At 48.4% G+C, this 143033-nt stretch overlaps 3 protein-coding genes across 8 annotated transcripts in view; 1 reads left to right on the top strand and 2 right to left on the bottom strand.

Moving 5' to 3' along the window:
• SLC52A3 (solute carrier family 52 member 3) overlaps positions 1-4346 on the bottom strand; it is a 16271-nt gene extending 11925 nt beyond the window's left edge. The window contains exons 1-2 of one of the 2 annotated variants that reach the window (XM_043883755.1): positions 4328-4346; positions 3711-3799 (exon numbers count right to left, since the gene is read on the bottom strand). The gene's annotated coding sequence lies outside the window, so the exon portion shown is untranslated. Of the gene's footprint in view, positions 1-3710; positions 3800-4231; positions 4254-4327 lie in introns of those variants that run through there. The other variant, XM_043883756.1, reaches the window with a different exon arrangement.
• Positions 4347-21185: 16839 nt separating this feature from the next.
• FAM110A (family with sequence similarity 110 member A) lies at positions 21186-32872 on the top strand. 4 transcript variants are annotated; one of them, XM_043884615.1, is made up of 2 exons: positions 21186-21439; positions 31420-32872. In XM_043884615.1, exon 2 carries the CDS (start codon positions 31457-31459, stop codon positions 32342-32344), a length of 888 nt encoding a protein of 295 aa, XP_043740550.1. In that variant the 5' UTR covers positions 21186-21439; positions 31420-31456; the 3' UTR covers positions 32345-32872. The 4 variants fall into 4 exon arrangements, with proteins under 4 accessions (XP_043740550.1, XP_043740548.1, XP_043740551.1 ...); XM_043884613.1 differs by having other exon boundaries at positions 31361-32872; XM_043884616.1 differs by lacking the exon at positions 21186-21439 and adding an exon at positions 27109-28078.
• A 20477-nt stretch (positions 32873-53349) lies between these two features.
• On the bottom strand, positions 53350-101036 carry ANGPT4 (angiopoietin 4). 2 transcript variants are annotated; one of them, XM_043884238.1, is made up of 10 exons: positions 100154-101035; positions 77420-77575; positions 75768-75889; positions 72848-73080; positions 71110-71160; positions 68720-68835; positions 66659-66760; positions 65016-65182; positions 59584-59714; positions 53350-58633 (listed from the first exon to the last, which is right to left on the bottom strand). In XM_043884238.1, exons 1-10 carry the CDS (start codon positions 100475-100477, stop codon positions 58473-58475), a joined length of 1563 nt encoding a protein of 520 aa, XP_043740173.1. In that variant the 5' UTR covers positions 100478-101035; the 3' UTR covers positions 53350-58472. The 2 variants fall into 2 exon arrangements, with proteins under 2 accessions (XP_043740173.1, XP_043740174.1); XM_043884239.1 differs by lacking the exon at positions 71110-71160 and having other exon boundaries at positions 100154-101036.
• Between the last annotated feature and the right edge of the window lie 41997 nt (positions 101037-143033).

Here is a 143033-nt window from a genome sequence, read left to right as displayed (position 1 = left end):
TGGGAGATGGCGTTGGGGCTAGACGGAGACTAGATCCCTTCTCAGGCATAGAACTGCCATACCAACCCTGTTTTGCCCCCTGCTGGACTATTTTGCTTTTTTTTTTTAAACTTTTATTTTGTATTGGGGTATAGCTGATTAACAATGTTTTGATAGTTTCAGGTCAACAGTGAAGGCATTTGCCCACACTATTTTGCTTGTTTAATGTTGTTGTTGATAAGCTTCTACATTGTTTAAGCCACTCTTATTTTTTATAAATAACAAAACACTGGCTAACTGGGCAGAGATATATGTTCAAGAATGTATACTGATCAGTGATGGTAAGCAAAAACTAATGAATACACTGATCTCATTTACTATTAATGCCCTGACTCAGAAACTCAGGTCCTGCCTCAATTAGGATCTGATCAAAAACCAAAATCAAACGAAATGAGTTGTTGAGACACACCTTAAAGAGATACCAAAAGGCACAGGTGAGGAGTAAATGTAGGGCGAAGGTCTTCCAGAAAAAATGCAGTGAAAGAGAGAGAGACGCGGAGGGAGGGAGCGGTAACTCTCACTATGGAATCTGATGGCAAAAATCAAAAGTGTAAACCGAGACTCAGAGTCATTTTATATTGATAAAGACTGATTCATAATGGAGTCAAAACAGTAGTGAGTATCTGTATTCTGAATCACTTTCTCCAGAAGCCTCAGACATACTAGGGGAGACGGACAGAAGAATAGTAAATGGTGGGGTTTTGACTCACTGTTTCAGGCCTTGAGAGCAGAAGGTATAAAATAAGCAAGGATTTAGAGGAGGCAATAAGTGGTATGCCTATTAAGGAGGAATAAGTAAATAATTAAAGGGAGGAGGGGAATTGGCAGAAGATGGTTACCTTTTATCACCTGAACAGCTATAAAACTATGAGGTCAGCAAGCTGACCAGTTACACATTTACAAATTAGTTTTCCTACATAGAACCAGTAAGAACATAAGATAGGGTAGTCATTTGGGAAAAATAAATAAAGCTGAATCTCTTTCTTATCTCTTACCCAGTCCCCACCCCATCAAAAGAAAACCAATTTCAGCTGGATCAAATGTTTACATATTTTTTAAATTAAAAAAATCATAAAAGTACTCCAAAGAACATATACACAGAAGGAACAGCTTGTGCAAAGGTCCTGGGGGCAGGAATGAGCCTAGGCTAGTGTGGCTGAAACAGTGGGCTTAATGGGGAGCAGAGGGCAGGCCGGGGAGTTAAGGAGCCTGAATTTTATTCATGTGCAGTGGGTCCCATGCACTGAGAGCCCCAATCCCCATGGCCCACAGAGATGAGTTCTCTGGGTCCTGAGGCAGGTACAACTGCAGCTGTATACTTTGAGGGAAGTGATTTGGCTCTGCAAGTCTCTCTTTATTTGGAAACAAGTCACGGTGGTGTTATGGCCCAGCATGGCCCATCTCCTTTAGGGCTCCCCTGCTTATTCCCAGCCAGCCACACTACGTGCCACGTGCTCCTGGAGCCATCAATGGCAGTGGATGGTGGAGGTCCCGGACAGAGGTACCCGCCAGTGCAGAGGCCGGGTGGCTTCAGAGATCTCAGGAGTGGCTCAGAGTGCTGGGGATACTGTTTAAAAGTGCACATCTCTGTTATCTGTTTTACAGTGGCTTTGCAGTTCTTATTCATTCATTTACCCGGTATTCACTGGATACTTGCTATGTGCTGGACACAATCTCTGCTCTCAGGAAAGTGTGGGATGAAACAGTCACTATGCAAAGTAGGAACATTGAGCTAGTCAGCTGGTGATAAGGGCTGTGGAGGGAAGGAGCTGTCAGGGGGAGCAGGCGGTCGGGGAGGGCAGCTGTCAGAGGGAACCTGAAGGAAGCCTGGGACTGAGCCATGTCAGGGGAAAGAGTAGTGGGGGGAGGGGACAGCAAGTGCAAAGGCCCTGGGGTGGGGCCTCACTTGTCCTGTCCCAGCCAGAAGCAGGTCTTGGTGTGGAAAGAACAGCCAGGAGGCTGATGTGGCTATCGCAGCTCCCATGGGGAGGAACTGGCAAGGTCACGGGGAGCCTTGTAGGCAAGAGTTTAGAGATTTTCTCTGAGTCAAAATCTTCCATTGCTGGGCCAGCTCTAATTTCATTTTAAATAGAATCCTGCTGGCTATTGTGAGGAGAGTAAGGAGGAACCAGGGTGGAATCAGGGATGAAACCTGTTAACCCCTTAGAAAGCTGGTGCAGTTATCAAGGGGGAACAGATGAAAATAGTAACAATAGTAACAACTACAACAAAGGCTGCCATTTCTTACTGCTTGTCTCTCCAGGCCCAGAGTTAAATACTTTACACAATTTATTGTCAAATCCTCTCAACAACCCTGGAATAAGTGTGATAATTGTCTCTATTTAATATAATAGATGAGGAAACTGAGGCTCAGAGAGGGAAAGTCATTTGCTGAGGTCACACAGCTGGTCATCTGGAAGCTGAGGTTTGAGCCCAGGTATATCTGTGGACCCAACCCTCTTAAGCAGCCTGAGTGGGGCCCTGGAGGGGAGGGGGTTAGAAAGTGGCTTCAGGGGCCAAGTTGAGCAGGATCACTTTCCACTCACCTCCAGCCTCCCCAAGCACCTGGGCTGGAAAAGGGAGAGAAATGCGATCCAGGCCCTGGAGAACCTGGGAGAGACTCCAAACACATCTGTTTCCCAGGCCCTTCGGCGACTGTGGGAGACCAGAAACCTAAGGCTTTGAATGAGACCCTTGAAATTCTCCTACAGCAGGTGGGCAAACAGGCAGCGAAGCCAGAAGGACAGCCTCAAACAAAGGTATCTCTTTCCTTCAGATTCTTGCATAAAAAACTGTGTCCCGGGCCCAAGGGAGTGAAGTGAAGAGGGGAGAGGGGCCACCCTCAGTGTGTGGGCTGGTCCATCTCCTCCCCCACAGGCAGGAAGGGCCTTGTCCAGCCTTGACCATCAGAGCCCCAGCCTCTAAGCCTGCACTGACCTGCTCTCTGCTTTCTTCTTTATGGCATCACTAGGCATTAGCTCAGGGATGGAAGTTTATCTGTGTCTATCTGTCGAGTGCCGCTTTCTCCCATGCGAGCCTGGCCCTGTCCACTCTCCCAGTGTCCAGATGGCCACCTGGTTTGCAAAAGGCCAGGTCCCCCAACTGAGCCTGCCGCAGCTGTAGGGGTTAAGTCAGCCAGGGCGACTCGGACAGTGCCAGCTGATAGCATGGGCGCTGGCCACACACCGCTCCCAGACAAGGGTCTGAGTCAACATTACCCCAGGTTCCAGACTCCTTACAAGACTAGGGCGGTGAGGATGTGGTCCGGGCAGGAGTGAGATGGTGTTGAGTGAACAGAATACCTCTTCCTAGAGGAAGAGGTGGAGAAAAAAAGACAGAGACTGAGGCACAGAGGGAAAGAAAGAATCAAAAGCTTGAAGCAGAAGCAGGCAGAAAGAAAGACAGAGGCGGGGCAAAAGGAAGGGTTGCAGCAAGCAGGAGGTGGAGGCAGGGGAGAGGCCCGGGTGCGCTGGAGGCCTGGCCTGGGTCAGCCACCGCCCTGGCGCCCCATGTCCACGTGCATCCAGAGGCTTGTCCTCTCCACCAGCTCCCCCGAGCCTCATCCCATCTCAGCGTTCCTGTCTTGCAGACGTGGGGGAACTAGGCCCAGGGAGAAAGCAGTGCTTGCCTGCCGCCCTGTCCACCCCCAGCTCAGCCAGCCTTGTGCTTACCGGCTGTGCGTTGTCAAGCCAGCTGCTCGCGCTCTCTGGGTCTTGGTGTCTCCAAAGGGTCTAAAGATGCCCGGGCTTTTAGGGCTTTGCTTCAAGGAGGAAGCGAGAAGATAATGAGAGCACAGCCAGCCAATGTGGACCATGAGTTCCCTTCCTCCCTCACCCCTCTCCCAAGGCCTGGAAGGGCTTTAGGCCTCCCACGGGGCTGACCTTGGCTGGGTTCCCCTCCCCTCAGTGCCCATCCCAGCCTCCGGCCCCAGTACCAGGCAGGAACAGCTGTCTAGATGTCCCAGTGGCATGGAGATGCAGCCGGGCAGAGGTCTGTAGGGGCCCACTCATTTGGCCTGGGGAGGGGGGGTCTGGAGTCCACCCAGCCGGCTCAGGTTGTCCCAACTCCAACCGGACCAGCTCCAGCAGGGGAGGAGGCCCTTCTTGCCTGCTATCCCTTGGCCTCTGAGCCAGCAGCTGAAGTTAGGGGAAAGGCCGTGGGGCACCCGCTGTCCCCAGACTAGTGCCCCCACCTCGGCGCCCAGTGATCCTTGCCGGTGACTGGCTCCTGGTACTTGCTGCTCTGCCCTTAGCAGACCTGAGCTGCCTGCCCGACTCTGCCAGCTTACCTGCTGGTCCCGTTCTCAGGCGGCTCTGCATGGGAGGGGCCAGAGGCAGCCGGGTTAGTATTAACCTGTCCCCGCCCCAAGGAGGGGGAAGGCGGGGTGGGGGGGGATGGTGGGCGGGACTCACCAAAAGCCTACTGTGTGTCTGGAACCTGCCCAGCAGCCAATTCTGGTGACCCTGATGAGTCAGTTTAACAATAAAAGGCTCACATTAGCCAGTGTTTGAACCCCAGAAGACAAAAGACCTGCTTAGGCATTGGCTCTGGCCCCACCTTAGGGTCAACTGGTGCTGGAGAAGACTCTTGAGAGTCCCTTGGACTGCAAGGAGATCAAACCAGTCAACCCTAAAGGAAATCAACCCTGAACATTCTTTGGAAGGACTGATGCTGAAGCTGAATCTCCAATATTTTGGCCACCCGATGTGAAGAGCCGAATGACTGGAAAAGACCCTGATGCTGGGAAAGATTGAAGCAGGAGGAGAAGGGAGCGACAGAGGATGAGATGGTTGGACAGCATCATCGATTCAATGGACATGAACTTGGGCAAACTCCAGGAGATGGTGAAGGACACGGAAGCCTGGTGTGCTGCTGTCCATGGGGTCGCAAAGAGTCAGACAACGACTGAGCAACAAATCCCCTACAAGCAGGAATAGCACTCCCTGAAGCAGAAATTCTTGGTTGGAATACCAGTGCTTAAGGATGACACCTGGAAAGTGGGGATAATAATAGTGTCCTCCGTCAGGGAACGCTTAATTTTAAGGAATCCTCTGTGTTGTTTTCTGTTTCTCAAGCGCCTTCTTTTCCTTATCAGCTCCTAAAAAACAGGAACGAGCAGAGCTTCAGGCAGTTCTCAGGACTGAAGTCATGAGACGGAACACATACAAGAGTCTGGCTGAGCCGGGATCTGATGCCCACTGGCAAATGCTACTCTGACAAATAGCAGGAGTGGTGTGCTCTGCTTAGTCGCTCAGTTGTGTCCGATTGTTTGCAACCCCATGGACTGTAGCCTGCCAGGCTCCTCTGTCCATGGGGATTCTCCAGGCAAGAATACTGGAGTGGGTGGCCATGCCCTCCTCCAGGGGAATCTTCCCAACCCAGGGATTGAACCCAGGTCTCCCACATTGCAGGCAGATTCTTTTGCCGTCTGACCCACCAGGGAAGCCCAAGAATACTGGAGTGGGTAGTGTATCCCTTCTTCAGGGGATCTTCCCAACCCAGGAATTGAACCGGAGTCTCCTGCATTGCAGGCAGATCCTTTACTAACTGAGCCACCAGGGAAGCCCAGTAATACTTCACATCCAGTTAAATCTTTCAGTAATCCGAGGCAGGTGCTACTTTTATTCCCTATGTTATAGATGGAGAAACTGACGTTCAAAGAGGTTAAGTGACTCACTCAAGGTCAGTAAGTGCAGAGTCAGGATTTGAGCCCAGATGCAAACTGGCCCGGTGAGAAATGGCACCTAGTAACTGCTCACTGCGTGAAGACATCTACAGATAATTCTGGCCTGCTTTCTGCCTTATTCTCTGAGACAGATAATTACTTGATAAGTAATCACTCCCCTAGCAAATGCTTGGGGTGGGAGGTGAGCAGACCCCAGGGGAAGAGACTGGACCCTTCTCTCAGCTGGCAGGGGTTCAGGAAGTATTGAACCCAACTCTGGGTTGCAGAGACACAAGAATTTGGTCCCTGGAGGAGCCTGAAATGCCTGACCTCTTTCCCAATGATGGCCCCTCACGACTCCCTGAAATTCTGTCTTAGGTGTGACTCACACTATCTCACAGGTGCTCTTCATGTAATTTTAATGTTAATTTTGAGATACATCTTTATTATCAACCTTCAAAGACTGCCTTGTAGCTCACCAAATGAGGACCAGGCCTCATGTTTATGTCATTTCTCTGCTGGACTAATAGACCATGAGAACTCTATCACTTGTTCTTTCTTATCTGTAGCCTTTGCTACTTACAACCAGAATTGCCCACCGTTCTCTGAGTGGTCACCGTACCTCTAAAGTCATCAAAATTTCCTTACTGATCCTTCTATCAGAATACCCTTTCTGGGAATTCTCTGGTGATCCAGTAGTTATGACTCTGCGACTTCACTGCTTAGGGCTCCGGTTCAGTCCCTGGTTGGGGAACTGAGGTCCTACAAGTCGGGTAGTGCAGCAAACAACAACAAAACAAAACAACATTCTGTCTCATCTCTTTCAGGCACAATCCTAGCCATATTTCAAAGCCAATCTCAAATACCACCTCCTCCAAAGAAATTTTCTGGACATCTGTGTCTAACATAACCAGTATACATACACTGGGAACTTAAATATTCATTGCATATGTGAATGAATGAACTCCAATCAAAATGTTCTCCCCTTCCTTGTCATCTCCAGATATTTTTATAGCCTTTGTTGTTTAAATAATAGACTTTAATTAAAGTTTTTTTTTTTAGCCATTTTAAGTTTATGGGAAAATATTCTTTACACAATGGAGCACATTATCAACGTCATTCTGAAGCTTGCTTTTTTGGATTAATCTCTCTTAGAGATCTTTCTATAACTCCAGTATTCAGACCTTCATTCACTGGCTTCTTTCATTCAACAAACTTTTTTAAGTGTCAGTTGTATGTTAGGCACTGTCAGAGATGGTTGGGATATAAAATTGAACAAAATAGAAAAAGCCATTGTCCTTGGAGAGCTGGTTTTCCTTCTGATGGAGCAAGATGGACAGTAAGGAATAAAGAAATCATTCAGTATGTTAGAGGATATGTTCTGTAGGAAAAAAAGAGCAGATGAGGGCAAGGTGGAGTGGGAAAGGACCCAGCACAGGGCAGGTTGCAGAGTGCAGGGCGCCTGTAGAGCCACTTCAAGGGAGCCTCAGGCCAGGGAATTGGCAGGACTTAGAGGTGTGCCATCACCCAAAAGCACCGGGATGAATTTAGCTACCCCATTGCTTGTTGCCTATCATTTATCATCAAGAACAGCGCTGCAACAAACACTGTGGCAATCTGTCTTTTTGCGCAGGTGTGAAATATCTGTAGAATCAATCCCTGGCTGCGAACTACAACATACTTGAGAATAATCACCCAGTTGCTCTCCAAGGATGCTATGCCAGGACCGTGAATCCCCCACAAAATGCAGCCCCGGGTGATCTCAAAGAGGTAAACTCTTCTGGCAGGCCAAGAGGTCGCTCACATTCCACCGGGAGAGTTCCCAGAGCAGACTTCGGCTGATTCACGGCGGATCGCCCAGAGTTTCACTCGTAGTTTCTTTCCGGGTGGACGTTGGGTTGATGGGCAAATGGATTAGGGGTTGGAGGCGCCGCTGCCGTTACTCAGAAAAGCCACGAGGGGGCGCAGGAAGCCCCAGACTCCAGAGATGTACCTTGCAAAGGGCATCTTGAGGTTTAGGATCTTCTTATTGAGGTGTGTGTGTGTGTGTGTGTGTGTGTGTGTGTGTGTGTGTGTGTGTGTGTGTGTGTGTGTGTGTGTGTGTGTGTGTGTGTGTGTGTGTGTGTGTGTGTGTGTGTGTGTGTGTGTGTTGTTGGGTGGGGGGGCTTAAATGCCATGGTGAGAAAAAGGTGGGCGATGGGAAGAAGCAGAAAGATCAGAGGAAAAGGAGATGCAGGAGGAGGTTAGGGGAAAAGGCCTTCAAGGGTGTCTCCTGATCAGTTAGGGATTTGTTTGCTCCCAGTTCAGTTGACCAGGTGCAGACCTCATAAAAATGAATGCTATCTCAGAGCCCTGAATTGAACTCAGGAGTGCAGAACAGACTGGAGAAAAAGTCATAGGATAAATATGTACAGTATGATGATTCCGTTTGTGTAATATAGATATACTGTGCTTAGTCGTTCAGTCATGTCTGACTCTTTGTGACCCCATGAACTGTAGCCCACCAGGCTCCTCTGTCCATGGGGATTCTCCAGGCAAGAATACTGGAGTGGGTTGCCATGCCTTCCTCTAGGGGATCTTCCCAACCCAGGGATTGAACCCTGGTCTCCACATTGCAGGCAGATTCCTTACCATCTGAGCCACCAGGGAAGCCTATCCCTTCTCCAGGGGATCTTCCAAGCCCAGGAATTGAACCGGGGTCTCCTGCATTGCAGTCGGATTCTTTACCAGCTGAGCTACTGGGGAAGCCAATATGTATGTATATATATATTCCCCACAAATAAAAGCTACATATTCTTAGGGTTGTGTGTGTGTTTACCACATATACAGCCATAGGAAAAAATCTGGAAAGATAAATTTTAAATTGACAATAGTGAGGACTTCCTCGGTGGTCCAGGGGTTAAGGCTCAACCTTCCAATGCAGGAGGCACAGGTTCAATCCCTGGTAAGTGAGTTTAGGTCCCATATGCCATGGGAGGAGCCAAAAATTCAAAAACATAATAAAATTAAAAAAAATAAGTTGACAATAGGAGTTATCTTTGGGATTGTGTGTATGTGTGTAGAGGGGGTCAAGAAATAGGAAGGGGAATGGGAAATGATCAAAGAGGACTTTCAGAGTTAACGGAAATATTTTACTTTTCTAGGAATCTATAACCCTGTTAGTTGTGTAACCTAAAATTAAAAATTACTTAAGAAAATAATGGAGAAGAAGAAGAAAAAAGAAACATCCAATGCCATCTTAGTGGTGCAGCAATAGAGGTCTTCCACACAGCTCAGGGGAGGTGAGAGCCTCCTCCGCTCTGCTCAGAGCGTCCCCAGGGCTTCCCTTCCTCTCCTTGGCTCTGTCCTGTGTGGGGAGCAATGTCAGTTCAAGGTGGACCGGAAATTAAAGGTGGGGGGAATTGTGGCACCATCTGAGTGGGGTACAGATAGCGGAGCATACCCTCTACTCAAGTGGGAAGAACTGAGCCGGAATGGGAACAATGCAGGAGACTTAAGAGATGCAGATTCAGTCCCTGGAGGAGGGCATGGCACCCCACTCCAGTATTCTTGCCTGGAGAATCCTATGGACAGAGGAGCCTGGTGGGCTACAGTCCATGGGACAAAAAAGACTTTGACATGGCTGAAGTGACATAGCACGCACACACGTGGCCAATGGGTCACTGCAGACTGACGTCTACTGGACACCCTGGTGCAGGATTTCGGGAGTGAAGGGAGGTGGAAATTCCAGCCCAGATGGGATAGAGATTTTCCATCCAGCCAAGTAGGGAAGGTGTGGGCTAATTTGGAATGTATGAAGGCTGAAGCAGCATGATGTCTCCTAAGAATGTAGTAATGCCAAGGACAGACTCCCAGCATCTAGGGAGGCTGTGGGGGAATTTCGTGCAATGCCCACTTGGAAACCAATATGGAGATGAGACCTCAACTGTAGGTGGGCCTCAGCATTTTCATCTGTAAAATGTGTGAAGGGTGGAAATCTGGCCACTCTATACCTTCTACTGTCTCTGTTTTTTTTTTTTTTTCTAGTCAGTGATATTCCAGGGGTCATACTCAATGAAGCGGGTGACAGAGGATGAGATGGTTGGATGGCATCATTGACTCAATGGAGATGAATTTGAACAAACTCTGGGAGATAGTGGAGAGTAGGGAAGCCTGGCGTGCTGCAGTCCATGGGGTCAAGAGTAGAACATGACCAAGTGACTGAATAACAAGGGCAGTTCTTTATGACCCTCAACCTGAAGATTTGCAGTTCCAATCATTAGCCACCAGAGATCGCCTTCTGACAGACTTGGGGAAGAAACAAACCAAAACAAAACCAGCCTGATCTGATGCGGAGCCTGAGACTGGGGGGCTCTCTTTCCTCGCTTTATCTGCTTTTTCACGTGGCTGCTGATTGGGATTAACTCTGCCCCTGCACCAGGGATGCGGCAAGGAACAGAGTCTCTGAAATGAAGCTGCTCTGACTACTGTTTTCTCCCACACCCCACATCCGATCTCTTAGCAGGTCCTGCGGGATACAGAGTCTGGCCACTCTGTACCTTCCACTGCCACCATTCCGTCTGGCCTCCTTTGTGTCCTGCTTGGACTTCTGCAGTCGTCTCTTCCCTGGCCATCCTACTCCACCTGCTTCTGCCCTTCACACCATGACCCAGAGCCCATCCTGCCTCTGCTCAGAACCCTCCCCGCCGGCTCCGGGCCGGTTCCTCCTTGTGGACCTGCCGTGTGCGGTCCTGCCCCGCATCACACGGAGCTTGGCTTCCTCTCTCCCCTCGCTCTGCACTCCAGCCACACTGGCCTCCCTGCGGTCGCTCACACGGCAAACTCTGCCCTAGGGCCTTTGGCCTTGCTGTTCCCTCACCCGGGGCTCTTTCCTTAGGCAACCCCAGGCCCCTTCCTCCCTGTATTCAGGTCTCCGCTCAATCCCAGCCTTCAGAGGTGACCCTTTATGAAAACAGCCTGGTTGCCGTCCCTGTCTCCCTCCACGTGCTGCTCCCGTCTTCCTCACTGCGCCCTCGATGCTGGGTTGCATCCTGTCCTCCTGTGCATCTTGCCTGGCGTCTGACTCCCACCAGCCTCAGCTTGACCAGGGTGGGGACCATGTCTGATTTGTTCCTGGCTGAGGCCCTGGTATCTAGCTTGTGCCTGACACATAGATAAACTCAGGAAATATCTGCTGGCTGTGAAAGAGGAGAACTTGTGGGGGGACAGCTGGGCCCCAGTGGAAGAATGACCTTCGGGTCCCTGTGTGAGTGACAGGTGAAGGGGAGCCTGGCTGCCGCTGCTGGAGGCGGGATCCTCTCCTGTCGGGGGGGCACTGAGCCCTCACCTTCACCCCCTCACACTTCTGGGGGCCTGTCCCTTCCCCCACCCATGACCCTGACTGGCTGGGGGTCAGAGGCCGGCTTCTGATCCTTTCTGTGCCCACAGACCTTCTCTCCACCTCTTGCTCTGCAGGACTGTGTCCTGGGTCCTTTAGGAAGAGCCAGGGTCAGGCTTGGGCCTCAGTTTCCCCATCTGCCTAGTAAGGTAGACAGTGAAAGGAAGGGGCCCAGGCCCAGGTCCCAAGGTGGGGGACGGTCTGGTGTGAAGGCGCTGTGCCCCCATCCCTCCCCCACCCCAGGCACTTGCAGACTGGCTGGGGGCCCCCGGGGACAGTAAAGCTGTTGGCTTCCTGCCTGGCCCCAAACCTGAGAGCAGATGTCCCAGGGAGGGGACAGTCAGTGGAGAGGCCCACGGAGCTGCTCAGAGAACCAGAAGCCAGCTCTGAGGGGAGAATCAGGGGGTCCCGGGGAAGGAGAGCTAAGCTTCCCAGATACAGGGCTGGCTTTCCTCACCCCAGAAGTTCTTCCCGCCTTGTCCCGGCTTCCTTCACTCTCACGGCATGTTCACAGTTTTGGCCACACCCGAGGTCTGCCATGATGATTTTTCTTAATGATTTTTTTTTTTTAAGTCAACCAGATAAGACTGAGTTAGAATAATTTTAGCGGAGAAGGCAATGGCAACCCACTCCAATACTCTTGTCTGGCAAATCCCATATACAGAGGAGCCTGATAGTCCATGGGGTCACAAAGAGTCAGACACGACTGAGCGACTTCACTTTCACTTTTCACTTTCATGCATTGGAGAAAGAAATGGCAACCCTCTCCAGTGTTCTTGCCTGGAGAATCCCAGGGACGGGAGAGCCTGGTGGGTTGCCGTTTATGGGGTCGCACAGAGTCGGACACGACTGAAGCGACTTAGCAGCAGCAGCAGAATAATTTTAGACACACAGAAAAATACAGAACGACATTATGAACTACATACCCAATACCCAGATTTAACACAGGCATTTTCCATATTTGCTTCACCTATTTCTTCCTGAAATATCTTAATGTGAATTGTAGATATCCTCAATTTTTGCCCCCAAAGACTTTAGTTTGCATCTCCAAAAAGTAAGGCCATTTCCAGGATCACTGTTGCACTTCGTAATATTCATAGTTCTCTGATATCTAATAGTTAGTCCACAACTGACTTCCCTGGTTATCCCGAAAACGCGTGTTACAGTTGACCATGGATTTCTTGACACACGAAATGAAAAGCAAGTATCTTCTGTCGTAAATGGAATGTGCCTCCAGAAATGGGGATGATACCTCTGGAAATGGAGCCAGTGTTTCAGGCCGACGCAGTGGCCAGGCTGCACCTGAGGCCCGCTCTCCACTTGTTACACTGGACCTTAGTGGGCATTGGCATTAAGCACAGAGCAGCAGAGAGGACTCACTCACTGATGCAAGGAGACCTGAAAAGGACTCAGAAAGGGAGTCAGCCTTTCCAGGTTGGGATCAGAGTTACTGAATGCGGGACGGGCCTGAGGAGCTCAAGTTGAAAGCTGAAAAGTCCTGCATCAGGCCCTTGGGTGGAGGGTCTTGGGTGTTAAATTTCCACAAAGATTCTGTTTCTGGGGCCACAACCTTCCAGTTTGAGAGGGGCCTTACGCCCCCTCCCTCCCCACCCTCCCACCGCACTCTGGCTTTGCTCTGCCATCTGCGGTTGGGACGCTAAGAGGACAAAAGCCCCTCACTCTCAGAACACTTTTCCCCTGAAAAATCCCATCTGTCAGGCCCTGACCTTCCAGGCTCACAGGCAGCAGGGTGGGGGAGGGGAGAGCCCCCAGCCCCGAGGAGACCAAAGCCCCCTCCCAGCCTCCACCATCTGTCCTGGTCAGCATGGGGGTCCTCGTGCTTCTGCTGCCTGCTCAGTGGGACCCAGGCCAGTCACCTCCCCTTTCTGGGCCTCGGTTTCCCCATGTGTCACATGCAGAGGTGGGATGGGGTGGAGTATCATTTGCCACAGTCAGAAAAATATTGGGGGAAAAAATAATGGACTAGGAACAAAACGATGCTGTTACATTCCAGTCTGCGCTGTCTGCTAAGTCGCTTCAGTCGTGTCCAACTGTTTGCAACCCCAGGGACTGCAGCCCACCAGGCTCCTCTGTCCATGGAGCTCTCCAGGCAAGAATGCTGGAGTGGGTTGCCATGCGCTCCTCCAGGGGATCTTCCCGACCCAGGGGTCGAACCCACGTCTCTCGTATCTCCTGCAGCGGCAGGTGGATCCATATCCACTGTGCCACCAGGGAAGTCCGCATCTAGGACTTCAGACTGAGGAGATTCTAAGGATTTGATGACCTCAGGATTTTTAAATTCTGAGATTTTCAGGTTTAAGACGTGTCCCACCTCCTGAAACCTGAGGATTTGGGAGTGCCGAGCTGATGGGGCTCAGCTGGGGCCAAATCCAGCCTGACCTTAAGGCTTGTCTGTTCCCGCCTCTGCTTCCCTCAGCTGCTGGCCTGTCCCTAACCTCTGAAGACTGTTGGATGCCCTCATTGTTCATGCTGGCACCTGGCACAGCTGACTTCCTGGCTCCAGGGCCCAAGTGCATGTGTTCTTTGCCAAGATTTGTGAAGATCTATCAGGAGCCGCTGTGGTTGTGCTGTATAATCTCTATATATCATCATTAGCACATGCTAAGTCGCCTTGGACTGCAAAGAGATCCAACCAGTCCATCCTACAAGGAGATCAGTCCTGGGTGTTCATTGGAAAGAATGATGTTGAAGCTGAAACTCCAATACTTTGGCCGCCTGATGTGAAGAGCTGACTCATTGGAAAAGACCCTGATGCTGGGAAAGATTGAGGGCAGGAGGAGAAGGGGACGACAGAGGATGAAATGGTTGGATGGCATCATCGACTCGATGGACATGGGTTTGGGTGGACTCCGGGTGTTGGTGATGGACAGGGAGGCCTGGTGTGCTGCGGTTCATGGGGTTGCAAGGAGTTGGACACGACTGAGCTACTGAACTGAACTGAAGTTGCCTCAGTTGTGTCTGACTCTGCGACCCCATGGACTGTAGCCCTCCAGGCTCCTCTGTCCATGGGGATTCTCCAGGCAAGAATACTGGAGTGCATTGTCATGACCTCCTCCAGGGGAATCTTCCCAACCCAGAGATCGAACCTAGGTCTTCCACATTGCAGGCAGATTCTTTACTGTCTGAGCTACCATTAGAATAGCACAGTTTTATTGAGCCCGGCTCTGGCCAGGGTTTTGCTGGCATTATCTTGGGGACTTAGGGTAACACCTTACCATGTAGGTGAAATTATTCTTCTGATTATAGATGAGGAAACTGAAAATTCAGTCTTTAAGGAACTTCCCCAACCCAGGCAGTTGGCTGGTGGTAGAGCTGGATTTGAAACCTTGACTGGTTAATCCCAGAGTTCCCAATCTTGACCTTAAACTGCTACTTTTTAATATTTAAAATCAAAACTCCTCTCTGTGGCCTACAGACTCTCAGCCATTTAATGTCAGTCTCTTCTTCTCCCTCCAGTCCAGCCACTGGCTTTGGGCTCAAATAGAGTCACCTCATTCTTGCCCCAGGACCCACAGGCTGCCTCTTCTCTTCCTTCCTCTAGGTTTCCATGTGACTGCCTCTTTCTTACCCTTCATGTCTCACCTCAGAGGAGAGGGCTCACTGACCATGCTGAATAAAGCAGCCCCCTTTCTTTTCACACCTGCTTTTATACTCTGCTTCATTTTTATTTATACCATTTCTCATTTCTTGGTTCAGTTATTCATTGTCGTGTCTCACCCACTAGAATACAATTTCTTGTGTTTTCATCTCTCTTCCTAGAAACTGGCATGGACCAGGGGCTCAGATAATATTTGTTGAATGTGTGAATACATCTGGAGACAAGACAAAGGGAGGTGAAGGAGGAAGGTCTACTGGTCAGGCTTGTGCCCAAATCCTCTCTCCAAACCGGTAGCTGCCATCTTCTAACAGTCCAGACAGAAAGCTGGGGCCCAGAAAGATGGAGAGGCAGAGGTATGCTCAACCCCAGCTCAGTGATAACAGACCAACCTGGACAGTTCTGTTTCTATACTTGCCAAGTTCTTTCTCAGAAATTATGTCCTGGGAGCTATCATACCTCCATTTTCCTGATAAAAGCCTGCAGCCTGAAAGGTCAGGAGAGTGTCCCGGGGGGAGGGTCACCTTAGTGTCAGAGCAGGGGGTCCTGGGTTTCCTGACTCTGTGCGGGTGTTGGCTTTACTCTCAGCCCTTGCTGGGGTGAGAGGTTGAAAACAAGACTCTGCGCCCGCCCCTCACTCCTGGACACAACAGAAAAGGACCAGAGACCTGGCTGAGCCAGTGGGGTGTGTCTTGGAATATGCCCATCAGAAGCTGAACCTGAGTATTTGGCAGGTGGAACCTGGCCCCTAGAAGCATGGAGGGAGTTTGAGAGGCATGTGCTGAGGGGACTGGAGATGGAGGACAGTTCCTGAGTCTGGGAAGTCTGCTGCTTGGGGAGAAAGTCTGTAATTTAAGAGGGGAACTGGCAGAGGAGGAAAGGCCCCTGGTCATATCCTGGAGACCCACCCTCTGTAGATGGTGTTTTCAATGTTCCTCCAGGCTGCAGGCTGTTTAGGAAGTGTTTTGAGGACACAGGGCTCCAGGGTTGAGAATGCTTGGGCAACAGTGGAGTAAGCAAAGAGAAAGAGGAGTTTCTGTTCCAGGCCTTCTCGGAGCCTTTCTCATAGTTCAGTGCATTGCCAACCTCTAATTGCAGGAAAAGTGGGCAAAGAAGTGTGGACCCTGCTTTCTGGGAGCTCACAGTCGGTGGAGGAGACCCAGACACAGGAACAAATCGAATATCAGGAGGTTGGAGAACTATGAAGAGAAATGTAAATAATGGGGGGGGGGGTTCCCCTGGGAGGATGACATTTGAGCAGAGCCTGGAAGGAAGTGAGGGAGGGGGTGAGGGGGCAGCTGTGTCTCGGGGGAGAGAGGCCCAGGCAGTGGGAACAGCATGTGCAAAGGCCCTGAGGCAGGAAGGGTTCTTAGAGTATTTGAGAAGCAACAGGGGCTGCTGGCTGGAGCAAGGTGGGCTGAGGGGGAAGGTGGTAGGAGATGGGGTTGACAGGGATCAGCCTCCAAAGGCCACCATATTCAGTTTGTTGGGGAGCCCTTGGCCACCATGCATTGTTCTGCGGCCAGGAAATTAGGTTATGTTTTGTTTTGCTTTGCTTTGTTTTTTGGTGGTGGAGGGCATTAATAGCAATGCTATAGTAAATATTCTTGTTGTTAAATGTTTCTGAATCTCTTTAATTATTTGGTTAGAGTCAATTTCTTTTTAGAAACAATATTTAGAAATATTCCTGTTGTTAAATCTTTCTGAATCTCTTTGATTAGAGTCAGTTTCTTTTTAGAAGCAGTTTAGAAGCAGAGTACAGAACTATTGACGCAGCTCAAAATTTTTCAAAATTTTTTGAGAAAAATGACTATGTCGCCCTCCAGAAAGAATATCTCAGCCATCTCAGTTGACCCTCTCAGCCATCATGTTTGGAGGGACATATTTGGGCTGAGTTTTCTGTCACTATCTTATTTTGTTCTCTCATAGAATATCCTTAGAAGTGTTATTTACTTTTTATTAGATAATGCATTTATAAGGTGGGCTTCCCAGGAGGTGTTAGTAGTAAAGAACACACCTGCCAATGCAGGAGATGCGGGTTCTATCCCTGGGTTGGGAAGTTCCCCTGGAGGAGGGCATGCCACCCACTCCAGTATTCTTGCCTGGAGAATTCCATGGACAGAGGAGCCTGGTGACTACAGGCAATAGGGTTGCAAAGAGTCAGACATGACTGAAGTGACTTAGCACGCATGCACATTTATAAGGTTTAAAAAATATTTTCTGAAAAGCTTTTCTCTTTCCTCTGTTCCTCAGTCAGCCCAGTAGCCACCACTGGGACCAGCTTCTGGTGAGTCCTTCCAGAGAAGTTCAGAGGCAAGCAAATGTGTACAGTGAGAACACCCTTTGAATGGAATGAAACAGAATAAAATAAGCCCTAGGGTGCACAGGAGATAGGGAACTGCCATCTGAGGCTGATTTCATCTTGGTTTTGAGCTGAGTAAAGAAAATGCTGCCAAGGTCAGACTACTGGAGGAGGCACAGCCACAGGCCCGGGTACAGGATGAGATGTTATCCCTGTGCACGTGCTGGGTCAAGATAAGGACACAAGGGACACTAGGATCCTCCAGCTCCCTCTGATCTGGGCACACTAAGGACAGCTTGGCCATCTTCTTCTTCTTACAGGTTCTCCTTCCCTACGCCACACAGTGGGGAAGGGGGAGAACTAGGATGCTTTCAATCCCTCTGAACTAGCATCAGATGCTTAACAAATCCTGGAAAATAGAGGTCATCCCCAGTATGCTGTTGACACATGAAGATGCTCAGAGTCCTGGAATCTGACTATGTCCAAATAATCTCTCTTTGTGTGGCCTAACTTGGAATCCCAGGGAAGTTCCTTCTGCCTCTGTTTACCTCACTTTCTTAATCTGGGAATGAGGCTCAGGGCTTTTGTGCTGCTCATTTGAAGCTCCAGGGCATGCAGTCAGAGGCAGCTTTGAAGATCCCAGAGTCAGCAGGGCCTTTATCCAGGCGTCTCAAATATCTCCCAACACGTGATTGAAACTACACATTTCAGAGAAGAATTCCACCACGACACTATTGCTGTCATTCCCATTTTAATGACAGGGAAGGCAAGGTCTGGGAGGCACTCTAGCAACATGTTCCCATGGTCATAAGCTTGTGTAAAAATTTTCCAAAGTGAGGTAATTTAACCTCATTCTGTTAAAACCACCATCTCCTTCTGTTCCAACTTCCCCTTGTGTCAGATGAGGTTGGAGTGAGTGTGAGCATTTTGGGGATCTGGCTAAGAGGACCTTGACATTTAGTTCGGGTTTAGTGGTTTTATTTATGTTGTTTCCAGTCACTTTTGCCAGTACGTGATTTCCAGCTGCTATAGTACAGCAAAGTCTTCCAGGAATACCCCTGCCTGGAACACCGAGGTGACTCACCTGGTACTGTGACATGAAAGTGAAGGGTCAGGGGTCCATAGGCATGGAGGGTCCTACAGTGTGAATGCCATCAGGATGAGGTAGTAGAGGAGAGGTTTGAAATGTGTGTATACACGGAAATGCATACAGAAGCTTGTTTGTGGAAAGTATGGAGATATGTCGAACAGGTAATTCACAAAAAGAATGTTATTTTTCTGAACTTTGTAATCTCTGTAGAAATTGAAATTTGCTATGGCTTCTTTCATCTTTCTAAATAAATCATCTCTGTATTACTTAATTTGTAATTTTGTAGTCCTTTTCTTAAACAACACTCCCTAACACTCCTTAAATTGTTCAAGCCTCGGGAAGTACAAAGTCTGGACCTGCTCCTACTGTTTTCTCTGTGTCTTTCAGGATCAGAGACCCTCCTTGCCTCTCCTCACTGCCACTGTCAAACTGCCGTTATGTGGGAATGTAACAGAATGGTTCGGAGGACTCCTACTGGATCCAGACAAACCTGTTTTCTAATCTATAAAATAGGAATATTAGTAGAATCTCCTCAGACAGTAATGAAGTCAAATGAGAAAATGTGTGTATGTTTGAGCACAATCTAACAGAGAGCACAGTTAGTGCCAGGTCTGTTATTTAGCTGATGCTCACAGACTCCCTGTTTATGATAGTACCTTTTCTGATACGGTTGGTTGGTGCCTATGCCAGAATGTGCAATCATTGGTAGCTATTGGTATACTATTAGTTCTCCTCCCCAGCCTCTCCAAGGTATGTATACAGTCAGTGCCCGATCACTGATAATCCAATCAAAGAATGAAAAACACCATCTGGGATAGAAAGAGGCTGACTCCAAACTGAGCAATGCCCTAGACCCAAACAGTGACTCACCCTCTCATCTGGAAGGGCTGTTAGAGTTAATTTTTCTAATTCTCTTTTTAAAAATGTATCTTTGTTTTCCCCCCTGACTGGTTTAGTTCAGTTCAGTTCAGTTGCTCGGTCGTGTCCGACTCTTTGCGACCCCATGAATCGCAGCACGCCAGACCTCCCTGTCCATCACAAACTCCCGGAGTTTACACAAACTCATGCCCATCGAGTCGGTGATGCCATCCAGCCATCTCATCCTCTGTCATCCCCTTCTCCTCCTGCCCCCAATCCCTCCCAGCATCAGGGTCTTTTCCAATGAGTCAACTCTTCGCATGAAGTGGCCAAAGTATTGGAGTTTCAGCTTCAGCATCAGTCCTTCCAATGAACACCCAGGACTTATCTCCTTCAGGATGGACTGGTTGGATCTCCTTGCAGTCCAAGGGACTCTCAAGAGTCTTCTCCAACACCGCAGTTCAAAAGCATCAATTTTTCAGCGCTCAGCTTTCTTCACAGTCCAACTCTCACATTCATACATGACCACTGGAAAAACCATAGCCTTGACCAGATGGACCTTTGTTGGCAAAGTAATGTCTCTGCTTTTTAATATGCTATCTAGGTTGGTCATAACTTTCCTTCCAAGGAGTAAGTTTAACTATTGGCAATTTGGTAACTTATTTCCAAAGCAGAAATATGTTTCCAAATTTCCAACAGTTAAACCAGTCAAGAGGAGAAAGAAAGAAGAAAGAAGCAGAAAGAAGAAATTAACTTCTGTTATTATAAATGTTTATACATAAATATGTGCATCTAGTCAAGGCTATGGTTTTTCCAGTAGTCATGTGATGTGAAAGTTGGACTATAAAGAAAGATGAGCACAGAAGAATTGATGCTTTTCAACTGTGGTGGTGGTGAAGACTCTTGAGAGTCCCTTGGACTGCAAGGAGATCCAACCAGTCCATCCTAAGGGAAATCAGTCCTGGGTGTTCATTGGAAGGACTGATGCTGAAGCTGAAACTCCAGTACTTTGGACACCTGATGTGAAGAGCTGACTTATTTGAAAAGACCCTGATGTTGGGAAAGATTGAGAGCAGGAGAAGGAGACAACAGAGGATGAGATGGTTGGATGGCATCACCGACTCAATGGACATGGGTTTGGGCGGACTCCAGGAGTTGGTGATGGACAGGGAGGCCTGGCGTGCTGCGGTTCATGGGGTCGCAAAGAGTCAGACATGGCTGAGTGACTGACCTGAAATGAACTGAACTGAAATATGTGCATTGTGCTCAGTGCTGTCTGACTCTTTGCAGTACCATGAACTATAGCCCTCCAGGCTCCTCTGCCCATGGAATTTTCCAGGCAAGAATACTAGAGTATTCTTTCTCCTTCTCCAGGAGATCTTCCTGACCCAGGGATCAAATCTGTGTCTCCTGCATTGGCAGGCAGATTCTTTACCACTAGGGCCACCTGGGAAGTCCAATACATAAATATAGTACATGTGATATTACCATTATGTTTTTAATGCATATTTATGTTGTACATAGTACTTTGAAACATACTTTTGAAAAATTTAATACTTTCTTAGTGCTAAATATATTTAAATCACATCATTTTTAATGACTGTATAATATTCCTCATCAAAAAGTGAGGGTATTTAAAGGTACTTATTAGAGGGTTATGCCATGAGCAGTGATGAGAGTTTTGTCATGCAAAGCTTCTGGTATATATTAAAAAAAACCTCAATAAATTCAGTTCTTCCGCAGGATGGATTTATATAACCAATCTCCTTTCACTGAGCACTTAAGTTATTTTCATTATTTTGCCATGATAAATAACGCAGGGCTATATTAATCTTCGCTCACATCTTTGGTTATATCCTTAGTAAATTCCGGGACTGCGGGGCATGCCCATCTTCACACTAACTTGCTCAGCATTGCGCAGTTAGGGAAACAGAGAAACCGGCTTGCACTGGTTCACATAGCCTGTCAGCTGAAGTCAGGACTAGGAATCAGCTAAGTCCCGGGTGAGCAAGAGAAAGAATTAGCCGCTTAACCTAAAGCGGCTGCCCAAAGAACCCGAGACCACCGGGCAGGTAAGGGGCGAGGAGGGACTACGAAGACCTGGCTCTCCCACGCCGAAGCTAAGCCGTTGCCTGGCAACGCGGGCGGCGCGGAGTTCGAACGGAAGCGAGAAACCAATCAGGATGTCCGGGGCAAACCATTCTGGTGTCGGGGAGGGGGGTGAAGCGACGCGCTCATTTCCCCTTCCTCCTGCTCCCCGGGACTTTCGCTTCCCCTCAGTACCCCCAGACCTTCGCTCTGGCTGGGTCCTTGGGACAGTCAGGTTCCCCGGCTTATCTCGGGTGCGGAGCACAGCTCGGAAGAAGCCTCCGCGGGTCCTCACGTGGGGCTTGGGCCTCCCGAGCTGTGTTGGGTGCGGCCATTCCGCGCCTGACTGGGTCCGAGCTGTCAGCCTCCTCAAGACCCGCACTGGAGGAGCGGGACTCGCCTAGGTGAGGCTCCTTGTGAGGGCACGGGTGGTCCGGGGCGCGAATCCGGGTCTAAGGGGGGCTGTATTCACCCCTGCGGTGTGTGTTCTTTCCGAGTCCTACCTGCGGACAGGTGGTGGTACCCCATTTCACAGATGAGAACGCTGAGGCTCAAAAGACGAAGTCTGGCAGAGAATCTGACTCAGATCTTTCTGCTCCATCTTGCAGTCTCTAGTGTAATAGATCTAGATTTGCCTTGAGAGACCCGGACGGGTAACTGGTGGTCGCTTTCTTAGCCTCTTATCAACAGGAACATGAGAGCCCTGGCTGCATCCCCTCCAGGCTGCCTCTCCCCAGCATCGGCCTGGGGTCTTCTCCTCACCGTCTGTCTTCATTTCTCCAGAAAGCCAGGGGTGGACTTAGGGCTCACCTGAGATCCTTCTGCTTGCAGGGCTCTGAATTATAGAGCTCGCTCTCTCAGAAGATACAGGTGGCTCAGGCAGGCCTGACATTTCTGAGCTAGGTGCCAGGTGGGCAGCTGGAATTGCTGTAGGACTCTTGGGAATCTACTCTGGGCAAAAGGGTAGGCACAGCCCTCAGCCAAAGACACTAGGCACCAGAGACTCTGGAGTTGGTCCTGGGCCTGGGACCCCTCCTGGTAGAGCATCTGACCTACACCAGGCCTTGCCTCCTGGGGAACCCCCTCCCCACCTGCTGGTTGCTATTGGTTTCCTTTTGTAGATGGGCAAATTGAGGTTCTAAGAAGTTAGGCCCCTTTGCCCAAAACCACATGGTCAGACTTGGGAACTCTGGGGCTGGTTCCCAATCTGTCTGGCTTCCGTCTTAGAATCCTAGACACTCAGAATTGTATCATCTGGGAGTCCAGAATCTCTTCAAGGGGAATTATTTATCGTCTATCCTCCAAACCAGTCTCCTGGCTTTAAAGGAAGAGGAGCTTTGGAAATTCAGAAAGAAAACAAGTGTTCATTCTTTCAACAAATATTTACTCACTTCATATGCTCTGCCTTGTCTATTTTGTTTTCCTCAGTAGCATTTACCCCATCCAGTGTCCTATAATTTCACTATTAGTGAGTTTATTATCTTCCCGGACTGGAATGTGATGCAGGGAGGGGCTAGGGTGAGGTAAATGAGGTAATCGCCTCCAGTGTGAAACTGAGGGGTGCCCAAAGCCCTAGGAATCAAAATGACTAACGCTAACATTTACTGATCATTTGTTGTATGTTCTGCTGGTGGGAGATCAACTCCATGGATCACAGTCCCCCATCTCTGTCACAATTACACATGCATCCCCCTGACCTAGCTGTCCCACTTCTGGGCAGAATGATCTAGGTGCTGTGAGGCCACAGTGTGGTTTTTAATAGAGACTAGATACACGCTCAGTGGCCATCGGTAGGGACTGATGGGCTCTTTATGTAGTACAACATATATTATTAAGTTTATTAATAACATTCTAATTAATAACATGCTAATAACACATGTTATTAAGAACAATATATATTATTCAGTGAAAGAGTAAGATGAAAATAATGCACAGAACATGTTGCTATGTATAAAAAAAATAGAATATATGTCCATTATTGCTTGTATGTGCTTGAAATCTCCCTGGAAGGACATACAACTACCTGATCATAATGATTCTTGCAGGGAGGGGAACTGGGTGGCTGGGGATAGGAGTGGAGGGAGGTGTTTTTCTTTTTTTAATTTCCTTTATAGCTTATGAATTTTAAGCCATGCACATGTATCACCTGGTTGAAAAAAAATATATATATATGTATTATAGATTATTTATCTAATCATGAGACCACTGCCCTGTCTATGATCTGTCATTAACTTTCTTGTGACTTTGGGCAAGGTTCTTGACATCTCTGGGCCGAGAAAAGAAGCCATGATGGTGAGCTTCGGCCCAAGCAGAGGGCAGTCCAGGACAGGAAGTGGGCTTGGTTGTGGGTCTGTCCCAACTCCACCTTCCTCCTCCTGTGTGCCAGGCCCTTCCCGAAGGCTTTGTGTGCAGTATCTCTCTTAGTCTCCACTGCAGGTCCCTTTGTCCTCATTTGGCAAGCTCAGGTGCAGACCTGAGGCCCAGAGGACTGAGTTGATGGAGGTGTGAGGTTGGTGGGCCAAAGAGGAGACTGCTGCCTTAGGCAACTGCACCCACACCCTTTCTGCAGCCTGTTTACCTCTCCCTTCCTGAGGTTTGTGCAAGGTTGCCCTGGGCAAGGCTGACTCCAGGCAGGCCAGGGCATGAGCGTCTGGGAAAACTCCAGAAATAGTGTGGGGCCTGGCGTGGGCCTGGAGGATGCCTAGCTGGGTGTCTCTGACCCTGACAGCTGTGCTGAAGTGGAGCTGGGCTGTCCTACTGGCTGGCAGTCTCTGCTGCCTGGAGCCTTCCTGGATCCCTCTGGGGCAGGAGAGGGCCTCTCTGTCTTCACCCAAGTCTGGGCTGGACTTCTGCTAAAGAAAAGGAGAAGCAGGTGGAAGGGAGGGGTGAGGTGGAAGTGCACAATGTCATAAAAATGATAAACATCAGAAACCACACCTCCTGCGCCCTCAGCAAAGAACAGAAATCACTGACACCTCTTGATCCCTTACTGTGTGCTAAGTACTTTACAAGTATGAACTCCTTCAATTCTGTCAGTTCTATGATGTAAGGTAGTTACTGCTGTTATTTCCTCCTTATGAAGGGAAACTGAGCACAAGAGATGTTTAGTAACTTGCACCTAGAGCTGGAATTGGAATCCAAGGAGTCTGGCTTCAGACTCTAAACCTTCTTATTCTTTTTTTTAAAATGTGTGCATTAATAAAATGCAGTTTACCTTTTTAATCATTTTTAAGTATACAGTCTAGTTGCATTACGTTCATTCGCAGTGTTGTGCAACCATTGCTAATGGGAACTCCATACCCAGTGAATAGTAACTCCTCTTTCTCTTCTTTCTCCCGCCCCTGGCGGTCACCGTTCTTCTTTCTGCCTCTATGAATCTGATTACTTGAGGAACCTCATATAAGTGGAATCAGGCAGTATTTGTTCTTTTGTGACTGGCTTATTTCACTTAGCATAATGACTTCAAGATTCATCCATGTTGTAGAGCATGTGTCAGAATTTCCTTCCTTTTTAAGGCTAAATGGCATTCCACTATCTGTGTATACTGTACCCTGCATTTTGAGTATTTGTCAGTGGACACTTGGGTTGTTTGCACCTTTTGGCTATTGCAAATAATGCTGCTATAAACACTGATGTACAAGTGTCTCTTCAAGTCCCTGCCTTTAATTCTTTTGGTCATATACCTGAAGTCGGTTTGCTGGATTCCATAGTAGGTCTATTAAAAATTTTTGCTTAACTGCCATACTCTTTCCATAGTGGCTGTACCATTTTATGTCCCCAACAGTGCACAAGGTTTCTAATTTTGCCTCTCCATCCACATTTATTATTTTCTGTTTTTGTTTGTCTGATAATGGCTATCTTATGGGTGTGGTATGGTATCTCATTCCGGTTTGATTTGCATTTCCCTAATCATAAGTGATGCTGAGCATCTTTTCTTGTGCTTACTGGCCACTTGGGTACTTTCTTTGGAGAAAGAGCTATTCAAGTGACTGCATTCTTAGATTTGTAACCTCTGAGAGAAGTGGTCAACATTCTGTCTGGGCTGATGAAGGCCTCACAGAGGAGCATCTGGGCACTGGAGCATCTGTTTGGTTGAAGAGTTATCACAGCTCACATTTTGGTGGCATTTGTCAAGCACGGGCCTCATGCTGGGAGGGAGGCACTGTTAGGGATCCCGTTTTACAGTTGGGGAAACCAAGGCACAGAGAAGTTAAGTAACTTATCCAAGTTTCATAGCTGATCACTGGTGGAGCTGAGATTTGAACTCACTCAGGCTAGTCCTAGAATCCAGGCTACAGGGGTGGCCAGGGAGAGGGAGTGGGAAAAGGCACTGCCAGCGGTGGACCCGGTGTGTGCAGAGACTTGGATGTGGCATCTTAGGAGGGAAAACAGGATTCAGCTAGAAATGTCTGGAGCCCAGCTTGAGCAGGGGCTCCTGGAGGCTGGAGCAGGAGTGGGACTGGTGGAGGAAGGCCTGGGCAGAGTAGGGGGTTGGGAGGAGGCTTGGTGCTGAGGCTTGGTTTTTCAGGTGACCTGGCCACTTGGTCTGTGTCGTCCCCTTTTGTGCTTTGTCCCTGGAGGATGGAGTTCTTAGCCCATGGGAGAGATAGGAAACAGGTGGTTGTTGATGTTCAGTCACCCAGTCGTGTCTGATTCTTTGTGACCCCATGGACTGCAGCACGCCAGGTCTTGCTGTCCCTCACCATCTCCCAAAGTTTGCCCAAGTTCATGTCCATTGCACTGATGATGCCATCCAGCCATCTCATCCTCGGACACCTTCTTCTTCTGCCTTCTGTCTTTCCCAGCATCAGGGACTTTTCCAGTGAGTTGGCTGTTTGCATCAGATGACCAAAATACTGGAGCTTCAACGTCAGCATCAGTCCTTCCAATGAGTATTCAGGGTTGATTTCCCTTAAGATTGACTGGTTTGATCTCCATGCTGTTCAAGGGACTTTCAGGTGGTAGTGAATATCTAAAACGACAGGGTGCGATGAATGCTTGGAAGGGAACTAACTGGGTAAGAGAGTTGGCAGGAGCCCCAGTGTGGTCAGGGAAACCTCTCTGAGGAAGTGAAAATGGAAGGTTCCAGGCAGAGAAAGGATGGTGCAAAGGCCCTGAGGCAGGAGAAACCTTGGTGTGCTCAGGAACAGCAGGGAGGACTCAGAGGCTGGAGCAGGGAAGGCTGGAGAGGAGGTGGGAGAGGAGGAGGACTGAGAGGAGGGCCAAGTGGAGAGTTTGGAGTTTGTTCTCAGGCGATAGGGAGTCTCAGGGGCTGGGGCTGGGGTGATTTAAGCAGAGCTGTGATGACATCTGATTTCTGCTGGGGAAACATTGCCATTTCTGCCCTCATAGCTGAGGAAACAGGTCCAGAACCATAGCCAAGTTGACTTCTCTCTCTGGGGCCCAGAGGGGGAGGCTAGAGATTCCCTAGGAGTCCCCTGGTGAGTGGCCAAAAACTAGCAGGAGACTGGGGACTGTCTCCTCCACACCCCTGCCCCCCAGACCCAGACCTGGGCTCAGGTTCTGGCTCTGCCATTTATTAGCCATGTGACCTCAGACATGTGGCCTCACTCTCCACGCCTTGGTTTTCTCAACTGTAAAATGGTCATAATAGTAGTACCTACCTTACAGTGTACGTGTGAGGATTAATAAATGAGTTAATACCTAGAAAGAGCTTAGAACAAATGCCAGGTACAAAGAAAGCACTTGGAGAAGTTCTTAGCCTGTTTTATAAAACTTGTCATCATTGCCTTGCTTTTACTACTGCTAGAGCCTAACTGAGCGTGGCTACCTTCCCCACTGTTGCCTTAGTAGAGGGTTAGGCAGGCACCCAGCAGTCTGCTGTGGACAGTGATGGTCTTGTCACTTCCCTTATCCTCCTAAAATCAGGACCCAGGGGCTGGAAGAGGTCTCAGAGCTGATTCACTCCCAGGTGGAAGAGAGTTGTCCCTTGAATCAGTTCCTGTCCCCTTGTGCCCCCCACCCCAATGCTGGTGCAGCCCCCACCAGGCACAGACATGGAACTGGGTCCTCTTTCACTTCCTTGGGGCTCATGTTTGAGGCCAGTGCACACTTCCTTCTTTGGACCTCAGGATCCCAGTGAAGACTGGTGTCTCGAATGTGCCACCTTAAGTGATGTAATAGAGCTTGGTGGCAGAAGAGACAGTCACCTCCCTCCCAGGGGTTCCTTCTGGCAGGGCTACTACTGTCTTCATCTGTAAAATGGGGAATAGCTCCTCCCACTCAGGGTAGTATAGAGATTTAAACAAGGACCGTGTCTGGCAATCTGAAATTCTAGTTATTATTATTGCTATTATTGCTGTCAATTACTAATGTTTACAGCTTGCTCAAAGCTTCAGTAGGCACTCTCAAGCTCTAAGAACTCACACTGACCTGGCCTGGAACCTGGGACTCTCCTTTAGACAGAATGGAAGACCAGAGAGGTTCAGCAACCTACTCAGGGACACACAGCCAGAAAGGGGGGTGGTGTTAATTAAGGTTTGGTCTGAGGAGAAAGAGCCCAAGTTGGACTCTACAGGGTGATTTTGGCAACTGACTCAACCTGTCCCAGCCTCAGTTTTCCATTAGTCAAATGGGGATAATAGTAGAGTTCCCTCCATAGGGATTGTTGGGAAGATTAAAATGGGTTAATTAACACCAGGAAAAGTTAATATATTAACTGGTGGTCGTTGTGGCAGTGACAAGGGGGACTCAGTTTTTCCATCTGCAAGATGGGTGCCCTTGCCCTTCTGGGCCCCACGTGTGGGCCAGGGCAGCTGGGGATGGGCGGGCCCCGCTCGCGGAAGGGCTTCCTGGGGTAGGCAGGGCGCCTGAGACCGGGTCCCGGCGCCGAGTTGGCGGACAGCAAGCCCGGGCTCAGTTCCGGCCCGCTGCCTGGCTTTCCTTCTCCCTTTTCGAGTAACTCCTGGGCCGGCGGGTTCACTTGCTCGGGGCCGGCCGCCGGAAGTTGCGCAAACGTTGTGTTACCTGAGCCCAGGTGGGCCGGGCTGGAGAGCGCAGAGCGCCGGTCAGGACGCAGTCAGGTACGTGCGGGCCGGAGCCTGGGCGCCCGGCCGGGGTCGGAGCTGCCCGGGCACCTCTCCCTCCTCCTCTGGTGGGCGGGGACCGGGCCGAAACTCACCTTCAGGCCTGGACGAGGCTGCAGGGATCGTGCCGTCTGCTCCCTCATTTAAGAACTCGGAGAGGGGCGGCTGGAAGACTAGAGTCACACAGCGTGCCGCCGGGCTCTGGGCCTCCTCCGCCGCTAGGAGTCCCCAAGATTGCCCTCGGCTAGGAAGGGCAAGGGCAGAAGCTAGACCGGGGATCCGGGCTCCCCCACGGACCCCCACCGAGGCCTCCTGAAGCTAATGCCCGGGAAGTTGCTGGGGAGGGAGCGTGGTGAGGCTACGTGCCCGAGGATGCCAAGGAGAAGGGCCTGGGGCCGGCGTATTTGGGGTCGTTTGTGGGTGTTTGAGATCCGTGGGTGGGGCGTTGGGTGATGAGAGGAGGCCTCAGAGAGGGCACGAGCCCCACCTGGGGACCGGGACCCTGGCTTCAACTCGCAGGAGCCGCAGCACTTTGGGCTTCACCCGCCTGTGGAATGAGTCTTGTTCACGGATTAACCTCCTTTGTCCGCGGCTTAGGCTCAGACAGACCCTTCTGGAGAAGGCTTAGAGACCCCTGCGAGAGGAGCGGTCTCAGGAGTTGGGTCCAATTCGTAACAGAAACAAGGAGCTCAGTTCATGCAGTGAACGAAAGTTCTCGACTTGTTTTTTCTCTCTCCATCCTCACGGTGACCTGAAGGATGAGGAAGGTCTATTTTTAACAGCATTTCACGGATAAGGAAACCCCAAGTCTGAAAGAGGTGCAGCTGCTTGCGAAAGGCGCACAGCGGGCGAGTGGGCGAGTTCCGGGCGATCTGGCCAGCGGCCCCATAGCCAAGCTTGGCTCCTAGAATCTGCCCTGGTCCGGCCAGAAGAGCCCCTGGGGCGCCTGGTCCGCTGGAGGCGGTGGAAGCCCGAGCTGGTTGGCGGTGGGGGTCGCAGAACTTATGCCCTAGCCCTGCCCATCTGACCTCCTTCCTCCCTCTGTTTCCCCGATGGTGCCCGGGAGGGAACTCATGCCACCAACGGGTTGGACTGGTTTGGGAGGTGGCGGCCGGGGGGGTGGGGCAGAGCCTACCTACCTTGACAGGGCTTGGCATGGCTACCTTTCTGGTGACCCTTCCCTCCTGAGGTCTCCTTGGGGGTTGGTCCTGAGTGGGGCAGCTTTCTTCTCCCACCTGCTTCATCCCTTCTACCTCTGGAGCAGCTCTGGCTCTGGGCCAACACCCCCCAAGTTTCTGTTGTCAACTTGCCTTGGTTGCAGAAGTCTCAAACTGGGGTGGGAGGGGAGGGGCTCAGATATGTTTGCAGGCATTTTGCTTGCCCTGTCTGTGCAGTTTTTAATATTATTATTATCAAATAGACTAACAATCTAGAGTTTCCATGCACTCTGGTTTCCCAACTTCCTAGACCATTCTATACCTACCATCTTGAACCATATGCTTGCAGTAGGGTGGGTGTGCCCCCTCTCTAGTTTGTTCCTGGTCTCCATACTTATATTTGGCCCTCACAAGTATTTCATCTTAGTAAAAATCCATTGACTGTTGGTTACGTGTAAAGAGTAATATCTTGAAACTGAGATAGGGGAACAAAACAGACCCTCCCTTGCCCTCCCCCCCCAGCTGTTTTAGGGAAATGTGAATAATAATGAGTAAAACTACTCTTTTTTTAGACGAGTGAATTAGGCTTCATATGACTTTGTTTCTTATTTACTGGCTCTGGAACCTAGGTTGGCAACTTCTTTGAGTCTCAGTTTCTCTATCTGTGAAAATGGGATGACAGAGACCTGTATCACAGACTTGTTTTGAGATTACAGGAGAGGATGATGTCAGATGCCTAGAAGACTGATTCCTCTCTCCCCTCCCCAGTCCAGACTCTTCCCTTATGGCATTCTGGATGTCGAGGTGGGGCTGTCCAGTATAGCTTTCTGCTGCAGATGGAAATGTTCCAATCTGTGCTGTCTAGTAGAGTGACCACTGGCCACATATGACTATTGAGCACTTAAAATGTGGCCAATGTGATCAGGAACTGAATTATATTTACTGTAAATTTAAAGTTAAGGCTGAGTAGCCATATGTGGCTAGTGGCTATTGAAATAGATAATACTGGTTTAGATGGCCTGAAGGTCCTCTTGAAGATCATCTTGATGGAGTCCCTTTTCCCCATTTTACACAGGAAAAGGTTCAGGACTTGGTCTATGGGTTTTCTTCCAGCCCATCTCCAGGGGGCTTTGGGGAGTGCTTTGGGACTCTAGCCCTTCTTCTTTGGAAAAAGGGACAGGGGTGGCCTGACGGCCAGGGTACTAGCCCTGATGCTTAGGTGATCATGTGGAGACTTGTGCCTCCAGATGTAGGCCCTCCTGCCTAAGGGTGTCCATACTACTGCTGTTGGCAGATGCAGAGTCGGCTGGATACTCCTGAGCAGGGCTGTGATCTTGGGCATTTCCAGCTTCTCTTGGGGCCGCATAGCTCAAGGCTGATGTTTCCACCTGACAGGCATCCATGGATCACCGTGGGCCTGGCATTGGAATTTCATACTGGAAGCTAATGGGTGTCTGGACTCCACTGGGGCAGGGGTGGGGTAGGGACTTTCTGTGCTCCTCCTCCCACAAGCTCTGCTGCCATGCCTGGGGCCTGGCATGTCCAGGCGGGTGGATGGCACAGGGCAGCTTCCTGCCTAGGTGTGGGGTGGAGGTGGTTCCAGGCTTCCTGTGGGCATTCCAGGTGGGGTGTGGGGTTGGAGCCCTTTCTCTTGGCCACTCAACCCCAAGACCCCTGCGCAGCAGGGGGACAAGGGAGGCAAGGGACAGCCACCAACTTGTTGAATTAGCTTCCTCAAGCTTGCCTGCCTGGGCTTCAGTTTCCCCAAGTGCAAAATGGAGTTGAGAAGAGGATCCACTGAGGTTGAGCTGGCTGATGTCCAGCAGCCAGCCTGGAGCCTACTTTGCTTCCTTTAAAATATGCCATCCCCATCCTTTATGCCCAGGCAGCCCCTGTCTGTCTTCTTCGGTACCTTTTTTCTTTCTGCTTCAGCTGGGCTGGGCCCTGCTCAAAGGAGGGGGAGTGGGTGGGGCCACAGGCCCCGGCCTTCTGCCTGCTGATTGGCTCCCTGTGAATCAGAGGCGTGGCTTTTACCTTTTAATAGGGAAGGCGTCTTCGGTCTCTTGGTCTTTGCTGAGCCTTTGTCTGAGTGGGCTCTGCCGCTTTCTTTCCACCCCTGCAGCCGTTGTGGAGTCCAGCTGCCAGCTTTCTGCTTGGATCTCTGTCTTCTCATTTCTCCAGTCTCCTCAGACAGAAGCCCTTGGGGAATGTAACAGCCATGCCAGTGGACACGCTGACTCCGGGAGCCCGGGACACCCCTGCTCTACCTATCCGCCTACGGACCAAGGTTCCTGGCTACCTGCTACGGCGTCCAGCGGACGGTGGAGCCCGGAAACCTAGTGCTGTCGAACGCCTGGAGGCCGACAAGGCCAAGTACGTCAAGAGCCTACACGTGGCCAACACTCGTCAGGAGCCTGTGCAGCCCCTGCTGTGCAAACAACCCCTCTTCAGCCCGGGAACTCGCCGCACCGTGCTCACACCTAGCCGCCGAGCCCTGCCTGGCCCCGGCCGCCGGCCCCAGTTGGACTTGGACATCCTTAGCAGCCTCATCAACTTGTGTGATAGTCCTGTGTCCCCTGCCGAGGCCAGCCGTACCCCCGGACGGGCTGAGGGGGCCAGGCAGCCTCCCCCGGCCACGCCCCCACGCCCACCACCAAGTATTGCTGCGGTCCGACGAGTGGATGTCCTGCCCCTGCCGGCGTCACCTGTCCAGCCCTGCCCATCGCCAGGCCCTGCCGCCGCCTCTAGCCCAGTCCGGCCCCCAGGTTTGCAACGCTCCAAGTCGGACCTGAGTGAGCGCTTCTCACGGGCAGCAGCTGACCTGGAGCGATTCTTTAACTTCTGTGGCCTGGACCCGGAGGAGGCGCGGGGATTGGGTGTGGCCCACCTAGCACGGGCCAGCTCAGACATCGTGTCGCTGGCGGGGCCCAGTGCTGGGCCAGCCAGCTCCGAGGGGGGCTGCTCCCGCCGCAGCTCTGTGACCATCGAGGAGCGGGCTCGGGAGCGTGTCCCCTATGGCGTGTCAGTGGTAGAGCGCAACGCCCGCGTAATCAAATGGCTGTATGGGTTGCGGCAGGCGCGGGAGACTCCAGCAGCTGAAGGCTAGGTGTCCACTGGAGTCGGGATCTTAGAGAGGCTGTTGGCCTCTTGACCTCTCCTGCGTCCATTCCCTGGCTTGGAGCAGACCCAAGGCTGCTGCCTTGTGTGAACTTGCTGTGGAGGCAAAGGCTCAGAGCACCCATCTGGCAAGGACTGACCTGGAGAGAGTTGGCTCTTGACCTTGGACCACTGCTTGGCCCTCACATGTAGGGTTTTGACATGAATGTCCCCTGCTTGTGGGTTTGGATTTGGGGCACTTAACCCTCCCCACTGAGAGTGGGGGGCCAGGGGATCTCACCAGAACTGTCTACCCAGCAGCTCTGTTTCTTTCTTCCTTCCTTGGCCTCTGTCCTTTACTGACTTCCTCTTCTTTAGCCCGTGGGCCTTGGTTACCTGGGAACTCACTCTGGGGTGGGGCAGGGAAGAGTGGCCTTGGCAGCCTGGGCCTAGGTGGGTGGACTACAGAAGGGACTGGTAGGAGTCTGCACTGCTCTGACTTCCCTCCTTTTAGTTAATAAACACAAATGCTTGGTTTTCAAAGGCTGGGTCATCAGATTCTTCTGTGTTCACAAGGGGAAAGGGTGGGAAGTCTTGGGATGGTGCCTTCAAAAGTCAGTGATTATCCACCCCAGGATCTGGGGGAACATGAGTTCAGTGTCTGGCCTGGCCTGAGACTAGCCTCACAGGGCATCCTCAAGACCCCTCTGGGAGGCTTGCTGATGGGCCTTCTTCATGGAATTTGGGATAGAGGACTGGGAAAAGGACCTGCAGGGAAAGGTTGACAGGTATATGGACCCTCCCCAACCTTAAGTGATGTGCCCTTTCCCATCCCAGCCCAGTTCCCAAGGGGGCAGAAAGCTCAGAGAGGGCAAGCCCTGAACTTGAGGTCACACAGTCCATAGATTGGAAGTGGAATTCTTAGAGGAAGCAGGACTTGAGATGGATAGAAAAAAATGAGTGGCCTTGCCTCTAACTCTGAGTGACCCTGGTCAGGCCAGTCTCCCTCTTTGGGCCTTGGTGGATGAGTTGGCAGCATGGTCTTATTTGGGCTTGGGGAAAGGGAAGGAGGTGGCTGGCACTGGGCTTTGAGATCTCGGCTTCTTCCTGTCTCCCTCCAGGTTAGTTACCTGCTAGGAGAACCCACCCTTGGCTGATGAAGCAACTAGGGCCAGGCACACAAAGGATGAGAACCTGGATGGGCTCTGCATCCCTGCTTTCCCGAGGGAGGGGGGCAGGGCTGGGTGGCGCTTCCTCTCCTGCAGGCTGCCTGGGCTGTAGCACTCAGAAACAGGAAGCTCTGATGGGGGCCCTTGGTGACAGGTTTGATGTAGGTTTTATTTTAAGCATAAAGAGGAGATTTCCGTTGGGCTGTTGACAAACATCCAGCTCAGTCCAGCTGTCTGTCTTACAGTCCACCACCAGTCCCTAGGGGACTTGACTGGGCTTGAGCCATTTGGGGAAATAAGGGGAAATCAGGTTGTAGAAGAGGATGGTGTTCAAATTCGTGAGGATGGAGTTCACCCTTCATGATACAGATCAGGAGGCTGAGGCACAGGCCTGGGATGACCTGCTATAGGCTCCTAGCAGGTTTGGCAATGCAGGACCCGGGCCCCCTTGTCCCCGTGTTAAAGTAGTGATGGGGTTGGGGGATAATCTGTGTCAGCTCTGCAGAGGTGGTGTCTTTTGAGGTGTCAAAACCTTTACCTCAAAGGCAACTCAGCCTGAATTCTGTGCTAATGGTTGTCCCTTGCCGTGAGCTATCAGTTCTCTAGAAACACAAGGAGGGAGCATTGGTTGTGTTTTACATGCAAAGAAATTAAGGTTTGGGTCACAGGACTGCTGGTGATGATCTGGAAGACCCCTTGTTCCTGGAGTCCTGGACTCAGACCATTCATACTAAACCTGTCACTGAATTCTCAAGGTGACTTTTTGAGGGTCACCTGAGAAGATCACCTCTTGTCTTAGAGCAGGGAGGGGTAGTGGCTTATGGGCTGTCACAGAGTGGGTCTGCACTCCAGCCTGGGGGCACACCCTAGCCTCCTAGGCATCCCAGTCACTGGCTCTCTGGCTCCTCGATTCTTCTGACACATGCCTCACCTCTCTTCCCCATCCTGGCAGCCTTTCCTCCTAGTCACTATTGAACACCTACTGGATGTCCAGCAGTTGGCAAGACAGTCATGGGCCCCACCAGGTCTCAGGGCAGGGAAGGAGCCACTAAGCAGAAACTAGTCATATAAGGTGGAACAGATGCATTCAGGGACTTCTCCCCTAAGACCAAAGCTGTTCCTAGGAGCTGCCATGGGGGAAACCGAGAGGGGCATTGGGAGGGTCTGATGCAAGAGAGCAGGGAGGGATTCTTGGAAATGAGGAAGGTGAGCCAGGTTGAGCCTTGACTTCTCTGACAGGGGTTCCCCTTGGCCAGGATTCTGTGGAAGGAGAGGCTAGCGGCTTCTGCCATCCCCTTACCCACAGCCTACCAAGCCTTGGGGATCCACAGAAACAGGCCCTCTATTGTTTCGCCTCCAGTTGGAGTGTGAGGGGCAGTGATTGGCAGCCGCTGTGTTTCAGCCCCTGTGAGGGCCTGCAGCTGCTGCCTTGTCCCCTGGGGCTGCCTGGCCTCCATAGCAGCTTCCCCAGGCCAGACTGGCCCCAGCTGCCTAGCCCCTAATTAGGCAAAGATGAGATTTGCTCCCTGATCTATTTCTCACCCGCTAATTATACACACTTGGGCTTGGGAGACTGGCAACCTGGCTGCTTACTTCTGTCATGAAGGTGTGATGGGCCCTCTGGGAAAGTACCCGTCCCCACCTGCAGGACCTCAGTTTATCTTGACAGAGGAAGGGATATAGTGAGAGGGTATTGTCCCTGCCCTGATGAAATGGTTCTGCCTTTGCTAATGAGTTGCTGAAGGGGTTCAGGGGGAGGAGACCCCCCAATCCTGCCTGACACCTGGTGTCCAGGGGAGTCTGCAGATCCACCCTGGCCCAAGACAGAAGCCCCATCCAGGTTTTTAAAAAATTTAATATTATTTTTCAGATGATACATTTATATATTCCCCCCCAAATTTTATTAAAATGTTCAAACTTAAAAGTTGATAGAATTATTCAGTGAATACATGTATCACCTACTAGATGCATAGTTGTTAATATTTTGCTATATTTGCTCTATCAGACATCTATCCATTCTTCTATCCATCCAGTAAGACAATTGGTTTTTTTTGAAACTTTTCAAAGTAAACTGAAGCGTCAGTACCCTTCTCCTCAAAGACACTTCAACATGTATATCATCAGCTAGAGTTTCATATTAACTATCTGTTTATGGTTAGTTCTTGGGGGTGGGAGGTAAAATTTATATACAGTGAAATGCATAGATCTTAAAAGTACCATTTGCCGAATTTAGACAAGTACATAATGTACCCCAAACCCCAGTCAGAACACAGAGCCATGAACAATTCCCTCACATTCCTTCCCAGTCAGTTCTTGTCCCCACGTCATGGATGTATCTATGTGTCTATATAAATTAAATATTACTGAAAACAACATTCCCTTGCCCTTCCCTTCCCACTCCCAGCCCTGCTCCCCAAAGTAAACACATTCAACTTTTTAAACTATTTCTTCTGACATTTTCCTCCATATTTCTAAGTAGCATTCTTTTCCTGCCATTTTCTTGATTAATTTTAGGCAAATGTTGACTTTTAGGTTTGATGTTCCCAGAGTGTGGCTTCTGCAGCCTGTCTGTGTTTGAATTCTAGCTCTTTCCTTTACTGGTCAGATGACCTGGCAAGTCCTCTTAACTTAGACTTAGCTACCTTAAGACTTAACTACCCTGTGCCTCAGTTTCCTCATTTGTAAAATGAGTAATAAGAATATTGAAGATATTGGGCTATTATGAGGATTCAGCATGTGAAATGCCTAGAATAAGGCACATCACCCAGTAAGTGGTCAAAACTGTTTCTTTTTGTAGTTATTATTATCAAGGAAGACAACTTTTCTCACCCACTTTTCTTTCAAAATCAACATTTATCACAATTTTTCATTAAATGATTAATTAATATTGTTATATTGTGACCGTACAAATATTTCCTTGCCAAGTTGCATATTACAGTTAGATTTCCTTTTTTTGTGAAACTCTGGTCTTCCTGGAGTTATTATCTGCTTTGTTTTCCACTCACTTACTTTCCTCCTTACTCATATTTGATTCTCGGACATCTTCAATTTCCCCATAGTTACACATAGAGGATAATTTCTTGGTTCCAATTTTCTTCCTGAAACCCTTCAAGAGCTTTATAACAATCCTCACACCCCTTTAAAAACAACAATGGAACCAATTTTTTTTAAATGCAATTTTAAGTACAAATACAATTTGTAAGATAAGCACTTGTGAGCATCCACTCTGTCCCTGCTCACGTGGGTCTCTAAGAGGAATAAAAGGCCTCTGCATTTATCCACGGGAACTCCTACAGCATGTCTGCTCACTGCTGCCAGCCTCTGGCTTGTCCTGTGCCCTTGGCTTTATTCATTTACCCATTCAACCAAAGTCTGTTTCTATTCACCTTGGAACTCTACTGGGCAGTGCCAGCAACATAGAGTTTGGGCAGTGTCGACCCATCTGTTCCCAGATTGGCATTTACACTATGCATTACATTACATTGGCAGCCAGGAGATTGTGTGTGGGGTTAGGTGATGGCTCTGTGTGTATGTGTGTGTTTGTGTGTGTGTGTGTGTGTGTGTGTGTGTGTGTGTGAGAGAGAGGGACCTGTAGGGGCATGTGAGTGCTTATGTGGGTGCCAGCAGACTTGCCATGAAAGTTCATCTGTGTGCATTTATATGCATGTACTTGTGTGTATAGACATTGACAGTGTGTGTTCACTAGGTGTATGTATCAGTAAGCCTTTCCTGGGTAACAGGACATCCTAGACCCTAAACAACAAATTATTAGTTCATGATTCTGTGAATTGGAAATCTGGTTTGGCTCAGCTGGGTAGTTCTGATCTTACTTAGGCTCACTCACATACCTGCAGTCAGCTGGGGCTGGGTCGTCTTGGAGGGCCTTGCTCACATATCTGGCAGTTGGCAAGCTGTTTACTAGGGTGCTTCAGTTCACCTCCATGAGGCTAGCGTGGGCTCATTCACATGGTGATCTTAAGGTTTTGTGTTCAGCTCCATTGCACAAGTGTTCTTTAAAGCCTCTTATTGGGTCATGATTACTAATGTTGCATTGACCAAATTGACACAGTCAAGTCAGATTTAAGTGGTAGAGAAATAGACTCCATCTCTTAGTCATATTGCAAAGGGTATGAGTACAGGCATGGAGGAATTTTTGCAGTCAGTTTTCAGTGTATCACAGCCTATGTGTGCTGGATGGGCTTCCTGGTGGCTCAGACAGTAAAGAATCTGCCTGTAATGCAGGAGACCTGGGTTCGATCATTGGGTTGGGAAGACCCCCTGGGGAAGGGAAGGGCAACCCACTCCAGTATTCTTTCCTGGAGAAGTCCATGGACAGAGGAGCCCAGCAGGCTACAGTTCATGGGGTCGCAAAGAGTTGGATATGACTGAGCAACTAACGTACATACACACACGTGTGTGTGTGTGGTAGGTGAAGTATTGGGGGAAATTTCCCAGCTTTGAAATCAGAAAAACTTGGATTTTTTGGTGCTACCACCTGCTGTCTGATCTTAGTCAAGTTGCCTCACCTCTCTGAGCTCTGTAAATTGGATAAAACTGAATGACATGCTATGGTCTTTTTAAGTGCTTGTTCCATTCATGTGTTCATTCATACAATATATATTTATTTGAGTCTACTGCATACCAAGTCCTAGGCACACCCTGGAGAGATTGTAGCAAACAAAATGAACCAAATACCTCCCTTGGGAGACTTAGTCTAGATACTATTTGATCATCTCAGTAATTTTATGATATCTAAGATTAGATCCTAAAGGAAGGAGAGGTTCTTGACCTGACCAAGGAGGTCTGGGAAGCCTGAGATATCTGAGTTAAGATGTGAAAGATAAGTAGAAGTTAACCAGCAGAGGTGGGCCTAGGAGTGGAAAAGGATTCCAGACTGAAGAGCCTGTGCAAACGTCCTGTGGTGGGAGGAGTAGATTTTTGGAACAAAGAGGATTGGTGAGGCTGAACCTGAAACATAAGGGCCTGACTGTGTGAGGCTATCAGAGCCTTTGAACAATGTGAGGGTCTATCTTGCCAGGCATCCTGAAAAAGAAAAACAACAACAACAACAAAAAACACCAAAGGTCTAACAGTATTCTACAAGCCCTCATGACCAGGATCCCTGTTCCTCCTCCTCCTCCCCCTTATCTACTCCGACACAGCCTGTTGCTTCCTTGATATTCCAGAAACACACTAGACACATTTCTACCTCAGGGCCTTTGTACTTGCTATTTCCACTGCCAGTATCTATCCTACCCCAGATAGTCACATGACTCACTCCCTCTCTTCATTCAGGTCTGTGCCCACATGGCACCTTCTCAGAGAGGCCTTCTCTGACCCACCCACTCACTGTCTTCCCTGCTAAACCATCAGCCTCCAATAACCATTAGTTCTCTACCCTGGTTTATTTTTCTTGCTAGAAAAATATTCCTGCCGCCCACCTCCCATCACCACTTAGAGTAAACAAAGGCCACATTTTGTTTCTTGTGTGTGTCTCTCACTAGAATGCAGTTCCATGGGGCAGGGGGGTTTGCTTTGTCTAGGCCCAGTCCGCATCCCCTGGGGAACAGGTGGTATCGCATAACCATTTGTTGGATGAAGGAATGAGTGAAAACGAATGAGTGAATAGCATGCTGGAAAGAACCGACTCCTGAATATTAGGAGGTCTGGCTTTAAGCCCCCAGCTGGGTGAGCTAGACAAACCATTCACCTTTTGGTTCCTGGTTTCCCTAGCTGTGCTGTGAGGTATTTGTGGCCTCTAGGTTGGTTCTGGGTTTGGAAAGGAAGACTCCAGGCTCTGGAGGGTTAGGGCCTGTTGGGGAGGAAGGGAGCTGGGGCCCTCTCGCTGGCTTTTCTGGGGATGAAAATAGCCTAGCCCAGCCCCCAGGGTTGGCCCCCTACCCTCACTGTGGCATTCAGCTGGAGCCAGGGGGCTCTGTCTGGAGCCTGCCAGCCTGGCGTTGGGCTGGAATCAGGCCTCCTGACAGCTGGGTCAGGCAGCCCTGGGAGGTTCTTAAGGGCAAACTGGGCTGGTTGGATGCCCCCCACTTCCCTCCCTACTCCCCTCTCCTTTATGAGTGTCCGTTGGCAAGGTAAATCCCTTAATCCCCTACATGCCTGCAGCCTCTGCAGCTTGCAAACCTCTTCCTTGGTCTGTGTCTAATTTCACTCTGCAGGGTAGCTGCATTACCAGGGGGAACACAAAGCCTCAGAGAGGACAGCTGTCTCATTGGAGCTTACATAGCCAGGACCTAGTGCAGTTACTGGTGAGACACAGGTGTAGCCCAGCCTTGCCTCCTCCCTGAGAAAGGGAGTTCGGCAGGCCCAAAGCGTCTGGGTTCTCATGAAAAATGAGACCTCAAAAATGTTTAGTATGTTATTGTCTTGCTGTTTAAATGTGAGCTTAATGTTGTTGTTGTTGTTTAGTTGCTTAATAGTGTCTGACTCCTTACAACCCCATGGACTGCAGCACCCCAGGCTTCCCTGTCCTTTGCCATCTCCTGGAGTTTGCTCAAATTCATGTCCATTGAGTTGCTGATGGATCCAACTATCTCATCCTTTGCTGTCCCCTTCTCCTCCTGCCTTCAATCCTTCCCAGCATCAGGTTTTCAATGAGTTGCATCAGGTGGGCTTACTGTAAAAATACCTTAAACATAAAAGTATTACTTAAATGTAAAAACACCCCATACAAAAGCTATAGGTATTTATCACGCCATGGTTTGTAATAGCAAACAATTGAAAATGTCCATTAATGAGAAGTGGTTAACTCAGCTCAGTTTAGCCTTGCACCACCAGTACACACAGCACTAGAAAAATGGCCTGCAGACACTGGTGTGGACTGGCAGGGCACCTGGTTCTGTGAGTAGAGCAAGGTGTGAGACCATGCTCCCAAACCCTCTTGTACAGGCCTTCAGTCTCCCTGGAGAGCTCCACAGGGAACCTGACACCCTGGTGGCCTGTGGATACTGGCTGGCTGGAGCCAGCAGTGAGGGGGAAACTCACTTCCTCCTCTTTGTACTGTTTGAATGTTGAATCTTGTGAATGTATTATCTATGCATAAAAAAACAAAAATAAATTTAAAATAAAGTAACACATAGTAGATGGCAAGAAACCTGAAAGAGACAGACAGACAGACATCAGGTTTGCAGGCCCAGTCGGCTCCCCACCTCCCCTGGGGCAGGCAGCCAGGGGCCAAATTCTGGCTCTGCCCAGCTTGGTTTTGTGGTTCCACCCTCTACGGTAATATTTTGGTTTCCACAGACACAGCACCCACAGGTAACCCCAACCAATAGGCATCAGGTTCTGGGCAGGACCGCCTGGTGGTGGGCATGACACATCTCTGTTAATGGCATCATCCAAGTGCCTGAGTGATGACGCAGCCCCCAGTGGAATGATAACTCTTCCCACAGTCCCACAGGCCTGGCTGGTCTGGGGCTTGTCTTGCAACCTCTAGGTGGGTGTGTGGACACCAAAACAACCATCTCCATTAACTAGCTCTGAGCCTTTAGGGACTGAATTCATCCATACACCCAATATTCATTAAGCACCTACTATGTGCCAAATTGGAGAAGGAAATGGCAACCCACTCCAGTATTCTTGCCTGGAGAATCCCATGGACAGAGAAGCCTGGTGGGTTTGGGGTTGGCCAAGAGTTGGGCATGACTTAGTGGCTAAACAACAACAACAATAACAACATGTGCCAAATCCTCTCCTGGGCACTAAAGAAACAGCAGTGTGCGTGTGTGCTTAGCCATGTCCAACTCTCTTGTGACCCCATGGACTGCAGCCCGCCAGGCTTCTTTGTCCATGAGATTTTCCAGGCGAGAATACTGGAGTGGGTTGCTATTTCCCTATTGAGGGATCACACCTGCATCTCCTGCATTGGCAGGCGAATTCTTTACCACTGAGCCACTATGGAACAAACCAAGTAAAAACCTCATGCCCTCTGGTGTGGGGACAGGTAATACCTACCAGGGAGTGAAAGTTCTGTGGAGGAAGAAGAAGCAGGCAAAGGGAGTGGGGCTCTCAGGTTTTTCCATTTTTACTGATGTAGAATTGTGTTAGTTGCTTAGTCGTGTCTGACTCTTTGTGACCCCATGGACTATAGCCCACCAGGCTCCTCTGTCCATGGAATTCTCAGGTAAGAATACTGGAGTGGGTTGCCATTTCCTTCTCCAGGGATGTAGAAATGATGTACAATAAAATCAACCCATTTCAGGTGTATGGTTCAATGAGTTGAAGTTGTATACATCTGCTTACCCACCACTCCAGACAAGGTATGGACATTTCCATGCATCCTGTGAAGTTCCCACGTGTACCTTTGTAGTCAATTTCTTGCTCCCACCCCACGACCCATCTAGAGAGCTGCTGATCAGTCTCCCTCCACTGTGGATTGAATTTGTCTTTTCTGGAGTTCCTACAAGTGAAATCTGGCTTCTTTCACGCAGCATAATACATTCATGATTCATGCATGCTGTTGTGTGTTGGTTCCTTTCAATTGCATCCCATGGTATGGCTCTCCGTGTTGTTTATTTATCCAACCTGTTGATGGTCATCTGGGTGGTGGTTTCCACTTTTTGGCTATTACAGATAAACCCGCTATGGACATTCATGTACAACTCTGTGTGCATATATATTTTCCCTTTTCTTGGGTAAATACCTGGGAGTGGAGTTGCTGGGCCTAGTAGGAAGTATATGTGTAATTTTATTAGAAGGGAGGACTGTGCTCCTAAATAGGGTGGTGAGAGCAGGCTTCACCTACCAGGTGACGTTTCAGCAGAGGCCAGACAGAGGCAAGGGGAGTGTCTGTGGGGAAGAGTGTTCTAGGCAGAGGGAATTGGGGGATCGGGTGTCAGCAGAATAGCATGGAGGCCAACGTGGCAGGATTAGACTGAGTGCACAGGAGAGGCCTGCCTAGGAGGTGAGGTCAGTGTGTGACAGGGCTGGATGCTGTCCGGCCCTGAAGTCATGGTGAGGGCATTGGCTTTTACTTTGAGAAGCCGCAGGAGGGTTCTGAACAAGAGCTGGGACAGGATTGAGCTTGTATTTTAACAACCGCCCCCTGGATTGCTAAATGGAGAATGGGCTATTGGGCAGAGAGCAGGGAGGCCAGTGAGGCGGCTGCTGCAATGGTCCTGGTGGGAGATGCAGGAGCTAGCTGACCGGGGTTGAGGTGGTGGAGGGTGAGGAGTGTCCGATTCTGGGTCTACTCTGAAGGTAGAGCCAGAGGGGAAGCATTGGACATGGGAGGTGAGGGAAAGAGATATGAAGGATGGCCGGGACCTGAGGTGGCCTCTAGGAGCTGAGAGTGACTCCCAGCCAATAGCCAGCAAGGTAACGTGTACCTCAGGCCAGCAACTCCAAGGTACTGGATTCTGTGGATCACCTGAATGAGCTTGGAAGAAGACCCCGAACCTCCCCAAAGGAACGCAGCCCAGCTAAGAGCTTGATTCAGCCTGGTGAGACCTTGAACACACAACCCAGCTGTGCCGCACCCAGAGCCTGATCCATAGTAACTCAGATGGTGGTTTTCAGTCACTAAGTTTGTGATAATGTTTTACTCAGCAACAGGTGACTAATACAGACATCCTAGAATCCTACAGCATCAGAACTAAAGAGTTCCTTGGCAACTGTTGAGTCCAACCTCCTCATCTACAGCTGGAGAAACTGGGGTCCAGAGAGAAGACAGGCCTTGAACCCTGGTCCCAACAGGTAGGCAGCATCAGGCAGAAGCTGGACGCCCTGCCAGGCCCAGCCCCTCATCTCCTAGGAAATACCAGCTCCTCTGCCAATCCCTCCTTCGTCTGGGCACTGGTCCCCTAGACAGCCAGCTTCTGGGTGTCCACTGAATACCCTCAGCTCCCGGGCCAGCAAGCTTGGGCAGTTTCCCCACTGGGCCAGGCCCAGTTACCAGGAGAGAGGTAGCATCCTCCTCCCCACAACAGAGCAGGGCCCAAGGGCAGAAGAGCCACATCTGAATCTGAGAGCCCGGCAGGGAGGGACAGTGCCTAGAATCCTGGCTCTACTGCTCGCTGGCTGTAGGACTCTGGCCAAGGGACAACCCTTTGCTGAGCTGCAGGGTCCAATCTGTGAAATGGGAGCAGGATTGCTGTTCTCCAGGTGGCCAGTGAGCTCAGGTACATGGAACTATTGTTGGGAGTTCTGAAATGTACAAATGCACATCCCCAACATTTTCCTTCATGTGGGCCTCAGTTTCCCCATTTGCTAATTGATCTCATGCTTTAGATATGCTTTGGGGGTCCTTTTAGCTCTAACAGTTGACCATTTTAGGGTTCAGATTATGGTTCTGCTTGTTATCAGCTGTGCGACCTGGATAAGTAATTTAGTCTCTCTGAGCCTACATTTCTTAACTTGTAAAATGGGCTATTAATAATGCCTATCATATAGGCAAAACTTTCTCTGACATTAGATCCTACCAATGTTTTCTTAGGTCAGTCTCCCAAGGCCATAAACAGGTATGACCTAATCAAACTTATAAACATTGGCACAGCAAAAGAAGCTATTAAAAAATATGAAAAGGCCACCTACAGAATGGGAGAAAATATTTGCAAATGATGCATCAGACAAGGGCTTAATCGCTAAAATATACAAACAGCTTATATAACCAACAACAACAAAAAAAACAACCCAAGAAAAATGGGCAGAAGACCTTAATAAACATTTCTTCAAAAAAATCATACAGATGGCAAGTAGACATATGAAAAGATGCTCAACATCACTAATTATTACAGAAATACAAATCAAAACGACAGTGAGGTACCACCTCTCACCATTCAGAATGGCCATCATTAAAAAGTCTACAGATAACAAATGTTGGAGAAAATGTGGAGAAAATTGAACCCTCCTACATTGTTGGTAGGAATTTAAGTTGGTACAGCCACTATGGAAAAGAGTGTGGAGGTTCCTTAATAAAACTAAAAACAGAAATACCATATGATCCAAGAATATACCTGGAAGAAAACTATAATTCAAAAAGATATGTGCACCCCTAGGTTCATAGCAGCACTGTTCACAATAGCCAGGACATGGAAACATACGTCGACATATGAATGGATAAAGAAGTTGTGGTACATATTTACAATGGAATACTACTCAGTCATAAAAAAGAAGGGAATCATGCCATTTGCAACAACATTTAACTACAGATCATCATACTAAGTGAAGTAAGTCAGAAAAAGAGAACAAATATCATATGACACCACTTATATGTGAAGTCTAAAATATGACACAAATGAACCCATCTACAAAACAGAATCAGACTCACAGATGTGGAGAACAGACGAGGTTGCCAAGGGGGAGGCAGGTAGAGAGAGGGATAGCCTGGGAATTTGGGGCTGGTAGATGCAAATGATTACATTTAGACAGGGTGAACAGCTAGGTCCTACTGTATGGCACAGGGAACTATATTCAGTATCCTGTGATAAACCATAATGGAAAAGAGTATAAAAAAGAATGGATGTATGTGTATAACTGGGTCACTTTGCTATACAGCACTGACCCAACGTTGCAAATCAGCTATACTCCAATTAAAAAAAAAGCAATACCTATCATTATATGAGAAATGCAGGTCAGATACCTAGTCTAGTGTCTCAGCTAGTTTTATTACTGTCCTCATTATCATAGTTCCGAACATGTGAGTTAGGTAGTGCCAGCCGACAAGGGCAATAGGGCAGAGCCTCCCAGGGTGGGTAAGTTCAGTTTCCTTGGAGATAATGTTTGTGGGTTGGGCCTACAAGCATTTCTGGGAAATCCAAACTTTCCCCCAGCCATTAGGTCCTCCATCAATCTAGAGATCTAGAGCCAGGATCACAGTGCTTATAAATGATAATCCTACAGGCAGGCTTTGGGAAACAAAACTATGCATTTATTTCTGTTCCCAGTTCTGAGAACCGCCTCCTGCTTCTCTCTAGAGGGATGCCAGTAGCTTGTGCCAACACCTGGAGGCGGGGATGTGTATCATAGACACAAACGTGGGTGGGCATCTCTATGGTGTCCATCCTCTGACCACAGCTAATCCGCAGGTGTTTCCAGATACCTGATGGCAGGCTGGCCAGGCCAGAGTCTCTCCCAGGAATTTGAAACTTGAATGGTGGGCCCTCCCATTAATCCACCGCCAGACTCTTGGTTAGTCACTTTCTGGTGTTTGTCACCCACTTCACCTCGGTTGACATGGTGACTGGGAGGACAGAACATTGTGAGGAGTTAAGGGCCACCTGTGGGATAGAGCAGTGACCCTCTGGTCCACGCAGGCAGCTGGGGGACGCTTCTAGGCAGAAAGAGCACTGGACTCAAATTCTGGTTCTCTACAAACTTACTGGCTGTGTGACCTTAGGCAAATCACTCAGCCTTTCTGTGTGGTCCAGTGGGATGGGATGAGAGGGGACCTCAATGAGCTGATGGGGAAAATGAAGCCCAGAAAGAGGAGGGCTTAACTTAAAGCCACACAGCGTTTAGGACAGACCCTGGAGAGCTCCTGTGTCTGCTAAAAATGCCAGCTCTGGAGATGAGACGGTCCCTGGAGCAGGGAGTATGTCTCTAATTAGTGATGGGACCGGTTTTCCCTAGATGACCCTCAGGCCCCAAGCACTTCGAAGATCACAAATTCCTTTCCCAACCAGTTGTCACATTTGTCCTGGCAGTATTATCAACATCACCTCAAAGATTGAGCAAATGAACCCCAGAGAGCCCCAAGATGGTCACACCCCAAGTTCATTGCAGTTTGAGCCAGATCTGAAAAGTCTGGGCTTTTTGTTCTAAGTGAATGTTTCCCAGGCTGGCATTTGGGAATGCATTGAGGGTAGTGGTTAATGAGCTCCCCATAAGACTTGTTAAGTTGCTTGCTTTTATTCTGATGGTAATCTTAAAAAAGTAACTCAAGTATATTCTGAACCATCTGCATAACCACAGATAAGACCTACTTGGGATTGTATTTGGACCTGGGGTCACACTGGCATAAAAGAATAACATTTGGGACTTCCCTGACAGTCCACTGGGAAGGGGGTGTTGGCTCAATCCCAGGTCATGCAGCAAAGATCCCACATGCCTCCTGGCCAAAAAATCAGAACATAAACAACAGAAGCAGTACTGTAGCAAATTCAATAAAGCCTTTAAAAATGGTCCCCATGAAAAATATCCTTAAAAAAAGAATAACATTTATTGAGAACTAACCATGGGCCAGGCACTGTGCTTTGTATTTTTCATATGGTATTCATTTAACCCTCGCAATAGGTACCATTACCATCCCCATTTCACAAAGGATGTTGAGGCAAAGAGAGGTTAAGTAAATTGCAACATGATCAACAGCGAGTGATGGGGTGCAGCCAAGATTTGAACGCAGGCTGACTTCAGAGTCTGTGATCTTGACCACAATGCTTTACCACTGTCACCTGCTTGGAGGGGTGAGAAAAGGGCAGATAGAGCCTTGATATGTATAATGAGTTCCTGCTAAGCGAAAGGCCACATGATGCAAAGGTAGAGAGTGGGAAGGAGGTTTTGCCATGGGAAAAATAGAGCCAAGTGGTGGGAGAATAGTCAGCAGCACACAGGGGTGGGTGGAAGTGTGTGACACACCCAAAAGAAATGGCAGCATGATGAGTGTCCCACATGCACACTGCTAGTGACAGTCCAGGTTTAGCAAAGCAGTATCCTCTGTATCACTGAAATTAATGTTGTTACATTGATGCTGTGGCAGCATAACTTAATGGTTAGGGCTAAAGAGACATGATTTCTGAGTTCAAATCCATCTTCCTCCTTGTCTTGTCCTCAGACTATGGGCAAGTCACTCAACCTCTCTGAGCCTCAGTGTTCTCATCTCTAAAATGGGACTATAATAGTGTCTGATAGACTGCTGGTTTCCTATGCCATTCCCTTCTCTTCTTTTTCTTTGTTGGCCAAACCCTGATTTTATTTCTGGTGGCAATGTACCCAGCCAAAATGCTACCTAGCCTCTCTTACAGCTACCTGTAGCCAATGAGTGGAAGTTGTTAGGTGAGGTTTATGAGAAATATCCTTAGAAGACTCGGATGCAGCTGAGAAGGAAACCAATGTATCCTTTTTCATCTTCCTACTTGGGAATCAGGCATTAAGACAGGAGCCCCAGTAGCCATCTTGGGTCAGAAAGGACCTGGAGGGTGAAACCATATGCGGTAAGGATGAACATGAACAATATGAGCAACATGAAGCTGGAAGGAGCCTGAGACATTGATGAACACTGTGGAGGCTGCACCGGCTCTGGCTCAGGTTGATCTTTTCAGACTTCTTTTTAAAAATAATTCTTTTAGATTTACAGATCTATTATAAGGATAATACAGAGAGCTCCTATATACTCCACACCCAGTTCCCCTTATTATTAACATCTTATATTAGTATGGTACATTTGTCACCATTAATGAACCAATGTTGTTCCCTTATTATTAACTAAAAAGTTCACTCCATTCAGATTTCTTCAGTTTTCCCCAAATGTCCCTTTTATATTCCAGGTTCCCACCCAGGACACTGAGATTACATTTATCATCATGTCTCCTGAGGCTTCCTCTTGGCTGTGACAGTTTCTCAGACTTTTTTTTTTATGACCTTGACAATTTTGAAGAGTTCTGGTCAGGTATTTTGTAAAATGTCCCTTGATTGGGATTTGTCTGATGATTTTCTTATAGTTGGACCAGGTGATGTGTTTGGGGAGGGAGGTCGCAGAGGTGAAGTGGCAGCCTCTTCACTTCTGTCAAGGGTAGACACTGTCAATATTACTTCTTGGTGTGGAGGTGAACTTTGATCACTGTCAAGTTCTCTGTGCAGAGTTACCCTTTTCCCTCTCTTTCTATGCTGTGTTCTTTGGATTAATGTCACTGGCACAAACAACCCACACTCAAGAAGTGGGAGTTACTTTCCCTCCTTAAGGGTGGAGTATCTACATAAATATTTGGAATTCTTAGGAGTGTTATCTCTTCTATTTATTTATTTATATCTATATGGGCTCATGGATATTTATTTTATTCTTTGGGGGTATAATTCAGTACAATTTTATTTTATTTTTTTGCTTAAATTGTTCCATCTTTGGTCTTTGGGATGCTGCTCTGCTGGCTCCCCACACTTCACTTCTTCACCTGAGTAAAACAAACTGAGATAGATTTTTCACAACCATGGTTTCAAATTCCTCCCATTCCTCCATTCTCATGCCTTTACAATGTGACTTTATTATAGCTTCTGGCATCAAGAAAGACCTGGCCCTCTCTCTGGATCCCTGGAGTCTGGGCTGGGCTGTGTGACTTGCTTTGGCCCAGGGGAAGAGACCAAGGCGTGAAAGGGGCTTGTGCATTGGGGCTGTTGTACTCGGGACCCTAAGACCACCAAGTGAGGAAGTGGAGCTAGCTTGCAGAGGAGGGGAAGTGGTGTGGCCCAGTCACCTGCCCCACCCTTGCCGACAGCCAGGTAACAGCCACATGCTGGAAGCCTTCATTCACAGCTGACTGCAGATGAATGACGGACCCAGAGGCGAGCTCTGTCCCCTGAGCCAGGGCCACACCGCCCACCCACTGGGTCATGAGCACAGCAGGGGTCAGTTTAAGCCACTAGCTTGTGGGGTAGTTTATTATGCAGCAAAAGCTAACTGCTATGCAAGTCACTTTCTTTTAAAAATTTGTTGAGTTTTCTGTTAAGTGAAAAGTGAAAGTGAGCCGCACAGCTGTGTACGATTCTTTATGACCCCATGGACTGTAGCCCGCCCGGCTCATCTGTCCATGGGATTCTCCAGGCAAGAACACTGGAGTGGGTAGCCATTCCCTTCTCCAGAGAATCTTCCTGACCCAGGGATTGAACCTGGGTCTCCTGTATTACTGACGGATTCTTTACTATCATTACACAGTGTAAAGATGAACGGTAAAATTTATGCTGATAATATAAAATTTTAATTTTCCTTTACTTGGAACAACATTTAGTAGCAAATAAAAAACACCATGACAAGTTGAGAGACTAGAAGAAAAAGTTTTATATTTTGGTACCCCCTACTGCACGTTTTTTCTAGTCTTTGAACAAGGGACCCCACATTTTCACTTTGCATTAAGCCCTGCAAGTCATCTGGAGGGGGGCATGGTAACCCACTCCAGTATTCTTGCCTGGAGAATCCCATGGACAGAGGATCCTGGTGGGCTGCAGTCCATGGGGTTACAAAGAGTCAAACACGACTGAAGTGACTTAGCGTGCTGCAAATCACGTTGTTGGCCCTGTTTGGAATGCTTGCTGTCAGGACTCTTCCTCTCAGAACCCAGTTGCCATGTTGGGAGGAACCCCAAGCAGTATGGAAAGAGCATGTGTAGGTTCTCCAGTCAGTAGTCCTGCCCAAGCCTAGCCTTTGGGGTGTCTCAGCCCAGGTGACAGAAACAAAGCTTCCAGATGATTGCATTCCCACCTCTCCTAACCCTCCCCCTGCCCCAGCTTAACTTCCAGACACCTCCGTTCATTTGGATCTTGCAACAGACACCCACCCCTCGGGGAACAGAGATAAGTCATTCTTGCAATACCCTGCCTGAGTTCCGCCCTACAGAATCCTTGAGCAAAATAAAACCATGGTGGTTGTATTTCACCAGATTGGGGTCATTTGATATGCAGAAGGAAATGTATCCTTGTTTATTCATTCGGGTTGATTCCAACCTTTTGTTAATACAAATGAAGCTGCAATGAATAACTTTGTGCATAGTTTGTGTATATTTAGATTCCTAGAAATGAGGATTACTGTGTCAAAGGGTAAAATGCATACACAATTTTGTTAGCTATTGCCAAATTCCTCTCTAAACAACTTTCTTTGTGCTTACAATATATTTGTACATGTATAATTTCCCTCTCCAACATACCTACAGAGAAATACGTAGAGAAAAATGCACTAATAGAGGTACAGCTTGACAAATTCTTGGTGAAGCTAAACAGATGCGTGTAATCCTCACCCAGGTCAAGAAACAAACATTCCTGGCCCCCTAAAAGCTGCCCTAGTCCCCCTTCCCAGCAGATACTCCCTTCCATGGTATCCAGTTTCCTTTTGGTGTTTCCAGTTAGAGGCTAATACATTTTATGCTCTTTGGCATTAATTACAGCCATCAAAACCTGTTACACAGATGTCAGCTTTGTTAGATCCTCCTCTACGGTTCTGCTATTCTGTTGGGTTGTTGTTCTTAAACTAGGTTCCCGTGGAACCCTGGGGTCCTTTCTCAAATGACAGGAAAAAGAACAAATGCATGGATTGGTTCTTCTACATGCAAACATTTCCCTAAAACATTTGGGGTTCATTCCCACTTGTCTGCTACCTAGTGTTAACAATGACAGATGTTCAAGAAACAGGGGGAAACCCAGAAATGCCATGAGCTGCACTGAGAGTAAAAGTGGCCATCCTCTGTGGAGAAGTCATTTGCACTGGGACAGGACTTTTATGTACGTGTGTGCTAAGTTGCTTCACTCGTGTACGACTCTGACACCCCATGGACTGTAGCCCTCCAGGCTCCTCTATCCATTGGATTCTCCAGGCAAGAATACTGGAGTGGGTTGCCATGCCCACCTCCAGGCGATCTTCCCGACCCAGGGATTGAACCCACGTCTCTTATGTCTCCTGCATTGGCAGACGGGTTCTTTACCACTAGCGCCACCTGGGAAGCCCTTTTGTAGATTTTCTCTCATCTTCAAAAGTCTTGGCGAAATAGGTACTGTGATCACTCTTTCACGGGGAGGGAAAACCCAAGCTCTGAGGGGGGAAGTACCTTGGTCAAGGTTCCTTGCTCACATTGGAAGATGGGAGAGGCTGGAGGCTCTGGGCTCCCTGACAGCCCTGGCTTCCTTTGATTTAGACTGCATCTTCCTGTCTTCTCTGTCTGGCACCCAAGGCTCTACCTACCTCTGCCTCTGTCAGAGTTCCAGCCTCTTCCTTCCCTTCCTGAATATTCTGAAGCTTTCCCCTGAACCAGCCCCTGGGCCTTTGCACGTGCTGTTCTCTCTGCCTGGAACCCTTTCTCCTCTTTCACCTAACTTCTGCTTGTCCTTCAAGGATGCCTTCCCTAAGTTGCCACGCTTGCTCCAATAGCACCGTGTAGTTCACCTATCCCAGTCACTGTGCTGTTTTTGCTGTTTGGTTACTGTGTTTCTGTGTCCTCCCACCCACCCTAGACTGTAGACACTTTGGAGCAGGTGTGTCTGTCTTGTTCATGGCTGTGTTGGCATTGCCTAGTTGTTGGCACACAGCTGGTATTTCAGTAAGCATTTGTTGAGGGAAGGAACCATCTTACTTGAGTTTCACAACAACTCTGTGAAGCTAGCAGGGTTGGGCTGTTCACTGTCATTCTATGGACGAGGAGAGTGAGGCCCAGCGAGGGAAGGGATCCAGTCCCCTGTGACTTGTGACCAGCCAGGCCTGGGTGACCGTGGTCCTGACACCTCTCTCAGACAGAGAGGAAGGGCCTCAGCTATCCAGGGGGCTTCCCAGCCTCCCATAGCCCTCCCCTGCTCTCCAGATTAGAATTGGCAAGTGTGACCTGTCTCTGCCTCTCCCCTGCCCAGGATGTGGTGGGCAGGGGGAAATCGGGGAGGGGGCAAGGGGATGGGGAGAAGGCCAAGGAAATTGACAAGGAAAAAACTAAGTCCTACTTGCAGAAGAGCCTGAGGTGGCGGGGCTGTGGTCATGTGTTCCGAGGCCAGGGCAAGGGAGTCAGGAAGTCAGAAGCAGGAAGGAAACTCGCATCCCTGCCCCAGGGGGATCCAGCGGCGTCAGTGGGCCTTTGTCTTCCTATGTGTTTCAAGCACTGGCCAGCTTGAACTCAGAAATTGCTTATGTATATATTTATTTTCCTTTAACCTTGGTCTCAGGGTGAACACACTCTGGAGCAGGTCATTTGTGTCCAAAACTGTCTCCTCACTGTGTGACTTTGGTCAAATGTCTTGGCTTCTCTGGGCCTCAATTTCCCCATCTGTAGAAGGGGAAGATGATAATACTACCTATCTTCCATGGTCATTACAGGGCTTCCCCAGATATTCTAAGGGAAATTCTCCATGGTATGCCTGGCATAGAGAAATAATTGGAGACAGCATCACAGAGAACTTACTATGTACAGGCCCAGTTATAGGGGTCCGCAATTTACTAAGACTTCATGGGGATTTCGGAGGCTCCAACGTGATGTTTGAAAGGGGCAGAAGTGGGACGGGGACCCAGCTCTCTGCAGAAATCAGACAGCTGAACCACTACAGAGAGAGCAGCCACTGCATGTTAGGCCCTGACTTCCATGCCACAGGGACATAAAGGTCAAGTGGAAATGGACAATTCTTCCAGGATACCCGGTGGCCATCTGGGACCCTTTCTTCAGGAAGCAGGAATGCTTCCGACTGGAAGCCTCTGAACTCCAGTGAAAGAACCCCTGGAGCAGGGGTGGAGCTGGGAAAGGGTTGAGCTGAGTGATAAAGTCCTGCGGGTAGGCTGAACTCAGGGTATTTGGGAGCCTCTGAAGGTTCTAGACAGGGGAAGTGACATGACTGTAGGCCAGGAGGGAGCACACCTAGAGACGGGTCCCTATGAGGAGGCTGCTGGGATCTTCCAGGCAAAACATGAGGCTGGGGTGAGAGGGCAGGTGCCGGAGGGGAAGCGGTGCCGGATGTCCTGCCCCTCTTCCTGCCAGCTGGGAAGTGTCACCTTTGAGTACAGCTGCCCTGGTCCCAGAGAAGGCAGCTGTGGTCGAGGATGGCAGAGCCACGCACAAGACACAGACTACTCAACTCCAGACTCGCACAAAAGAGAAATATTTAACTCACTGAGTTTTAGGGTCTTTCTGCTACAGCGACTTAGCCCGAACCAGAACTCACCGTGTGACCGCAGGCAAGGCACTTTACTTCTCTGAGCCTCAATTTCCACTTTTGTAAATTGGGGGCAACAGTAGAACCTGCTAGGATTCAGAGATGATGTGTGTAGAACTAAAACAGAGGAGGCATGTGGTTAAAGCCCCTTATCTCTGCACAAGCCCTGCCCACCCCCCATAACCCCCTAACTCTCATTTAGCCCAAGGGCAAGCCTTTTATTTTCTCTTCCTCCTTCTGACTCCCTTGGTGGCTCAGGGCTCAGGGCAGTGGACACAGGGCCCTCCAGGGCCCTTGACCCAGGATCTGAAAGACTTTCAGAAAGAAGTGATCCCTAGCCTGCATTTTACAGATCGGGAAACTGAGGTCCAGAGAGAGGCAGGCGTTTGCCTCAGCTGCACAGGTCCATTCAGAGTGATGCCAAATCCAGTTCTTGGTGGGCACTGGGCAAGGAGTAGATCTCTGATAAAGGTGCTGGGGGCACCTCTCCCACCCTCTCCCCAGCTCACTGGGGAGTGGCAGCACTGGCTCAGTGGCATCACTCCTCCGCACTAACTTCTTTACAGTTCCTTGCGACCACCCCAGGGCCTTGGCACATGCTGTTCCCTCTAGTGGGAGAGCTCTTCCCACAGCTCCTCACCTGAGAGCCTGTTTCTCACTTTTCGTCCTTGACTTAAGTGACTTTCTTCAGAGTCTTTCCCTGATCATCCTGCCCAGTTGGACCCTCTGAAATCTTTTACCTGTAACTCCTATTTATTTTCTTCACTTATAATATATTAACTAATCAGTTAATTTAAATTAAAACATTTTGATTTTGGGGAGTCTTTCCCTTTAGTCTCTTAAGCACTATGATTTCTGGACTGTGGCTGCCTGTCTGTCTTGCTTGCTGCTCCCCCATCACTGAGGCAGGCTTTGGCCCGGACAAGGTCCTCAGTACATCCTTGCTATACGAATGAGTGAATATGTGCATGAACGAATAAAATACCTGAGTGACTGTGCCAAGCCTGGACGTTCACTGCTGCCCTGAACCTGCACGACTTCCCTGTGACTAGATCACAATCTCCCCATTGTACAGATGAGGAAAGTGAGGGTCAGAGAGGTCTAATGGGGAAGGGTAGGAAAGTGTGGGATGCTAAGGCCATTGGACTTCCCTGTCCTCTGGACACATCCAACAGCAGCTCAATAGGATACGTTACACATTGATCTAATACAAGAAGTAACACATTGATGCTGGCTGTGGCCTGAATCAGACTCCTTTCTCTGAAGGGCTGCTCCATCAAAAGATGCTGATGCTGCTGTCGCCAAGGCAACACTGTTAGCTTCCAAAGCATCTTTCGTGAGAGAGGTGAAGGCCCACACGGACACTGTGGTAGTGGTGGGGGGGGGGGGTACAGTCTGCAGAAAGGGGACAAATATCCCTTTCTACCGAAACAAACCATGCTGATGCTGGCCACTCCACTGCACCCAGGAAAGGGCCACCTCGTACCCCACCCATGGTTGCTGTCTCTAGGCTGTGCACAGTGAACTCTCTTCCCCAGTGTGGAAACTGCCTTTGCTGGAAACATGCAGAGATCTCGGGAACAATGTGTTCTCCCTGCCTGGCTCCACGGGGATTTACCAGACGCCGGTGGGAAAGACAGAATAGTCTTGGAAAACTTCCCAGAAGGTTCGTTCAGCCTTTGATATAGGTGGAGAGGACATCACTCCAGCCTTTTTGTGGTTGATGCCAAGATGCCTCCAGAGAGCTCTGGACAAGGAAGGCAACTGAAAGATGCAAGTGCACTGGAGGTGGTATTGGCTGAGCTGCTTGGATGAAACTCTTTCCCTCTCTGAGCTCTAAATTCTTCACCACTACAATGGGGAGAATGCTGGTCTGATGCAGAGAGAGGTGACAAGGCTTCTACGTGGGAACCTGCAGATGTAGGTATCCTTGCAGTTTCTGCAAGCAGTGGCTTCAGGAGACCCAGCCAAGGCCAAGGCCATGTCAGCCAGGCCCCAGGACCCTGTGCACCCAGAGTCCTTTAGCTGTTTATGTCTGCAGCTGTGCTGAGTCAGTGTTGCTGTCTTTTAGGCATCCACAGGTGCTCTGTCCTTATAGCACAGATGGGAACAGTAAAGGCTCAGAGGGCCAGGGGCACTGCTCCAGGGGCAGAGCTGGGACTGTGAACTAGGGTCTGACACCTCTGGGCAGGACACAGCAGTGTCCTTGATAGTCTGTGACAAACCGGGGATTACCTGGAGCCCGAGGGACAGGCCTTGGGGGCACGGAGGCTAGGAGAAGGGGCAGGGATAGAGATGAGCTATGGGAATCTGCAAGAGGGAAGGAGAAAAAGTGAACCCCTGTTCTTGACTACCCAGCATCTCTGCTTCCTGAAGCAGCTCCTCATTTTCTCCAAGGCCAATCCAATGCCTTGGAGGGGACTGACCTCAGTCCCTGATTCCAGGCATGATCGTATGACCCAGGTCCGGTCAACCAGAATCACAGTGGTAAGTGCAAGGATGGTCACAGGATGAATCCTGGCTGGAAAGAATCCTGCCCTTGTTGGAATCACTGGGACAGGAGAGCTTTCTGGCTGAGGGATGTTAAGCAGGCAGAACACGAGCCTACGGTTGCTGGAGCCATCTGTCAGAAGAGAACCTGATGGAGAATGAGGTCAGCAGGAAGGATGACAGGCCTGAGAGGTGAGGAGCGACATCATTTGAGCACCTGGATCTAACCACACCTGAATCTATCACTAGGCTTCCTGTATGTGAGTCAATCCACTCCTCGGGATAAGTTTTCTGTCCCTTGCACTTGAGAATCCTGGCACAGAGAAGGAAGGAAAGTTAAAAAGGAAGGATGAACATTTTAAAGAACAGATATGTGAGGGTTACCCCAATTGGCTTCTTGGCATTTTTAGACAACTGGAGTGCAGGTAGGGATTGGAGCCTTCACCCCACCCAGAGGAGCTCTGTTCCTGGGGCTCCCAGCAGTGCCTATACACTTGCAGTAAAAAAAAAAAAAAAATTGCTGTAGCTACAAAAATAAATCAGGTACCATCCCTAGGTCCAGGAGAAGGGGTGGCATGTACTACTAGGGCTGATTTCTCCACCCCATTCACTTCTTTGGGAACTAACATTTATTAGGCACCTGCTTTCTGTTGGGCTCTGCTAAGAGGCTGAAAGACACGGTCTCATTTCCTCCTGCCCTGGCACAGTGAGGAGGGAGAATCACCATCTCCATCTCACAGACCAGATGATCGAGACCTTGAGAGGCCGGACCACCGGTTTCAAGTTCAAGAGCCGGAGCAGGTCTGTCTGACTCCAAAGTCCTGCCCAGAGCACCACGCTGCAAACAGTAAATGCTAAATAAAGGCTCGCCTAGCAAATGCTGGATAAGGTGGTGTCAGCCTTCTGGGCTGCAACCTGCCCCTAGGTACTTTTCCGTCCTGCCTGAAATGTCACCATTAGCAACCACACCCTTTGGTTTCCCTGAAGGAGAGCAGCACTAATCTGTGCTGGATTGACTCAGGGGATTGGTGGAGGTGGGAGCTGGGGCAGAGCCAGGGGGGACAAAGGTGCCCTATTTCCACCGCACAGCATCATGCAGGAGAAAATCCTTCTGAAGATAGAGGGGTGTCTGGGCGGGAGGGCAGGTTGGTCCTGGCTGGGCCCAGGTGTTGGCTGAGGACGACAGGTCTTCAGTGGCCACATCAGGATTGAGGTGGGTGACACAGTAATGGGAGTGGGTGGCAGAGTGGCCGTGGCCCCTTTCTGCTCCTGTCCTCTGAAAGAAGCTCATGAAGGGCCCCTGGTTGCCCAGACTCAGCAAAGCCCAGTCTCCATGGATAACTGCAGTGTCGCTCTGGATGAGAGAGGAGGAGACTAGGAGTTCTGGCTTGGAGGCAGGAAGGATCTGGACCCAGCGATTGGTGTCCTGCTCAAGGCAGAGTGGGCAGTCCCCAAGAGTCCCTAAACTTGAGAGCTGGCATGAGCTGGGGACACAAGAAGGGTGGAGGGCAGCCCCAGCCAGAAAACTGGCTTCCTAGGGCCAGAGAAGCCTTGGCACACTTAGTTCTAAGACCAAAGACTTAGTTCTAGACTCTTTTTCCGTGACAGCATGTCTGTTTTAACCCAAAGCCTCCTTCCAGTTGTTTTTAGAGGCTGTCTGAAAATGTCATGGTGGCCCTCATCGCTGAAAATGGTGAGAACAGCTGGGGGTGGGGATGGGGCCTGGGGTTTAACTCATGACTTGGGAGAACCAATTTTCTCTGAGGGCATCCACAGCCCCAGGAGATGCTCTGGGATAATCAGGTCCCATTTTCAAATTAGTAAATTTGGGGAAAGCGGCCCACTCAAGCCCTTTCACGGGCGGTCACAAAGCACATGACCACATTGATGGCTCTGACAAGGCCTGCAGCTAAAAATGCCTGTCTACAGTGATTTAACCTGGTGTTTCCCTCCCTCGTTAGACCACAGGTACCTTTATTCTCACTGGAACATATTCTAGAACATTCTAGGGGTAAAGGAGTACCTCTTAGATCTCCTAGAGCTCCTGAGAAACCATGTCTGAGCTTTAGATGCTGGGGCCTAGGAGTGATGGACAGTGTGGGTGCAAATGGAGATTCCCGTTATAGGGGGACATAGCTCCTTCTGTCTCAGAAAGTTTAAGGATGTTCAAGGACGTGAGAAAGCTTAGAACAAGAGATGGCCTACCCAACAACCCGGGGACAGAATCTGGGCCTCCACCTGGGCGGTTTCCTCCTGTAAATACCTTCCCACCTGCCTGAGATTCCACCACTAGCTGCGTATTCCTTTGCAGAGCCCAGTTAAATCTGTTCTCCGCTATGCAGTATCTCATTCAGAATACTGCACACCCTCAGGCAGGCAGAAGGGCCCTGCAGGAAGCAGGTGGGAAGAGGAAAAAGGGACACTGAAGAGGCAGGAACCCCCAAATGTCCACCATTTCACAACTCGAGGGGAAAAGGGCAGGAGGTGACTCTTCTGGACTCCTGGGGCAAGGAGGGCTGGCTCAGGGGACCCCCAGGCTGTCCGGGACAAGGTCCTGGCATTGTGTCCTGTGTTTGAGTCCAGCTTGTCCAGGGGATACCATGGCCAGGTCCTCCCGTGGGACCAGCCTCCAGGCGTGGCTGTCCCTTAGAGGCCCGACGGACGCACCATCATGCGAGTGGCGCGCAGCGAGTAGCTGGGACCCTTGAAGTACTGCCAGCGGATGCCGTTGATCTTGCGCAGGTGGTGGCTGACCGGGTAGTAGATGCCGTTGAGGTTTGAGAGGCCACAGGAGTCAAACCACCACCCTGGTGGAGGCGAGAGGAAGAGGCTTTAGGGAGGTGGGGACGCAGTCAATCGGGTGAGGGCAGCCCCCATACCCCACAGATGAATCAGGGCTGTTGGCCCCTGAGAGAAGCCAGCTTGCTGAGGGTGGGGTTGGGCGGGAATGGGCGGGAGATCCCCAGACCCTCTCCTCAGCCTGGGGCCTCCAGAGGCTGGGAGCCTGGGTCTGTCTCTCTGATGTCTCTGTCTGTCTTTGCTCCCTGTGACCCTGCCTTTCTGGGTCTCTCTGCCTCTCACCCAGTTTCCATCCGTCTTTCGTGGATGAAATGTGGTCTACGTTTCTCTCTCCACCTTTCACTCTGTACCTACCCCTGTCCCCTTGCAGCGCTGTGTCCACCTCTCTGTCTGTCTGTCCTGATGTCTCTCTCATCTCCATCTGTCCCTGTCTCTGTGTCTCCGGAGGTCCCCTCCAATCTCTGTCCCTCTCATTCCATCTCTCACATCCCATCTCCTGCTCTCTGACGTCACTCCCTGCAGAAAACACTGCCTGAGTCAGAGTTGATGGGCAGCTGCCCCTCTGCCCTCCACCCAGGTCTCCCTCCTCCCGATCCTGCTTGGCCTGGAGGAGGGTTGGGGGGGAGTCTCAGATCTGGGGTTGGAGCAGATTAGGCACTTCACCCCCCTAGGGTGCACCCTGGTCCCCACCATCAGTGCTGCTCCAAGGTCTCAGCGGAGAACTGGAGGTGCCCGCTTTAGGGGGCGGTGAGACCCTGGAGGGGACCTTAAGGACTCAGTGGAAGCAGGGGAGTTTGGATGAGGTACAGCCAGGCCAGCCCGCGAGTGAGTGAGACCCTGACCTGTACCCACTTCTTGATGGCACCTGGCTGCACAAAGACCCAAGTGGGGAGGGGATGAGGGTGTTTGGCCAGGTGAGCCTGTGTGGAGGCATGGGTTCACCCCATCTTGCACCCACCTCCAGACAGCAACTGGGCACACTTGCAGAGGCAGTTGTCGTTGTCCGCGTCGAGTGTGCTGAAGTTGGTGCTCCGGAGGATCAGGCTGCTCTGGTGCCCTGCTGAGCCAGTGTACCCCCTCAGAGAAAGCCTGGAGGCCACCCGGAGGTGGTGATGGGAAAGAGGCCCAGAGTCAGGTTGGGGCTGGTTGAGGAAGGGGCTCCCCTCTGGTTGTCCTGGGAAGGGAGCCCCATCCTGGGATGCGGGGCCATCTCCCCTCCTGGATTGCCCTCCCTGCCTGCTGCCGCCAGGGACAGAGTCCCCATGTGTGCCAGGACCCTCTCAGCTGGACCTGAGTCTTGGACAGTTGTGAGAGTGATCATGATAATGATAACAGTATTAATGAGGACCATGGCTAACACTTTTTGAACATCGACTATGTGCCAGGCATTGTTTAAAGCACTTTACATGAGTTAACTCATTCTTGCTTAATCCTCACCATACCCTAAAACTCCTGTTTTACAGAAGAGGAAACAGAACTCCCGAGAGCCAAAGGAGCCTGCCCCAAGTGGCCTGACTTGGGAGCTGTGTGCCTTCCCTCCCCAGCTGACCATCCTGCATCCCCAGCCCTGTCACACCTCCTCACACTCATCCTCCGGCCCCCACTTCCAGGAAGACTTCCTTGACCACACCAGCCCACATGGATCAGGCCCCAAGGCACCCAACACCTGTGACTTAGACCCTTGCAGCCAGCTGGGGAGGGTTTCTATTTATCAGGCTACAAGACCCTGGCAGGCACCTTGAGGCCTGTGTGGTGATTACAACCATGAGCTTTGGGGACAAAATGCCTGGATTCAAATCCCAGCTCTGCTGCTCACCAGCTGCATGCTCTTGGGAAGATTTCTTCACCTCTCAGCTTCAGCTTCTTCATTTTTTTAAAACGGTAATGATAGCATATTAACCGTCATTGTGAGGAGGTGACCTCAGCATGTGACGAGCGTGGAGCAGTGCTGGCACGCGCTAGATGCCCAGCACGTTCAGGGCTTGTTGTTATCCGTCCTGTCCTGTCCATGTGTTTCCAGCCTGGGGCGCACGGCTGGCACAGGCTTCCACTGAGCCTGACTGAAGACAGTGCTGGGGGCTTGTAGCGGGGGAGGGGCTCCACTGACAGTCGCGGCGGGAGCCACTTTGGGGGCAATCAAGAAGGTCTTCCGGGTGGAGGCAAATGGACACCAGGTCCAGCCAGGGCAGTTCAGGGGAGCTCAGGGGAGTTCCCCAGGGCAGGGCCTGCAAGATGCCCCTAGAGGGATCCAGAGGGAAGGTGGTGCCTGGGCATGTGGCCTAGCTCAGTCCTGGTACCTCCCACCCATGGACTCTGTCTGCAGAGAGGGCAGGGCCAACTCAGGGCAGGCAGTCATGAAGCCTCAACTATGCCCTTAAATATATCACCCTGGGCTTGCATGACTGGTGTTGCAAACCCCCTTCCAAGAGGCCCACCTAGCCAGGGCCTCCCTGGGGTGGGAATAGGCTGGCCGGCCCACCTGCTCATATGGTCCCAGCTTCTTGTGACTATTGACGGCTCCCCTTAAGGGCTCAGACATGTCACTTCAAGGCCAGGCTTGGGACTCAGGCTGAGGTTGGGGGTCATGTCTAGTCTGGGGCTGCGTGAAATCAGTGTTGGACAAAGCCAAATGATCTCATGAGGTCATTCAGCAGCATCAGCCCCTTACTGGGCCCAAGTCCTCAGCCTCCCTTCCCCTCTCCTCTGGGAGCCAGCAGGGGGATCTGCAATCTCTAGGGGACCCTCAAGTCATGGGCCAGGAAACCCCACTTGACCCATTTTTCAGATACATTTTGAACATATTCATGGCCGAGGCCTGGGGAACGCAAACAAACACATGAGTCCTTGGACGTCCCCAAGCGAGATACACAAGGGGTGTGAGCCTGTGTGTCTGAGGTCGTGAGCATTTGGATATGCATCTTTGGGCCTGCGTGTGTATGTGTGCTTGTGTTTTGAGTTTGTGCAGCATTATCTATGGTGGGTCTGAGTGCGTGCTCTGAAATCTGTCTGTGGCTGGGCTTGTGCATGTGTTTATCTGCAAGGGCTTCTCTGAGGCATGTTTGCACAGGTGCCTGGTTGCGTGCCTGTGCTGGTTTGGGTAGCTATGGCACCTGTATGAGTCTCTGTGCTCTGAAGGTCCATGTATGTACCCCAGGGGTGTGGTAAGCCCCTCCGTACGAACATGTGTGTCTGTGCGTGTCCCTACGCACCTCTGTGTGTATCTTGCGCTTGTGCCGGGTCTGGGTGTGTGGGCACCTCGGGGAGGCCTGTGCCTACTTCAGTGCGTGCTGCGCCTTGTCTGGGCCTCCCTCACCCTGCTCCATGGCTACTTCTCTGCAGGCTTCTGCATGCACCCCAGCTGGGTTCCGGAGGGTCCCCATCACTGTATCTGACATATAAGGGTGCCCCTCTTGCCCACGCCCCAGCTGCTGACCGCCAGGCTTCCCCGCCTCCGGGCTTCCCTCAGAGGATCCTCCTCATCTTACCAGGCAGCTGACTCTGGACAGTTGGGGCCCAGGGACCAGCATCTGTTTCTGTCACTTTCCCCTAGCCCTTCTCTGGCAGTTTCCAAGCCCCTCTGTGTTTTCCAGGACCTTCCAAACTGTTCCTGAATGAGCAGGGCCTATTCTTTAGGATCCCAGCAGCCTTTGAAAGAGCGTGGCTTAAGTTTAAGGTTTCTATGGCCAGCTAGATGGCAACTTTTCTGTCTTTTTTTCCTCCCAGAATATCCCTGCTGCCTGGGGTGTCCTCTCTATCCTCTCTTTGCCTGGAGAATGCCTACTCTTCATAGCCATCACCTCCTCCAGGGAGCCCTCCTTGATAGCACAAGTGTCTCTATGCTCCTGTGCTGTCCCCTTAGGCAACTCCTATACTCCTGGGGGTGTGGGAAGACACACTCATCCCAAGATACACACAACACACTGGCCTGTGAAGAACTTTGAGGGGTAGAGCGCAGGTCTGATTCTTCTCCAAATGACCAAGGCCAGCCCACACTTAGCGCAGGGCAAGTGTTCAATATATTGTTGTTATTATTTTGGGGTCTGCAAAGGGTGAAGTAGATGTGGGCCCTTTGAGACCTGAGAGTAATGGGCAGGGAGCTTCTCCGGGTCTCAGATAAAAAGTCAGAGGCAGCACATCAAATTCACATAGGAGAGCACAGCAAGTGGTTCCAAATTTAACATAAATGCGAGTGTTTGTATAAACGGACATAAATAACTGAGATATACATAGATGTAGAGGTACTGTATTTCTGTCTTTGGATATATTGCTTATATATCTCTAACATTTACTTAACACTTACCATATGCTAGGTGTTTTCCCACAGGTTATCTCAATTATGACATGGATAGTGTGTTTTACTGAGGCTCAGAGAGGTAAGTAACTTGTTTAGGGTCATGAATCTGACAAGTGAAAGAGTCAGGGTTCAGACCCCGGGCAATCTGGCTCTAGGGCCATGTTCTTTAGCACAATGGGATATAATATTTTCCTGATATTTCTTCCCTAAGAAAAATGACAGATCATGGACTTGAGGCCACAGAAGCTGCTGCCCCAGAATTGGGTCATGGAGATGAAATGAAGTTTAACTGTTACATGTGTAGGAAAGGGAGGGACCCCCCACTTCCTGTTATGCACTTACTATGTCCCAGGCACTGGGGATGGGAACAGCAGTGAACTCGCACAGAGCAGGCCAGCAAAGTGTGTGAAGGGATGGCTTGGGAACAATAATTGTAATATAATAGTATAATATTATTTGTTGAATGCTTACCAAGTGCTGGTGTTAATGCTCCATGTGTAGTGTCTCATTCAAGCTTCACAGCACTTTGAGGTGTGTACACTTTGGGCACCCATTTCACAGATGAGACAGTAGAGGGAGCGACTTGCTCAGGATCCCTCAGGGAGATAAGGATAAAGCCAGGATTTAAGCCTTGGCTTTGGTGATCAGTGGCTTAAAGAGAGGTCAGCCGGGTGTTGTGGCTACTCACTGGTCAGCTCGAGGAGTCAGGGGGCATTCCGCTCAGCCAGCCTAGCCCAGACCTGGGGATGTTTCATTTAGCTCCAGACCTTACACTTTAGGAAAGAGCATTGGCAGATTGGGTTGAGTCCCATAAAGAGGGATGTCAGAAGCAGCCAACTGGAGGAACCAGGAAAATTTCACAGAAAGAGGGTTTGGGGGCATATCACTGAGAGGTCGTCAGAGGGGGGACGAGGCATACAGTGCAAGGGGTCAGAGTCATCAGCGATTCTTTGGAAGGAAGTGGCTTCCCATTAATGGAAGCATTCCAACATGGTTGGATGATGACTGTGACTGTGGAAGAGGTTCTAGCATCATGTGAAAAACCAGATGACATGTGAGGTCCCTTGTAGCCCAGGAGCATGAGTCTATGAATTTAATTCTGTCCTGGTTCCAAGATAGCTTATCTTTAATATCCTCGAGTTTCTCAGAGACATAACAAGATGGAGGAGAAACACAATGAGTTTTGGCAGCAAAAATGAGTTCAAAACCAGGCCCTCCTTACCTTGTAACTCTGGGCAGTTCCTACATTACTAAAGCAAGTATAGCAACACTTACCTCCGAAGGTTATGTGTGCATGTATGCTTAGTCACTCAGTCGTGTCTGACTCTCTGTGACCCCATGGAATGTAGCTAGGCTCCTCTGCCCATGCGGAGTCTCTAGGCAAGAATACTGGAGTGGGTTGCCATGCCCTCCTCCAGGGGACCTTCCTGACCCAGGGACCGAACCCAGGTCTCCTGCATTTCAAGCAGATTCTTTACCATCTGAGCCACTGGAGAAGCCCTCAAAACGTTATCAGGAGGATTAAACGGAGTTATGTGCCTGGAACATAGTAGGTGCTCAAGAAATGCTCATTTCTTTTTCTGCATGGGACCAAGAACCCAGGCTGAGGGGGATGGTGGGAGAGCTTGATGATTTTATAAGTTGCTCATATTTAAGCCCACCCTGTGGTACAGAGGTACGGAGAAGCTGACTTGACTCGCCTGAGTTCACACAGCGAGCTGGAGAGAGTGAGAACAAGCCTAGGTCTCTCACTTCCCAGCCTGGAGACCTTTCCACTTCACCTCATAGCATAGGACAGGCTGGGAACATCACCTCCCCGATTCCAGGCCTGTGAAAAATGACTGACTCGGAGTGACTGACCTTGGAAGGCCCCTTCCCGCTCCTGGCACGGCAGCGTCAGCGGCATTCTTTCCACCCCACCCAGTGGCCGGGCTGTGCTGAGTGCTAACCAGCCGCCTCCCAAGCCCATGACGCGCGCCCAGATGGGGGACAGATGGCAGGAACAGGAGACGCCCAGGGACTGACCCCTGGTGCAGACTCCGTAGCCACTAGCCCAGGGTCCCCTGGCCGCCCACCAGCCTGGGCCCCAAGCCCACCTGTAGAGCTGCCCCTCGCTGCCCAGCTGGAAGTGCGCATACTGGGCATAGGCCTCGTTGCCTTCCCAATCTTGCAGGTCCACTCGCAGAGAGTAGTTTCCCCTGCTGGTGAGCTGGTACACCACTTCATTGCCTAACCAGTGCTCTCCAGCTGGGTTGCCAAAGCCCTAGGGAAGGGGAGAATGGGGGTGGGTTGCATGCAGAGGACAGAGGCTATGCCTCTGGTTAAGGATCTGGGCTGGGCCGGGCTCTGGGGACACTCACCCAAAGCCACTTTGCTAAATGACCAAGTTCATAAAGAATAGTGTGGGCAGGCCTAAGGGTGGAGCTCCCCAACTTCTAGAGTAAAAAGACTAAGACTTTTGTAAATGTAAAAATCTGTTAAAAGCAATTGAAAGCACATTTCTATGAAGTTCAAGAACAGGCCAAAAAAAGTCTGTTGTGGTAGAAGTCAGAATAACCACTACTTTGGGGGTGTCTTGACTTGGAGGGGACACAAGGAGGTTTTCTGGGGGTGCTGGGAATGTTGCATATCTATCTTTGAATGGTGGTCACATGGGTGAATACATATTCACTGAAAAGTCACTGAATCTTACTTACACTTAGGATTTGTGCACAGAAATGCATGTATATTAAATCTCAGTTAAAAACTAACTAAAAACTTAAATCAGCTTCATACATGGTAGAGCAAACTTTGTTCAGTGACATGGCAGCCACTGCAAAATTTCAGTAACAGAAATGTAAAATGAAGAGCATTGAGGTGGAAAGTATCCCAGGGTGACAAGTATCCAACACCCTTAGCCAGGACAGTAATTCAGCACTAAGGACAGGGCATACCTAAGCCCCACTCCCCCTTTGAGTACCACTGATCAGTCTAATGGTTTATAGTCAGCACCCTTTTGTGTATTTCTGCTTCTGAGCACCCTATTTCTTTTTTCCATTTGAATGATCCTTTAAAACCCAACTGGTTCAAGAACAGTCATTGCTTAATTTGGTATTCATTTTCAAGTATTTATCAAAAGGACAGCAAGCAGACACACACAAAATAGTGTTGTTATATTTCCGTATGAGTATCTTTTTCTATTTCTTTTGCTCTTAAAAACTTTAAGAGCTTTTAAGTCAGCTTGCCAAAAATCCTTTACTCAAAATTTAATTAAAAAGTTGGAAGACAATCAGCCATTATCCCTCATCTTGTAGAATGCATGGGGTCTTTGAGCCAGCAATTCTGCATTAAAAAATCTCTCCTGCAAATGTAGTCATGTATGTGTGTTAAGACAAAGACATTCATTTAAGCAGTGCATCCAGGGGTGGGCAGCAGACGTTACTTTTTTCTGTTCCATTTTTTGGTATTCTTTAAAATTTTTCCAGCAATGTGTATCTTCTGCAAAAACTAAAATAAAATGAAAGCTAAACTTTCATTTTTAGGATATATGTCAGGACTTGCAAAAAGAAGGTTCAATTTTGGGTGTTGGAGTCCCTGACAGTAAATGTGTGCTGGCCAAACCTGTTTAAAGGGAGTTGGTTTAGGCAGGCTGATTTTTTTTTCTGAGAAGGGTTGAGGGCAAACCAGATGCCTGCCCACACCCCAAGCCCTGCCCCAGGTTTCAGGACTGACAAGATCCTCCCCAGGGCAGTAATGTTACCTGTTTGTAATCTGTCCAGTTCCGTTGGAAACTCACGTTGCCATTCTCACGACGTTGAATGAGGGTCCACCCACCTCCGCTGGTCTCCATGTCACAGAACACCTGGAGAGAATTGAAAAGGTGGGGAATTCGAAGTCCCTGGAGGTAGCCAGAAGCCAGGTCTGGGCCAGCCTGAGGGTCATCTGACTGACAGAATATCACAAAGCAAGCAGTGAGCTAGGTGGTCAAGGGCATCGCACAGATCCAGGCCCAGACCCTTCCTCTCTTCATTTGTCCACCGAAGATGCCAATACCTTCATCTTTTTGTGCCTTAGGTTTTCGTCTGCATACTGGAATTGTGAGAATTAGATGAGTCATCCATCTAAAGAACAGAACTCAGTAAACGGAGGCTTTTTATTCACTATTATTGCAGGGTTCTTTTAAGAATGAAATGCCAAGAGGTATAAAGTGCTTGATATATGGTGTAGACTCAGGAAATGTTATTACAGGGGTTCTCTGGTGGCCTAGTGGTTAGAATTCAGTGCTTTTATTATGGAGGCCTGGGTTCAATCCCTGGTTGGGGAACCATTCTGCACGCCATGCGGTCGGGACAAGATACCAAAAAAAAAAAAAAATGTTATTACATTTGGTGGACAAATGTTTTTCTGAGTACTTACTAGGTAGCAGACTCCATTCAAGGCATGGAGAATGTAAATATGGATAAGACAAAGAGTTCATTCTTTTGAAGAGCTTACCATCCATTGCAATCACATCTTTCAGTTTAACTTTTGTTTACATATTATTTTTTCAGCTAGTTCAGTAGATTTCAATGTTTGATGAAGACATACTTGGTGTCTAGTCCCATACTATTAATAGACAAATCAGAGACAAATGAGAGATAAATCAACCCCCAGGGCTGGTTTGATCTGGAGGAAGCTAGCAGACTGATACAGCTAGCAGGTCTGATACAACTGGCAGACTACTGAATATGAACATCTGGGCAGCTACAAGATGAGTTCCCAAGAAAGAGTCAGGGGCAGCCCTGGAAGGCTGCCCAGGGGAAGTGGCATTGGAACAAGGCTTTGGATGTTGATATGCCTGCCAGATAGAGATGAGTGGAAATAGCATTTCCAGTGGAGGAGGGGAATAGCTGGAAGAGAGGTTCTGAGATGTTAAAGGTCTGTTCAGGAGAGAAGACAGTGGTATGTGTTGTGAGGCTAGCAGAGACTGCAGGAAGGGAAACTGAGGTCCAGAGAGGGGAACGTACTTGCTCAAGGTGAATGAGTCAAAAGTAAAGCTGAAGTTTGAGCCCAGATCTCTTACCTCCCAGGTCAGCTCTTCCCTCTCTATCAGTGTTCCCAAATTTCAGCTATTCACACTTCCCGAATTCCACCATAGCTGAATTCACTTAATTTCATATAAAATATTTACTTTAAAAGTGGTGTCTTTTTTCACTTAAGTAACTACTCAGACTGAATGCATCTTAGAAAGGATATCTTATTAGCACCATGAAAGGAAAACTAGTAACACTTGCCTTTATTCAGATAATTATAAAACTATATATAATAAAACAATATAGTGTTATAAAATTCTAGCTAGAAATTGAAGGCCTGATTTCTCTTTGTTAAAAGGGGATTCAGCAGGTGTGTGAGAACTGTTAAAGATAATCTGAGCCATTCTTCTCGATATGCTCAGCAAGGTTGAAAGAAAACTGAAAAGGGAATATGAAGTGGAAGATGGGCTAGTTGTTCCTTAAACTCTTCCACTTCTGGGTTTGGCCCCCAAACCCTCCCTCCTGACATCCACATTTTGCCTTGACTACCCTCCCTCCACACATTTGATAACTGGTCGTCAAAGTTCAGGGTCTTCGTCAGCCCCAGTCCCTAACATCCCACATGGAACAAGCTAGAAAATATCTGCTTTAACCGCATGATCTGACCCCTCATTGGGTCACCCCTACCTTCTCTGGGATCTCAGATATTGGACAAGGCCTGAAGTCAATGTGGGGAGCAGGTGGAGGTGAGCAGGGGCCCTTTGGCTCAGCACCCTGTGATAGCCTCAGTCCCCAGGGAGCCCCCTAACCTTTCTGGGCTCTGCCACACTGGCCACATGGATGGTGTAGATGCCACTGGCTTTGGCCCCAAAGCGCTGGATCTCTGCACAGTCCTGGAACACCTGTTCAACTGCCTTCATGGAGGCTGCAATGAGACAAGGTGAAAACAATTAGCAGAGAGCAAAACGCTTCCCAGGTGGCTCAGTAGCAAAGAATCCGCCTGCCAATGCAGAGACACAGGAGATTCAGGTTCGATCCCTGGGTTGGGAAGATTCCCTGGAGAATGGCAACCCACTCCAGTATTCTTGCTTGGAAAATCCCATGGGAAGAGGAGCCTATAGACTATAGTCCATAATGTCACAAAGAGTCGGACACAACTGAGCATGCATGTACATTGATGAAGGTGGGTGTGCTTTTGTGATAAATAATTCACCTGCCAATGCAGGAGATGCGGTTTGATCCTTGGGTCAGGAAGATCCCTTTAGAAAACTTATGAAATTTTGCCTAGCTAAAAATTTATGACAAATTTTGATTCTGCTTATTTGACTTAGTATGAATAGAATGGTATATCTCTAACTTAAAAGAAAACAGACACACAACAAGCAACAAAGGTTTACTATATAGCACAGGGAACTATAATCAATATCTTGTAATATTCTATAATGGAAAATAATCTGAAAAATTATATATGTGTATACATAAAACTGAATCATCTTGCTGTATACCTAAAACACTGTAAGTCAACTATACTTCAATAAAATATATTATTACAAAATTTTTTTAAAAGAAGGAAATGGTAACCCACTCCAGTATTCTTGCCTGGAAAATCCCATGGACAGAAGAGCCTGGCGGGCTACAGTCCATGGGGTTGCAAAGAGTCAGACATGACTGATCAACTAAATAACAAAGTGAGACGGAAGGGGCCAAGTGGGCACTCCTGCCTGCTCTGTGCCAGGTTCTGGGCTGCGAGATGTTGGGGACACAGAATGTATCAGACCCGGGGAGGTTTCCTAGAGGAGCTGACAGTTAGCTGGGACCTGGACGAGGAGCAGGGACTGCCCAGGTGTAGACGGAGGATCGTCTCAGTCTGCGGGAACAGCACAGGCGCAGGCTCTGATGTGGGAACAGGACTGGTGTGTGCTGGGGTTGGGGTGTGGTGAGGGGAATTTGGGGCTTCCCAGGTGGTGCTAGTGGTAAATAACCCGCCTACCAATGCAGGAGATGTAAGAGACGTGGGTTCAATCTCTGAGTGGGAAGATCTCCAGCATTCTTGCCTGGAGAATCCCATGGACAGAGAAGCCTGGCAGGCTACAGTCCATGGGGTTACAAACAGTTGGACAGGACTGAACTGACTTAGCACGCGCACACACACACACACACACACATACACACACGGGGAATTTGCCTGAGGCCACAGAAAGGAGATGACTCACCCTGATCTCAGACCTGAGGCCAGAGGGAGCTCTGGCTGTTTGATGAACTAGAAAGTGTCGTCAAGGAAGGAGAGACGAGTCTTGAGATTTCAGTCTTGAACATGGGGCTGAGGAGCGTAGACTGTGGCTAGGAAGAGTGCTCTGGCCAGAGTGTAGGACAGAAACTGGGAGGGATGAGACTCAAAGCAGGAAGGCCAGAGATGAGGCTGTTACAGTCTTTCAGGACAGGTAACTGGGGCTCCAACTCCACTAAGGTACTTCTCCATTTCATAAACCAGAAAACTGAGGCCCAAGAGTGAGGTAACTGGCACAAGGACTCACGACTGGGTCGGGTGGCAAGGGATGAGTAGGGCTTACCTTCTCTCTGGGTCTCACTGGGCAGCTGTCCTTAGAGCTCCCTCGGGGTAGGTGGCCCAGGGTCCCCTCCACAGTCCACTCTACCAGCATCTCCTAGGTGGGCCCCTCCCCTACATTTTGCTTTCCCTGGGAACTGATCATTGGCCTTAAGAGAGGATATTAATTTAATGGCCAAATTCCACCAGGGCTCTGGGTGCCTCCAGGCTTAGCACGAAAAAAGTGACTATTGGTAAATAAACTATTCAAATCCCCTCTCTGGCTCCTTTTGTGGAATCCAATTAGAGCTTTGGGCTATGAATCCACCAGAATCCAATTTTTGGGTAGGTGGGTATCCAATAATGTTAATCAGTCAGTCTTGTCTGACTCTTTGCGACCCCAAGGATGTAGCCCGCCAGGCTCCTCTGTCCATGGAATTCTCCAGGCAAGAATACTGGAGTGGGTAGCCATTTCCTTCTCCGAGGAATCTTCCTGACCCAGGGATCTAACCCATGTCTCCCACATTGCGGGGAGATCCTTTAATGTCTGAGTCACTAAGTTTAAGGTGGGTATCCATGGACAGGGCTAAAGTTCCAGATGGATAGGTATCCTGACCAGGGATGAACCAGGAAGCTACCAAGTGTGTGACTTACTGTTTTTGGCTTCATACGTGAACCTCAATCCTGGATCTTGGAGCTGAGGCCCTGTTGAAAGGAGGCTATTATTCCCAGATCGCAAATGAAGAGACAAAAGCCCTCAATCCATCCCAGTCTGTGCAAAAACATTCCCTGGACAGGATCTCCATGGTCTCACTGGCCAGGCCCCTGGTCCCTGGGGAAGGGAAGCAGACATTGGGCCACAACTGGAGACTGGGTTGGCAGTGAGCCTGTGGGGTGAGGTGTTGGCTCCAGTCCCCATTCCTTTGGCTGAGCTACAGGATGAATTTAGGCAGCCTCATTGCCACGGCTCTATGCACAAGCCAGTGATGGGTTCAGGTCACTGTTAATCTCATGGTATGGACGGTATCCACCTCTCTTGCCTGTGGCTACCTCAAACCTTTTCAAACCTCCACCTTGTGGGGGTGCCCAGCTTAGATGGCACTATGGTACTGTCCTCTGTCTCCACATTGCTGCCAGCCACAGTGTCTGGAATCCATCATTATTGTTCAACTCCTGTGCCTTAAAGGCTTTCCAACTTCCCCCTATGGTGACCCAGCAGCGGTAGGAACCCTTTCCCTTTCTCTCACCACCCATTCTCCCCTCCCTGGTTCCAATCACACTTCCTAAAAGTTAGTCCCTAGAAAATGAGTTAGTCCCACCCTGTTCAAAACTTTCCTGTGACTCCCTGCAGCCCTCAGATTGAAGTCCCCTCTCCTGCACATAGCGTTTTAGGCTTTCCATTGTCTGGAAAAGACCCTGAAGCTGGGAAAGATTGAAGGCAGGAGGAGAAGGGATGACAGAGGATGAGATGGTTGGATGGCATCAGCGACTCAATGGATATGCGCCTGAGCAAACTCCGAGGGATGGTGAAGGACAGGGAAGCCTGGTGTGTTGCAATCCATGGGGTGGCAGAGTCAGACACAGCTGAGCAATTAAACAAGTCTGGAAACTTCAAGAACACTGCTAGGAGGGCACCTAGCACATACCAGGCACTTAACAAATATGCATTTCTTCCTCCTTCCCTCAGAGACCCACAGAGGGGGCTAGCCATTTTTTTTTTGGCAAGAGACATTTGTGGAAGTATGTTGTTCACTGCTGTACCCCCAGCACTCAGCGCTGGGCTGGCTCAGTAAGTGCTTGTTGACTGAGTGACTGACCCTGGAACTGAGTGATTGAAGTCAGCCCCATTAGAAGTGGGGGCTGGGGAGCAGGCCCAGCCTTTGTCCTTAGGAAACTGATCCAGAGGTGCGTCTCAGCTTCTGTTTGGCCCTCTTGGTTTAGGGGGCAAGAGAAGTCCTTGGGGGGTGGGGTGGGGCAGAATCCAACCTCTCCATTCTGTAGACAGGGAAACTGAGGCCTGGGGATGAGGGGGCAAGCCCAAGCAAGCGGGGATGGAGGGCGGATCCTGGAATCCCCAAGTTGTCAGTCTGGGCTGGTGGTGTCCTTCTTATCATCACCGCCATTGAACAGATGGGGAAAGGGAGACCAAGAGAGGGATGGGGCATGCTCAAGGTCACTCATGGAGTCAGGAGAGTCTGGATTGGTTCCTCTTAGGACTCTGGTTGTTGTCACCATGATGACTACTCTTTGTCATTTCCGTTTCATGGGTAGGGGCGGGGATGGTCCTTCCTGCAGTGGCTGCCAGAACAAGCGTGAAAGGGCAGGAGGGTAAGCAGGGTCTCCCTCCCTTCTGCTGCCCTCCGCCCGCACCCCGGGTGCCCCGGTCGCTCACCCGGGCCCTGGGCTATGACGCGCATCAGGCGCTGCACCGACTGGAGCAGCTGGTGCTGCTGGCGCTGCAGGAGGCTGGAGTTAATGCTGGCGGCGCGCAGGGTGCTCTGGAGGCCGGCGAGGGCGCCGCTCTGGCGGCCCAGCAGGCGCCGCAGCTGCTCCTTCTCGTCGCGGAGGCTGTCCAGCTCCGCCTGCTGCTGCGTCTCCAGGGCTTGCACCCGCGTCTCCAGCGCGCTGCGGGGAGGGGAGGGGGCGCACAGGGGTGAACCCGCCGCCCCCAGTGTGCAGTCACACTCAAGGGCTTTCCCCTGGGTCCTCACCGAGGCTCGGAGAGGGAGCGTCCTGCCTTAGGGTTCCACATCTGGAAGGTCCGTGCCCACGGATAGCAGAGTGAGGAAGGGAGGAAAGAGAAACCTGGCCCTGGAGTAAAATGCCTCAGGGTCCAGTAGAGGAAACAGGTGGGGTGGGGGGACACACCCGCAACCCGGTAGCCCCGATCAAATCCCAAATATGTGTGTCCTTTGACCTAGCAGTCCACTCACCGCAGACAGCCTGCGGGGGGCATGGGCAAGAATGTCCTTTGGGGGAGTCGGCTGTAATAGGGAAAAACAAAACAGCCAAAATGCACAACAGCCAGGAGTGGCTGAGGCTGTTCTGTTCTGGTTTCCCTGGAAATGATCTGGAGCGGTTCTGAAGAGCAAGGAGGCTAAGCACAGCTGTGCAGAAGGGGAAAGAGGCCAGGGACTCGGAGTGGCACGTCACTGCCTGTGGTCTAACCCTGCATGGAAGAAATTAAAAGAGGAAGAAAAAGGTATGAAGGTAAATGTAGACGGATACTTGGGAGCTTATAGGAAGAGGCGTGGATAGACATATGGAAGGACTTGGTGGGACCTGTGTTTATAGAGAATGTGAAAGAAAATCTACTAAGTGCTGGTACTTCTGTGGTGCCGGTTTGAGCGGATGGAAATGAAAAGGAAGGGGTGGGTGGAGGGGGCCAACTTTCCCTTTCATTTTGTACAAGTGTCTATTGTCTGAGGATATAATAAGCATGAGGCATTTTTGTAATGAGTTTTATTAAAAAGAAAGAAATTTTTGACTCAGCTTTTGCACTTCTGGCATTTTATCCTACAGATTTGTTCACATGTGTGTTCAATAAGGGATGGGAGTGATATTCGTAGCACCATGTGTTGGAATCATAAAAGACTGGAACAATCTCAGTATCCACTAATTGGGCCCTGGGAAATATATCTGGGGACAGGTGTCCAGTGGAACATTATGCAGCTGGAGAAAAGAATGCCCAAGTGTGTCATGTAGTTATGGAACCATCTCCAGGATAATTGGGAAAAAAAAAAAAAAAAGAAAATACCATCATGCCAAAGAATAGTATGTTCCACTTGGGTTTAAAAGGGTTAGAAAGGGGACTATGCATACATATTTGCCTCTGCTGCCGGTGGGTGGGTAGCTGATTGATGAGGCAGGAGGGAGATATTTTCTTATGCACAAGGCTATGCCAACCATTCTCCAGAGTAAGAAAATGAGTCCAGCCAGGGCCGGAGGAAATTTCCCTGGACCCCAGATTATGCCTCAGAAAGAGACAGGATTTGGGCACACCTGGAGTCTAGAATTTTAGCTGTCTCCATGGGCCAAGCGTGTATTGATGACACCCTCCATCTTCACTGGTTTCTGTGTGTGGTGGTTGCTCAGTCATGTCCAACTCTTTGCGACCCCATGGACTGTAGCCTGTCAGGCTTCTCCATCCATGGGATTTTCCAGGCAAGAATACTAAAGTGGGTTGCCATTTCCTTCTCCAGGGGATCTTCCCGACCCAGGGATTGAACTCTGGTCTCCTGCACTGTGGGCAAACTCTACCATTTGAGCCACCAGGGAAACCCACTGCTGGCTTGCTGGTTTCTAGGCGCTTTAATTCAGTTCAGAGCGCTGGGTAGTGTCCCAGCGCTCCCCCCTTCCCTTGGGGTGGGGAGTAAGTATAAGGAGGTACACAAACTATCATTAATGGTCCCCAGATCACAGGGAGCTTGAGGATCCTTGTGTCCGTATCTTGACTCAGCATATGAGCAACAATAACGTCTCATTCTGTACATGGGCCTGTGACTGCTTACCTGTGTGGGTTCTGCTTTCTCCACCAGCCTCAGCTTGGCAGTTTTTTCTCCACTCAGCTCGAAACTGAGATGAAATCAGCCTCAGAGGTCCATGTCTCTGACTTATCTGTACCCCAGGACTCTTTGTAATTTAAAGGGTGTTCCCTTTGTGTTTATTTGCTTATAAATGCTGAGATTCTCTGCTAATACAGATAAGAAACATATCATTGTGGTTGTTTCTGGGAAGGAGAGGAGTTGGTAGGTGAGATTATATTTATTTATTTCCAGATATGTAGATCAAATTAAGGTGTACAGGGTGAATTGTATGGCATGTAAATGGTAGTTCAGGAAAGCTGTTAAAATCTATAAAATAAATAAAGGAAGATAGAAAAGAAGGATAGAAAGAGAGAGAGAGAAAGAAGAGAGGAAGAATCAGGGTGCCCCGAGCCCTAGGAAAATGCCTGTCTCCTATCCCCACTCAGGACAGAGTGGCCAGGCCTCAGCCAAGCCCCAGTGTCGACCTTCACTCTTAACTTTAGCCTGATCTCCTACCCTGGTTTCAGGCCTTGCCCTGGCCACATCCCAGCTCTAGCTCCAGCCCTAGTGCCCCTCGCTCCGGTCTTCAGGCCTCTCCCTCTGGCCCTAGCCCCCATCCTGGGCACTAGCTCAAGTCCACCTTTTAATCTTGCCCCCTCGCCGCCCAGTGGAGCCCAGCTCAGGCTGGTTCTGGTGCTCACCCCGGATCCCCAGCCCACCTGGGTCCCAGCCCAGCCCTGGAGCTCAGCCCTGGTCCCTGCCCCGTGTCAGGGGGCCAGTGCCCACCTGTTGTGGCCCTGCAGCCGGTGGAGCTCATGGTCCTGCAGCAGCAGCTGCTTCTCCAGCTTGTTGGTGGACAGTGAGGTCTCCAGCAGCTGGATCTCCATTCGTGATGTCTGGTTCAGGAACTGCCCCGACAAGGGAGGTGGGGATAGGGAGCTTTGTAAGCCCTGCAGGAGCCCTGCCCAGCAGCCACACACATGACCTCAGGCCCTGCCATCCCAGAAACGTGCTGACCTATTTAAACCCTCTCAGTGTTTCATTCACTCACTCACTCATAGACCCTAATATTGTGGTCCTTTCTTTCATTCTGCCTTGTGTCTGGAAATTCTTTCCCAACCTGTGCATGGACCATGACACCTAACTAGGCTTGTAATTATCTTAAATTTTCTCTTCCCTATCCCTGTTCATGGCAGTTCCATTCCTCCTGCCATGCATGTGGGAGGAGTCACCCTTGACCCGCCCCCCCCACCCCAATAGCTAATCCATCAGCAATTAGATATTTGCTCCACCTTCCAAATGGTTACATGACCACTCTCCTGCTCCTCCATGCCCCGCTTGGCCCTGACCTCCATCTCTCACCCTGTGTCCTGTGCTGGCCTCTTCACAGGGCTCCATGTCCCTGACCGTGTCCTCTATAGGCCACTGTCTGCTTGGTAGTCTGGGGTAGACTTTTAAAATGCGGCCCCTTAGCTCAAAATCCTCCTGTCGCTCCCACCTCACATGGGCCGGCAAAACCCTGTAATGCCATCTGCCCCCATCACCTCTGACATTGGCTGAACAGTCTCCCTGGGTCACTCCAGCCATACTGGCCTCCTTGATGTTCCTGGAGCTTGCCAGATCTGTTCCACCTCCAGGCCTTTGCACATACTGCTCTGCCTGTTGAAAAGGCTGTTCTAGTAAGCCTGGCCCCAACCCTACCTGCCCAGTAGTGCCTTCCTGGTTGTATTGTCTAAGCTTGCAACTTGTCCCTCTCGCCAGTCCTGGCACACACTCTCCACCGGTCATCTCGTCCTTGCTACTTTCTCCCTAGCACTATCACTGTCTCATACACATGTTATTTATCCTGTTTGTTTTCTTGGTGCTCATTAGAAGGAAGCTCCAGGGGGGGTACAGATGCATACCTATTTTATTTACTGCTGTAAACTAGAACCAGGCATCTCCAACAGTGCTTGGCACATAGTAAGGTTTAGGAAACACATGGTCCTTTCTTAGCTGTCTTTTCAGCCATTCATTTACTCACCTTTTCACTTATATTCCTGTCCCTTTCCTTCCTCCCTCTCTGCTGCTCCCTGTGGCCTCCTCTTTCAGAGATGTTGTCCCCCTAAGGTCTAATAAACAAGTATAATTTGTTATCCACATTTTCCTGAAGTGCTGTGAGCCCCCGAGGGCAGATGTGTGCTGCTGAATCCCAGCTCAGGCCGGACACTGGAATCACAGAGGCGGAAGAGCCAAACCCAGTGTCTACCGTGCCCCCTCATCCTGCTCTGGGCTCACGGCCTGGTGGGAGACAGTTCTGTGATGGGGTCATCAGGGGCTGCAAGGTCAGAGGAGGCTCTGGCCTTCCCAGGGACAAGGGTCAACGCAAGATGACTAGGGCTATGAGCCAGCCTGGCCTGCCACGGTGCCCCCAGTGCCACCCCCTCACCCTGTAGTACCTGAGCCTCCACACTGGTCAGCTTGCGGGTCTGGGCGGTGGTGTGGGTCAGGAGACTGGTGCCCAGCTCCAGCATGGTGGCTGTCTGGTTCTGGACCAAGTGCTGCTGAACCTGTGCCAGCTCCAACCTCAGGTTCTTCTGGATGTACCCTTCCAGCTGTGAGGAGACAGACAGTGTGCTGGGGTCATGGGTAAGGGCTAGGGGAAGCTTCCTGTCCCTTCCATATATCCCCTGGAAGGACATAGAGCAACTGGGGGAGGCCTTGATGCCAGGTCAGGCTGCCATCACCTCTTGCTTACTCTATTTGTTGCTTTCTCCTCAACCTCTCTGCCTCCATCCTTGTCCCATACACAGCCCATTCTCCACTCAGCAGCCAGAGGGATCCTGTTAAACTGAAGTCAGATCACACTTCTCCTCCATTTAGGACTCTCCCAGGGTTCCTATCTCACCAAAGTCTTCCACAGAAAAGTCAGGGAGGAAAAGCCAAAGTCTTCCCTGACTGCAGGTGCTTTTATGACCTGCCTCCTGCTACCACTGTGGTTTCCTCTCCTAGTCTCCCTCACTCCACTCCAGACACCTTGCCTCTGTGACACCCTTCCAACACAGCAAGCATGCACCTGCCTCAGGGCCTTTGCACATGCTATTCCCACTCGCTGGATCCTACCACCCCACACCATCTACAAGGCTCACTCCCTCATGTCATTTCAGTTCTCTTCCAACCCCTTATCACGGCCCAACTTTGTATTACATATTTATTTGTTTATTGCCTTTTAAAACTTGCCCTTGACACGTCAATGCCATGAAGCCAGGAGCTTGGTCTTGCTCTCAACTTTATCTCCATATCTAGCACAGTGCTTAGCATACAGTGGGTGTTAAAAAAAAAATGTGTCCAATGAGTTGCTAAGAGGGGAAGCAGCAATTGTCATTATAGTCCCCAACATCATGCACATGACCCAGCTTCTTAGGACTGAGCCAACAGCGGGAAGAGGGGATGAATCTTTCCCTATACTGGAGTTTGCAAGTCCATCCATCAAACCAGACTTTTATTTTCTGGCCCCCTCCGTCTGTGAAATAGAGATGAACTGGCCAGTCTCCAAGGGTCCTCCCTGCTTAGATATCTTGGGATCTGACACGCTAATGTTCATTTCTTTGACAGGACTGCTCTTTTTCCCAAGAGCAGGAGAAGCTGGTCTGGCATGAGACCAGGTCAAATTGCAAAGGTGAACAGCGTGTTCTCAGGGCTCAGTGCCTGAGGACAGAAAGCTGGTGCCCCTCCTCCACTCCCTCTCCATTGGGCATATTTGCTGGCCTTTCGCCACCATCTCCATCCCCCAGCTCTGGCTCCTTCCCACCCCCTGTCACTCAGCCCTCTAGGAGGTCCAACAGGGCAGCTCCCAGGGTCCCTGGGAAGGCTGGTGCTTCCCAGGGAGAGGGGGTGACCTTGGCTGGGGGTCAGGCTTCAGCTGTTTCTTCCTTAGTCTCTTCACCTCTCTTCCATTTCAATTGTCTGCTCCCATACCTCCCTCACCTCCGCGCTTTCTAAGGGGCGTGGCTCGTTGTAGTGCAATGTCAAATCCTGAAGGGGGCGCAAGTGGTGTCGATCAGAGCCTCGCTTCTTAAAGCGCGTCCTTGGGGCAAGCATCACCAAGGAGCTTGTGAGAAATGCAAGTTTCTAGGTCCCAGATCCAGACCTACAGAATCAGAAATTCTGGGGAGAGACTCATCCAACTGATGTTCGCTCAAGTGGAGAGGTCACAAAGGGGACTTGAGGACCAGGGAGATAAGTGTGTCTGAACTTCTCAAGCCTTTGTCCGTTTGACCCCTTCCTTCCTCTCCGGCCCCAACCTCTGCAACTGGCAAATGGGTCCAAGGGTCCCTAGCTAAAAATTAAAGAAAAAAAAATATCCTTGACTCCACAGATCCCCTCTATCTGTGCCTCCAATTTCTTTGCTCACTCCCAAACAACATAACTTCTTGAATAAATTATCTCCATTTTTTCCTTCCTCTCTATGCTTACCTTTAAAAAAATAATATTATTATGGTGTTCTTCACACACACACACATTCACACAGCATAAATAATAATATAATAAAATCTGTGTATTTACTACACTCAGGAAAAAAATACAACCCATATGGTTGAATCCTGTGCACCCCTGACCTGTCCCCAGCCCTGGAGAGACACTTTAACACACCTTGTTGTAACTGTCTTTGACAAGGGTGGTCAGCAGACACTTCTCTGTCCTCAGCTTACTCTCCGTCTCAGCAGCAGTGACCCATATGGCCACTCTCTTCTTCTGGAAGTACTTCCCAGGTATACCCTCTCCTAGTTTTCATTCTCCCCTTCCTATTCCTTCCCCCTCCCCTCCCATCATCCCCTATCTGATTCCTTTTTCAGGTTTCTTGGGGGCTCTCATGCCCTAGTCCTGGGCATTCTCTCTGTAGGTCACAGGTGCCTAATGGGGGACCACAGGGCCTATGAAGAGAATGCAGGGGGTCCATGAACTTGGGTGAAAGAATAATTACATTTTTCTTTTTTGTTCACTAACCTGTAATAAAAATTTGGCATTTCCTTCAATTATGAGCCAAGGTCCCAAATCATAACACTGTTAGCTGATCCTGCAACTGGGCTTCCCCATAGCTCAGTTGGTAAAGAATCTGCCTACAATGCAGGAGACCCCAGGAACTGAGAAGATCTGCTGGGGAAGGAATAGACTACTCACTTCAGTATTCTTGGGTTTCCCTGGTAGCTCATATGGTAAGAGTCCACTTGCAATGTGGAGACCTGGGTTCGATCCCTGGGTTGGGAAGATTCCCTGGAGAAGGGAAAGGCTACCCACTCTAGTATTCTGGCCTGGAGAATTCCAAGGACTGTATAGTCCATGGGGTCACAAAGAGTTGGACACAACTGAGCGGCTCTCACTTTCAATTATGAGCAGAGATTCCAAATTGTAACACTGTTGGCTGATCCTGCAAATTCGTTACCAACAGAAATCACAAATATTTCCTATCACAGCATAGATATTAGAGTGTCAAAAAATACTGATCAGGACTTCAGAATAATGGACATTCTCAAACCCACCACTGGGTAATGTTACAACCACAGCACATTATAATCACAATGTCACTAGGTGTTCTTATTTTATGCATTTGAAAGCAATATTCTGGACTTCTCTGGTGGTAGAGTGGATAAGAATCCACTTGCCAATAAAGGGGACATGGGTTCGATCCCTGGCCCAGGAAGATTCCACATGCTGTAGAGCAACTAAGCCCATGTTCCCCAACTACTGAGCCTGCAAGCTCTAGGGTCCACAAGCCACAAGTACCGAGCCCTCGTGCTGCAAGTACTGAAGCCTGTGCGCCTAGAGCCCGTGCTCTGCAACAAGAAAAACTACCACAATGAGAAGCCCACATACTGCAACTAGAAAGTAGCTCCTGCTCTCCACAACTAGAGAAAAAAGCCTGTAGGCATCCACGAAGACACAGTGCAACCAAAAAATTACGTAAATAAAATAAAATTTTTTTAAGTAATATTCTGAGAAAGTATCCATAAGCTCCACCCAGGACCAGAGGCCCAAGTCCCCAAACTGGGACCCAGAAAACTTGTCCAAGGTCACCAACTGATGGCCTGGGTTCCAAGACTCCCTGCCCAGGGGGCTCCTCAGGTCTGCACAGCAGAGCTGGGGCCTCAGGGTAGCTTGGGGTCCTCTCTAGTAATGGGAACCCCCTAAGCACTCTTATTAGTCCCCTATTTGTTCTGTGGCTGCAAATGGCCGGGTGGGGCGAAGGCCACCCACAGCTGGGGCTCATCACCCAACTTGCCATGCCCACTCATGGGCTCTAGAATGGTAATCTGGGCAAAAGGGCCCCAGTTCAGCCAGCCTGCAGCTCTGATGAGTAATGTCAGCCTGTGTGTGGGGGTTGGATCCAGCCCAGGGCTCAGGCACCAGCTGGAAGGGTGGGAAGGGAAAAGTCCTCATGGAGGGGCAGACCCCAGATGGGATCTGCCCTGGCCCCCCAGCCCCACTCAGGATTGGACCTACCCATTCTCTGTCACCCTCCTGCTGGTAAAAGGGCTGACATAGGAAAGAGGGGGCCTGCATCTCTGCCCCCGCTGACCCACTGCCCCTGGCCTGCAAAGAGGCTGATCTTTGTCCCTTGAGCTGCCCCCTTCTCCCCTTGGCCCTGAGTCTGGTTCTGGCTCTGCTACGCCCTAGCGTGGGCCTCTAGCAGCTGAGGGCTGCCTTTCCCTGAGCTTCACTTTACCAACCTGTGACACAGGGACAGTAAACCCTGCTTCTTTTGTGCGAGGGAGAATTTGAAAAGGGCCTTGAAGGAAAGGAAGGAGTTTTGATAGGCAGAGCCTGGGGGAGGAAGGAGGGGATGCTGGATAGAATACAGCTGAGCAAAGAGGCATGAGAGTCTCAGTGGCCAAGGAGATCTGCTGAAGTCTGCTTTTTTTCCTGCATTATCTAAATGAAAAAGACTTCATCTGGTAAATGGATAAGCAATTGTGGCCCACTCATCCAATAAACTCTACTCAGCAATAAAAAGGAATGAATTACTGATGCATTCAACAGCATGGAGGCACCTCCAATTAGACTGCATTGAAAAAAGCCAGACTTAAAAGGCCACAGATTGTAGGATTCCATTCATATGACTTTCTGGAAAAGTCAGAATCATTTGTTGCTAGAGGCTGAGGCCCAGGGGTGGGGATTCACAGCAAAGGGACACAGGGGAACTTTTTGGGGGTGTTGGCAATATTTTGTATTGTGTGACGGTGGTTACATGATGATATACATTTGTCAAAACTCAGAGCTGTACATTAAGAGGGTGAATTTCACTGTATGTGGACTATATCTCAATATAAAACAAATCCACCAACACAAGGTTCTATAAAATGTCCCATATAAAATATATGTTATAATATGCATTATATATACGTATGGGCTTCCCTGGTGGCTCAGATGGTAAAGAATCTGCCTGCAATGCAGGAAACATGGGTTCGATCCCTGGGTTGGAAAGATTCCCTGAAGAAGGGCAGGGCAACCCACTCCAGTATTCTTGCCTGGAGAATCTCATGGACAGAGGAGCCTGGAAGGATGCAGTCCATGGGAAATGTATGTTATAAATGTGTTTCCTCAAATTAATCCCTCACCTTCTGAGTTTCATTTATGTAGTCAAGAAATTATTTCTTGAGCACCTATTATATGCTAGATCCTGTATTAGGTACTCAAGAATAAGGAATGAACAAAACTGGCAAGTTTTCTGATTCCAGAACACTTCCATTGACTATATCAGTTAAATTCCAGTGGTGATGAGCGCTACAAAGAAAACAAGACAGGGTAGTGAGCGGGGTCAGGGGCATATTTAGCCACAATGGCAGGGAAATGCTCAGCAGAGGGGGCCATCTGAGCTGAGCTGATGTGAAGAAGCCAGCTGGAGGAAAGTCAGGAGGAAGGGAATGGAGGGAAAGGCAGTGCAAAGGCCTTAAGGTGGGAATGTGTCTGGTGTGGCAGAGAATCAAAAAGGTCAATCACAACGATATGTCCTGCCTGTCTCTTTTGTAGAAACGGTTCAGATTTGGGAAATGCATTTTGTCAACTACAGATAAAAGCCAAGGCAGGAAGAAAGAGTAGTGCCTTATATATGATGAGCCTGGGTTTAAATCACAGCTCCTTGGCTTAATGGCTCTGTGACCTTGGGCTATGTGACCTCTACCTCTTTGGGCCACTTCTCTAGAATGCAGGTAATCGTAGCTCCTATCTCCAGATGGTAGGGAAGATTCCAGACATGATCCATTTAAAGGGCCTAAAGCATGATTACGTAACTGACACAGGAAAAATTCTGGTATGTCTGTAAGTCTGTATCAAGGGTTACCAAGCAGCTGTTGAAAAGAACCAGGTCAGCCTTCATCAGGAGCAGACGTGAAATGATGTTCCAGATACACTCTTGAGAGAAAAAAGCAAGATACAGAACATTACCTACAGTGTGGACCCATTTGTGTGTAAGAAATCCCAGATGATGTGTTTTTATGTGTACTCAGATAAAAGTCTAGGAGACACAAACTCGTAACCTTGGTGCTTTGCTTCAGGGAAGGCGATTACAATGGTGGTGATGGTAACGTTTTGTTTTTGCTTTTTTTTTGTTTTTTATATTCTGTATCTCTAAATTGTTTGGATTCTAAAAAAACAGAATGAGATTGTATACAGGCATACTTCATTTTATCATGCTTTGCAGATATTGCCTTTTTTAAAAAATTTTTTAACAAATTGAAGATTTGTGGCAACTCTATGCCAAGCAAGTTTGTTGGTTCCATTTTCCCAACAGCATTAACTAACTTCATGCCCCTGTGTCATATTTTGGTAATTCTCACAGTATTTCTTTTTCATTACTATTATATTTTTATAGGGATCTGTGATCAGTCATCTTTGATGTAATTACTATGAAAGATTATGACTCGCTGAAGGCTCAGATGATGGTTGGCATTTTTTAGCAATGAAGTATATTTAATTAAGGCCTGTACTTAAAAAAAAAAAGACATAATGCTATTGTACACTTAATGGGCTACAATATAGTGTAAAAACAACTTTTGCAATGCATTGGGAAACTAAAAAATTCATGTGATTTTCTTTATTGCAATATTCACTTATTTTCAGCAGTTTGGAACCAAACTCCCAATATTTTCAAGGTCTGCCTGTACAGATATAATTACTATAATATTGAAAAGCCGTGTGTCAGCCAGGCGTTCTTAACAGCTATTCCTGGATCCCTGAGGGATCTGTGACTAGAATTCAGGGAATCTGTGGACTTGGATGGGAAATAGTTTTGTTCAGTTTGTTTTTTTATTTTGCTAATCTCTAACTGAAAGGAGCTTTTCCTACCGTGATGAATGTAGGCCACAAATTACTGCAGCGGTGGTAGTGCGTGTGACTGTCACCAGTAGACATCACAGATAATCCCGTGTCTCACTCCAGTGGTTGTGGACATTTACGACATACTGTTTATACTTATTACAACTTCAAAAGGATGGAAGGGGGACTTCATGGCAGTCCAGTGGTTAAGAATCCATCTTCTAAGACAGGGGTTGTGGATTCGATCCCTGGTCAGGGAACTAAGATCCCACATGCTATGGGGCAATTAAGCCCGCGCAGTGTAACCTCTGAGCTCACATGCTCTGGAACCACAACTAGAGAAGTCCAAACGCTGCAATGAAGATCCTGCATGCCGCAAGACCCAACACAGCCAAAAGAAAAAAAAAAAAAATGACAGCAAGTACTAGATCCACCAGAGGTCTTCTTATTTAATAGACTAATACAGAAGTACTATATGACTGTATCACACATCTGCTCTTTTTTCTTTTAATTTAGTTGTTAATTGGAGTAAAATTGCTTTAGAATGTTGTGTTAATTTCTGCTGTACAACGATGTAGATCAGCTCTCTGTATACATATATCCCTTCCCTCCTTACTCTCCCTTCGGCCCCTGCATTCCGCTCCTTTAGGTCGTCACAGAGCACCGAGCCGAGCTCCCTGCGCTATGTAGCAGCTTCCCACCAGCCATCTATTTTACACACGGTAGTGTGCGCTACTCTCTCATCACACATCTGTTCTGAAAAATGTTTGATATCTGTATCACAAGGCAATTTGTTTCCTTTGTAAATCTACGTATACACACTGAATTGTTTCTTTTTTGGCTGTGCTATCTTCATTACTGCTTGCGGGCTTTCTCTAGTTGTGGTGAGTAGGGGCTACTCTCTAGTTGCGGTGTGTGGGTTTCTCATTGCAGTGGCTTCTCCTGTGCAACACAGGCTCTAGGTGCTCAGGCTTCAGTAGTTATGGCACGAGGGCTTAGTTGCTCCAAGGCATGTGGAATCTTCCTGAACCAGGGCTCGAACCCAAGTCCCCTGAATTGGCAGGCAGATTCTTAATACCTGGGCAACCAGGGAAATCCTGAAGCATATAATTATGTATGTTTAAAGACATTCTTCTGAGAGAGGCTGTAGATCTTTACCAGATGCCAGAGGGGCCCAGGGCACGGGAAAGGCTGAGACTCTGAAAACCCCTCCCACACACGCACGAGTGGACACTCAGTGGGCCACTAACTCCGGGTACAGGGCCTTTGCTAGCAATTCTTCTGGTGCCTGGAAAGATGTCTGGCAGTTTCTAGGTGTTCCGTGAATATTTGTTGAGCTGAATGAATGGATGGATTGGACATCTCCCCTCCTGGAAGAATTAGCTCTGAAATAAACTACCCCATGTAGATCTGTGGTATAGCCACTGGCGAAGAGAACAACAGGAAAGGAGAGAAGTGCTTTTATAAAACCAAGGAACCCCAGCCTGAGCTGCCTCGTGGCTTGCCACTTTTCACCTTTGTGCCTCCATTTCACCATTAATAAATGGGTGGTAACAGTACCACTATGTGGGGTTGGAGTGAAGAGGGAAGATGTGGACCTCAAAGAAAGGGCCCAAGCGAATGGAGGCTTAGACATGCAGAGTCACTTCCCCAAGGTCACCCATCAAGTTGGTAGCTGCTGGATTCATATCCAGGTCTGCTGATTTAGAAGGCCAGGAGGTCAGGTCCAGTGGGCAAGAGAGAAACTCTTAAGCACATACCAGCATTGAATATGCTCCTATTCCCCTGCTTCTAGTCTATAACAATGTCAGCTCACTATTCCATACCCTGCATCTTTTTTCTTTCTTTTTTTTTTTTTTGCATCTTTTTTCTTAATATAATTTGGAGATTGCTCTATGTTCATCAAGAGGAACTTGCCTTGCTGTTTGAAGTGCCCCATCGTTTGCCCCTCTGGTCCCCTATCACTGGGTCTGCAGGTCATTTCCAGGCGTTTGCCATCACATCAGGGCTGCTGGGAACATCCTGCCCACTTGTCACTAATCCCTCTGCAATGCTGCTTGGGGATAAATCCCTCAAACCATAGCAGCCTCTTTAAAGGGTAAGGACACTTGAGATTTGGCGAACTGCTCTGGGCAGAGGGTTGTGTCTGTGGTTCTCACACTGTGTTTGGAAGAGGGATGCTGGGGTCTGGCCACAGAGCCGGGGTGTTACCTACTCAAATCCTCCAACACACATCCACATGCCCCAATTGCAGGAGCTTCCAGAGCTTCTCCTGTCAGCTCCCTTCTGACTTTCAGGTCTGCCCACAAGTGTCACCTCCTCTGATGGCCACCCCATCAAAGGTAAGTGCACCCCCAGCCATACTACAGCTGCCATGACTGTGCTTTCGTCACAGCATGTCTCGTGTCTGAAATCACTGCAGTCGTTTCCTATTCGCCTCTCTCCCTCCACGGGAATGTCAGCCGCAGGAGTACAGGGGTGCCCTGTTCATGTCTACACCCTCTGTGCCTCAAGCAGTGCCAGTAGCTATACCAACTCAGTAACAAATAAGAGGGGCTCAGTAACTATTTGTTAAAAAAAAAAACATATGGGTCCATTTTATGTAAAGGGCACCAGATTTCCACAGAATATTAGTCTGGGTGCTAGAAATAAGTTTGGACACTCTGACTCAGCCCCAGCTCCCCCTGGATCCCTGTGAGAGGCATTGCCAAGGGGGTCAGAGAGTTTGGAGAGACCACTAGTCCAAGGGCAGGAAGAAAAGGGGAAGCTGGAGGGAGGGGGGAGGAGCAGAGGGAGGCTCAGAGCAAGGGAGAGAGACAGCTTGGGGCATCTGAAGGAGAAAGTTCCAGAAACCTGACATAGTCTTGGGACTCATTTGTCTGTTGAGCAAACTCATTCAGAAGCGCTGGGACCCATGCAGGGCACTGGGGGGAGAGCATTGACCAGAGGAGGCTTGTTCCTGCTTCAGAGGTGGTGCCAGGCATGGCCCCGAGGGCCTTATTTGGTCTGTTTAGATCTTGGCTGTCTCATCGCCCCCATTTCACAGCCAAGGAAAAGGAGCACAGAGATGACGAGCCCGTTGCCCAAGTCTCACAGCTTGTGAGTGGCAGAGGCTGGCTCAGGACCAGGCCTTTGGGCTCCCAAGACCACGGCTGTCAGCACTTCAGTGGGCTGCTTGTGGCCTCCAGACGCCAAGGCAGCCCCAGTGATCTCCTCCCCTCCCAGTTCTCATGCCCCTGTGTCATCAGACTGGCCAGTGTGAACAACAGGACTGTAGACGTGGTGGTGGTGAGCCAGGCTGACATCATCACGTCGTGGCTACTGCTTTGTCCCTCCTGAATCTCTTGCTCTGGAGGAAGCTGGACACCATGTCCTGAGAACCCATCTGGAGAGAAACAGAGGCCTCCCACCACAGGCAGGCACTGCCCTCCCAGCCCTGTGCTGGGGCCACCTTAGAGGCTGATCCTCCAGTCCCAGTCGAGCCTTCAGATGACTGCAGCCCCGGCTGACACTCGAGTATAACCGCCTAGAAAAAAGACCCAAGTCAGAACTACCTTATTACGCTGCTCCCGATTCCTGACTGTGAGAGATAACAAATGTTTGTGGGTTCAATTAACTTGCTAAATGAAAGTGTGAAAGTGAAAGTCTTAGTTGTTTGGTTGTGTCCGACTCTTTGCGACCCCAGGGACTGTAGCCCGCCAGGCTCCTCTGTCCATGGGATTCTCCAGGCAAGAATACTGGAGTGGGTTGCCCTTTCCTTCTCCAGGGGATCTTCCCAACCCAGGGATCGAACCTGGATCTCTTGCATTGTGGGCAGATTCTTTACCGAGCCACCAGGGAAGCCCAACTTGCTGAATGCCTTAGGGTGACTTGTTATGCCATGCTAGATAAGTACTCTACTGCTTTCGCAGAGGTCACGGAAGTCAGACACTCTTGCTCACAGGCGGCCCACTCCCCTTGCCTGACACATTACATCCCACCCTGTCACCTCCAGGCTACAGTTTCCCAAAGGAACTAACTAGTTTCATTTTCCCAATGGAACTAACGTTGTATCTGTGGACTTGATGGCCAAGGTTGGCTCCTCCTCTGCCCACCTCCAGCCCCTCCCATCCCTTTGGGTTCACACAGGCCCTGACCCCTGGGCTAAAGGCAGAGGGGATTTGTCTTGTTTTTATCAAGCAGCCAGGCCCAGCCTTCTTCGGCTGTTTTCCTCGCTGCAAAAGATCCTGTTGCTTTCCTTCTGGGTCAGGGCTCAGTGGAGTGAGTGGGCATGGAGCCAGGCCTGGAGAGTGTCGTGCACCAACAGCCTGTAGAGGAGGGATGCGCTTTTCAACTCTTAGCTTAAGTTGCAATTCCCGGATTCCCGGCACAGGCCTGGCTCCACCAAGCTTCCAGCTGCAGCGTTGAGTCTAGCGTGGGCCTGGCGACGGCACTGAGTCAGGCGCTGGTTCCATCACTGCTTTGCTGCGTCCTTTCTGGACCAGTGACGGAGCTTCTCTGGGCCTCAGTGGCCTCATCAGAAAGTGGGGCTCACTGATCCTTCCCCTCAGAGGGGCTGGCGTGGGCCCCTTTGCTGCCTGGATGTCGGTGCTTCTTGTCAGCTGGGGCAGGGCAGCCAGGGCCTTGGCCTCAGCTATCCCTTTATGGTTGTCTGTGTTGAAACCTTGATCTTGGGAGGACTGTCAACAATGAGGCCCAGCAGATGAGTCCTTCTTACTCTCCCAAGTGTAGGAGCCAGGAGTTGAAACAACAGGGTGACGTTTCTTGCAGTTGCTTACCTCCCTGCCACTTGGGCATCAGCCCTTACCTGGAGTGGGATGGTGTGTCCATTTTGCTTGGCAAATGTCTACTTAGTGCTTATTATGTGCTGGACATTGTTTTAGCCACTATGTGTGTTAAATCCCTGTTACCATCCTCTGTGGTAGGAGATACTATCTACCTATTTTACAGATGAGGCACAGAGAGGTTAAGCAACTTGTCCAAGGACAAACAGCTCACTGGGGCAAGTCCAGGTTCTCTGGGAATGATTCACTTAGGGAAGCCTTGCTGGAGTATCTCCCCCAGGTAGCACCAGGCTTTCCTGTCTGAGGAAATCTGGTGGGTAACTCTGTCCTCGTCTGGTCTTCCTCCTCTGCAGCCTGGAGGAAAAGAGCAATTGCTCCCCTCTTGACAAATGAGTTTAAACCGAGACCCAGAGAAGCCAAGCGTTACCCACAGCTGGTAAGTAAGGAACTGAATCCAATGGCTAAGCTCTTTCTACTCACCCATCACTGGTGGGTAAGGCTGGCCCTGAAGACAGGGTGACAAGGATAGAACCAAGGTCAGGCAAGGAGGAGAGGAGCAGGTCCAGATGTCCATAGCCACTGCCCATCACTGGGGGTGGGACAGAAAAGTGGCCATGTCAGTTTCCAGCACCCCAGAGCCTCAAGAGCAGGGTAAGATCTGGGGAGGTTGGTCTCATCTGGGCCACATTCTCCTAACTCTCTGCATTCCAGCTACTGTGAACATTTTTTACTTCCTCGAAATCCCTTTGTTCTGTTCTACCTCAGGACCTTTGCACTTGCTGGTCCCTGTGCTTGAAATGTTTTCCCATTTTTTTCCTTGCCTAAGAACTCCTAATCTACGCTTTAGATTCCCAGCTCTGTTCTTCTTCCTGGAGCCATTCCTCTATCAAGGTTGGGCCCCTTATTATTTACTCCTACAACAGGTGAGCCCCTTCTTCACAGCATGTATTAATATCATAGTTGATCAGTACACATGAGAAATTACCAGGTTAGTGTCTTTGCTGCTTCTCCTGGAGGGCAAAAGACCAGGTCTTCCTTGCTTACTGTTGAATTTTCACCATCTGCACAGTGACTAGCATGTAAGCTCGTGGTAAACATCAATGGCTTCTGCTTCTGCTTAGTTGCTCAGTCATGTCCGACTCTTTGCGACCCCATGGACTGTAGTCCATCAGGCTCCTCTGTCCATGGGATGCTCTGGGCAAGAATACTGGAGTGGATTGCCATGCCCTCCTCCAGGGGATCTTCCTAACCCAGGGTTAGAACCCAGGTCTCCCGCATTGCAGGCAGATTCTTTACTGTCTGAGCCCCCGGAGAAGCCCTAACATCAGTGGAGGGGGTGATTAAGCACATGGAGGAATGAACACTCCACCTGGCAAATTAAGTTCGGAACTGTGCACACATGGGCGTGCACACAATCCCAGAGTTTTCTAACTGTAAGGACACATGGCTTTTTCATGAGTTTCCTGACGTGCTGTGTGTCCTCTCAGCACTAGGGAGGAGAAGCAAAGTTGTCCCTGACAATGACCCCGGGGTGAATGTAGTCAAGTCACTCCTCCTGCCTAGGGGAGTGTACCCATCTGTAAAATGGGCAGCAGGGAGAGGCAGTCTGTGTAGTGATTAAGAGTGTGAGGTCTGGAACCGGCTTGCCTGGGTTCAAGCCCACCTCCCTCACTTCCCAGATGTATAAACTCTCTGGGCCTCAGTTTCCCCACAATAAGTGGAGATCATAACAATCCTCACCTTTCAGGATGTTGGGAGGTTTAATGAGTCATGTTTGAAAAATACGTGTACTAGTGCCTGGCACAGAGACAGTACAGTGTGTGGAGTCGCTGGAGTGGCTTCAGAAGACAGTGTGTGGAGTCTTCTGGAAGACAGAAGAAGCGATAGCAGAATTTCTGATTTCCCTACAAGCAGATGTGGTGCCAGACACGCTCCCAGACCTCAGCAGGCACTGGTTATTCAGGCCTCACAGCAAACTCAGGCACGTACTTACCATCGTCCCCAGTTCACAGATGGAAAACCTGAGACTCAGGCTTTTCCCACATTTTTGGAGCTATAAATCTCACAGATACAAGGTTGAGCGAACAAAAGCAAATTGTAGAAAGAGATGGACCACTTATACAGGATGTGGGAGGGACCTGGAGTAAGGGATCAGTAACACAGAATTCACAGTAGCTATCTCTGGTGGGGGAGGGAGGCAGGAGTGGGGCAGGGGCTTAAAGGGGATTGATGAAGTTTTGTTACTTAAGCTGGTTTTTAGGGACAAGAAATTTCATCTGATCTTTCTCTCTACCTTTTCATCCATCTGAAACATTTCAGTAACCATTTAAAATGCACAGAATGAGCAGCAAGGAAATAACCAGGGGATAGTGATGACAATGATTTTTTTTTCCCCTCTGCGTCTTCACACAATTCCATATTTCTCAATATTTGCATGCTGAAAATTAGTCATAACCTGAGGAAAACAACTAGGGCTGTTGGCAAGAGGTAGAGCTGGGACTGGACCCCAGGTCAGCATGACTCTGGAGGAAGAGGCCCCAGCCCCTCATCTGTAGCCTCTCTCCAGCTCATCTCTTTGCCTGGGGGGCCCACTTACAGCTTTTGCAGAGCTTTCCTGTGGGGGTTCCCCTCAGCTGCCTGGGAATCACCTTCCTTTCTTCAGCTTCATTTAGCAGACCAACGAGTGCTGGACTGGAGTCAGGAGCGAAGGGCCACAAGTCTCCTCCATTCTAACCTTCTGAGGCTCTGTTCCTCTGGCCAAGGGACATAGTTTTACTTTCAGCCTCAAGCCCCAGTCATCTCCTCACCTGCTTGCCTACCCCACCAGGTCTCTACATGCTTTACTTCATTTTGTCCTCACCTGAGGTGCTTGGATTCATGCACCACCACCCCCAACTTTGAAGAAGAGGAAACCGAGGCCCAGGGAACAGAAAAAGGGACTTTCCCAAGATCACACAGGCAGGATGCAGAAAAGTTGGCATTCCTGTGCTGATTCCAAGATGGATTCCTTTCCTGGGCCGAGCATCCTCAGTATGTTTTCCTTTCTTTCTTCCTTTCTTTTTTTTTTTTTGAAGATTAAAAAAAAAATGTGGACCATTTTTAAAGTCTTTATTGAATTTGCTGCTATATAGTTTCTGTTTTATGTTGTGGTGTTTTGGCAGCAAGGCATGTGGGATCTTGGCTGAAAGGCCCTGAAAGGTGAGGTCTTAACCACTGGACTGCCGGGGAAGTTCCCCCGGTGTGTTTACAACAGCTTGCTTTCCTGGGCTCTGTCAGGCACTGTCTTCAGTCCTGCATGTATATTCATTCATTCAATCTCCATGACAACCTGCAAAGTGATGTCTACTATTGTCCCTGTTTCACAGACAAGAAAATTGAGGCACAAACTGGCAAAGTGAGAACACACAGCCAGCAAGCAGTGGAGATGGGATTCAGGTTGAGTCAGTGGGACCCCAAGGCTCATGCTCAGTTTCTGTCGGATTTACCCCAGGCCCTGGTACAAGGAGGGAGGTTGTAACAGTGAGGACACCGAGATGGAGGTTTGGAGTCTCCTCAGTTCTCAAGGGCTGTCCTTGAAGACTGAGGTGCTATGTGAATCTTCTCTGGCACAAGTTCTCCTTGGCTGAGGGCCTCCTGGGGGAAGGGGAAAATCTAGCCCCTGTGTCTGGCGGCCAAGGACCTCTGCTCCCCAGGCCCCAGCTGAGTACCCGAGGACCAGGACACAATGGATGGGTCTTGTCGATTAGCCAGGAACTGGCGTAAGTGCTGAGAGTGTGGTTTCTGGTATTAGACAGTCTAAGGGTGAACGTGACCCACCTTTCCTGGTCATGGGACCTTGGGCAAGTCACCACCTCTTGTTTTTTCATCTGTGAATGGGCAGGCAATATTCCTTTATAGGCTCATTGTGACAGTTCAGTGCAATCATTCTCACAAGGCACAAAGGGCAGTGTCTGGCACACAGGAAGGGCTTCATAAATGCCAGCCATAACTCCTGGTCTATTTCTTTATCCTACTCTCTCGCTGGGAGGCAGTATTTCAAATTCCACTTTGCAGAGGCACTATTTGAGGCAGGTGGCTTCCCCAGGGCCCACAGCTGGTTGGCAAGCCCTCTGGGACATGGCCCTTGATTCAGGCTCCATTCCAGGCATTTCAGAGCCAACTCCAGGGCTAAGCAAACACTCAGAGGCCAGAGTCTAGGCAGAGGTACAGGCTTAAGGGCAGACCTGGGGCCTGTTTTCTCGCATTTCCCGCTCAAGGAATGAAGGGGAGAGAGGATCTGTGTATATTCCAGCCCGGCTGAGCTCTGGGGACTGGGAGGAGAGAGCCAGAAGTACAGGGCCGGCCGGTTCCTCTGGGGAATCCCGCATGAGGGGCTGCGCTGCTGCTGCCCCCTGGTCATCCCTAGGCCCAGGGCATCTGTGCCAGCTGTTTCTAGGCTCCCTTCTTGGAAAAGGGAGAAGCATTCTTCCAAGAAGCAGATGCTGTTCTCCCCACCCCCTCCCCCAGCCCCGAACTGTCTAGAGGAGCCAGCAGTGAGGTTAGGAAATCAAACCCCAAGACATTTTGTTCGGCAGCCGAGATCCATTTCTTGTTTGGATAACCAAAGGCCGAAAATGCCAAGAATTTACGGGCAGCCTGGGGAGGCCAGGGCAGTTGGGAGTCCTGGCCAGTTTGGGAGGATCTTGGGCTGGGGCAGGACCCCACGCTGTGCTCCCGCTGGACGCGCTTCTGACCCACATCCAGCCAGGCAAGGCCTTACGACCACTGGGCCGAGGGGCCGAGTTATTCTGAGGTTTGACGTCAGGGTCCCGGAGAGAACAGCAGAGGCTGGGGGGCTCCTGTCCAGCCCCTGACCCTCCTCTGCTTGGCTTTGGGCACAGAAGGGGAAGAGAAGGAGGCCCCAGCTGAGCCGAGCTGGGAGTGGGGTGCTGGCCATAGCGCCGGGATGTCCTCCAGTGTGGACGGAGCATGCAGACACCCCGGGAGGTAAAAGCAGGAGAGATGGGTGGCATAGGAGTGGGAGGACCAGGGGGAGCCCGAGTGTGAGACAGGGAGAAAGCTAGGGAGACGCCAGCCAGACGGGAGAGAGAATGCTAGTGACGGGCACCCGCAGACTTAGAGAAGGTGAGTCAGGCCACCGTGAGAGCCACAGGACGAGAGACAGAGAGACACAGAGACAGAGAGAGAGAGAGGCGGAGATACACAGGAAGCCAAGCAGAGAGGGCTAGCTTTTCTTGGTACAGACGAGAAAGTAGAGGGCCCTCAGGTTTGGCGGTTCAGAGTCTGCCCTGCTCCTGGGACCCTGGAGACTTAGCGGAAGCTCTGCTGCCCTCAGGTGCTGAGGGTGGGACAGGAGCCTGGGGACTTGTGTTTCCTCACGCTTCTCATGCGACGAGGACTAAGTGTGGCACTTCCTGATTGAGAGGCCCGGGGCGCTGCAGGGTGACAGGACAGGAGTGGGTCTTTATTAAGCACCTGCTCTGGGCGGATGCTTTCTGGGCTCTGCCTTTCTTAGCCCCACATCAAATGTCAGGAGTAGGTGCTTTCACTCTCTTGTCTCACACTCACAGCAAGTATTCCTGAGTCTGCGAGGGACTCAGGAGCCAGGCACTAACCACTTGGCTGCACAGCCCAGTGAGGGATGCCTGCTCTCCAGCTGGCTCTGTCCCCCCTAACCCCCCCATTCCCCTCAACATTCCTGCTGCAGCTCTTCACCCAGATGAAGGAGTGGAGCAGAGCCAAGAGCTGATGTGCAGCCCACCGAGCTGATGACTCCAGACATGAGTCATTGGGGCAGAGGCTTCCAGGAGGAGGGGGAGGGGGAGGAAAAGGAGACCAGTGGGAGGAAGGGAAGGGGAAGGGAGTGAGGAAGGGGGAGAGGGAGCAGGGATGGGGCACCCCCAAGCACCCTGAGCATAGGCCGAATAGCTGGAAGAAGAGAGTGAGTATTAGGGAATTCAGGATTCTGGAAGGGAGCACCCCCGTTGTCTCAGATCTGGCCTCCCCCACCTCCTTCACACCCTCCAGAGTTGCAGGAGGAGCCCAGACTTTGGAGAAGTGGACGTTGGTTCTCCCTGTTGTGCCATTCTGGCAAGTTCCTTCCCCTCTCTGGCCTCTGAGTTTGCTCATCTGTACACTGGACTGGAAAGAGGGAGAGGGGTTGGGGACATGAGGGAGGGAAGCTCTTCTCTGTAACTTCCCAGCTGAATGAAACTTGCTGAGAGCTCAGTCTGGGAGGCCGGTCTTCCCCAGTCATCCCCGATGGCAATGGTGATGAGACTATTTTAAAACTCTTTTTTTTTTTTTTCTCTTCTGAGAGATTGTAGCAGAAGCCAAAAAGAGGCCCTCAAGTTTCAAAGACTCTGAGACAAGCCCAGACTAAGAGAATGCATGAGAGAAGAACCAGAGGAAGGTCATGGTCACAAGGTAGCAAGTATTCCTGATTGGAGGGAGAGAGAGGACTGTTCAGGTGCCTCATACCCCTGAGCCAGCGGCCCCGTGTCTTATCTGGGGAAGGAAGGACTCAAGAATTTCGGGACTTGTGTTTCTTTCCATGGAGAGTTCCTCATGGAAACAGCCGACATTGATTGAAAATTTACTGTATGACAGGTTCTGGGCCAAGGACTTCATGTGCATTATCTCAGTAAACCTTCTTAGAGGTAGGTAGTGTTGGCACTGCATTTTATTGGTGAGGAAACAGAGATTCAGAGAGGTGAAGCAACTTGCCATAGGTTACACAGTCAGAAAAGGGCAGATTGAGTCTCGAATTCAAAAAGTTGGGCTCCGGAGTTGGGGCTCTCACTTTCCAGGCTATGCTGCTGCCTAAAGAGGTGACGGGACCCAGAGAAAAGTGACTGCTGAAGGGGTCTGACCTTGGGGCAGGCTCCATTGTCACAGGCTGACCTGGCGGTGACCCAAAGACCAAATGGCCTGAAGGGAACACGCAACCCAAGCACACTCAGGAGATGGCAGGACAAACCTCTGCTTGGACCCCAGTAGAGATCGGGTAGGACTGGGGACTGCAGAGAACACCAGTATGGACAAGTGACACTCCCTGCCCCAAGTTAGCTGCCACCCTTGGATTGACTTGACCAGGACCAGTGGTGCAGGGCTCCTATAGAGATGATGCTGAATTAAGTAATAGCTGGTTCAGCTACTGCATCCTTGCCCGGGTCAGTTACCCATGCAGCTGAGAGGGGTGAGTTAGTGGTCTCACTGATCCTCGCAGCCAACCCTCTACCATACTGTTATTGTCTCCACTTCGAGGAAGGGAAAACTGAGCCTTGCTCATCCACAGCCACGTGGCAAGCAAGTGCTGGGGCTGGGATGTAAACTCAGATCCACCTGATTCCCACATGGGAACTCTTTAACCCCACAGGGCTCCATGGTGAGCCTTGCCCGGGATTATCAGGCTATGTGGACAGCTATTTGGAGAGGACACTCGACTGCCAGATGAAGAGGTGAGCTGGGTGACCTCCTAACCTGAAACCCGCTGGTTTAAATCTATCATCTGGCTCAACCAATGTTATCCAAGCACCAGGCACCCAGGGGAGTTGAAGAGGGATGAGAGGGTGAGGCTTGGGGTAGACAAAGCAGGTGGAAGGTGAGAGCAGTGTCCAGGAGAGAGGTGACAAGGGCCAGGGCAGTGAGGAAGACAGGAGGATGAGCTGAGGAGCTGAGAGGACAGGATGGATAGGACCTGCTGCCTGGGAGTGGGGTGGGGTTAAGGACACCCCAGGGCCACAGATGACCTGCTGGCTGGGTGGTACTACCTTCAGTAGAATAGGTGGGGTGGGGGGGTGGGAGGGAAGATCTTAGTTTCACGCAGCTTTGGAGTTGAGAACCTGTGAGCCCTCAGAGGGGAGGTCGGGAGCCCCTCAGATGTTGGTTTGGTGTCATCATGGAGCAGGAGGAGATGGTGCTACGGGAGTGCTGGAGGTGGGAGCAGCCCTGGGGGTTGTGCCACAAACTGTGAGAGGAAGCAACAAACAGACTGCCCTGGAAAACAGCAACGTTTCAGGATGAGGGGAGGAGCAGGAATGGCCTGAGAGATGGGAAGACCATGGTGCATCCAGCCATTCAACAGACATATATTGAACACCTACTATGTGCCAGGCACTGTTCTAAGCCCCTGAGAACCCAGTAACAAACAAAACCGACGTGGCCCCTATCTTCTTAGAGCTCACAGACCAAAAGAAATGTTTTTAAGAACAGGTGGTGGTAGGTGCTAAGGGAGAAAACCAAAGCTGGGTGAATGGACCATAAGGAGGGTGGCTATTTTAAATGTGGTGGTCAGGAGGGGCCTTTCCGAGGAGGTGAAGTCTAAGTAGCAGATCTGAGGTGGGTCAGGAGTGAGCTGCTTACATGTCTGGGTGATGGGTGTTGCAGCTAGCAAGGATTTTTGCTCAGTAAAAGAATAACTAAAGAGAGTGGGAGCCCCAGGAGGGTTTTGAGGAGAAACTAACCTAGCTTAGGTTTTAACAGGACCCCTCTGTCTGCTGAATACAGAATGGACTATTAGGGTCTGGGTGGAAATGGAGCCTAGGACAGCAGTTGTGATGGCCATCCAAGTAGGAGATGGAGGTGACTGGTCCAGGATGGAGGTAGGGAAAGCAGAGTGGTAGATGAGGACGGGCTGATGGAAACAGTTTCTGGAAGGATGGTATTGGTTAGCGATACTAAATTTGCCAAGAGGTCAAGTAAGATGAAGACTGAGTGGTGGCCACTGGATGTAGGAAATGGGAAGTGGGAGGCTACTTAGGGAAAGGATGGGATGGAGGAGGAAGTGGAGGCAGAGCTTGTACACTTCTGAGAGCCGGGCCAGAAGTCAGAAGGTATAGGCTGGAGAAGTGTCTTGTTCTCTCTCCTCCTCCTTCTCCCCTTCCTCTTTCTTTCTTTCTTTAACACGGGAAATGCAACTAAAGACTGAGGGGAAGGAACAGCCTAAAGGGAGGAGTTGTTAGAGACACAGGAGGAATGGTTGGTTTGAGGAGGTTCAGGAGTTGCAGGGGATGCGACCCACAGGTGTGAAAGAGTGACTTTGGCCCATGAGCTAGAGAAAGGCCCTGGGGACTGGTGGGTGCATAGGTGAATCTGCAAGTGTGGGGTAGGCCCCATACTTTGAAGTAGGAGATCCGTGGTCTGGTGAGAGGATGGTGAAATGGAGGCTGAGGAGGAGACGAGGCTTGGCATGACCCTTACAGGACTGGAAACAGCTGCCGGAAGACACACAGATTTCAGGCAGCATGGAGCCCTCTGCGATCCAGTGTATGTGGCCAAGAGCTCCCTTGAGGGGGGACCTAAGAGTAGGATGGTGGCAGCTGTAAGTGTTGCAAGGTAGGAGGGGCAAGTAGACAGGGACTATGGGAAGGTGGTGAATAGGAGGCTGAGGAGATAGATGGTCAGGGCAGGAATGAAACAGGAGTTTAAGCATGTATTCGAGTATGTGCACAGATCAGCTTGGTTAGATAAGTATAACTCTCCACCTGGGAGGTGGTCAACCCAGGGTATGCAAAAGGCCGTCCTTTAGAAAACAAGAGGAAGCCACTGGAACTCTAATTTATGTGATTTCATGTTATCTTCTCAAAGTTTTCATTTGTGTCATACCCTGTACATATTATATTAATAGGGTGCACAAATACTAAATAAATATGCATGTACTGGGGGAGCAAAACATTGTTTGCTGACCAGGCAAACGGTTTGAACAATTTGAACCATGGGATAAAGAGGGACTGCTCCCCATCTTGGACATCATAGGATGCTTTCCTCGCCCCACCCAGGGTTGAAATAGCTCTGTTCACCTCGGTTTCTTGCCTAGAGCCTGGCACACAGCAGATGCTCAGAATATCTGCTGAAAGAATGAGGACAGGCGACCCTAGAGTGGCCCCAGCATCAGGTCAAAATGGCAGTGGGGTCCTCAGCCCCCTCAGCTCTGCTACCCCATATCCAGTTCATCAGCAGAGCCCATTAGCTTCCCCTTCGGAATATACCAGAATCTGACCGGCCACACTCCCCCCTGCTGTCCTGTCCTGCTTCACGCCTCCATCACTTCTTGCCTGGTGGCTACAGTGGTCTCTTCCTTGGGCTCCCAGCATCAAATCTGTCCCTCATAGTCTATTCTGTTAAAACTAACTCAGGTGTGTCTCACCTGCTCAAAACCCTGCGATGGCTCCTGTGAAGCTCAGAGGAAGAGCCAAAGGTCTTCCAGTGGCCCTCAAGGCCCGACATGGTCTGCCCTCCCCTCACCTCTTGGATTTTGTCCCTCAACCCTCTGTCGCCCTCCTTCTCTGTTCCAGCCATGCTGCTGTTCCCCAGGTACCCCAACTACATTCCCACCACACAGCCTTTGCACTTGCTGGTCCATTGGCTGGGAATAGCCTCCCCCCAGAAACCTTCCCAGGTTGCTCCACTTGTTCTCTGGTCTCAAATGTCACCTCCTCTGAGAAATCCTCTCTGATTGAAGTGAAGAAGTGAAGTCGCTCAGTCGTGTCCAACTCTTTGTGACCCCATGGACTGCCTACCAGGATCCTCAGTCCATGGGATTTTCCAGGCAAGAATACTGGAGTGGGTTGCCATTTCCTTCTCCAGGGGATCTTCCCGACCCAGGGATTGAACCTGGGTCTCTCACATTGGAGGCAGACGCTTTACCGTCTGAGCTACCAGGGAAGCCCCATCCTCTGATTATCTGACTTCAAATAGCCACCTCTAGTCACTCCTTGCCTTTTTCCCTTTCTCATTTTGCTTCACCTCTGACAGAGTACATATTGTTCATCCCTTTATTGTCTCTTTCCTATACTGGTCCAGAAGGGAATGTACTCTTCTGCTTATTGTTGCATTTGCTGCTCCTAAGACGGGACTTGTCCACACTGGATGAATGAATGGCAGTTGGGGAGTTAGGTTTCCAGTTCTGACTTCTCCCAGTCTCGTTGTGTGGTCTCAGGCTCATCTCTGCCCCTCTCTGGGCCTCATCATTCCAATATGTACAATTCAGAGACAAGGGCCCTATTAGCCTGGTCATCTGTGTCCAGGGCAGGGCTCTGGGGTAGATGCTCCACCTGCTGTTCGCTGCCCTCACCGCCCTGCAGACCCAGCCCTTACCTTCTGCAGCCACTGCGTGTTGTTCTCCAGCATTTTTTCCAGCTGTTGCATCCGCTGTCTTGACCAGTCTCCTAAGTTCAGTGTAGCCGCCGGGGAGTCCCTCTGGAGACTGTTAGAGCTCCCGAAGACCTTAGGCATGGGTGGGCAGGGCTCAGGCTCTGGCAGCACGAAGGTGTAGCTGCATTGGCCCTGCTGGACTCGGTGGGCCCGGTGGCGCCAGGCGGCTTCCTGCCCCTTCCGCTGGGCCACAGTTGTAGAGGCCATAGTTGTAGAGGCCATAATGAGGAGGAGGCCACCCAGCAGCATGGCTGGTCGGGAGGGCATCCAGAGATGTGGCGATGGTGAGGGGTGTCGAGTCAGAGCCCCGGGGCTGGGCCTGTCCGCCACCTATCTCTGCGCGCTGTTTGCACCCGCCGTTGGCCAACAGTGGCCAGGCTTGCCTGCACAGCCGCCGCAGCTGCAAAGCCCTGTTTGGCCAAGCTCTGTCCAGGCGGCTATTTATAATTGCTCCAAATACCACAGCTGCTCCGCTTCCTCCCACCGCCGCACGCTCCCGCCCCCGGCCACCCCCTCACCTCTATTCTTCCCCCTTTCTCTTCCTGCCTCCTCACGCGTGTCCACACACTGCTGCTATTTCCCTGTACTGGCTGGCTCTGCCTGCCTTGCCTCTGAGTCCTTTTATGATCCAGTGGAGGCCTGGCCTCCCTGCCAGAGGGGAGGAAAGAAAACAAGACACACACAAACACACACACACACACACACACACCCCCCAAACCCGCAAGCTGCCCGCTTCGGAAAACCAAAGGCAACTGAATTCTCTTTTTCTGTCTCTGTCTTTCCGTGTCTCTCTCCAACCTCTCCTCGCAAGGCTGGGATCTCAAATTTCAGCCCCCAGCGCCTTCTCCTTCTCCCGCTCCACCTACCCCTTCTGATTTCATGTTAGCCTTGGAACACAGCGGAGTGACCTTAGACAGAGCAACGGGGAGGGGGGCAGTGGGGTGAGGCTGGGGAGGAGGCAGCCAGTTCAATCTGTTTCTAGAGACAGAGAAAATCCTTGCAAGGCCGGGAAGTGGGCGCCGCAGCCAGGCTCCCATCCTCCCTTCTCCCTTGGGGCCTGGAGGGATGCCGGACCTTAGGGTGGCCCTGGCTCCAGTGCTGTGATAGTAATGAGAACGTGTTCTTGTCTTGAGGCAGATTGTGCTGGGGCTGCCTTTGGCTGGAATGGGCAAGTAGATTTTGGGGAGAAGAGCCTGAGGTACAGCAGTGTCTTGACCAACTCCCAAGTTAGAGGCAGTGGGCTCTAAATCCTCCTCCCCAACCACTGACCCTGAGACTTTGTACGGTAGCTTCACCTCTCTCAACCTCCATACCCTGAGGCGGAAACCTCATCTCATGCATGAGGAATATATATGAGTTCTTGGCATGGGGACAGAGGAATTTTTGATTCTTGTTTACCTGTTTACTGAGTCAAATCCAGGTTCCACCACTCATCAGCTGTGTGACTTTAGGTAAGTCACTTAACCTCTCTGTGCCTCTGTTTCCTCTTGGTGAACTGAGAAATAATATTAATACCATCCACTTCACAGGGGGTGAAAATTATGAGTCAAAGCAGTGCTGGCACAAATACATGAGCGCGAATACATGTTTTGGCTGTTGTCAGTGTTGTAGTTACTATGTATCGCCCCTTCTCCAACCTACTGGAATATAAACCCCACGAGGGCAAAGATTTGTCCTTGGGAGACCTGGTCGCTGGGCAGAAGACGCCCAGGAATTGGTTGGGCCCCTCCTCTGTGGGCTGCCTTTCTCTGCTGTTTTCCCAGAGTGGGGGCCTATCCGGCTCTCTGGTATTGTTTTTTGTTTTTTTTTTCCCTTTGTTTTCCCAAATCCTGACGGAATTTTGAACTGGACTAGCTTGGGACGGCAGCGAACTAGGGGCTCATCCGGGGGACTAAGAACATGAAATCAGGTATGTGATTTCCTTTGGCAGGAAAAGGCAAGGCAGCTGGTCATCAGCCACCAGCATTCACGGAGCCCTGCTTGCCCGCCTCTGCCTCCACTGAAAACTGGGTCGCACCACCCCCGACCTTGCAAGGAAGAAGTGTATTAATTCAAGTCTCATGAGTTTATCATAGTGCCATGTACAGATGAGCCCAGAGTAAAGGCAACTACTGTTAGGAGTGTGCCAGCTGAGACTTGATTTCAGTGAGGCCAGCAGTATTATCCTCCCCTTTTTACAGAGGAGAAAACTGAAACCCAGAGAAGAAAATGATTTGCCCAAAGTCACACAAGACATCAGTCAGTTCAGTCACTCAGTTGTGTCTGACTCTTTGCGACCCCATGAACTGCAGCACGCCAGACCTACCTGTCTATCACCAACTCCCGGAGTCCACCCAAACCTGTGTCCATTGAGTCGGTGACGCCATCCAACCATCTCATCCTCTGTTGTCCCCTTCTCCTCCTGCCCTCAATCTTTCCCAGCATCAAGGTCTTTTCCAATGAGTCAGCTCTTCGCATTAGGTGGCCAAAGTATTAGAGTTTCAGCTTCAACATCAGTCCTTCCAATGAACACCCAGGGCTGATGTCCTTTAGGATGGACTGGTTGGATCTCCTTGTAGCCCAAGGGACTCTCAAGAGTCTTCTCCAACACCACAGTTGTAAAGCATCAGTTCTTCAGTGCTCAGCTTTTCTTATAGTCCAACTCTCACATCCATACATGACGACTGGAAAAACCATAGCCTTGACTAGACGGACCTTTGTTGACAAAGTAATGTCTCTGCTTTTTAATATGCTGTCTAGGTTGGTCATAACTTTCTTTCCAAGGAGTAAGTGTCTTTTAATTTCATGGCTGCAATCACCATCTGCAGTGATTTTGGAGCCCCCAAAATTAAAGTCAGCCACTGTTTCTACTGTTTCCCCATCTATTTGTGAGACATGGAATCTAGAAAAATGGTACAAATAAACCTACTTTCAGGACAGGAATAGAGACACAGATACAGAGAGTAGACTTACAGACTCAACAGCGGAAGGAGAGGGTAGTAGGAATTGAGAGTAGGATTCACATATGCACACTACCATGTGTAAAATAGACAGCCAGTGGGAAGCTGCTATATAGCACAGGGAGCTCAGCTCAGTGCTCTGTGATGACCTAGAGGGCTGGGATGGGGGGTTAGAGGGCAGATTCAGGAGGGAGGGAATATATGTATACATATAGCTGATTCACTTCATTGGACTAACACAATATTATAAAGCAGTTATACTCCAAATAAAAAAAAAACAACACAACAAAACCCTTAAACAAACAGAAAAACTATGGAGGGACTTGATTGGGAACTAGAACTGGCCAGCCACGCTGGCCTCAGGACCCATTCCACTTCCTTCCACTTACCTGTCAAGGCAGTGCGTGAGCACACTGCCTCTCAACCTTGGCCTCCTCATCCATACACTGGAGGGAGCATTAATACTGGAAGATGGGCTTCCCAGGAGGCGCTAGTGGTAAAGAAACCACCTGCCAATGCAGGAGACCTAAGAGACACGGGTTTGATCCCTTGATCGTGAAGATCCCCTGGAGGAGGGCATGGCAACCCACTCTAGTATTCTCACTTGGAGAATCACATGGACAGAGGAGCCTGGTGGGCTATAGTCCATAGGGTCACAAAGAGCTGGATATGATTGAAACGACTTAGCACACACACACACACACACACACACACACACACACACACACACACACAGGCATCGAGATAACAAGGGAAGCTCCTGGCACAGGTAATGCATTTAATCTTACTGGTTAAAAGAATGAATGAATGTTACCTACTCCCTCCCCCCTACTTAATTAAGTAGACATGGGCCCCATAATTGCACGAACACAGAAGGGTGCTCTGCACAGAGAGGAAATAGGATTACCTATTCACAGGAGAAATGCAGGTAGAATCAAAAGAAGAGTTTTGGAAAGCTTGCCAGCCTTCACACCTTCATTTCAGCACTTCCTTCTCACCTCAGGACCTTTGCATATGCTGCTTTCTCTGTCCAGAAACTACTGTCCACATGTCCTCACCTCTTCCACCTTTCATCAGCATTCCAGTTACTGTGGCTGCCAGAAAAGGACCTCAACACTTAGTGGTTTAAATAAAAAATAACCATGTATTATCTTGGGGTTTCTGTGGGTCAGGAATTCAGGAGCAGCTCAGCTGGGCAGTCTACTCCAGTCCCTGATGAGGTTGAAGACAGATGGTGGCTGCTGTGGTTCAGTTGCTCAGTTGTGTCCAGCTCTTTGCAACCCCATGAACTGAAGCACACCAGGCTTCCCTGTCCTTCTCTGTCTCCTGGAGCTTGCTCAAGCTCATGTCCATTGAGTCGATGATGCCATCCAACCATCTCATCCTCTATTGCCCGCTTCTCCTCCTGCCTTCTATCTTTCCTGGCATCAGGGTCTTTTCCAGTGAGTTGGTTCTTCACTGGTGGCTGAATCAGGGTCATCTTGAAGGTTTCTCTCACCTGTCAGCACCTAAGTGAGCACCCCTCTCACTCTCTGCAGTGATGTCTCCAGCACGGTGACTTTGGGCAGCTGGCTTTCCTTCCTAGTCCCTCCAGGCTACAAAGGCACATATCCCCAGAGAGCCAGGTGGAAGTTACATCACTTTTATTATTTTTTTTTTTTTGGCCACAACACAGCATGTGGAATCTAGCTCGCTGACCAGAGATTGAACCTGGTGCCCCCTGTACTGGGAGCCTGGAGTCTTAACCACTGAATCACCAGGGAAGTCCCTACATCGCCTTTTATGACCTAGCCTGGGAAGTCATTCAGTGGAAGCTCTACCATATGATCAGGGTCTGCCCACGTTCAGGGCAGGATGTCATCCCTCAGTGGAGGAGTATCATTGTCATACGGTGAGCCTACAGGATAGGAAAGTGCATTGAAGTAGCCACCTCTGGGAAAATCTACAGGTCAAAGAACTGACACTTAGACGGCTTAGCCCTGTCCAAACCAGAATTGCTCCTCTTGGAGCCCCACCCCTTTATCTTTAGCCTTCTCAAGGTGCTCAGAGGTTAATTACTTGTGTAATTACTCATCTCCCTCTGTTCTCAGCATTTGATATACAGTATGTTCTCAGTAAATAAATATCTATTGAATGAATGAATGAATGCTTGAGTCAGGCTCTTCCTGTTGGACCGACGAGGGGCAGGAGTCTGTGGGGCTCCCATGGGGCTGTAACTCCAGGGCAAGTCCCAGCTGGGAGGCCTAGGGCAGATTAGCATTTGGGGCCGAAGCTTCCTCCTCCTTGGCTGGAGGACGTGAACAGGCTTGACCACGTCTCCTGAATCTTGCAGAGGAGAGCTCTGGGGGGAAGTTTGCACACTGTCAGGCCACAGGATCTTTGAACACAGGGCCTTGGGGCCAGTGTCGGAGATGGTCTGGGCATAGGTCTGGCTGGGAGGTGGAGGGTTTACAAAGTTACCTCTTGAACCTCAGGGAAATGGGAGCCACCCATTCCCATGAGAAGCAGCAGGTATCCAGGTGGCAGCAGGCAGGAGGAGCTAGTGGCTGAACCCAGAGAGGAAACTGGAAAGAGGCCTGGGGTCAGTTAGCAAGCTCAGCAGTGAACTTTGGACCTGGAACGGACTTTGGTGACCAGCATGCTCTGTGCCGTGGACTCCCAGCCCTGAATTTCCTTCTGAGCACCAGACCCAGAACCATTTGCCTTCTGGAGATGACTCCCTTAGGTCTCAAACAGAACTCCCCATTTTCTCCTCTTCTGACTCCACTCCAAATGAGTTTCTTCTGGGTTCTTTCATCTCTGGGAATTGCCCAACCTGACCAGGCACGTGGACCAGAAGCCTGGAAGCAGGCTTGGCTTCATGGGTGTGTGATGACCTCTGTGGTCACACAGGGCCCCACTCCCAAGAAGCCTCCCATGGCTTGGTTTGATGCTCTGCTGGTACCATCTCAAGATTCTTAATAAGTTCTGAACACAGGGTCTGGCCCTTTTCATTCTGCACTGGGCCTTTCAAATTACATAGCCAGTCTTGCCAGGGAGACTTGAGGCCCCACCATCCACTTCACCCCACCTGTCACCCAATCAAACCTGTTCTGCCAACATGACCCTTTAAATAGTTCTCCCCTCTGTGCCCCTCTTCACTCTTCTGAGCATACTGGAGCCAGCCTGTCTGAGTTGGAATTCTGACTTTCCCATCTCCCAAATGTATGGGCTAGGCCAATGTGCTTCATCTGTACTTTAGTTTTCTATTCTGTCAAATGGGGTTGATGTTAGCCATTACCTGGTAGAATTGTTAAAAGGATTAAAAAACTGATACTGGGCACATACTAAGTGCTCAATAAATGATAGCCAACGTTGTCATCATTCCTGACTGTCACTTTTTTAGCCCAGCATCTTCATCCCTTGTCAAGGGGAGAATAATAGCCTCAGGACTGAACTCTTCTTGTTAATCCATCTTTGGTGCTGCAGTCAGTGATTTTTCTAAGACACAAACGCAGCTCCCAACTCTTTTGATTAAAACCCTTCAGTTTGAAACTCCAAATTACTTATATGATTTATAAATCCCCGCAGGATCTGGCCTTCAGCCTCATTGCTCTTATCCTAGGACTTGGTACTTTATAATGAGGTTTGCTTTTACTTTCCAACATGCTCTCTACTCTCTCCAGCTCAGTACCTTTGTTTGTAGTAACCTCTGCTTGGACAATCCTCTTCACCTTTTTTCACTGACTTCCTTCTACCTGTCCTCTGGGTCTTAACCTCAGGTATCACCGTCTCTGGGAAGCCTTCTCCATCAACCTCCATCCTTTGGTGCACACAGGTCCTCTTTCTTTAGAAGCCCGAGGCTCCCTGCCTGCGCTTCTCACAGTTTTCACCCTTGTTTGCAGGCTTTTATCCCCCTCTAGTTTGAAAACCTTTTCAGAGTATCAACCACACTTTCCATTTCTATGTTGCCTATTCAAAGGTCAGCATCATAGTAGGTTCTCAAGAGTGCTTGTTGAGTGGTCTCCTGTGCCCTACAATCTCCACTTTGGGATGCGGGTTGGAGCTGCAGTCCCCAGGTGGAGACTCAGGAAATCACCCTTTCCAGAGCAAGGGCCCCAGGAACTTTGTTTGGGATATTTCAAGTATCTTGCCTCCAAACACTTAAAACAACCCCTCTACCCCTGCTTTATTTTCCCTTTGCTGGCCTGTTGTTGCCATGGAGCCAGAGCTTGGAGAAAATACTCATATCCATCTGGAAAATTTGGCTTTTACTCAAATGTCTTGGAGCAAAAGAGAACTTATTGGCTGATGAAACTGAAAAGTGTAGGGATATTTAGCTTCAGGCATAGCTGGATCCAGGTACTCAAATGATATTAGGAATTCTTCCCCACCCTCCTTTTCCTCCAACTCTAGGCTCTTGTTTTTCTCTATTAGCTTATCCTCTGACAGTTCCCACCACCATTACCTCCACAATTGATGACAGTAGCTCCAATCTATCAACTTAGCAAAGCCCCTACCTCCGCCCCAGAAATGGAGACCCTCTTTCCTGATAGCTCTTGGGAAAGTTCTGGCTTGTCACATGGCCATTCCTGAACCAACTACTGTAGCCAGAGGGATGAAATACTCTGGTTGGTCAGGCTGGGCTATGTGCCTCTCATGGGTCAACCTCGTGGCACCCAAAGTGATAGAGGAAGGGTAGGGTGGTTCTCAAGGAGACCTGGGAAAGTGAGACCAGGAGGGAGATGCATATTGATGGGTGCAGACCACCTGCCCACTGCCTCCCCATGCTAGTCATTCATCAACTGGTTTCTTGGTATCCCTGCCGCCAAGCCAGTGGAGCCTTAGCATAACTGGGGATTCCATGAGTTCCTACCTCACATTTAGCTCATGAAGCAACTTTGCCCCACGTCACACACTGGAATTGATTTTCTTAGAAGCATGGCCCTTCCTGCTCCTGGGAACAAAGGCGGAGAAAACGGGATCATTCTTGGAGAGTCACTTGCTGATTTTGGATCCAAAGAAGAGGATTAAGTCACAGGTCTGAGTCTCCCACTCCTGGTCTCATCTCTGCAATCCAGCACTTCCCCCTCCCCTTCCCTTTCAAACTTCCTACAATTCAACACCCAGGGTGATAACTGAGGGCTGCAAGTAGGCAACTTGAAGCTTCCCAAGCCTCTTGTTTTCTACTCTTCACTTCCCTGAGAACATGACCTGGCATCTCCCAGGGCCTCTGGTGGCAGTGGGGTGAGTCCTGGCAGGAAGCTCAGAGCTGCTGACCACACTGGGGATGGTCTGTCAGTGTCCTCAGGAGGCCAAGAGGGTTCTTGTGGAGCAGAAGTCATGGTATCCCCATGATACTTTCCCCTCAAGACAGCAGTCTGTCAATTGTTTCCTGCCTCTGCTTTCTGCCACCCAAACCTAGAGCCACAATAAAATCAATGGATCAGAAGGGACCCAGGTTGGATATTGAGGTCACTCCTGTGACCCACACCTATCGATTAAGAGCTCCCCACTCATGACACTGAATCTTGATTCTACTTTGGGAGGTGAGACTTGGTTTCTTCATCTGTATAATGGGAGAACAATCCCTCATTAGCAAGGTATTGCAGTGGGGCTTCCAGTTACCAGGGCTATGTAATAAAGTACCCAATGCTTGGTGATCTAAAGCAATGGCAACACCTATTTTACTCATAGACATGCAATTTAAGCCAGATTTAGTGGGGATGGCTTGATGTGACTCCATTTGACATTAGCTGGGGCAGCTGAGGGCTAGAACCTGGAATCATCTGAAAGCTCACCCGTTGATATAACTGAAATCTCAACTGGGGCCGTCGGCCCTAATGGCTATGTATGGCCTCTCCATGTAAGGGGGCTGGGGGTGGTTCACGACTGGCCTGGGTATCAGGGGGGATCATTTCAAGAGAATCAGGCAGAAGGCACATAACCTTTACGACCTAGCCTCATGAATCATGCAAGGCCAGCTCTTCTCCACTCTATTCATAGAGGCAGTCACGAAGTCCCATCTGAGTTCAAGGAGCAGGGCAACAGACTACCTCTTAATGGAGAGTGGCCAGGTTTTGGAAGAGCATGTGGGATGAGAGATGTGGCCTTTTTTGGAAAAATATAATCTGCCACAGAAGGGCAGAGAAAATGCCATTTAAGTGTTTAGTGCAGAAGTGCTTAATCATTGGTAGCTGTTATTACTACCCCTGCTGTTATGGGAAAGATCCAGCATCTCTTTGCACGAAAATATCCTCCAGACCTTCTGATGGCTAAAGGTGTTGGAGGAAGTGAGATTATTTCCATTGGGACTGCCAGAGAAATTGGCCCAGAAATACTCTGGGATTTGTCCAAAGTCACCCACCATATCAGCACCCAGTCTGGTCCCCACCAGACAAGCTTCAGACGGCTGCCCCTGCTGTTAGCAACAATCGGCTCTCCCCAGAGTCTCCATGTGGGCCTTGGTTTCCCCTCTGAACGATGGCACTGTGCGGGCTCTGCCACCCCAGAGGGGACCAGGATGGAGTAAATGCACCTCGTGGCTGTGCTGCTCGGGCTGGGCCACCATCCACGTCCGTCCTTTCTCAGGCCTGGGGAGCCCCACTGCCTCTGAGCCCATGCCTGGCACTCACTGCAGGACATGAAGAGTGAGGCTGCCAGGTCGGAGGGCAGATCTATTTTGGAACCTGGCATCCCCGGGAGGCCCAGGGGAGCCTGTGACCCAGAGAACCAACAGGCCCCTCTGTATTTTATTTGTTTTTATTAAAAGAGCACAGCATGTCCCTCGCAGAAGAATCAGAAGATACATATTAGCCAGAAGGGAAAAAATACATGGTGCCTGTGCTCTCCCAAGCCATGGCAAAAACCATAGCTAGCATTTTGGAATATCTTTCCCCCAACCATTCTACAAATAGATGCACATATTTTGGGGTGATTTTCTAGGAAAAAAAAAACGAAACCCTAAACAAACCTCCCCCAAACGTCAAAGCAACATTTTCTAAGTCATTTTTAATTTCATTTTACTTACACTGGATTTATTTTTTTGACACAGGAACTTAAAAAATGCACAGGGTAATATAATACCACTCCCTATACCCATCCCTCCAAATGGGCACCTGTCAACATTTTGCAAGTTTTCCCAGATTTTTTAAAGACATGATATACTACTACAGGTTAAGTTGGCCTCCCCGACATCCTCCTTCTCCAGTCTCATTTTCTCTCCTCCAGGCCCACAGGTCCATTTGTACGTATCCATAAATAGTGGTACTATTTTTGTGTTTTCAAAACTCAAACGTATGCTATTAAACTGTAAGCAATGTCCTGCGGGCACACTGTGTTTCCCAGATCTACACAAATGTCACATATAGATCCCGTGACTGGGGTCCTCGTCTTTCCGCAGCTGTGCATTTGTGCAGCATGTAATCACACTACTTTCTATTTATTCAGCCTCCGTGGATGGACATGCGGTTAGCGCAATCTTCAGTAGCTCCTAACCAGGCTTCTGTGGCTCTTACGCACTAGCCCTTGTGCCATGACCAAGTGCTTATGTAGGGTCTTAATGGAGGGGTGCTCCTTCTGGGACGTGGGGGACATGTGTGGCCAGTCTGGGTAGGTTTCCAGTCTGTGCTTCCAAGTGGAGTGGCTGCACCGAGTTTCCATTCTCTACACTCCTGGCATCCCTTGGTATTGTCACACTTTAATTCTGTGGCAATCTGATGGCTATGAAGTGGTATATGTAATTTCATAGCCTGCACTTCCTATGTATTTAATGCTCTAGGCATGCTGCCGTCCGTGGGGTCGCAGAGAGTCGCAGAGAGTTGGAGACGACTGAGTGACTGAACTGAGCTGATGTATTATGAAGTACTTTCTAAAGCAGAAGATACTTCTCTAAGTGCATGTTTAATGGTGGCATAAGCCTCCACTTATACAGCCAAGACTCTCTTAATTCATTTCCTATTGTTGGACACTGGGTTTTGTTTTGGGGTAGACTGCAATACTGACCACAGATCCCCACCCCTGTAAGCATGTTTCTTTGCAATGTGTCTTTCCAGCTCCTCCCTTTAAGAGATGGAGCCTATGTCTCCACCCTTTGAAGCTGGCCTTGGCCATGTGACTTGCTTTGGCCAGCGAAACAGTTTCAAATGTGAGGCCTGAAAGAGGTTGTGCCCTGGGGCTTCTCTAGCTCACCTGGGACCCTGGAACCGTGGTGTGAGCAAGCCCCAGCTAGCCTGTTGGATGATGAAGGACATGTGGTCAAGTCATCCTATCACCCCAGCTGACATTAAACTGAACTCCAGATGAGTGAGGCCATCCCTGACCACCCAGGCCTAGCTAAAGACATTCTAGACCACACAGTCCAGACCAGAAAAATTGTCCAGGTGACTCATAGAAAAATGACGATAGTAGATATTTCTTTTGTTAAGCCACCAAATTTGGGAGAGTCAAACACAACTGAAGCAATTTAGCACACATTAGCACCAGAGCTGATGTGGCTCCAGTCAGCTCTTCCTTTTGTTCAGCTCACTGAGGCTGTGTATCTTAGGCAAGTTGCTGAGTCTCAGTTCCTCCTCAGTAGAATGGCAGATAATGTCTATCCCTCAAGTCACTATGAGGATAAATAAGGTGGCACATGTGTCACCCAGTGAGGCATGGGTACCCAGCAGGTTCTCTTTCAGGTCCCGGTACTCTTTGACTTGCAAATTTTCTCATGTCCCCTTGGTTCTCCCTGCTTCCCCTTTTTATCCAAAGCTTCTGCATGAGGGTATCACCATTTAAATGTAAATGCAAAAATGAGAATTTAAGTATTTAATGTTCACTTAAGTTAACATCCCATCCCTACCACTACATCTCCAGGTCTCTCCTCCCCTCAAGACACTCCTTCTTGAAGTTAGGCATGGCCATGTGACTTGCTTTGACCACTGGACACTTTAAAGAACCTTGGTGTGATTCTCTGCTTCCTTTCCTTACTGCAGAGAACCTGAAACCCTGTGTTGAGACAGCAGTAGCATCAAATGGTCAAAATTTTTGGTTCCAGTGAGGCTCCCATGAACTCACCTGATGATTCCCACTGGGGACAAGAAGGATGAGAAAGAAGAAAGAAACCATTGTTGTATTGTGCTGTTTGTTATGTCAGCATAACAAATGCTATTTTGGTCTGACCTGAGTCCCTCAAAATATATGTTGAAGTCTTAACCCCCCCAAATGTGAGCTTATTTGGAAAAAGGGATCATTGTGGATATGATTAGTTATGATAAGATCATAGTGGAGTAGAATGGGTCCTTAATCCAATATTCCTGGTGTCCTCTTAAGAAGATAATGTGAAGATACTTTTTACCAAATGGAATTCAGGTCCACTCACTCCCTGGGCAGCAAAGTCAGCCTACTGACACTAGGTTCTACTAGGAAATTATGGTGTTTATTGCAGGGCACAAAGCAAGGAGAATGGGCAGTGCATGCTCAAAAGACCTGAAATCCCTACTGGCTCTCAGGGAAGGTTTTTAAAGGCAGCATTTGGGGTGAGGGTTGCAGCTCATGTATTTTCTTCTGATTGGTTGGTGGTGAAGTAACAGGGTGATGTTTCAGGACTCTTAACCATCAATCTTCTGGTTCCAACCAGTCTGGGGTCTCCCTGCTTGTGGTCAGCATGTAGCCACCATCTTCCACTTGTTATTATATATCACTCCGGGGAATATGTAATTGTTATGTATATCCCTTGGGGAGGAACTAGGAGTTTGTTGTATCATTGAACCATTGTTTATATTATCATCAGTTTTCTTGCTTGCCTACTTTTCCTTTGTTTCTATGTTCCCTCACTTCCATAATTAGTAACTGTATGAGTCTGCTCTTTGGAACTCAGGGAAGGCCTAGGAGATTAAAACTTTTTCTCTGCAAGTAAGAAATGGAGAACACTGAGGGGCTTTTGTACCTGGGAAGGCCCCACAGGGTCCTGCTCAATTCCGATACCAGGACAGGATACCTGTGGAGTGAGGCAGCTGCAAGCCAAGGAACTCCAAGGATTGGTGGCCATCACTGGAAGCCAGAGGCTGGGAAGGACCTACACATTTCTCTGAGGAAACATGGCCCTGCTGACACCTTGATTTCTAGCTTTCAGAGCTGTGAGAGAAGACATTTCTGTTGTTTAAAACCTTGTGGTTAGCTATACTTTGTTATGGCAGCCCCTGGAAATGAATCCACCAACATACCCTGGCTAATGTAACAGTCAATGAAGGTTTCCTCTGGCAGTCATCACAGTATCTGTTCAGTGAGATTTTCTGTGTACCAGGCACAAGGCTCAGTGCTCCACATACAGTATTCATTCATTCACGTTTGTATTATTTATATTCTTGTTTATTTACTGTATGCCCACTGTGCCCAGCACTTCTCTCTAGGCAGTGGGGAAGCACTGTGAACAAAATGGCCCCTCCTCACAGAGCTGGCTGACTAGACGGGTTGATGCTGAGTAGGGTAGCTAGGTGGATGTGTGTGTGTGGATTTTCTAAGGAAGTGGCATTTGTAGAGATGGGAAAGAGGCCCCACTGGTCCAGCTTTTGGGATTTAGTGGCCCCCTGCCTGGACTCCTCTTCCACAAGGGGAATAGGAAGCCTTAGCAAGTTCATGGGCTGAAAACCAAGGAGCTATTAAAAGTGAGGTTGCTGGAAAGACCCATGATATATTAAATTACAAAAGCAACCTAAGCCAAGATTTCTAAGGATGCTAAAAGCATGACTCATAAGAGAAAAGTTTGATAAATTGATAAAATAGTGTGGTATTGGCACAAAAATCAGAGGTATACCTCAAAGATTGATAAACTGAAAATCATCAAAGTTAATTGTTTTTATTCTTCTAAGACACAATGAAAATAATGAGAAATCAAGTCACAGGCTAGGAGAAAATATCTGCATAATACATATCTGAGAAATATCTGAGTATAGAAAGAAATCTCAAAACTTAAGAACAAGAAAACAAACAATCCCTCACAAACATGGCCAAAGTTTTGAACAAACTCTCAATGAAGGAAAAGATACAAATGGTAAATACTCACATGAAAAGGTCTTCAGAAGCATTAGTCATTAAGTGTTAGTTGCTCAGTCGTGTCCAACTCTCTGTGATCCCATGGATTCTAGTCCCCCTGACCCAGGCTCCTCTGTCCTTGGAATTCTCCAGGCAAGAATACTGGAGCGGATTGCCATTTCCTTCTCCAGGGGATCTTCCCCACCCAGGGATCGAATCCGGGTCTCCTGCATTGCAGGCAGATTCTTTACCGTCTGAGCCACAGGAAGGAACCCCATTAGTCCTTAAGGAAATGTAAATTAAAGCCACAGTGAGAGGCTACCACACATTTCACCTAATGACTCCAGTCAAAAAGGCTGAACATGTGGAGCAAATGGCACTCCCATTGATTTCTGGTGGGAAGGCAAAATGGTACAGCCACTTTGGAAAACAATTTGGCAGTTTTTTTTTTTTTAAGTTAAACATATACTTACCATAAAATTCAGCAATTCTCCTATTAGGTATTTATCCAAAGGAAATGAAAACATATGCCCACAAATATGTATACATATGTTCCTATAAACAGCATTATCCATAATTAAAAATTGCCCTGAAGTGAAAATTACTCCCATATGAAAATAGCCAAATGTCCCATTTTGTGACTGGATAAACAAATCATGGTACATGCACACCATGGAGTACTACTTAGCCATGAAAAGGAGTGAGCTATGTAGAACAACAAAGATGAATCTCAAAAGCATTATCCTAAGTAAAAGAAGCCAAAACCACAAAAGAATTCATACTGAGTGAGTCTATTCATACAGAACCCTAACAAAGAGAGAGCTAATCTATAGTGACAGGAAGCAGATCAGTGGTTGCCTGGGCTGGAGACTTAAAGGTAGAAATTGACTGGGAAGGAACGTAACAAAGGGACATTTGAGGGTTATGGGGGTGCTCTATTCTGGATCAGAGTGGTAGGCACACAGATGTACGAATTTTTTAAACATAATGAACTATAAACATAAACTTTTATGGTATGTAAATTATACCTTAATGAAGCTGATTAAAACAGAAACAGGTAGTGTCAGGAAGAAGAAGCATGACTCTTGGTGATCATTAAGGTGTTAGACCACCAAGTAGAAGGCACTGTACCTCATCAGCAAATGAGAATCACCACCCACCTCATTGTGTGATTGCTTGTGAGGACAGGAAATGAGGCAGAAAAAAATACTGAAAAATCATAGTAAGTGATGGTGATGATTGTTATTTCTAATAAACATAAGGGTGGGTTTCCCTAGCAGATCAGATGGTAAAGAATCTGTCTGCAATGCAAGAGACCCTGGTTCGATCCCTGGGTTGGGATCCCCTGGAGAAGTAAATGGCTACCCACTCCAGTATCCTTGCCTGGAGAATTCCATGGAAGTGGAGCCTGGTGGGTTATAGTCTCTGGGGTCACAAAGAGTCAGACATGACTGAGCAACTAACACTTTCCCTTTACTTTCAACATAAGGATGAGTGAAGGTACTCTCTGCATCTACTAAGAATTCATCCACCCATGCCTCCATTCATTTACACATCCATCTGATACATTTCTATTGAGCAATTGCTACACGTGTAGAACTGTGCTTGGCCCTGTGGATTCAAGAACAAATGAGAAGAAATGCGATCCTCGTTGGTTCATATTTTAGTGCAAGAATGTGATGTCAAGCAAAAAACAGAAAATTAATCCATTTGTGACAAATGCTGGAAAGGAGGCAGCTCCAGGGAACCCTGAATCAATGTAATATGGTCTCAACCTAGTCAGGGTTAGGAAATGCTGCTTTGATAAAGGGGCATTTGAGCCGGGTTGGAGGGGTGGTCAGGGGTGGTCAGGCACCTTCCAGCAGAAGGCACGGTAGGGACAAAGGCCCAACACAAGAAAGAAAGTGTGAAGAAGGAAGGCCTGCCTCGTATGTGTATCAGGAAGACCTGGGCTTCAAATGGGAAGGGAATGGTCCCTCTGTCACTTCATCTTCCCACAAGGCTGGGATCTGGACAGGCAGGGTGTCTGCCTCCAGATTTCTGTCCAATAACTTCCCCATCCCATCTCTACCTACTGCAAGAGCAGGGGGAATCAGATTCAGGAAGGTCTTTGGGGTGCTGGGGACCTCAGGGAGGCCTGACAGGGTATGGGATGGGTTCAGATCTGGACCAGGAACATAGACTGGCGTGGGAGTGTGAGAGCTGGTGGCATGACTTCCCCTGGGATGCTTCAGGTAGGGAAGAAGTGCATCTACCAGAGAGAAGAGAGTGTGGCATGAAGCCATGGTTTTGAGCTCAGCTTTATAGACAGGCCTTCCTTGGGCACCCTATCAAACAAACTCTTTATCCCTTTCCCCACTGGAGTTTCTTCATGGTACTCTAACCATCTGACATTGTGTCTTAAATTTGTTTGTCTGTTGTCTGTCTCCTTCATTACAATGTGGGCTCCTGATAGCATGGACTATGTCTAAGGCATTCACCTCTGTCTCCCCACTGAACGCCTGGCACACAGTAGGAGCTCAGTAAACATTCGTTGAGTGGATAAGTGAAATATTGCAGTCTCCAGGCATTTCCTGAGCATTGATAGCCTCTGGGCTGTGGATACAAAAATAAATCAGACACAGTCCTTGGCCTCAAGGGGCACTTGGTCTAAAGGAAAAGGAAAAAGTTGGACAAATGCCACTGCAAAACACAGCTAGAAAATTCATCTTCAGTTTCTGCAAACTGAATGAAAGGAGAATGGAAGGCAGTTACTATGGGCTGAGGCCCACCTGTGACAGAACCTCTTGCATACCATATCTGGCTTAATTCACACAGTAGCCTGTTTCACGGTGTAAGCATTGGGGATCCGTAGCAGTGAAATGATTTGGCCAAAATCAAACTCAAGGCAGAGCCAGCATTGGAAACTGGGTAGCCCGACTATAAACTCTGAATACTATTTTGTCTACCAATGAGGCCTTTCTTGCAGAACAGAAAAAAAAAAAAAAAGATCTGTATGCATGTCAAGAAGCAACAGCTAGAACTGGACATGGAACAAAAGACTGGTTCCAAATTGGGAAAGGAGTATGTCAAAGCTGTATATTGTCACCCTGCTTATTTAACTTATATACAGAATACATCATGAGAAATGCCAGGCTGCATGAAGCACAAGCTGGAATCAAGATTGCAGGGAGAAATATCGATAACCTCAGATATGCAGGTGACACCACCCTTATGGCAGAAAGCAAAGAAGAACTAAAGAGCCTCTTAATTAAAGTGAAAGAGGAGAGTGAAAAAGTTGGCTTAAAACTCAACATTCAGAAAACTAAGATCATGGCATCCAGTCCCATCACTTCAGGCAAATAGATGGGGAAATGATGGAAACAGTGAGAGACTTTATTTTGGGGGGCTCCAAAATCACTGCAGATGGTGACTGCAGCCATGAAATTAAAAGCTGCTTGCTCCTTGGAAGAAAAGCTATGATCAACCTAGACAGCATATTAAAAAGCAGAGACATTACTTTGCCAACAAAGGTCCATCTAGTCAAAGCTATGGTTTTTCCAGTGGTCATGTATGGATGTGAGAGTTGGACTATAAAGAAAGCTGAGTGCAGAAAAATGGATGCTTTTGAACTGTGGTGTTGGAGAAAACTCTTGAGAGTCTCTTGGACTGCAAGGAGATCCAACCAGTCCATCCTAAAGGAAATCAGTCCTGAATATTCATTGGAAGGACTGATGCTGAAGCTGAAACTCCAGTACTTTGGACACCTGATGCGAAGAACTGACTCAAAAGATTGAAGGTGGGAGTGAAGGGGATGACAGAGGATGAGATGGTTGGATGGCATCACCGACTCTATGGATATGAGTTTGAGTAAACTCTGAGAGTTGGTGATGGACAGGGAATCCTGGTGTGCTGCAGCCCATGGAGTCGCAAAGAGTTGGACATGACTGGGCAACTGAACTGAACTGAAAAAGGCAGGCAAAGGGTCAGGGAGATCCTCTGGAGAAGGAAATGGCAACCCACTCCAATACTCTTGCCTGGAAAATTCCATGGACGGAGGAGCCTGGTAGGCTACAGTCCATGGGGGTAGCAAAGTAAGACACGACTGAGCGACTTCACTCACTAGTTGGCGCTAGCAGTAAAGAACCCATTGGCCAATGCAGGAGACTTAAGAGACTCTAGTTCGGTCCCTGGTTTGGGAAGATCCCTGGAGAACGGCATGGAAACCCACCCCAGTATTCTTTTTTTTTTTTTTCAGGGACTGTAAAATTTAATATTGTCATAATGTCCATACTACAGGTTCGGTGCAATCCCTATAAAAATTCCAATGGTATTTTTCAAAGAAATGGAACAATTCTAAAATTTGTATGGAATTGCCAAAAAACAAAAACAAAAACCCAAACAGCTGAAAGACACACATAGATAATGCATGCCTGAAAAGATGCTCAACGTGACTAATCAGGGAAATGCAAACCAAAGAAAGCCACAATCAGTTAACACCTCACACCTGTTAGAACAGCCATTCTCCAAAGGAAATAACAAATGTTGGTGAGGATGCAAACGGAAGGGAACCTGTGTGCTTTGTTGGAAGGAAGGTAAATCTGTGCAGCCACAATGGAAAACAGTATGCTGCGGCTGCTGCTAAGTCGCTTCAGTCATGTCCGACTCTGTGCGACCCCATAGACGGCAGCCCACCAGGCTCCTCCGTCCCTGGGATTCTCCAGGCAAGAATATTGGAGTAGGTTGCCAGTTCCTTCTCCATAGGTTGCCAGTTCCTTCTCCACTCCAGTATTCTTGCCTGGAGAATCACATGAACAGAGGAGCCTGGCGGGCTACAACCCATAGGGTGGCAAAGAGTTGTATATGACTGAAGCAACTGAGCATGCACACACATACTGTTTTATATAAAAACAATTATTTAGAAAACAAACGAGAGGAGGAGCCAAGATGGCAGAGGAATAGGATGGGGAGACCACTTTCTCCCCTACAGATTCATCAAAAGAACAATTGAACGCTGAGCAAACTTCACAAAACAACTTCTGGTTGCTAGCTGAGGACATCAGGCGCCCAGAAAAGCAGCCCATTGTCTTCAAAAGGAGGTAGGACAAAATATAAACGATAAAAAGAGAGACAAAAGAGCTAGGGACGGAGACCTGTCCTGGGAAGGGAGTCTTAATAGAGGAAGTTTCCAAACACCAGGAAACCCTCACACTGGCGGGCCTGGGGGAGGTTTTTGAATCTCAGAGGGCAACCTAACTGGGAGGAAAAATAAATAAACCCCACAGATTATGTGCCTAAAAGCAACTCCCAGCAGGAAAGTACCCCAGGCGCCTGCATCCGCCACCACTAAGTGGGGACGGAACGGAGAGGAGCCGGCGGCATTGCTTAGGGTAAGGACCGGGCCTGAGTGCCCTGAGGGAAATTGGAGGGAGCTTTTGTGAGACAGCAATGTAAACTGTGGGATAGCAAAAGAGAGAGAGAAAATTAACCGGCCCGAACACACTGCCGGCCGTTTGCAGAACAAAGGGTCTGAGCAAGTCCAGAGAAGAGCTAGCCGGCTGCGGACCGGCCCAGCCCCGCCGGAGGCAGGAGGCAGGGCGGAGGGGAAAGGGGCAAACTCGGCCCCAGAGACGGCACCCCTACCAAACTGCAAACAGGCTCCCAATTTCTAACCAAAGACTTCCTGAGATTCTGGATGGTCGACATCCGCCAGGAGGGTCGCGGGCTAAACACAAGGCGCATGCACCCGACCGCCATGGGTGGAAACTGAGGCTGGGGCTGCGGAGGGCAGAAGGTGCACCGCACCCGGGGAGAGTGTGCCCGTCAAGCTCCTGGCTGCCTGAGCTGCTCGGCAGGGGAAGGCACAAAACGCAGGCGCAACCGAGTCCGCGCTTTTGTGGAGTACCCGAAAACTGGAACCGCACGCAACGCAGGGCACACTCCATATAGAGCAGCCGGGAGCCTGAGCAGCGTAGACGGGGAAAGCAGTGCCCCTCCCTCCCTGCAGCGCGACGGAACTAGTGAACCTGACAAGAGACCACCTCTGCCCGCCTGTGTCAGGGCAGAAATTAGACACTGAAGAGACCGGCAAACAGAAGCCAAATAAACAAAGGGAACCGCTTCAGAAGGGACTGGTGCAACAGATTAAAATCCCTGTAGGCAACACCGACTACACTGGAAGGGGCCTATAGATATCGAGAAATGTAAGCTGGAACGAGGAGCTATCTGAAACTGAACCAAACCCACACTGACCGCAACAGCTCCAGAGAAATTCCTAGATATATATATATTTTTTTTTAATTAAAAAAATTTTTTTCTTTTCTTTTCTTTTTTCTCTTTTATTTTCTTTTAAAATTCCCCATTAGTCCCCCATTACTCCTTAACTTTCATTTTCATATATTTTTACGATTTTTTTTAATTAGGAAAAATTTTTTTCTTTTTTTTCTTTCTTCTTTTCTTTTTTTTCTCTTATTTTCTTTTAAAGTTCTCTATTACTCCTCTACTACTCCTTAATTTTCATTTTCATTTCACTATAGCCTTGCAAAAAAAAAAAAAGAGAAGCCCTATTTTTAAACTGAACTTCATATATATTTATAAAATTTTTTGTTTTTGTTTTTAATATTGTATTTTTAAGAGCCTAACCTCTACTCTAGATTTTTAATCTTTGTTTTTCAGTATGTGATAAAAATTTTGGACATTTAAGAATCCAATATTCAGCTCCCATTTTTATTCAGGAGTGTGTTGGTTACTCTCTCCCACTTTTGGCTCTCCGTTTTCTACCTCAGAACACCTCTATTTCCTCCTTTCCCCTTCTCTTCCCAATTCAATTCTGTGAATCTTTGTGGCTGTCTGGGCTACGGAGAACACTTTGGGAACAGACAACTGCGTAGATCTGTCTCTCTCCTCTTGAGTCCCCCTTTTTCTCCTCCTGCTCATCTCTATCTCCCTCCTCCCTCTCCTCTTTTTCATGTAACTCTGTGAACCTCTCTGGGTGTTCCTCATGGTGGAGAATCTTTTCACCATTAATCTAGAAGTTTTGTTATCAGTGCTGTATAGTTGGAGAAGTCTTGAGACTACTGGAAGAAAAAAACTGAAATCCAGAGGCAGGAGACTTAAGCCCAAAACCTGAGAACACCAGAAAACTCCTGACCACACGGAACATTAAGTAATAAGAGACCATCCAAAAGCCTCCATACCTACACTGAAACCAACCACCACCCAAGCGCCAGTAAGTTTCAGAGCAAGACATACCACGCAAATTCTCCAGCAACGCAGGAACATAGCCCTGCACGTCAACATACAGGCTGCCCAAAGTCACACCTAACACATAGACCCATCTCAAAACTCATTACTGGACACTCCATTGCACTCCAGAGAGAAGAAATCCAGTTCCACGCACCAGAACACTGATGAAAGCTTCCCTAACCAGGAAACCTTGACAAGCCAATCGTCCAACCCCACCCACTGGGTGAAACCTCCGCAACAAAAAGGAACCACAGACCTCCAGAATAGAGAAAGCCCACTCCAGACACAGCAACCTAAACAAGATGAAAAGGCAGAGAAATACCCAACAGGTAAAGGAACATGAAAAATGCCCACCAAGTCAAACAAAAGGGAGGAGATAAGGAATCTACCTGAAAAAGAATTTAGAATAATGATAACAAAAATGATCCAAAATTTTGAAAACAAAATGGAGTTACAGATAAATAGCCTGGAGACAAAGATTAAGAAGATGCAAGAAATGTTTAATAAAGACCTAGAAGAAATAAAAAAGAGTCAATTAAAAATGAATAATGCAATAAATGAGATCAAAAACACTCTGGAGGGAACCAAGAGTAGAATAACAGAGACAGAAGATAGAATAAGTGAGGTAGAAGATAAAATGGTGGAAATAAATGAAGCAGAGAGGAAAAAAGAAAAAAGAATCAAAAGAAATGAGGACAACCTCAGGGACCTCTGGGACAATGTGAAATGCCCAACATTTGAATCATAGGAGTCCCAGAAGAAGAAGACAAAAAGAAAGGCCATGAGAAAATACTCGAGGAGATAATAGCTGAAAACTTCCCTAAAATGGGGAAGGAAATAGCCAACCAGGTCCAAGAAACCCAGAGAGTCCCAAACAGGATAAACCCAAGATGAAACACCCCAAGACACATATTAATCAAATTAACAAAGATCAAACACAAAGAACAAATATTAAAAGCAGCAAGGGAGAAACAACAAATAACACACAAAGGAATTCCCATAAGGATAACAGCTGATCTATCAATAGAAACCCTCCAGGCCAGAAGGGAATGGCAAGACATACTTAAAGTAATGAAAGAGAATAACCTACAACCTAGATTACTGTACCCAGCAAGGATCTCATTCAGATATGAAGGAGAATTCAAAAGCTTTACAGACAAGCAAAAGCTGAGAGAATTCAGCACCACCAAACCAGCTCTTCAACAAATGCTAAAGGATCTTCTCTAGACAGGAAACACAGAAAGGTTGTATAAACGTGAACCCAAAACAACAAAGTAAATGGCAACGGACCATACCTATCAATAATTACCTTAAATGCAAATGGGTTGAATGCCCCAACCAAAAGACAAAGACTGGCTGAATGGATACAAAAACAAGACCCCTATATATGCTGTCTACAAGAGACCCACCTCAAAACAAGGGACACATACAGACTAAAAGTGAAGGGCTGGAAAAAAATATTTCATGCAAACGGAGACCAAAAGAAAGCAGGAGTTGCAATACTCATATCAGATAAAATAGACTTTCAAATAAAGACTGTGAAAAGAGACAAAGAAGGACACTACATAATGATCAAAGGATCAATCCAAGAAGAAGATATAACAATTATAAATATGTATGCACCCAACATAGGAGCACTGCAATATGTAAGGCAAACGCTAACGAGTATGAAAGAGGAAATTAATAGTAACACAATAATAGTGGGAGACTTTAATACCCCACTTACAACTATGGATAGATAAACAGAAGATTAACAAGGAAACACAAACTTTAAATGACACAATGGACCAGCTAGACCTAATTGATATCTATAGGACATTTCACCCCAAAACAATCAACTTCGCCTTTTTCTCAAGTGCACACAGAACCTTCTCCAGAATAGATCACATCCTGGGCCATAAATCTAGTCTTGGTAAATTCAAAAAGATTGAAATCATTCCAGTTATCTTTTCTGACCACAGTGCAGTAAGATTAGATCATAATTACAGGAAAAAAATTGTTAAAAATTCAAACATATGGAGGCTAAATAACACGCTTCTGAATAACCAACAAATCATAGAAGAAATCAAAAAAGAAATCAAAACATGAATAGAAATGAATGAAAATGAAAACACAACAACCCCAAACCTACGGGACACTGTAAAAGCAGTGCTAAGGGGAAGGTTCATAGCATTACAGGCTTACCTCAAGAAACAAGAAAAAAGTCAAATAAATAACCTAACTCTACACCTAAAGCAACTAGAGAAGGAAGAAATGAAGAACTGCAGGGTTAGTAGAAGGAAAGAAATCTTAAAAATTAGGGCAGAAATAAATGCAAAAGAAACTAAAGAGACAATAGCAAAAATCAACAAAGCTAAAAGCTGGTTTTTTGAAAAAATAAACAAAATTGACAAACCATTAGCAAGACTCATTAAGAAACAAAGGGAGAAGAACCAAATTAACAAAATTAGAAATGAAAATGGAGAGATCACAACAGACAACACTGAAATACAAAGGATCATAAGAGACTACTACCAGCAGCTCTATGCCAATAAACTGGACAACTTGGAAGAAATGGGCAAATTCTTAGAAAAGTATAACTTTCCAAAACTGAACCAGAAAGAAATAGAAGATCTTAATAGACCCATCACAAGCAAGGAAATCGAAACTGTAATCAAAAATCTTCCAGCAAACAAAAGCCCAGGACCAGATGGCTTCACAGCTGAATTCTACCAAAAATTTAGAGAAGAGCTAACACCTATCTTACTCAAACTCTCCCAGAAAATTGCAGAAGAAGGTAAACTTCCAAACTCATTCTATGAGGCCACCATCACCCTAATTCCAAAACCAGACAAAGATGCCACACACACAAAAAAGAAAACTACAGGCCAATATCACTGATGAACATAGATGCAAAAATCCTTAACAAAATTCCAGCAAACAGAATCCAACAACATATTAAAAAAATCATACACCATGACCAAGTGGGCTTTATCCCAGGAATGCAAGGATTCTTTAATATCTGCAAATCAATCAATGTAATACACCACATTAACAAATTGAAACATAAACACCATATGACTATCTCAATAGATGCAGAGAAAGCCTTTGAGAAAATTCAATACCCATTTATGATCAAAACTCTCCAGAAAGCAGGAATAGAAGGAACATACCTCAACATAATAAAAGCTATATATGACAAATCCACAGCAAACATTACCCTCAATGGTGGAAAATTAAAAACATTTCCCCTAAAATCAGGAACAAGACAAGGGTGCCCACTCTCACCACTACTATTCAACATAGTTTTGGAAGTTTTGGCCACAGCAATCAGAGCAGAAAAAGAAGTAAAAGGAATCCAGATAGGAAAAGAAGAAGTGAAACTCTCACTGTTTGCAGATAACATGATCCTCTACATAGAAAACCCTAAAGACTCTACCAGAAAATTACTAGAGCTAATCAACAAATATAGTAAAGTTGCAGGATATAAAATTAACACACAGAAATCCCTTGCATTCCTATACACTAACAATGAGAAAACAGAAAGAGAAATTAAGGAAACAATACCATTCACCATTGCAACAAAAAGAATAAAATACTTAGGAGTATATCTACCTAAAGAAACAAAAGACCTATACATAGAAAACTATAAAACACTGATGAAAGAAATCAAAGAGGACACAAACAGATGGAGAAACATACCGCGTTCATGGATTGGAAGAATCAACATTGTCAAAATGGCTATACTACCCAAAGCAATCTATAGATTCAATGCAATCCCTATTAAGCTACCAACAGTATTTTTCACAGAACTAGAACAAATAATTTCACAATTTGTATGGAAATACAAAAACCTCCAATAGCCAAAGCAACCTTGAGAAAGAAGAATGGAACTGGAGGAGTCAACCTGCCTGACTTCAGACTATACTACAAAGCCACAGTCATCAAGACAGTATGGTATTGGCACAAAGATGGAAATATAGATCAATGGAACAGAATAGAAAGCCCAGAGACAAATCCACGAACCTATGGACACCTTATCTTCGACAAAGGAGGCAAGGATATACAATGGAAAAAAGACAATCTCTTTAACAAGTGGTGCTGGGAAAACTGGTCAACCACTTGTAAAAGAATGAAACTAGAACACTTTCTAACACCATACACAAAAATGAACTCAAAATGGATTAAAGATCTAAATGTAAGACCAGAAACTATAAAACTCCTAGAGGAGAACATAGGCAAAACACTCTCCGACATAAATCACAGCAGGATCCTCTATGACCCACCTCCTAGAATATTGGAAATAAAAATAAAAATAAACAAATGGGACCTAATGAAACTTAAAAGCTTTTGCACAACAAAGGAAACTATAAGCAAGGTGAAAAGACAGCCCTCAGATTGGGAGAAAATAATAGCAAACGAAGCAACAGACAAAGGATTAATCTCAAAAATATACAAGGAACTCCTGCAGCTCAATTCCAGAAAAATAAATGACCCAATCAAAAAATGGGCCAAAGAACTAAACAGACATTTCTTCAAAGAAGACATACAGATGGCTAACAAACACATGAAAAGATGCTCAACATCACTCATTATCAGAGAAATGCAAATCAAAACCTCAATGAGGCACCATTACACGCCAGTCAGGATGGCTGCTATCCAAAAGTCTACAAGCAATAAATGCTGAAGAGGGTGTGGAGAAAAGGGAACCCTCTTACACTGTTGGTGGGAATGCAAACTAGTACAGCCACTATGGAGAACAGTGTGGAGATTTCTTAAAAAACTGGAAATAGAACTGCCATATGACCCAGGATTACCAATTCTGGGCATACACACCAAGGAAACCAGATCTGAAAGAGATACATGCACCCCAATGTTCATCGCAGCACTGTTTATAATAGCCAGGACATGGAAGCAACCTAGATGCTCATCAGCAGACGAATGGATAAGGAAGCTGTGGTACATATACACTATGGAATATTACTCAGCCATTAAAAAGAATTCATTTGAATCAGTTCTAATGAGATGGATGAAACTGGAGCCCATTATACAGAGTGAAGCAAGCCGGAAAGATAAAGAACATTACAGCATACTAACACATATATATGGAATTTAGAAAGTTGGTAACAGTAACCCTATATGCAAAACAGAAAAAGAGACACAGATGTACAGAACAGACTTTTGGACTCTGTGGGAGAAGGCGAGGGTGGGATGTTTTGAGAGAACAGCATCAAAACATGTATATTATCTAGGGTGAAACAGATCACAGCCCAGGTTGGATACATGAGACAAGTGCTCGGGCCTGGTGCGCTGGGAAGACCCAGAGAGATCGGGTAGAGAGGGAGGTGGGAGGGGAGATCGGGATGGGGAATACATGTAACTCCATGGCTGATTCATGTCAGTGTATGACAAAAACCACTACAATATTGTAAAGTAATTAGCCTCCAACTAATAAAAATAAATGGAAAAAAAAGAAAGAATACAAAATTCAAAAAAAAGAAAATAAACACTATTTTATGATATATTTTTATTTTTAAAATTTTAATAAAATTTAAAAATTAAATGAAATATAATACATCATTGTTATTAATTTTTGCTTATGTAATGAGTATATCCACAAGGGGCAGTCTCCAGGCATGGTTGGATCTAGGATCTTGAACAGCATCACCAAAATTGACTCATCCATTCTCAGATGACCTCTCACATCATAATAGCAGGATGGCTGGCTGGCTGCAATGCTAGCCCTCCCATTCCTTTCTCACGTCCCCAAAGAACCAAGCTCTGAGGGAAACAATATTTAATCACAGTCCTTGGACTTGGCTAATCAAGGGCCCATTCCCATCAGTTTCCTTCCACCATAGTAGCTGCGTAGCCAAATATCCACTGATTCAGCCTCTTCTACAGCTGTGGGGGCACACGACATAGTGCTGGTCACTGAGACATAAGTCAAAGCCAGCTGGCAAGAAGAGAGTTTTTGCTACTTTGATAAGAAGGGCAGCAGTGGCTGGAGCCGCCTTTCTTCACTTTGTCTTGCAGTGAACATACAAATAATTAATAAACAGAAGCCTCAATTAAATAAGAGGTGAGAGACCAGAACAGGGAGGCTTCCCAGTCTGCGATGATAGCCAAGCAACAGGAAGAAGAAAGACTTCCCTCCTGGCGAGGACTCACCCAATGAAAAGCCACTGGCTCATTGTTTACTATAGCCCTCTAACTTGCAACTTTGATTTCTTCACTCTGAAAGCATTCCCCTTTCCTTACCATGCAGGGTCTTGCACATGGCTCAACCATGGTTACCAAACCCAAATCACAATCCTCTGTGGATCCTGAATAAACCCATCATTGTGGGAGAAATGTCTGGTTGTCTATTTACTTCAAGTCAACAAACATGATGCTTGGACCATGCGTGATGCTTGGACCAGGGACCATCTTGCAACCTTGAGGGAAACACCAAAAAAATCATCATGGTATTAGCCCTGACATTGCTAATCTGCTGAATTCTTACCTTCAGACTTCTAAGAGAGAAAAATAAGCCTCTGCTGTTCAAGCCACTGCATTATTCCCCATTACTTATAGCAGAAAGCATTCTTGACTGTTGTAGCTCTCTGTCCAGTCCTTGTGAGATCTCTGGGAAGGCATCACACTGGCTCCAACAGGGTCCTGTCCCACTGCTGGACCAACCGTGGAGGCCCACAGGGATGGGATATGCCAGCTGATTGCCCTGGCAGCCTCCTTCACCACACAGGCTGATAGTGGGCAGGAATGGTTCCTCCATGGGCAAGCGGAGGGCTGTCAGCAGAGGAGGGAAATGGTGGCTGCCCTCCCTACACCCCAGGATCTGTGAAGACGTCAGACACCTGCTCATGGCCTGAGTTTCCCTCCATCATTTCCTGGAACATGGAGGGAGATATCTGCTCATTTGTCCTCCAGACGTCTCACTGGGGAGGTGGAGGGAGGATAAGTCAGGGGAACTGTCCAGATAGGGGGGTCTCCCTGGGAGTAAAGGACAAGCCTTAAAGACTGCATCAAACACCACTTGCACAGTGTTTCTCAGGACCAGGCTGTGACCATCCTGAACCCATCCTATTATATCGTCTGACTTTCAGACAGCCCTGAAAGTCAGGCTCTCTAGCCTCTGCTCCACCTCTAACTGTGTGACCTGGGGCTGGTCTCTGCCTGTCTCTAGGCCTCCCTTCTCTCTTCTGTTTGAAGAGGGAGCTGGTCTGGTTCTACTGTTTCCTGGCTGTCTGTCCTTAGGCAAGTTATTTAACCCCCGGGGCCTCAATCTCCTCATTTGTGCACTGGGGATGGCCAAGTCCCTGGGGTTATGGTGAGGATTAAATGTACAGTGACTGGCACTCAGTAATTGCTAGGAGTTAGTGTTATTTGACCATTCTATTACTACTGTTATTGTTGCTGTAACTATTAATGCGGGTCCTTTCTGAGGCCCCTTCCAGCTTTCAGACCGACTCAGTTGTTGCCTATACCTCCTCCTCTCAGCCATTGTCAAGAAACAGTGTTCACCTACCTCACAGATGCCCTGCGTGGAGTTGGGGTGGGGAAGGGGGCTTGACCTTCTCTCATGAAATGGACCCAACCCCTTCCTTCCTGCTTTAGCCTTGCCCAGCTCCCTTCTGCTGGGACCCAAGGTGGCTTCCACCTTGAGGAGCAGTCAGGAACACAAATCAGCCCTGAGGCCTACATTTTTTGAGAGCCTGGAGGGAGCAAGGAGGAGCAGCGAGGAAGTGAAAGCCCAGTTCTGCCTCCAGGAGGACTGGTCTCAGCCCAGGGGCCCAGTGGATCAGGTGCCCCACATTCTTTGGGCTTCTCTGCCAACCCTTCCGTCCTCTTTCCTGAGGGGATGCTCCTTCTCTCCTCTAAGTCCTGCCCCAGTCCCACTGGAGAGCAGAAACTTGGGCTGGTCTCTTGATGCCCTGCTTGATTAAAATGCAGAAGGCGCTTCTGTCCAAAAAACGAGGCTAGGGCCTGATGGCTCCCAGCCTTCTTGGCTGAAAAGCCACTGGCTTCTGGCTGCCCTCACCCAGCACTGGATGGGGCTGATGGATGAGGGAGCAGAGGCTAGAGTGGGTCACGAGCTGGGCTTTGGACTCCTGGCCCAGTGCTCAGGCTGGGTGGGAGGGCCGTGAGCAGAGAGACTGTGAGCAGAAAGTTCTGAGTAGAGGGCTGTGAGCTGAGGAGTCCTGAGTGGAAGGTGAGGTGGATAGCCTAGGGGTCACTCCTCCAGCCTCAGTTTCTCCATCTACAGAATGGGGATGATAATATAAGATTTCTTGCTTAGAACCTCGCCTAGCCCTTTCAAGCAACGATAAATCCTCCCTAAGACTTCAGCCCTGATTCCCACTGTCCCCTCCTCTTGACCGTCTCGTCACCTCCATCCACCCAGTTCTCAATCAGGTACTTGGAGTCACCTTGCAGGTAGGGGCTGCCAAGGGCCAGCCCTCTTCACCTCTCTCTCTGCCCTGCAGCCATCAGGGGCTCAGAACACCTCCGCCCATTTCAACTGAGCTCCATATGTGTTAGACTCAGGGGTGCCTGCCTCTCTCTCTCTTTCTGAGAGATGATGATTCAGTGAAAGACATTCTGGAAGGGTGTAAGAGTTAAAATTACATGCGTCTGTCCACCCGCAGCCCCCTTCTGCCCCCCTCACCACCCACTCTGTGCACACAGACCAGCCCCCTCCGCCCACCCACGGCCCTGCAGCCCCTTTGACTGCCACACAGAGGGTTAGGCATGGTGTCCTGGCAGAGCAGGACCCCTGTGTCAGGCTTTTCCATCCCCATGTAGTTTGCCACAGTCTGGCTGCGGCTCAGTCAGTGGGGCCAGTGTCCCAGGTGGACCCCTGAGCTGCAGCCCAGCACCTCCCATTTGTGACAGGGAGTCAGGATCACATTTGTGCTTCTTCATCCACATGGGCACCAGTTTCTCGAAGGCAGATTCCTGGGCCCGAGGCTGACATGCTCTTTACGTGCAGGGTACCATCAGGTCCCAGCTTCCCACAGGCTGCTCTAGCCTGCATACTCCCCCCACAGTGGCTCCCACCCCTCCACCCTGGCAGGCCCCAGCCTTCCTGCCTCTTTGGTTTGCTTGCTGGTTTCAAGGTGACTGGAGTTCCAGCATCGTCTCCCTGCTGTGTCTTGATGCTCGTCTCTCAGTCAGCCATCACAGCTCAAGACCAGTGTTCATCACCATCTCAGGGGACACTGTCACAGGCACCTACAGGAATCAGAGGTCAGCGGGGAAGAGGTTTGGGTCCACAGAAGTGGGAAAGGGAGCGCTTTGGAGTAGAGGTTCTAGAGCTCAGAGGCCTGGGGTTTGAATCCTGGCTGTGACCCTTGCTGGCTGAGTGCCTTTGGGCAAATTATTCAACATCTCTGAGCTTCAGCTGGGCCATCAGAAAAGCCAAGTTAGTAGGAGCATCCACCTCTGATGGTTGTTTTGAGGAGTTAGTACATAGTTGGTACTTACATCGCTGGGCACATTAGCTATTGACCTTTGAGCACCTGCAGTACAGGAATGAAATGTGGAGGGGTATTAGGAGACAAGAAAGGTGTTGAGAGTTCGAGAGTCCCTTGGACTGCAAGGAGATCAAACCAGTCACTCCTAAAGGAAATCAACACTGAATAGTCATTGGGAGGACTGATGCTGAAGCTGAAGCTCCAATACTTTGGCCACCTGATACAAAGAACCGACTCACTGGAAAGGACCCTGATGCTGGGGAAGATTGAGGGCAGGAGGAGAAGGGGGTGACAGGGCATGAGATGGCTGGATGGCGTCACTGACTCAATAGACATGAGTTTGAGCAAACTCTGGGAGACGGTGAAGGACAGGGAAGCGGGGTGTGCTGCAGTCCATGGGATTACAAAGAGTCGGACACCACCGAGCAATGGAACAAGAACAACAGTGTGTTGGATGCTGGTGTGCTGGGTTCTGTGTATGAACTGGCTTGTTTAATCCTTACAATGACAGGAACCCAAAGCTCTGAGAATAAAGGGATGTGCAGGCTGGAACTGGAAAGCCACCGCCTGCTGTTCCCCTTGTGCAGGTCCTAGGAGGGAGGGTGGCTGGTGTGAGGGTGGCCTGGCCCGGCTGGGAAATGGGATTTCTAGGGCTGGAGCCCAGTTCAGAGCACAAGCCTTGATGAGGAACAGATGCACAGAGTCCGGGCCCTGCCCACCCTCCTCTGCAGCACAGGATGGGGGTGGCGATGGCTTCCAGATGGGCTCAGCTCTGAGCGGTACCTTACATGACTTGGTCTGGGTCCCTGCGGGGCCAGACTGCAGACCTCTTCTCTGGCTCTTAGGCCCGCTGTTGCTGGTAAATAACCAGAAGTATACCTGGGTTTGGGCAAGGTGACTTCAGGAATGTTGGTCCTGCTTAGACCCTAGTTTCTCCCTCTGAGAAGCAGACATTCTCCTGCAATAAGCATTCTCCTTCACTCTGGCCTGGCAGGGCCATCGTGTGCCGGGAAACTTGAGGAAGAGCATGAGAGTGTTTCCCAAACTGTGGAGGCCTGTGCACCAGGGGCAGAATCTTCCAGACCAAGTGCACTGGAAAAGTAGGGACTTTGTGTTTGGCTTTTATTTTCTGAATGTATAATTCATATTCATAGGGCAAGATCTTGAAGGTACGAAAAGAAAGGGACATAGTGAAAAGTGAAAATCTTTCCCACCCCATCCTCCAGACACCCAGACCCTTCTTTCCCAAGGCAACCCTGTCACCAATTTCTTGTGAATCTGCCCAGAGATGCTTTATGCACTTGTAAGGAAATACAGAGGAATTTTTTTACTCAGTGATGGCAGACTTCACACACTATTCTGCACCATCCTTTTGTTGTCTAAAACTCCCTTTACAGGTCTTTCTATATGTTCCACGAAGAGTATCTCATTCCTTTTGATGCCTGACCAAAGTGATAGTCAAAATATATTTGGTACAGACATTGACAAAGTAGAATGAACCCCAACAGTGCACAAACCCTACAACCATACAGTGCTGGTGGCTGGTGCCAGCTCTGTGTCTGCATAGCTTTGTCAGTGCATGAATATGTCAACATGTACTCAACCAGTCTTCAAGTGATGGGCACTTAAGTTGTTTCCAATATTTTCCATTTTCAATCTAGGTTGCAATTGCATTGAGTATCTATTTTATACATTTGTGGGAAGATATGAGTAGGATATTTTTCTAGAAGTGAAATTACATTCTTCATCAATAAGTAAAATAAAATTATTTTAACCTACAAGGCATACACAAGAATTAACCTCACACCATATACAAGAATTAACTTGAAATGGGTCTTGGAGCTAAATGTCAAAGGTAAACCTATAAAATATCCAGATAAAAAGTAGGAGAAAATCTTTGTCAACTTGGGTTAGACCAACATTTTTTCAACAAGACACTAAAAGCATGAGTCAGGAAAGAAAAAAAAATTATATTTGACTTAATCAAAATCAGAAACTTCTTTTTTTCTAATGGTACTGTTAATAAAGTGAAAATACAATCCACAGATTGGGAGGAAATATTTGCAAAAACTATATCTGATTTAAAAAAATGGGATCTGGAATATATTGGATTGGCCAAAAAGTTTGTTTGGATTTTTCCTCAATATCATATGGAAAAACCCAAGAGAACTTTTTGGCCAACCCAATACAAAAAGAGCTTGCACAACTCAATAATGAGAAAACAAATAATCCAATAAAAATGGGCAAAAGATTTAGAAAGATACTTCACCAAAATATAGATATTGATGGCAAAAAACACATGAAAGGACACTCAATATTATCAATTATCAGTGAAACGCAAATGAAAGCCACAATGAGATACTGTTCTGTGCTATTCTTAGTCGCTAAATCATGTCTGACACTTTGTGACCCCATGGATCATAGCCCACCAGGCTGCTCTGTCCATAGGGATTCTCCAGGCAAGAATGCTGGGATGTGTTGTTGTGCTCTCCTCCAGGGGATCTTCCCAACCCAGGGATCGAACCCAGATCTCTCTCATTGCGGGCAGATTTTTTACAGCCACTAGGTCTGTCTAGTCAAGGCTATGGTTTTTCCAGTAGTCATGTAAGGATGTGAGAGTTGAACTATAAAGAAAGCTGAGTGCCGAAGAATTGATGCTTTTGAACTGTGAAGTTGGAGAGGACTCTTGAGAGTCCCTTGGACTGCAAGGAGATCCAACCAGTCCATCCTAAAGGAAATCAGTCCTAAATATTCATTGGAAAGTATTAGTCACTCAGTCGTGTCTGACTTTTTGCGACCCTATGGACTGTAACCCACTAGGCTCCTCTGTCCATGGGATTCTCTAGGCAAAAATACTGGAGTGGGTTGCCATTTCCTCCTCCAGGGGACCTTCCCAACTGTACATAAAGGAGACGTCATTAATGTGCATTAGAGGATACCCCAGATTAACCTGTTACAGAAAACTGCCCTTGAGTCTTTGAATTCTACACAGATTCTACACCTATGGTTGGCTGATTGCTTGTTTGTTTATTTAGGTTTTAAGGTGAATGACCTGGGCTATTTGTTTCCACCAACCCGATTGCGAATCTAAAGACACCGTTGAAATGTCTATATTTCTTGCTATCCTCAGAAGAGACTGCTTCACATCTACTCTATGATTCTCATTCTTTTCAGCTTACAATACAAATAGTTTATTATTTTTTGTAACCTATGTCTTATAATAAAGCAGTGCTGAAAAATTAAATAGAAGAAAGTTCAGCTGCCATATAGGCTATGCAAATGATTTGCTGGTGGTGATTTTTAAGCTTGATTCTAAATAGATTTATGAAGCATTGCTTTGGAAGTTGTGATTCAAATTTTGCTATTTAAGGTATCTTGAAATTATAGGCTCACTCTCCCTAAAATTTCAAAAAGCGTAGAGCTTAGGCTTTTAAGAGTATAGCAGTGATAAAAGCTTTCATAGTCATTTCTAAAAAGCAACACTTCATAGTTTTCTCTCTCCAAAGGTTCTCTAATATACCTGTAGAAGGAAGGCAACAGAAAACCAAGAATAAAAATAGCTGAGCTCTCCACAATTGGGCTCCCTTCTTACTTTCCCTGTTCAAAGAAAAGAGGAGACACCATCTTGCAATAGAGGCTTCATAGACAACTGGGCTTCTCCAGTGACAGTGGGCATTTGATGCCCCATATCTCTTGGTTCTTCTTGTTGCCAGTGGTTGGCCTGGCAATGGTGGTGAAATGGGAGCAATTAATCTGTAGATGAGGGAGTCCTATATTGTAAAGACTGATGCTGAAGCTGAAACTCTAATACTTTGGCCACTTGATGGGAAGAACTGATTCATTTGAAAAGACCCTGATGCTGGGAAAGATTGAAGGCAGGAAGAGAACGGGATGACAGAGGATGAGAAGATTGGATGGCATCACCGACTCTATGGACATGAGTTTGAGTAAACTCTGGGAGTTGATGATGGACAGGGAGGCCTGGCATGCTGCGGTTCATGGGGTCACAAAGAATCGGACACGACTGAGAGACTGAACTGAACTGAACTGAACCAGGGAAGCCCAGTGAGATACCACTACACACCTATTAACATGACTAAAGTTAAAAGTAATGCTGATGCCAAGCACTGATTAGGGTACAGAGCCACTGTAACTTGGTAAAACAATCTGGCAGTTTCTTATAAAATTAAACCTACACTTACTATATGACCCAGCAATACTACTCCTTGATGTCTACCCAAGAGAAATTAAAATTGTGAAAAAATCGTACACAAATAGTTATAGCGGATTTTCTCATAATCACTCCAAACAAAGTCCTTCAACAAAGGTGAATGGATATAAAATGGAATACTACTTGGCAAGACAAAAGAATGGACTATTGATACTAGCAAAAATACAGATGACTCTCAAAGGCAAGATGTGGGGTGAAAGAAATCAGACTCAAAAAGCTGCATACTGTGTGATTTCACTTCTACCACCTTCTGGAAAAGGCAAACCAATGGACAGAGAGCAGTTTGATTAGTGTTTGCAATGGGCAGGTGGGGGAGGAGGGGTGGGTGGAGGAGATCAATTTAAAGGGGCAGGAAAGAACTTTATAGGGTGATGAACCTGTTCCAGATCATGACTGTGGTGCTGACTACATGACTAGCTTTTGGTTAAAACACAATGAACTATACATAGAAAACTATAAAACACTGATGAGAAGAAATCAAAGAGGACACAAATAGATGGAGAAATATACTGTGTTCATGGATTGGAAGAATAAATATTGTGAAAATGAGTATACTACCCAAAGCAATATATAGATTCAATGCACTCCCTATCAAGCTACCAACCGTATTCTTCACAGAACTAGAACAAATAATTTCACAATTTGTATGGAAATACAAAAAACCTCCAATAGCCAAAGCAACCTTGAGAAAGAAGAATGGAACTGGAGGAGTCAACCTGCCTGACTTCAGGCTCTACTACAAAGCCACAGTCATCAAGACAGTATGGTACTGGCACAAAGACAGAAATATAGATCAATGGAACAGAATACAAAGCCCAGAGATAAATCCACAAACCTATGGACACCTTATCTTCGACAAAGGAGGCAAGAATATACAATGGAAAAAAGACAACCTCTTTAACAAGTGGTGCTGGGAAAACTGGTCAACCACTTGTAAAGGAATGAAACTAGAACACTTTCTAACACCATACACAAAAATGAACTCAAAATGGATTAAAGATCTAAATGTAAGACCAGAAACTATAAAACTCCTAGAGGAGAACATAGGCAAAACACTCTCCGACATAAATCACAGCAGGATCCTCTGTAACCCACCTCCCAGAATATTGGAAATAAAAGCAAAAATAAACAAATGGGACCTAATGAGACTTAAAAGCTTTTGCACAACAAAGGAAACTATAAGTAAGGTGAAAAGACAGTCCTCAGATTGGGAGAAAATAATAGCAAATGAAGAAACAGACAAAGGATTAATCTCAAAAATATACAAGGAACTCCTGCAGCTCAATTCCAGAAAAATAAATGACCCAATCAAAAAATGGGCCAAAGAACTAAACAGACATTTCTCCAAAGAAGACATACAGATGGCTAACAAACACATGAAAAGATGCTCAACATCACTCATTATCAGAGAAATGCAAATCAAAACCTCAATGAGGTACCATTACACGCCAGTCAGGATGGCTGCTATCCAAAAGTCTACAAGCAATAAATGCTGAAGAGGGTGTGGAGAAAAGGGAACCCTCTTACACTGTTGGTGGGAATGCAAACTAGTACAGCCACTATGGAGAACAGTGTGGAGATTTCTTAAAAAATTGGAAATAGAACTGCCATATGACACAGCAATCCCACTCCTGGGCATACACACCAAGGAAACCAGATCTGAAAGAGACACGTGTACCCCAATGTTCATCGCAGCACTGTTTATAATAGCCAGGACATGGAAGCAACCTAGATGCCCATCAGCAGACAAATGGATAAGAAAGCTGTGGTACATATACACTATGGAATGTTACTCAGCCATTAAAAAGAATTCATTTGAATCAGTTCTAATGAGATGGATGAAACTGGAGCCCATTATACAGAGTGAAGTAAGCCAGAAAGATGAAGACCAATACAGTATACTAACGCATGTATATGGAATTTAAAAAGATGGTAATGATAACCCTATATGCAAAACAGAAAAAGAGACACAGATGTACAGAACAGACTTTTAGACTCTGTGGGAGAAGGTGAGGGTGGGATGTTCAGAGAGAACAGCATTGAAACAAGTATACTATCAAGGGTGAAACAGATCAACAGCCCAGGTTGGATGCATGAGACAGGTGTTCAGGGCTGGTGCACTGGGAAGACCCAGAGGGATGGGATGGGGAGGGAAGTGGGAGGGGGGATCAGGAAGGGGAACACATGTAAATCCATGGCTGATTCATGTCAATGTATGGCAAAAACCACTACAATATTGTAAAGTAATTAGCCTCCAACTAATAAAAATAAATGGGAAAAAAAAAGAAAAAAGAGAAAACACAATGAACTTTACAACTCAAAGGGATAAATTTTACTTACTGAAGTAAATTATATTTCAACAAAGCAGTAATAAATTCAATATTGAATATTTTAGTCTGGGAAAATATTTAAGAAAACCATACATTTATTTGTAAACTTAACAACTACTTCCAAATGACCCATAGAGATAGAGATTGTAGCAGTTCGTTTGCCCTCCTAGAGTGAGTGAGAGCAGGGCTTTGAAGGGTAGTAGGGCTTCCCTGGTGGCTCAGACAATAAAGAATCCGTCTGCAGTGTGAGAGGTCTGGATTTGATCCCTGGGTTGGGAAGACCCCCTGGAGAAGGGCAACCCACTCACTCCAGTACCCTTGCCTGGAGAATCCCAATGGACAGAGGAGTCTGGTGGGCTACAGTCTATGGGGTAGCAAAGAGTCAGACATGACTGAACGACTAAGCACAGCACAGGGGGTAGGGAATGGGGGTGGTTCAGTGACCAGACGAGCCTGTGTTCTGGGGCTTTAGGGCCATGACTGGATGCAGATATTCTGGTGCCTGCAGATGGCACAGGCAGTGCCTGTTCCTTGTCAGGTCACCCCAGACCTCACTCTTGCTCAGAGTTACTTTCATTCACTCATCCCTTCAGCAGTGCCTGGGTCCCACCCTTGTACCAGACTGGAAATGGGCTCTGGGGACTCAGAGCTGAGTCAGACTCAGGCCTGACCCTCTTGGGGCTCTCGTTTCGGGGTGAGACAGACACATAGAGTCAGGACCTCACAGGGAAGTTGGTGCAGAGCAAACAAGAAAGGTACTTGTCCTGCCTGGGGGGCTATCAGGGAAGACTTCCAGGAGGAGGCAGAGCCAGAGCTGAAACCTCCAGGATGATGGAGTTAACCAGGTGAAGAGGAGGGTGAGAGGGCTCCAGGCAGAGAGCAGAGCTGTGTGTAGGTGAGGGGTAAGATGGGGTGGAGGGGGGAGTCACATAGTTCACACCTTCTGCAGCCACGGGCCGTTCACTCTCGCTTGCAGTTGAGTTCCTCATTTGGAGAAGAGTGCAATGACCCAGCCTCTCAAAGTGGGCAAGATGATTCAAGAGAATGTGTGTAAGGTGACCGAAGCACAGTTAGGTCTACACCATAGGGGAAGAGGAGGCAGAGGGACATTTAGGGGCTTGAAGGGGAATAGGGGGACATCTGGTGGAAGTCTTTTGAAACTGGGTCAGAACCCGGGGAGGGGGAAGATGTAAAAGGTAAAGAATTGGATAAGCAAGATCCTTTATATCTTGATAAAGGCTGTGAAGAAAAACTTCAAAGATACTAAGCAGAGAATGACTTGTGGGGAGGCGCGTGTTATTCAGATAAGGTTATAAAGGAAGGCTTCACTGAAGAGGTGGCATTTGACCAGAGAGACTCAGAGGAAGAGATGGGGCCAGGCATGGGATCTAGAGGGAGAGCATTCTGGGCAGAGAGGATAGCAAATGCAAAGACCCTGGGGCCAGAATGAGATTGGTGTGTTTAAGGAACAAAGGAAGTCAGCGTGGTTGAAACAGACAAGGACAAGAGGACAGAAGACAAGGTCAGAGGGGGCATGGGGGTCGATTAGGTTGGGCCTTGTGGTCACTGTGAGCTTGTACCGGCCCTGACATAGTGCAAGATGCCCTCCGGATCGTTGTTCCCGGTGGCTCCTGGCCCCCTGCTTCCTCCTCTGTTCTTGTCAAGGCCAGTGGGCAGGTTGGCCATCTCTAGATCCCTCCCAGTGCCTCTCCACCAACCCCGGCTCATCCAACAGTAAGGCCCACCTTCCCTGCACCCCCTTTTCATAGAATCCTCAGTCCTCTTGTTTAATGCTGGGTTACCGTTGCCTTTGCTCTCTACCACATCCCCCGAGATCATCAAGGAATCAGCAACATTCATTGACTGAGTGGGTGATGAATGCATTGTTGCCATTGTTCGGGAGGTGGCCCAAAGTGAGTGCTCCTGCTTCTACTTCCTGGGGGCCTGAGCCTCAATTGCATCACCTGTAAAATGTGAGAGAATGTAGCCAACAAGTGTGTGAACAGATGCATGTAAACCTCAGTAGAAACTGGAGAAATGTGGGTTATACAGTAAGAGGCACAACCTCTCTACCTACACCTACTGGACCATTGGCTCAAATGGTAAAAGTCTGCCTGCAGTGTGGGAGACTGAGGTTCGATCCCTGGGTCAGGAAGATCCCTTGGAGAAGGAAATGGCTACCCACTCTAGTATTCTTGCCTGGAGAACTCCATGCACAGCCAGGCTACCGTCCATGGGGTTACAAAGAGTCGCACATGACTGAGTGACAAATACACGCACACAGTGGACTGGCAAAAGTTCGGAAGCCGGGAACTACCAAGTATTAGCGAGGATGTGGGAGATGGGAGTTCTTCATCCTGCTGGTGTTTGGACTGACGTGGTGCTGATCCAGCCATGCTTCTCCTGCATATAAAACCTGGAGAGATTCTCCCGCAGGCCCTGGAGGGGACCCTAAGCGGTAATGGGTCTCTCGCCTGTCCTGAGGTGTGAGGAAGGGACCAGTCAACAATAAGCCACATCTGATGTCATGGTAAGTGACCCCCAGGGATGCGGGAGCAATGCAACTGGAGTTAAGAAACACCAGGTGCGTGGGGGGATAAAAGAAGATAGAAATCTGTAGCATGAGGCCATTTCTATAAATAAAAGGCCACACACACCACAAAACATTCCCACATGGTTCACAAGGATCACGAGTATTCAAGCACACAGACTGGACCCTAAGAGTGGGTGCCTGGGTGACAGTGGAAGAGCAAGGACCATCAAGAGGGAAATAAAGCAAGAGAGGCGTTTACGGGAATTGAGAACCATTAACTCAACTTTCTTGGCATTCACACTGTAAAAACAAAATGAAGATAAAATGGGTATGATGGAAGGGTGGCCATAGCAATGTTTTCCTCAATGAGCCAAAGTGGGCAGAGTACTCAGTGTGGTCATGGCACACAGCCAAGCTTCTGAGGTGTGTCTTCCAGCCACTGGCTCAGGTCTTGCTTGTCTAGCTTCCTAGGCAGTGCTGCCCTCTCGTGGCCAAAACAGTGATAAAACTCAGGCCACTGCCAATTGTTCAGTTGCGCAGTCTTGTCCAGACTTTTTGTGAGCCCATGGACTGCAGCATGCCAAGCTTCCCTATCCTTCTCTATCTCCCAGAGTTTGCTCAAATTCATGTCCATTGAGTCACTGATACCATCCAACTATCTCATCCTGTCGTCCCCTTCTCCTTCCACTTTCAATCTTTCCCAGCATCAGGGTCTTTTCCAATGAGTCAGTTCTTCACATCAGGTGGCCAAAGTATTGGAGGTTCAGCTTCAACATCAGTCCTTCCAATGATTTCCTTTAGGAGTGACTGGTTTGATCTCCTTGCAGTCCAAGGGAGTCTCAAAAGTCTTCTCCAGCATCACAATTCAAAAGCATACCCAGGCCACTACCAGGGAATCAGACGAAGGGTGTGAAAGAAGGAAGGAAGATGGAGTCACAAGATGAAGGGGATTTCCGATTGGGAAAGACATGGATCCAGTGAGGCTTCCTGTAGGAGCATTTTTTTTTTCATTTATTTTTATTAGTTGGAGGCTAATTACTTCACAACATTGCAGTGGGTTTTGTCATACATTGACATGAATCAGCCATGGAGTTACATGTATTCCCCATCCCGATCCCTCCTCCCACCTCCCTCTCCACCCAATTCCTCTGGGTCTTCCCAGTGCACCAGGCCCGAGCACTTGTCTCATGCATTCCACCTGGGCTGGTGATCTGTTTCACTATAGATAATATACATGCTGTTCTCTCGAAACACCCTCGCCTTCTCCCACAGAGTCCAAAAGTCTGTTCTGTACATCTGTGTCTCTTTTTCTGTTTTGCATATAGGGTTATCATTACCATCTTTCTAAATTCCATATATATGTGTTAGTATGCTGTAATGTTCTTTATCTTTCTGGCTTACTTCACTCTGTATAATGGGCTCCAGTTTCATCCATCTCATTAGAACTGATTCAAATGAATTCTTTTTAACAGCTGAGTAACATTCCATGGTGTAGATGTACCACAGCTTTCTTATCCATTCGTCTGCTGATGGGCATCTAGGTTGCTTCCGTGTCCTGGCTATTATAAACAGTGCTGCGATGAACATTGGGGTGCATGTGTCTCTTTCAGATCTGGTTTCTTTGGTGTGTATGCCCAGGAGTGGGATTGCTGTGTCATATGGCAGTTCTATTTCCAATTTTTTAAGAAATCTCCACACTGTTCTCCATAGTGGCTGTACTAGTTTGCATTCCCACCAACAGTGTAAGAGGGTTCCCTTTTCTCCACACCCTCTTCAGCATTTATTGCTTGTAGACTTTTGGATAGCAGCCATCCTGACTGGCGTGTAATGGTACCTCATTGAGGTTTTGATTTGCATTTCTCTGATAATGAGTGATGTTGAGCATCTTTTCATGTGTTTGTTAGCCATCTGTATGTCTTCTTTGGAGAAATGTCTGTTTAGTTCTTTGGCCCATTTTTTGATTGGGTCATTTATTTTTCTGGAATTGAGCTGCAGGAGTTCCTTGTATATTTTTGAGATTAATCCTTTGTCTGTTTCTTCATTTGCTATTATTTTCTCCCAATCTGAGGACTGTCTTTTCACCTTACTTATAGTTTCCTTTGTTGTGCAAAAGCTTTTAAGTCTCATTAGGTCCCATTTGTTTATTTTTGCTTTTATTTCCAATATTCTGGGAGGTGGGTTACAGAGGATCCTGCTGTGATTTATGTCGGAGAGTGTTTTGCCTATGTTCTCCTCTAGGAGTTTTATAGTTTCTGGTCTTACATTTAGATCTTTAATCCATTTTGAGTTCATTTTTGTGTATGGTGTTAGAAAGTGTTCTAGTTTCATTCCTTTACAAGTGGTTGACCAGTTTTCCCAGCACCACTTGTTAAAGAGGTTGTCTTTTTTCCATTGTATATTCTTGCCTCCTTTGTCGAAGATAAGGTGTCCATAGGTTTGTGGATTTATCTCTGGGCTTTGTATTCTGTTCCATTGATCTATATTTCTGTCTTTGTGCCAGTACCATACTGTCTTGATGACTGTGGCTTTGTAGTAGAGTCTGAAGTCAGGCAGGTTGATTCCTTGGAGGAGCATTTATGCTGAAGGATAGATACTATCTGGAGTCTGGGATAGTGATAAGCTAATGAAAGAAAGTGTGGTGTTATTAATATATTATCAAAAGTTGATTGCTGCGGACAGTGACTGCAGCCATGAAATTAAAAGTCACTTGTTCCTTGGAAGAAAAGCTTTGACAAACCTAGACAGCATATTAAAAAGCAGAGACATTACTTTGCTGACAAAGGTCTGTACAGTCAAAGCTATGGTTTTTCCAGTACTCATGTAGGAATGTGAGAGTTGGCCCATAAATTAGGCTGAGTGCCTAAGAATTAATGCTTTCGAACTGTGGTATTGGAGATGACTCTTGAGAGTTCATTGAACAGCAAAGAGATCAATCCAGTCAATTCTAAAGGAAATCAACCCTGAATATTCAGGGATATGATGCTGAAGCTGAAACTCCAATCCTTTGGCGAAGAGCTGACTCATTGGAAAAGACCCTGGTGCTGGGAAAGATTGAGGGCAGGAGGAGAAGGGGGTGACAGAAGGTGAAATCTTTGGATGGCATCAGCAACTCAATGGAC

The sequence above is a fragment of the Cervus elaphus genome, chromosome 23 (genome assembly GCF_910594005.1).
Source record: "Cervus elaphus chromosome 23, mCerEla1.1, whole genome shotgun sequence".
In the NCBI taxonomy this organism is placed as follows: Eukaryota; Metazoa; Chordata; class Mammalia; order Artiodactyla; family Cervidae; genus Cervus; species Cervus elaphus.
This window is presented reverse-complemented; position numbering and strand designations above follow the sequence as displayed.

Excerpts from the sequence above, each read along its gene's own strand:
- FAM110A (XM_043884615.1), top strand. The coding sequence starts at position 31,457 with ATGCCAGTGGACACGCTGACTCCGGGAGCCCGGGACACCCCTGCTCTA.
- ANGPT4 (XM_043884238.1), bottom strand. The coding sequence starts at position 100,477 with ATGCCCTCCCGACCAGCCATGCTGCTGGGTGGCCTCCTCCTCATTATG. Across the intron at positions 59,715-65,015 it reads AGCGAGGGGCAGCTCTACAG|GCTTTCTCTGAGGGGGTACA; the intron begins GTGGGCTTGGGG and ends GGTGGCCTCCAG. Across the intron at positions 58,634-59,583 it reads TGCCCAGTTGCTGTCTGGAG|GGTGGTGGTTTGACTCCTGT; the intron begins GTGGGTGCAAGA and ends CGCCTCCACCAG.